Consider the following 144,179-nt stretch of genomic DNA (forward strand, 5'->3'; position numbering starts at 1 on the left):
GGCAAAACAAAAGCAAGGACTTGGAAACCCTACATTCGTGGTAATGGTCCCCTCTCAGAGGAGGTTGGGGAGGGACAGAGGAGAGCCCGCAGGTGGTTTTGGCAGGGTTGGTAATGTTCAAATTCTTAGTTTGGGGAAGGGTTCATTGATGTTCACTATATTATTATTTTCCTATCTTAGATATATACAGGGTCCAGCACAAATAACACCCCTTCTTTGTTACAAAATCTCTGTTGTAGAAGAAGTGAGTATGAAGATGGTGGGAAAGGGGGCAGGTGGGTGTGTCAGCCTCTGTTCTCCCTTTGAAGTAGAGTTTACTGCTGAGCGTGATGAGATTAGGAGTAGACAGTTAGGATGTTTGAAGAGGCGGGAGGGCATGTCAATCTGTTGAACTTCACAAAATGCCAAAGAAGACTGGATGGCTGACTCATTTCAGGTGGGGACAATGAATGTGCTTTATCTCCAGGGGCAAAGGTTCAGGGAAAGAACAAGTGAACAGTTGAATTCATTTGCTGCTAGGGCGGGGGTGAGGGCAAAATGTCAGAAAGGCCAAGCGGTCTGAAGAGTAGAAAGACTACCTATGAAACTAATGGGACATGGAATCTAAGGTGGACGAAGAGGGAAGTGAAGGAAGGAGGGTGGGAGAGGCTCATAGAGAGCACAGGTTTTAATATGCTAGAACACATTAGCTCTACAGTGAGATCAGAAATTCAAGTGACATTAGGAGGCTTGGGTACCTTATTTTTATTTCTCTGGGAAACTTTCACCTTCTCATAAACTATACCCGTTAATTTTTTTTCCTTCAAAGGGCTTTATAAAATAGCCACTCTAATCCTTGAAGATCTGACCATTCTCACTTTGTAAATGAGGCAAGTTGGTACTTACCCAGTTGTTGGGTGGTGTGGTTATGCCATTTTCATGGGAACAGTTATGCCAGATGTAATAATCAGCATATTTCCCTGTCCGGTTACGACTCAGTTGAAACCAAGCATGTTTATCACTGGTGTGGTTTGGTATAAAATCGATTATTATTTTTAAACCTAATGAGTGAAAACATTTCAAGTGTTAGGAAAAGATTATATTAGACTAATACATGACAGTTAAGGAAAAAATGTTGTCAGTAAGCATTTATGGAAATCCTTTTCTCAGCCCCCACCCTGTCCCACCCACCTTCGATTCAGTTTACCTTTATCATGTATGGCTGCAACCAGATTCTCAAAATCTTTCATTGTCCCAAAAATGGGGTCAATTTCTCGGAAATCTTCAATACCATGTCGGAAATCTTTAAGGGATGATTTATAAAATGAAGTAATCCAAACAGTTTTTATATTTAAAGTTTTGATATAGTCCAATTTATCTTGAATACCTGAAGAAAAATAAACAAGGCCATGAAAAATAAGTAAATACAGTTTGGGTTTTTTGGTTGAAGAAGTAAAAACAAAAGGAATATACCTAAAATCCAAATATGTATATTAAGACAGAAATATTTGGAATTTCATTGAATTGTAGTGAAAATTTAAGTAGTAAGATCTAGCTCTACAAACAATGCCAAATTAGTCTTCTGGCAATAACCTTTGACCTTTAACATAGTTACAATAACAAAATCTGCTGTGGCTTATTCATTTTTTATATTTAAAATCAAGATACATATTGTCAATTGATTCTACACATGCTTTTTGAGCCCCTAATCTAGGCCAGCTGCTAGGCTAAGAGCCAAGGAACAAACAAGAATAACAAATGACCCCCCATGCTCACTTATTCTAAGCTGCATTGTCAAGTATGATAGCCACTTATGATGTGATGAGGTCTGAATTGAAATGTAAAACACAATGGATATTGAAGACACAGTAGGAAAGAATGTAAAATACCCATTTAATATTTTTATTGTGATCATATGTTGAAATATTAAATAAAATATAATGTTAAAATTAATTTCACTTGATTCTTTTTACTTTTTTAAAATGTGGCTCACAGAAGATTTACAGAAATTTATGTAATTCTATTTCCTCTGGATAGTGCTGAAGCCAAGAATTTACACGGAAGAGAATTCTAGACTTGGCTGAGAAGATATGCTGGAATGAAACCTTTTGTACTTGGAACTTCGTAGAGTAATTAGCAAGTAGTGTGTTTTTTGCTCCTAGTTCAGAGTCCTAAACATAAACTCAGGATCACACAGCAGGCCAAAGGTCACTGACCCCAAAACACAGTCACCTGCCTCCTGCCATGGGGATCTTCCCCTGTAACAAACTGCCCATTTTGTTCTTGTTGTGTCTCAATTCCTCCCACATGTGTGGCTATGAGACCTCACAGAGTGTCAAAAGGCAACAAAAGGAAGTTGATTTAAGTCAGAACAACAACACCATATATCTTAAAAATGGGTACAAAGGAACAAGGTGATAAAAACAATGGGGCAAACAACAATTAAAAAAACAATGGGGGGCAGGGGAAACTTGTGGCAGGAAAACAGAGACAGATGTATTTGAACAATAAAAAAATTTGAAAAAAAAAAACAAAGGGGCTGGACAAACAGAAAATAAAAGTTAAAAAAGGGATCCCAGGCTTCACGCTCTAGGAGACAGAAGGCAGTCACCAAAACCATACTGAAACCTGCAATGGTTTCTTCAGAGGATAACAAAACTCCCTCAACCCCAAGGACAAATACCTATTGTTTACAGGAAGCAGTCAGTTCCTCAAAAAATATATTGGAAATGGCAAATGTAAGAGCTGACTATAAGCTGCCGTATCTAAAGGAGTTTGGGGTATACAGGCGTGCCCCACTTTTCAAAAGATGCATTATGCCACTTTCCTTTTTCAAGACCTAAGTGAGTACCTGTTTTTGCTAGTCAGAAGAACTCCAAAGAGGGTTTCACTTTTAAGGAAAAAAGGCGAACCTTGGCGCGGTGGCTCCGTTGGCTAGACCGTCCCCCTCCACAAGGGTTGTGGGCTGATCCCCCGGCGGGGGTGAGGGCAGAAGTCAGCCAGCGAGCGCATGGGTGGGTGGAGCAACAAACTGATGGTGCTCTCTCCCTTCCTCTCTCTCTAAAATCAATCAATAATTTTTTTAAAAAAGAAAGAGGGCAAAAATAGCATGTTTAGCATTTGTTTTGCCATAGCCATTATAGAGGCAGTGGGACCCCCAGGCTGTAGTAGAGAATGACCCCTCAAGGCCCTTCCGGATGAACTACGCTCAGCATCTCAGCATCAAGCCCCATAGCTCTGAACTGTGTCTGTGAGCATCTGCGCTTTATTCAATTTATTTTGCACATGTGTTAGCAAGATATGTCCTGTATATTTATTTTATCTTTTCTGCTTTTTCTATATATTTGTGTTACTTTAGGTTTTATGTGTTACTTGGTATGATCTGATAGGTTATTTTTTGGGTCTAGGGATGTTGAACAATTTTTCCATATAAACTAATAGTAATTGCTTATTCACTTTCTACCATTTCGGCTTATGAAAGATTTCACAGGAATGCTTTAGTTTAGCATAGTAGAGGAAACCTGTATCTAGAAAGCAGTGCAAAGGGAGAACCAGGAAGTAGGGAATGTGTCTTTGGGTTTACGGATTTTAGCTCTATTTTGTAAAAAAAAAAAAAAAAAAAAAAAAATCATTTTGCTAGGGCTATTGGGTGTGAGGGCAGGGCGTTGGGGTGTAGAAAGGAAGCCACCCAGGTATTTGACAAGGTAGTGTCAAAGGGTGCTATAAACAAAGTCCAAAGCACCACAGGAGTTCTGGGGAGGGAGGGCACACACTGATTAGGAAGGATTAAAGAGAGAAAATAAACATGAATGCAGGACACAGGTTTGAAATGCACCTTGAAGGACAGAGAGTATTTCAATTACTGAAAATGCAGGAAGACTTTTAAAGAGAGAAAGTGATGTGAGCGTGCAAAAAATAAATAAAAGGCTTTAATTAGTTATTAAGAAAAGTTGAAGATTTTGAACTTGTTAGTACCATTTTAAAGTTAGATTAAGCTCATTCCTACCTCCCACACTCAATTAAAATAACCATTCTGTCTTGCTCTCTTCAAACCACTATCAAAATCACTATCAAAAATGGCCTTGTTCATTTAGTTCTTATTGTTGCCTTTAATTAGTATGGCCATATCAACAGATTCTTCCAAGACAGTTCCAGTTTACACCTGTTGTCTGGCATAATATTACTCTTAAAAGTGCTCTGGTTTAAACAATAAATTATAAGGGCATTCTATACTTAAATCACTAGGGGAATATTAGTGTAACTTTAAAAATATAATTTTTTACTCCTACTTTTTTTTTTAATTCTGTATGGATATTGTTTTAAATAAGCCGTAATTCAAGTAAGGACCAACCCACTGCTATGCCTTTTTTCCTTTCCCTCATTTCTCAGGATTTATACTTTAAAGGCTTAGCTTACAACTTTTAATGACATGACAATTTTTTCCCAAAAATAATATTTACATTTTATTCACTATTTAATAGAAACTGCCAGCCAGATTGCCCAACTAATCAATACATATACTGGAAAAGCATTTCTAAGCTTCTAAGCTTAGAATTCTGAGATAATCAACTATAAAGTATACAGAAGCAGGAACCTTTCAGAAGGAAACCTGCTGCATCTAAGAAGTTAGAATTGAGGAGCTTCAGCCAAGATGGAGGCATAGGTAGATATGCTCTGCTTCCTCACACAACCAAAAGAAGGATAACGACCAATTTAAAAACAAATACCAACCAGAACTGCCAGAAAATTGAACTGTATGGAAGTCTGACAATCAAGGAGTTAAAGAAACATTCATCCAGACTGGTAAGAGGGGCAGAGATGGGAAGCCAGGGAGGCGAGGAAGCCCAGCAACGTGGCAGCTGGAGGACTGGTCTATCCCACATTCAAGTGTAGATAAATTGAGAGGAACAGCTGGGGAGCGAGACAGACCGCAAAACCCAGGGTTCCATTGCAAGGAAAGAAAGCCTCAAAACCTCTGGCTGTAAACACCTACGGGGGTTGCGGCAGTGGGAGAAATTCCCAGCCTCACAGGAGAGTTCATTGGAGGGACCCACAGGGCCCTAGAATGTACAAAAACCCACCCATATGGGAATTAGCACCTGAAAGGGCACAATCCGCTTGTGGGTAGCGGGGTAAGTGACTAAAAACAGAACTAGAGCCAAGCAAACAACATGGTTACCTCTCTGACCTTTCCCCCAAGATAGCGCCACAACACAGCGATCTGGGTTGCCCCACCCTGGCAAATACCTAAGGCTCCTCCCCTTCCAGCGTAACAAGCGTGCTGAGAAAAAGAAATATGGCCCAAATGAAAGAGCAGATCAAAACCCCAGAAAAAGAACTAAGTGACGAGGAGATAGCCAACCTATAAGATGCTGGGTTCAAAACCCTGCTAATCAGGATGCTCACAGAAATGACTGAGTATGGTCACAAAATAGAGGAAAAAGTGAAGGCTATACAAAGGGAAATAAAGAAAAATATACAGGGAACCAACAGTAAAAGGAATGAAACCAGAACTCACATCAACAATTTGGAACAGAAGGAAGAAATAAACATTCAACTGGAACAGAATGAAGAAACGAGGATTCAAAAAAATGAGGAGAGGCTTAGGAACCTCTCTGGGACAACTTTAAATGATCAAACATCCGACTCATAGGGCTGCCAGAAGGAGAAGCAGAAGAGCAAGAAACTGAAAACTTATTTGAAAAAATAATGAATGAAAAATTCCCCAATCTGGCCAAGGAACTAGACATACAAGTCCAGGAAGCTCAAAGAGTCCCAAAGAAGTTGGAAATAAGGAGAAACACACCAAGACATATTATAATTAAATTACCCAAGATTAAAGATGAGAGAATCTTAAAAGCAGCAAGAGTAAAGGAGAGAGTTACCTACAAAGGAGTTCCCATAAGACTCTCAGCTGATTTCTCAAAAGAAACCTTACAGGCAAGAAGGGGCTAAAAAAAAGTATTCAAAGTCATGAAAAGCAAGGACTTACAACCTAGATTACGCTATCCTTCAAAGTTACCATTTAGAATGGAAGGGCAGATAAAGTGCTCCCCAGATAAGATAAAGTTAAAGTAGTTCATCATCACCATGCCCTTATTATATGAACTGTTAAAGGGACTTATCTAAGAAAAAGAAGATCAAAACTACAAACAGTAAAATGACAACAAACTCACAACTATCAGTAACTGAACCTAAATAAATAAATAAATAAAAACAAATTAAGCAAACAACTAGAACAGGAACAGAATTACAGAAATGAAGGTCACATGGAGGGTTATCAGCGGGGATGAGGTTGGGGGAGAATAGAGGAAAATGTACAGGGAATAAGATGCATAATTGGTAGGCACAAAATAGACAGGGGGATGTTAATAATAATATAGGAAATGGAGAAGCCAAAGAAGTTATATGTATGACCCGTGGACATGAACTAAGTGCAGGAATGCTGGAGGGAGGGGTAGTGCAAGGCAGAGGGGGATACAGAGGAGGGAAAAAAAAAGGGACACCTGTCATAGCATAATCAATAAAATATACTTAAAAAATAAATTAGAACTGATGACCAACTAAGCATATGGGAAGTAAATTAAACAACACTTTGGGGGCTCAAAGGCCTCAGGTAGTCTTTCATTATATAGGATGGGTTTCTGGGTTCTGCTGGATGGCTGTAAAAAAGATCATACACAAGGTGTGACCAGTCATACTGGAATGTGCTTACCATACAACCCAGATATAATTCAGTCAAGGACAGAGACAGCCACAAACCCACTTCATCCTACCCCACCCTCTCCCCGCCAGGTACCTTTTAGATCTCCATTGCCATCCTTGTCACTGTCCTTGAAAGATCTTGTATAGATCTGGTACATGGGTCCTGCCTGCCACCAGTCAAGGCATTTTGGAGAGATGGCGATGATGGCTATGGTGGCCGCAATGAGCCCGAGCACAGAAGCCACGGTGAGCCAGAAGAGGACCTCTCGGGGCACCCTGTACCGGGCCTGGCGTGAGAAGTGAAACAGCACCTCCTTGGGCATCCCTGCGTAGGGCTGCACGTTCTCTAAGTCGGGCTCCTCGGGGCCAAGGATGCCCACCCTACTGTCCTGTGGGCTGTCCACCGGGCTGCCTGGATCCAGGTCCTTTTCCAGGATGTCTTCATTTTGGACAAATCCATTGTTTGTCTGGCATCCCTTCATACTTATTCCAATGGAGTCTCTTTTGCTTTTCTTCTCAGCCATGTCTCACTGTCTTATCCCTGGGATGTGCCTGCCTGCAGTAACAAAGGTGGAGATGCGGATTGCTGAAATGCTTGGTTATGTTAATGTGCTTTGTGTGGTTTATAAATAAACCTGGCTGGACAAAGTCCAGCCAAGGAAGGAAGGGTAAAGGTCAAGAGGTGGGTTTAAAAAATTCTCTTTACACCTGTGAGGCTGATAGAGCTACAATGACAACACTGAGGGGCTCAGACCCCGACTGGGACAGGCATGGGGCAGGGGCTGGGGGAAGGACAGGAAGAATAGGGTTCCATTGCAGTTTAAGACTTTACTTAGCTGAGTACATCAATGTTGATACCATCACTGTTCACAATAACCAAATGGTAGAAAAAGCCAAGTGTCCACCAGGGGACAAATAAACAAAGTATCATATAAGCACACAATGGACTATTAATCAGCCTTAAAAATGAAGGAAACTCTGACACATACAACAGCATGAACGGAACTTGAAAACAGCCCTGGCTGATGTGGCTCAATGGATTGAGTGCAGGCCTGCGAACCAAAGGGTCGCTGGTTCAGTTCCCAGCCAGAGGACAGGCCTGGGTTGTGGGCCAGGTCCCCAGTAGGGGGTGCACAAGAGGCAACTACACATTAATGTGTCTCTCCCTCTCTTTCTCCTTCCCTTCCCAGCTCTCTAAAAACAAGTAAATCTTAAATTAAAAAAAAAAAACTTGAAAACATTAAACTAAGTGAAATAAGCCAGACCCAGAAGGACAAATATTATGTGATTCCGCTTATGTGCAGTACCTACACAAATTTATTGAGACAGAGTAGAAGGATTGTTATCAAGAGTTGTGAGGAGGGGAGTAATGAGGAGTTACTGTGTAATGAGTACAGAGTTTGCACTTGGGATGATGCAAAAACTCAGAAGAGTGATAGTGGTGATGGTAGCACAACAATCTAAATGTACTTAATACCAATGAATGTTACATTTTAAAATGGTTAAAGCGATTCCTTGTATGGATGTTTTACCACAATAAAAAAAAAAGCTGTAGAATTTTTCTTTTTACCTAGGTATGAGAAAAAGAAAGAAATACTGAAATTTGCAAGGAGAAACAGGCTTTTTCTTCATTTTTTTGTTGTGAAGTTGTTTCTCTACAAATCCAAGAGAAGGAGGGTCTTGAGACAGGAAGCAACACCACTTTGTTACTGAAGTTAATTCAATTTTTTCTCAGTTCAAGCCAATCCTATAAATACCCATTTTCACACTCAGTTCAGCCCAGCACCTTTGATCTTGTTTCCCTTTTCAAAAAAGGAAATCACTCTCCATTCTTAGAAATAGTTTCTGAAGAGGGGTAGGGTAGGGATGGTGAGAATTCTACGTAATGTGAGTTCAATGCTTTATCATAGGCAAATAGTTCTTTTTAAAAAATTTTATTTTATTACTTATGCTATTACATTTGTCCTTATTTTTCTCCCTTTGCTCCCTCCTCCCAGCACCCCCACTCCCTCAGGCAATCCCCCTACCCTTGTTCATGTCCACAGGTCATGCGTATAAGTTCTTTGGCTACTCCCTTTCCTATACTATACTTTACATCCCCATGGCTATTCTGTAACTACCTATTTGTACTTGTTAATCCCCTCACCTCTCATCTATTCTCCCACACTCTTCCTCCCATCCTTTATCTTTAACCTTTGGCATTTTAATTATGATGTGTCTTGTTTGGGACTCTCTGTGCTTCCTGGACTTGCATGTATGTTTCCTTCACCAATTAGGGAAGTTTTCTTTCATTATGATTTCAAATAGGTTTCAAATTTCTTGCTCTTTCTCTTCTTCTGGTACCCATTTGATGCGAATGTTGGAAAGCTTGAAGTTGTCCAGAGGTTGCTTACACTATACTCATCTTTTTGGATTCTCCTATCTTCTTGTTTGTCTACTCGGTTGTTTTTTGTTTCCATATGTTCCAAATCAATGATTTAATTCTCAGCTTCATCCACTCTTCTGTTGTTTCCCTGTAAATTGTTATTTCAATTAGTGTATCCTTTGTTTCTGACTGGATCTTTTTTATGCTGTTAAGGTCCTCATTAAGTCCCTTGAGAGTCCTTATAACCTGTGTTTTGAACCTTGCATCTGATAGATTGTTTATCTCCATTTTGTTTAGCTCTTTTTCTGGAGTTTTGATCTTTCTTTTGGGCCCTGTTTCTTTCTCCTCATTTTTGCAGCCTCCTCATGTTGTTTCTATGTATTAGGTAGAACTGCTTTGACTCCATGTCCTGGTAGTGTGTCCTAATGTAGTAGATATCCTATAGGATCCAGTGGCACATCCTCCCCTATCACCCAAGCTGGGTACTTGAGGTGTGCCCTATGCGTGAGCTGAGTTCACCCTCCTTTTGTAGTTGAGCCTTGGGTGCTGTTGGCAGATCAATGGGAGGGATTTACCCAGGCCAGTCAGCTACAAGGACTGGCTGTGACCATTGACCACCAACCCCTGCCCTCTGTGGAGGATCAGCTGTGCAGGGTCAGGGTGATGGTGCTCAGATGTGCTCTGTAGCTGTCCACTGAGTGCACACTACTGGGTTTCCCTGGTAGTGCAGGCCAAGGTCAGCCCCAACCTATGTTTTGCCTGGGGCCACCCCGCCTGAATTATAAAGCAATCTGAGATGACTGCTACTTGTTTTTGGCTTGGAGATATCTAGGTAAAGCCAAGCTGTAAATCTAGGCTGTTAGTTCCAGGCATGGGGCTCACTGAGGCAAGCTGTTGCTTGTTTGAGAGGATTTAGGAAGTTGTAAAGCATGAACCAAGACCATCCATATGGAAAAACAGCTTGGGTAGGCCCATAAGCTGGGTGGGTTGGAGTCTCTGGGGATCTCCAAAGTGGGTCAAACAGGGTTAGCCAAGTTGATGGAATCTCAGATACATCACCAGTCTGCTGGTTCTGTGGGGGGGGGGGGGGGAGTTCTAGAAAAGGGACAATGGCCTCTGTTCACCTTGATGACAGACACCTCAGCCTCCCCCTGCACGCCACTAGTGCCTCTCAAGCCACTGCTACATCGCTGGAGCTCAGAGGGAGTGAGTTTGCATAGGTGAATCCATGTGTGTGTTGTTTAAGAAGAACTGCTTGGAGCTCCAGAATTTTCTTCCACCAGTTCAATCCCCTCCTAGTTTATGCAGCAAGAAGTTGTGGGGACTTACCTTCCTGGCACTGGAACCTTGGGCTGGGGGACCTGGTGTGGGACTGGGACTTCTCACTCTGGAGATATCCCTCCCAGATTTTTATCCACCACACATCGATGTAGGACCAGCCCATTCTACATCTGCATCCCTCCTACATCCTACTGGATGGATGTGGTTTCTTTAATTCTGTAGTTTTTAGACTTTTATTCAACTCAATTTCTGTCAGTTCTGAGCAATGGTTCTTCTATATTTTAGTTGTAATTTTGTTGTGGTTGTGCAAAGAGGCAAGTCATGTCTGCTTAGGCTGCCATCTTGACCGGAAGTTGGTAAACAATTCTTAATACAAGCACTAAAGAGTTGTTTAATCATTGAAGAGTATAAAATAAACAACCCTAGGAAATTGCATTAAATATAGGTGTGCTTTCCTAGAAGACTCTGCAGCCTTAAATGTTATGATTCAGTTTCAATGTAATCAATGACACTTAGCCCTATAAATCATTCAATCAAATAAGATTTTTTTTGTTCATGAGGCAAGCTACATTCCTAAATTCTACTATTACTTTTTTTTTTTTATGTAGAGTGCCTTAGAAGCAGTATATGATACAGAGGAATGAGCTGTTTGATTTTGGCTAAGTTATTTTTTAAAATGAGTAAATCGCAATACTTTGCTCATTGAATGCATCCAATAAGTACCATCTCTCATCACTATTAATTATGCACATTTGTGTATTTTTTAAAATTCAAAGGAATTTAACTTTTGTGTCTTGAAATTGCTTTGTCTCAAATACATAATGCTAATTTTCACAATAGGAGCTAATTCTTAAAATTGAGATACTGTTTGGGGAAAAAAAAATGCACAAAAATATCAATAGTTTTAAAATAAGTCAAATTGTTACATATATACCATGGACTATTACTCGACTATAAAAACGAATGAAATCTTACCATTTGTGACAACATGGATGTACCTAGAGGGAACTGTGCTAAATGAAGTAAGTCAGACAAAGATAAATACCATATAATTTCACTTATATGTTGAATCTAAAAACAAAATAAATGAACAAAGAAAACAGGAATTCAGAGATACAGAGAACAAACTGATGGTTGCTAGGTGTGAGGGGGTTTAGGGGCTTGGTGATAAAGATGAAGGGATTAAGAAACACAAATTGGCTATTCCAATATGGCTACAGAGTAGGTGGAAGCTACACTCACCTGCTCCTAGTGCCAAACTGGATTTACAGCTAAATTATAGAACAATCAGCCTCAATAACCAACTGAAGGCTAGCTGAACTAAAATATTACAACCAAGAATTTATAGAAATCATAAAGAGATTGGTAAATAGGGCAAAGACACAGAAAGGGCTAGTCCCCTACACCAACATGTGTGAAAAACCAGAGGAATATCTTGGCTGCAAAACTCCCTTCCCCTAGGAACATGGGGTCTCAACCCCAACACAGAGCAACAGAGACTGTAAGAGCAGCCGGCATGGCATCTGAAAAGAGGCCATTCTTCTCCATCTCAAGTGCACAGCTGGAGCACTGCCCACCCCCAACACCTGTTAAATCACTCGGCCTGCCTTACCACTCTGAGACCTGCCCTGATGAGTTCAGTCGTGCAGAGGGATCAGAGTTTGTGCAGAGCTGGGACCTTCAGAGCACCGTCTCTTGGGGAGGTTTTGTCCAGGAATCAGACAGGTGGGTTCTGGGTTGTGTGACTACATCGTAGGGGGACCACTCCTACTTCCCCTGTGAGCTCAGCCAGCACTATCCCTGAAGGGGAAGAAGTGCCTGCCTCAATCCACAGGCTTGTTGGCACCATCAAGAGACTGGATCTGCCCTTCCAAGTCCTGGTGGTCCTACCCTGCTGAGCTCAGTTCCACAGCAGGAAGGGAGAGCTGCTTGGAGCTAGGACATTTGGAGCGTGTCTCCCTCAGAGGCTATTGTCTGGCCCTCTCCTGCAAGCTCAGCTGGTACCAACCCCAACAGGAGACTCTTGTTCTGTCCCCCGAGCCCCAGGGGTCCTGTCCTGCTGAGCTTGCTCCTGCAGAGGGATGGCTGGCTTCACCCAACCTGAGCCTGCGGTGCACTCCTCCTAGAGGAGCTAGAGTTGGAGATTCCGGCCGAAACTGAGTGGTTTGGCTCTGGAGTAGGTGTCACTTTCCTCTCATTGAGTGTCTGACCATGCAGCCCCCAAGTAAGAAACCATCTAGCCCCATATTCCTGACCCTGCTGACATACCCTACTGAGCTTGCACCCTGTGAAAGACTCTGTGGGTTGCAGCCAGCCTGGGCCCACTCTACAATCTTCCTTCAGAAGGCTCTGGAGGAAGACCAAGCAACCTCAGGGGGAGGCGAAATAACTGACAGGTGAAGGCAGACCCCAGGAAGCCTCAGACTTTTTATAGATCTGCCCCAACTCTAAGCTGAAGGAAGCCAACCCTGTACACAGATTGGCCCCTCCCACACATACCCAGGTCCAATAGATGCAGCCATAAACAGTGAGTTGTGTGGTAGCTCCAGACAGGTAGCTTAAGGCCAGTTACACGCACTGTCTGACATCAACCTGTACCTAAACCCTGTCCAAATGTGCCCAGAACCAACACAATCAGTGATGGGCTTCAGACCATACCAGAGCTCGACCCAACTAGCCACACAAATGGCACACCCAAGAGGGACTCTGGCAGGCACCAGGTCCTGATGGGAACAACTCTGCCTTGAGAGGGCAGCCCCTGTAGAGCGACTCATACACGGTGATTGAGGTTTGTCCTCATTGTCAGCCAGCCCGAAGGGTTAACTCCACCCATGAAATGGCCAACAGCATTTAAGACTCAACTACAACAGGAGGGTACACCTAACCCAGAAGAAACATTCCTGGAACAGAGAGCTCAGGTGATCTGGAAGAATGTACTACTGGGCCCCAAAAGACACCTTCATCATAAAGCCATCATAACAAGTTTGGGAGTCATAGCAGATCTACTTAATACACTGAGATGAAATGAAAAGACAAAGAAATATGTCCCAAATGAAAGAACAAGAGAAATCCCCAGAAAAAGAATTAAATGAAATGAAAGCAACCAAAATACAAGATGCAGATTTTAAAACAATGGTGATAAAGACACTCCAGGAATTTAGGGGAAGAATGGATAATATCAATGAGAAATTAAAGAGATGGTAAGCATTAAAAAGGACATAAAAACCATAAAAAAGAACCAGTCAGAAATGAAGACTGCAGTATCTGAAATGAAGAATACACTAGAAGTAATCAACATCAGATTAGATGAAGTAGAGGACTGAATCAGTGATTAAGAGGACAAGATAACAGGAAGCACCCAAGTAGAGCATCAAAAAGAAAAAATAACTTTAAAAAAATGAGAAAAGTCAAAGGGACCTCTGGGACAACTTCAAGCATAACAACATCTGCATCATGGGTGTACCAGAAAAAGAAGAGAATGAGCAAGGGATAGAACACCTGCTTGAAAAAATAATAACAGAAAACTTCCTTATCAGGTGAAACAAAAAGTCACACAAGTTCAGGAAGCACAGAGAGCACCAATCAAGATGAACCCAAAGAGGCCCACACCAAGCCTCATCATAAGTAAAATGTAAAAGAATAAAGACAAAGAGAAATTTTTCAAAAGAAAGAGAAAAGTAATTAGTTACCTACAAAGGAGCTTTTCATAAGGCTATCAGCTGGTTTCTCAACAAAAACACTTCAGGCCAGAAGAGATGGGCATGAAATATTCACAAACCCTGGGCTGCATAGCTCAGTTGATTAGAGTATTGTTCAGATACATCAAGGTTGTGGGTTCAACCCCTGGTCAGGGCACATACAAGAATCAACCAATGAATACATCAATAAATGGAACGAATCGACGCTTCTCTCTTTCCCTCTCCCTCTCTTCTCTCTTTCTAAAATCACTCAAAATTTCACTCCAAACTAAATAGAAACAAAGTTAAAAAGTGATAGTCATTTTGTCCTTTTCACTTTTTTTGTTTTTTAATTTTTTTTACTTTTTATTCAATTTATTGGGGTGCCATCGATTAATACAATTATATTGGTTTCAGATATACAACTCTATAGTACATCATCTGTATATTGTATTGTGTGTTCACCACATCAAGTCTCTTTAAACTTTTTTTGGATTTTTCTTATTTTTCTATAGTAATTATGTATTATTCTTCCATTAGAAAAAAATTAAGTTAGGAAACCCTGAGTTGGGAATCTACTAAGAACTTCCAGGCAGGTAGTAGAGTTCAGTATAAGATGACTCCTCCTAGACACAGGAACCCAAAATTCATAAATACACTATACTCCTTTCTCAACTAAAGAAGAAAAAGCAAACTCCAAAAAGCAGAGAGCTGGATTCATTGAGCCAGTATTGAAACACTGGGGGAACAGCACATTGCCAGAACTTGGAGAAGATACCACAATGATAAGAATTCCAAGTGCGTACTTTCTTTCAAGGAGATTTCAAAGTAATCTTTGTAGAAAGATTGTAAAAAGCCAAACAGTACTGGTAAGACTTGTAACTTGAATGAGTAACAAGGACATTGAAGAAGCCTAAGAGCTAGTTGGATCATAGGAACAAAGAATCAGAGATAATAAAGATAAACTCTCAGTAAATTCAATGCCAAGTGAGTTGCACAACCATGATGATAAAGCACAGAAGAATGAAATATTTGGGAAACAAATAACAAAACAATGAGGAATCCCACAGGATCTAGATACATCCTGCAATTAAACAAACAAGGGGGGAAATCCTGAAAATAAACAAACACAAAAACCAGCAATCAATGAAAAAATATAGATAATGAATTTTAAAGCCATCATATCATAGAGACTTCCCACTCATCTGCAAACCCACCAAAGTGGCATACAACCTTTCAGGTTTGTAAACATTTAAAATAGAAAGAGGATTTTCCGTATTACATTTACCTATTTATAGCCTCTGTGAAGGAAAGGTAAGATATGCTGCATAGTTGACTTTAAGTTCGCAGCATCAGGCTCAGGGCCTGATAAGTTACTAAATGAATAAAAGGAACAGAAGAAGGTAGAGGAGTGGGTGATGTGAAGAGGGGGAGGAAAAAGAGGAGAGGAGGAAAGTGGAGAGTACATTCTACACAAAAATATAGATTCTTACCACTTAGCCAAATGTTCTTGCCTTGGTACAATTTAGTGAATGAAATTTTAAGTCAGGAGGATTCAAGCCTGCCTCCTTCACTTGCTAACTGATCTTAGGTAAACCTAGCTCCTTCTCTAAGACTGTTACCTCAACTGTAAAATTTAATTTGGTTGTGGGGTTAACATTATATAGTCCAGAGTAAAATGTTTTTAAAAACAGTTCCAAGAAAAAGAAACACAAAAATCAATTTATCCCAGTGAGAGAAGGGAAGTTCAACTTATTTAACAATTGAAATCTAGGGAGAATATTTAAATATGGTTTTGCTGAAAGTTATACTATTTTAAAATATTTTTAGAAAATATATCTTTTATTTCTTTTTAGAGAGAGGGGAATGGAAGGAGGAAGAGAGGGGGGAAAACATTGATGTGAGAGAGAAACATCGATCAGTTGCCTCTCGTACATGCCCTGACTGGGGACCGAACCCAAAACCCAAGCATGTGTCCTGAATGGAAATCCAATTGGTAACCTTTTGCTTTGTGGGACAATGCCCAACCAACAGAGCCACGCCAGTCAGGGCTATTTTAAACCACTTTTATAACCAAATACAACAAAAATAGCAAAAGAGATCTTGATAGAACATGAAAATGTGACAAATATCACAAAATCTTATTTTTCCTCACATATAATTAATGCCAGCATATGAAATCAATAGCTAAATTGCATTCAATAAGAAATTAAAAGAGACTATAAATTGTATATAAGAAATTAACACTGCGGTGTCGCTTCGGCAGCACCTGTACTGAAATTGGAACAATGCAGAGATGAGTGTGGCCTTTGTGCAAGGACAACACAGAAACTCATGAAGCTTTCAGAAAAAGAAAAGGAAAAGAAAAAGAAATTAACATTGCATAAAAGTACTTTCTCAATGGAATTAAAGAACTCCAAATTAAAACATCATTAAGGTATGGGATAAATTAAGGGCTTGATAGCCCAATTAATGGAATCCCTGTATCTATGCCTTTTGTGGCATAATTTTTTTAGCGCCTTAACACAGAGTCAGGCTTGGTCACGTGGCTTGCTTTGGCCAATGGAACAATAACAAACTTGACTCAAAAAGAGACTTTAAAAAGTGCTTTGTGCATTTCTGTTCGTCTTTTGGGCCCCAGCCATGACCGTGAGATCACGCCCAGTCCAACCTGCTGCGGGAATGGGGAGAAGGATGTGGGAGATGTGGGAAGCAGCGTGGAACCTGCCCTGCCAAGGTCTTTCAGCCCCGCCAGTCCCCAGGCAGCCAGCCAAGCGACCACAGATGCATGAGCAGGCGGGATCCAAGGAGCTTGGCCCACGTCGGCCAAACTGCCCCATCAACAGCTATGCTGTTCTGAAATTAATTAATAAGTGATTGGGTTACTTTTTGATTTTGGCCTTGAGAAAACAGCTTTATTGAGGGATAATTGACATACAATACAAGGCACTTATATTTAAAGTATATAATCTGATACACTTTTACACTGTGTGTACACCCATGAAACCATCACCATAACCAAAATACTGACCATGTTCATCGCCTGCAAACATTTCCTCCTACCCTTTGTAATGCCCCGCTCCTATCCCAGGAATGCCGCCGACCTTTAATGGATACTCTCTTAGCAAGGCCTGACTCAAAGCCAGGAAACAGTCAGGATGGCTGTGGGCGCAGGGGCGAGGCCTCTGAGAACACACGTGTCCTCCTTTAAGGAAATTCCTTTACCCACATCTAGGCAGGTACATAAAGCCATTGCGAATGTGTCTCTTTAATAGAAAGCCCACTTACGCTGCATCACCCGTCGGACCACTGCTCTCAGAACACTCATACCACAGCTCTAAAGCTCTCAATGGCTCTTCGTGGAGAACAAGTCCAAATACCTTCCCCGAGGAGCCTAAGCTGCAGTCTACGCCATACTGCATTTCTCATCTTATATCTTTTGTATTAGCTCCAAATCAGGGCCTCTGAGCAAGTCACCCACTGATGCTCGTTCCTCATCACCGACGCTGGACACCGCGTACTGGACATTTTTCCTGGCTCCTTTCCAGGTCCTGCTGTGCCTACCTTCCCAGCCCCCCACCAGCGTCATTCCAGCAGACATTGATCTAGCCCCCCAACAACTCCTGTCTGTGTTATTCATGTGCCTATTCACCCTTATAATGGCAGTTATTTTAAAATATGATTTTATTTTGTCTTCCCATCCTAGGCAACTGAGAATTGTACCTAACACCACAATAATAGAGCTCTGCTCATTGCCAATATGTAGAATATTGTTGGGAAAAGGAGCTTGGAGATCATCTCCAAAAAATAAAATGTATTTAAATTAACAATGTTTAAAATCACATTAAATAGTGTATACCAACAGCCCACCAGAGATAAAGGCTTCTCTTGTAAAGACTGACCAGCTCCCTCCCAGGCAAAGAGCTGTGCATAGTGAGGCCTATGTCATAGATAAGAGTTGTTATTGTTAACATTATAACTATAATAATAATTACTATTAAGTATTAAGCATCAGGACAAGAGGGTCTACCCACTAAATTTACATAACTAAAGGAAACTTTTCAAATTATTCTTTATAAAACATGAATGATCTGCTCAGAGGCAATTTCTCTATCCCAAGAGGCAGCTAGAAAATTCCCTCACTAAAGAAATATTAGTTCTCTGTTAGTAAATACTGATTAGGAAGGTACTAGAAGCAGCAGAGCATGATAATATCTACTAGCATTTTTTTTGTTTCTACCTTTTGTTTCTATTTCCTCTATTTCCACTTTAAAAACTATATTTGTTTAATTTGAATGAAAGACCATGAGGAAAAGGACTGTTAGCTCTTTTATTTCATGATGGTGCCTTTACCTAAATCATAATTCCCCTTTTGGAAGTCCTTAAATTAGCAAGCCTGCTTTAAATTGGGGAAAATCACCCTACCTGGTGTGGCTCAGTGGATTGAGTGCCGGCCTGCAAACCAAAGGGTTGCTGGTTCGATTCCCAGTCAGGGCACATGCCTCAGTTGTGAGCCAGGTCCCCAGTAGGGGGTGCATGAGAGACAACCACACATTGGTGTTTCTCTCCTTCCCTTTCTCCTTCCTTTCCCCTCTCTCTAAAAATAAATAAATAAATAAAATCTTTAAAAAAATAATAAATTAGGGAAAATTATCTAAACATAAGGAGCATCAATAATTGCATAAGCTCTAATCATAGATGTTTCTTGTATCTTTATCTCTTCTTACAACCAAGAATGTAAAATTGTGGAACTAAACCTTCAACAGGAGTGAATTTGATTCATCGGAATGTTCTAACTAGAATAGTGATCATCTGTGGTTACTTGATAAGTATAAAAAAATATACTCTTATAGAAGGGAAAACAAAGTAAAACATATTCTCTGAATTTTACATTTGTAACTTAAGTACACTTTATCAAGCAAAGCCATAACCAATGACATAAAATATTTTGCAAGCTATCTTGGATAAATATCTTAATATTTCTAGAAATTAGGGATTTTTATACATGAGTTAATCATACAAAGTCCCATAATATGCATGCCCTGATTTTCAGATATGGAACTTTCTCATAAAGATGTTATTATTGCAAGGGAGGAAAAATATTTTTTCCCCTTTGCTTAATGGTAAGTTCTTGGCTGAGACTCCTGTAACAAAAGACAGGTTAACAAGAGAAAAGCAAACAAATTTATTTAATACAAGTTTTATGTGACACGCGAGCCTTCAAAAGGAAGAAAGAACCAAAGAAACATTTAATCCTGATTGTTTTTTAAACATACTTATTTATTTATTTAGAGGGTAAGGGAGGGAGAAAGTGAGGGAGAGAAGCATCGATGTGAGAAAGGAACAACCCACAACCCAGGCATGGGCCAGAAATCGAACCAGCGGCCTTTTGCTTTGCAAGACCTACTGAGCCAAGAGGTCAGAGTTAATCCTGAATGTTTTTATGTTAGATTTGATGAAGAGTTGAAATTTGGGGAAAGATATAATAGGACAAAAGGTATGAGGTAAGTATAGTAAACTGGGAAGAACTTAGGAAAGCTAATAAAATACTTTCAGGTTTCTCCCTGTGTCTTCGGTGATAATCATGGTCCTTTCTCCCTGGCATAGGGAGGTCATAAACCTCTCACAAAAGGGTTTTGTGACCTGCTTCCGGGGAAGGTCAGAAAATTCTCCCTGCACATGTCATTTCTCAGATCTCAGATCTCTCAGCTTGAAATAGTCAATATGCCAAGGTGCCATATTTTGAGGTAGCATGTCCTGCACCCCATTGTTATCATTATTAGTTCTTTTCACAGAAGTACCTTTTTTTATTTGACTATACAACCATTTTGTCACAATGAATAGCAGATTTGTTTTGAGGAGTGTTCATAGCAACAGCCAGGATCAGCAAATTTTGCTCCAGGTCAAATCCAGCCCAATACATATTCTTGTAAATAAAGTTTTATTGAAACACACCTTCATTTGTTTATGTGTTATCTGTGGCTGTTTTGCACAACCAGAGTTGAGAGACAGACTACATGGCCCTCGAAGACTAACATATTTACTCTCTGGCCTTTTACAGACAAAGTTTGTTGACCCTTGATCTACAAAATAAAGAGCAATGAATAAATATATTAAAGGATTATTACCAAAAAATTTATCACTCCAAAAACCTCAGAGCCAGAAAGCCAATAACATTTGCTTAAAAGGTAGAATTCCACTTTCCTAAGCTTGAGGAGACATCAAAATGAAAGTCATAATTAAAATGGAGGTTCACTCCTCACAGGCAGAGAATGAAGTGTTTTTGGTTTTGGCAATGTTGCATTTGTGAGGATGCCATATAAAAGGAACTATTCTAAAAGGTTACAACACCATAGCTCTTGAGAAGAGAAAACCAACTTTGGGCCTTTTCCATAGCTGGATTTCAATAAAATTTTAGTTACTTTTACAATATTTTAAAGTTATGTTCTATTAATAAGTCTTCCTGATTGTTAGGGGAGGGTAGCACATGGGATTTATATAATAAAGTAAACTTGATCCATTTATACCCATCAATATCATATAATTCAGCCCAAATAACTGGATCGTTTAACAGTTTCCTCCTCACTCCACCCTGCCATTCCAGCTGATGCTCAAGAAAACCATTAAGTAATTAATCAGGTAATAAATGCATTCAAATATATATATATATATAAAACTACTAAACAAATACATAAATAGTAAATCCCTGGTGCTACTTACCTAGGTAGGTTAAATAGAGAAGCACCCGGGAAAAGTAAGTCCGGGCGTAAAGGTTGGAGCATCCTTCTCTTTTGAATTTCATCTGAAGTTCATATCTTTTGAAATATGTTATGATGAAAAGTATTAAAACAGATTTGAAAGAATTATATAGTGACTCTCTGTAAGTCCAAATCTATATAAGACATTTTCATTCCTTTTTTAAAATTCAGATTAATGAGGCATAACATACATAAAACTTTTAGGAGTATAATGTGAAGAGTTTTGACAAATGCCTACAGCTCTGTAGCCATCACGACAATGATAACACACATGATACAGTCCCGAACGTCACTCCTCAAGGCTCCCTCAGGCCCCTCTGGGCTCAGTCCCCTCCCCAGACGCAGCCTCTGGCAATGACTAATCTGCTGTTACTGTAATTTTGCCTTTTCTCGACTTTCAGATGAATGAAATCATACCATACATAGTCTTTTGTGTCTGTCACCTTTCATTTAACAAAATGCTTTTGAGATTTTCCCATGTTGCCACATGAAGAGTAGTTTTTTCCCTTTTATTTCTAAATGGCATTCATTGTATGGATGCGGTTTATCCTTTCACCAGTTGATGGACTTTTGAGGTATCTGCAATTTGGGGCTATTTTAAAGAAAGCTCTTGTGAACATTCTTTTACAGATTTTTGCGTGGACATATGTTTCTATTTCTTGTGGGTAAATATGGGAGAGTGGAATTGCTGACTCAAAGTTAGTATACTATTAAGTTTGTAAGAAACTGTCACACTATTTTCTAAAGTGGTTGGACCTTTTTACTTTCCCATGAGTAATGTAATGTGTGTGTTCTATTTCCTACACAAAATGCTGACAATTGGCAATGTCAGTCTTTGTAACTTCCGTTGTTCTAATGAGTTGTAGTTGGTATTATGATTTGCATTTCTTTAATGACTTGTAACTGTGAGCATTGGTGCTTGACTGACATTTCTCTATCCTCCTCGGTGAAATGCTCATCTGATTTTTCGATATTTCACTCCTTTTTAAAATCTATTATAAACACAATCCTTTATCAGATTTTCTTTTTGTTGTTCAGTTACAGTTTCCCCGTTTTCCCCCGTTGCTCTCCCCTGCCCCATCCAACTCCCCCTCCCCCGCTCCCAAAGACAATCCCCATCCCCTTGTCCTTGACAATGGTCCTTTGTGCGTGTTCCTTGACTTGACCCACCTTCTTCTTCCCCTCTCCCTCCTAACGTCTTGTTACTGTAAGTTTGTTCTTTATTTCTAGGTCTCTGGTTCTCTTTTTTTTTTTGCATGTTTGTTTATTATATTCCACTTACAGGTGAGATCATATGGTATTTGTCTTTCATCCCCTGGCTTATTTCACTTAGCATAATGCTCTCCAGTTCCATCCCTGCTGTCATGAAAGGTAGGAGTTTCTTCTTTCTTTCTGCTGCATAGTATGCCATTGTGTAAATGTACCAGTTTTTTGATCCACTAACTTACTGATGGGCACTTATGCTGTTCGCAGCACTTGACTATTGGAAATAACACTGCTATTGAGGTGCATGGGTTATTTTGAATTGGTGATTCAGGATTCTTAGGGTATAATCCTAGCAGTGGGAGTGCTAGATAAAAAGACAGTTCCATTTTTAGTATTTTGAGGAAATTCCATACTGTTTTCCACAGTGGCTGCACCAGCCTGCATTCCCACCAACAGTGCACTAGGGTTCCCTTTTCTCCACAAGCTCACAAGCACTTGTTGTTGATTTGTTTTTGATGGTCATTCTGACCCGTGTGAAGTGGTATCTCATTGTGGATTTAATTTGCATATTTCTGATGGCAAGTGATGCTGAACATCCTTTCATATGTCTCTAGACCCTCTTTTTTTTTTTTATTAAAGATCGTATTTATTTATTTTTAGAGAAGGGGAAAGGAGGGATAGAGAGAGACACACATCAATGTGTGGTTGCCTCTCACGCACCCCCTACTGGGGACCTGGCCTGCAACGCAGGCATGTGTCCTGACTGGGAATCGAACCGGTGATCTTTAGTTTTGCAGGCTGGCGATTAATCCACTGAGCCACACCGGCCAGGTCTAGACCCTCTTTATGTCCTCCTTGGAGTAGTATCTGTTCAGGTCCTTTGCCCATTTTTTAATTGGATTGTTTGTCTTCCTGGTGTGGAGTCATGTGAGTTCTTCATATAATTTTGGATATCAAACCCTTGTCCAAGGTATCAGTGGCAAATATATTTTCCCATATGATTGGTTCCTTTTTATTTTACTGATGTTTTATTTAGCTGTGCAGCTTTTTAATTTGATGTAGTCCCATTTGTTTATTCTTTCCTTTATATCCTTTGCCCTAGGGCACATAGCAGTGAAAATACTGCTGCATGGAATATCTGAAATTTTCCTGCACATGTTCTCCTCTAGGACTTTTATGGTGTCACAATTTATATTTAAGTCTTTTATCCATCTTTGTGTGTGCATGGTGGAACTTGGGGGTCTAGTTTCATTTTTTTGCATGTACCATTCCAGCTCTCCCAACACCATTGAAGAGGTTATTTTTACTCCATTTTATGCTCCTTCCCCCTTTGTCAAATATTGACCATAGAGACTTGGGTTTATTTCTGGGCTCTCTGTTCTGTTCCATTGATCTATGTGTCTGTTCTTATGCCAGTACCAGACTGCTTTGATTACAGTGGCCTTGTAATATAGTTTGGTATCAGGTATTGTGATCCCTCCTACTTTGTTCTTCTCTCTGAAAATTGCTGAGGCTACTCAAGGTCGTTTATGGTTCCATGTAAATTTTTGAAGTATTTGTTCTGTATCTGTGAAATATGCCATTGGTATTTTAATAGGGATTTTCTTAAGGCTTGCCTATTCACTGCTTAATAGTATCTCTTGACAGGATAACAGTATTTCCTCCAATATTTTATCTAGAAAATTTAATTTTAGCTCCTAACGACCATGACTCATTTCAGGTTAATTTTTGTGTGGTCAGAGCTGATTTTTTTTCTTGCATATATCTATGTATTTGTTCCAGAACCATTAGTTGAAAAGATTTTCCTTTCCCCCATTGAATTGTGTCAGCTTTGTGAAAAACCAAGTGGCTATATAGGTGTTACATATTTACATAGACTATTTCTGGACCTTCTGTTGTGACCCACTGATATGTATATCGCTGGACACCAAAAGCATTTTTTTTTTAAAGATGGGTTGCATGGAGAAAGATAGTGGGTTTATTTGCTTATGAGCATGCCCATATATGTAGTTAATAAATACTTAGGTGGCTCAATAAATACTTGTGTAGAAATGTTGAAAAATATTGTGTAAAATATTGCAAGTAGAACTTTGAGGATTGTGCTTCAAAATACCAAGCGGGGGTAGGGTGGGGGGCAGGGCGGTGGTTTTACTATTCACACACCAGTCTGTGAAGTAGGGATCTCAAGTTTCAGTTCACAGGTCTATCCAGTTGCTCACAGATGCATTCAGACATCTCACAAATCCTCACCCACCCTCTTCTGCTCCTTCTTCCCACATTGTCTTAATTACTATAGCTTTATAGTAATTCTTGTATGAATTACTATAGTAATTCTGGTATGAATCCAAATGTAATCCCTCATCAATGTCCTTTTGGATATTCTAGATACATTTGTAATATTTCTATATAAATTTTAGAATTGGTTTGTTAAAATCTACCAAAAAAAATGGCTGCCAAGCATTTTGATTAGGGTTCCATTTACTCTATAAATCAATTTGGGGGTAACTGATATCTTAATATTGAATCTTTCACCCAAGAATGTGGTATCTCCCTCCATTTATTTAGGTCTCTTTTCCCCCTAAGATCTTTATTTAGAGAGAGGGAAAAGGAGAAAGAGAGGGAGAAATATTGATGTGAGAGAGAAACATCAATCAGTTGCCTCTTATGCACCCTGACCAGGGCCCGAACCCGCAACCTAAGCATGTGTCCTGACCGTGAAGCAAATCAATGACCTTTCATTTTTCAGGACAATGCCCAAGCAACTGAGCCACACGGGTCAGGGCTATTTCAGTCTTCTTTCTCTTCAAATGGCTTGCAACTTTTTTGTGTTCAGGTGTTGCACATATTTCATTAAATTTATCTCAGAGTGTTTCATAGTTTTTGATGCACTTGTAAATGTTAATTTTTTCACTTCAATTTTCGATTGTTTGTTCCTGGTATACAGAAATAAAGTATTTTGGTATATTGACTGTGTATCCTGTGACCTTGCTAAGCTTATTTATTAGTTGTAGTATCTTATTCATTGTTCTTTATTATTTTCTACTTACAGTGTCACGTTATCTGCAAATAAAGACAACTGTATGTTCCCACTTTGTATGTTTTTAAATTGTCTTCTTGCACTGGCTAAGACCTTCAGCCTACATTGAATACAAGTGGTGAAATCAGACATTCTTGTTTGGTGTATTAGAGGGAACGCAGTCGTCTTTTACCACGAAGTATGGTGTTGGATGTTACATGGTTACCCTTTATCAGATTGAGACAAATTCCCTTTTATTTATAGTTTGCTGATAATTTCCGTCATGAATGGGCCCTAATTTTTTTCAAATGCTTTTTTTTTTTAATGTAATACGAGGCTATGGGTTTTCTTTTTATTCCCAGTGTTGAATTACACTGATTTTCAAAAGTTTCCTCTAAGGTATCAATTTAATTGGCATAACATTTTTCATTATAATCCTTTTTTTCCATCTGTAGGATCTGTGGTGATCTCTCTCCCCTTTCATTTCTGACATTGATCATTTCTTTCTTTTTTCTTGATCAGTCTGGTTAATCAATTTTATAAATATTTGCAAACAGCCAGATCATGATTTGATTGACTTTTCTATTTCTTTGATTTCTGTTCTTAATCCTTAGTGTTTTCCTCCTTTCTTGTACTTGTAGTTACTTCTTAAATTGGAAAGTTAAATTATTTTGAGAACTTACATTCTTTCAAATGTGTTTAAAGCTATAAATTTCCCTCTAAGTACTGCCTTAGCTGCAGCCTAAACATTTCAGTATGTTGTGATTTTCATTTTCATTCTGTTCAAGATATTTTCTAATTTGTCTTGCAATTTATTCTTTGGCACATGATTATTTAGAAGTGTGTTGTTTTTATCTTTGTTACTGATTTCTAGGTTAATTTCACTGCAGTCAGAGAATAGGCCTTTTATTTCAATCACCCTTAAATTCAGTGAGAACTTTAAGAAGCAGGGATGTTTTTTCCTTGCTCACTTTCCACTTCTTGTGCTTGGATACAGATGACATAGGGCCCAGGATGATGATGTAGCCACAAGATGGGAAAAATCTGACTAGAATCACCACATGGAATAGAGCAGCAGACTTGCCTGGAACACCTATCTTGGTCTATACATGAGCAATAAACAAACTTCTGTTGTTTGACACAGTTTAGTTTACCTTGATTAAAATGCTGTTCATTACTTTAAGGTCCCCCTGCCCTCCATACAACCCTGTGAGTTTCTCATAAAACGTAATCTGTATTTTAGTTCATACTATCCAAAGCATACCCACCACATTTACTCAATTATTTTCATGTGTTCTATTAATAGACAAAAACTTCAGATGAATATACGTGTACTGGATCAGCCATGATTCTTTCCTAAAATAAAATTTTATTGAAGTATAGCATACATAAGTGTGTACAAATATACTATCTATATATACATAAATAACACATATATCTGCAGAAATTTACAAAGCTATTATCTGGGGCATTCTCATCCTTTCCATTCTTTCGTTCTTACTCGCTATTTTTTGAGCCCTGTTAACTGAGGAAGTCAAGAAAACAAGAAATAAAAGGCACCCAGCCTGTATCACTGAGGCCTTTCAAGAAGTCAATTCAAGCCTAGAAGCCAAAGCTGGTCCTTTACGATCGCCTACATGCGGATCGATTTCTCTGCGGCACTCCTGCGGTGCCACCTCTCCCCTCCCTTTTAAGGGAGACAGTACATAATTAAGGCAAGGAAGAGTGTAAAGAGAGAAGCTACATTGTTTCCTTTCCCAGAGCAAATGTAAAACTCCTTTTACATTTTAAAAACTCCTCCAAAGGACTCCTTTCTTGAGTCACTTTACTTATACCTGTCAGATACTTGCTGCAATACAGTCACATTTATTTTATTAGTAAGAACACCTTTCTGCCACTCTTTGCTGCAAAGTTGTGACAGATGAGTCCCTGTTGCCTGGGTTGCAAACGGCATCCTTTTGCACGTGGCACTGCTCTGCTCTGCCCAGGACGCATGCTGCACTTGGCCACAGGCTGTTGGCCAAGTTGTAGTTTGATTTTTTTTTTAAGTGCATAGGGGTTATTTTATAATACACTTTCTTAAGGGAAGAATCTTATGTGTATGGATAAAATTGGGAGATGTAGCTAAAAAGAACCAAACAAGAACACCGGTTTCCAGAGAAAGTTTAACAAGTTCAGAATTTCAAAAACGTATAATGTAAGAGACACTGCAAGAAAAACACACACCAGAAATTTGCAAGTACCTGTAAGGATAGGGTTAAAGTGAAAGCTCCAAATAAGTTGAGTTATACACAAGTGATAGGGCCAATGAAAACTTTATTTTTTATTTCCTATTTTATTCTGAAGGAAAACAGTGAGAGAGAGAGAGAGAGAGAGAGAGAGAGAGAGAATCTAAGACTCTTTCTGGGTGGCCCAGTCTGAATTTTACAGGAAGTGCAGAGAAGAGTACCAGCCACTGCATCAGCAAGGGTAACTGTCATTCCAGTTTTGGGAAGCGGTAAAAGATTGTGGCAACCCGATACTGACCCCAGGAAGGCTCTAGAATAGACTCTTACTATAATGACAATGTGTTTTAAGCCTTTAGGAAAGAGAGCATAATTTGCTAGGAATCAACAGAGTTGGCTTTTAACTTCATCAACTTTTGGGCAATGCAGGTGTTCAGCAAGGGGCCTAAGATCCCATCATAGCCTTACAGATTACCTTGGAGAAATATAGTCTGATCGGTCAGGTACTGAAGTTCTTACCTGATGGGTGCTGAGTAATACATCAGTCCATCTGTAACAGCATACTGAAGGGAAGTTTCTGAGGCCTGCTAGAGACCACTACCCTCAGACTTGTTTCATTCGGTATAAGAGGGTTACATATCAAACTCTGGAGCGATTGGAAAGAAAAAAAAAATAGCAAGTATATCTCAGATGGATCACAAAACACATCAAAGGGTTAATGACTCTTCACACAAGAATACAATAATGATGAAGGTCCTGCAAAATAGGCTAAATAAACACCTATTGCACCAGCGCAGGATGGGGAAAAGATGCTTAACAGCAGCAAAAATAATTAACCTCAGACTCCAACAGTACCACGTGGGTATCAGAGAGGCTGGTCTGATATTTACAGGTTCAACAGAACAGTAGTAACTAGAACAAAGAACATGACAGTTCTCCTAGTTATAAATGTTCACTTCTGGGTTCTATACTTTAAGAAATATATAGAAAACTAGTCTTTGGAGAAAAGGGTCTCAGATGGTAAAGACAATGGAAGCCACAATATATGATGAGTGAAGTAACTGGGGACAGAAAAGGTAAGATGCTGGAAGTCATCTTCCACATTAGCTGTGCTGAAAAGTCCGCTCCCAAGAGTTAAGACAAATAAAGGGAAGAAACACGAAACCAACTGGAACCAGCAGAGCTGCAGAAAGATGGAGCTAGATTCTGCTCCCTGGAAAGTCAGATGGGAGGCGGCTTAAGGACCTTCTGGTATTCGGGTTTCTTCCAACCTTAACGATTCCATAAACACATCTTTAAAAATCTGTCCAACTATATTTATTACTCTATTTTTGAAGAACACACAAATAACAATTCTTCAGAGCTACCATGTTAAAACATTGGAAGATGTAAAATTACACATCAGTTTTATTGACCAGTCTTTTATCTCAAATGGACAGTTGTGTGTTGCTCCCCAGCACCACCCCACCCCCCCGTTTTATTGAGATACAACTGAAATGTGTGCATTGTTTTTGGAAGCGAATCAGTCTAGAAAATGTAGTTGATTTTGGCTTTCCCCTACTTAGTGTTTAAGCAATCAGCAGTGCTATGTAGATACTTGATGTTAAAGGCATTTCACTAGCATAGTCTAGGGCACTGTTACACTATAACAGGGAACAGTCTTTCTTACCTGTCAGATTCAAGCATGTCCCATCCTGGAAAAGCCATAAGCTCTAAAAACATTATACCGTGCATACAGTGGAATACTACTCAGCCACAATGAAGATGAAATAGTGCCATTTGTGACAACATGGATGGATCTTGAGAATATCTTAAGTGAATTGTCAGAAAAAGTAAAAAACCATATGATTTTACTCATACATGGGATGTAAAACTGAAAGCAACAGATGAACAAACAAAAACTCAGAGACACAGATAAACAGTATGGTGGTTACTAGAGAGAGTGGGGGGGTCAAAAATACAGTGATGGAAGATTTCACTTTGGGTGGCGAGCAATGCAATATACAGATTGTGTATTATAGAAATGTACTCTGGAAATCTATATAATTTTATTAACCAATGTTAGTGACCTCGATAAATTTTTTGAAAAAATTTAAGAAGAAATTATGTACTGTGTGCCAAAATTTTTGCTATTATTACCTCCCAGAATATGTTTTTATCAATTTTCTTTGGAAAACTAAGAATTAACCTTGGCATACCTTTGTGCTCAAGGACAAAATGTGTTCCCTTTTTTTATCATACTTTCTTGCAACTTTCAACCTGAGAGTGAAATCTCTCAGAAAGGGAAAGTAGTTACTGCATAGTTATAGTCACTCATCCTCCCTCGTTATATAAATTAATAAATGGAATTGCAAAGAAAAGTACAAGAGGGGGGCTTACCTAGATGATGTATTGTTGTCCAAAAGCACTATTTTTTGGAAACTGGGAGAAGTCAGTGAGAAAATACTTGAGCTGGTTCCTGACCTGACCAAGAAACTCACTACCTTCTATAACCCTAAACATAGGTCTTTGAAACCATCTAAATTAAGCTAAACAATGTGTATCTTAAGGGGCTATTAAGATTTGTATTCACGTAGAATAAGCCAGTTACAAATCTACTTCTCTTTTTATTCATTATAAACACTGTACCGCACTTCAGAAGAGATCTGCATCATAAAAATTAGACACAAGATGCTCTTAACACATTCAGAAATTCAGTAACTTCTGTTTTAAATGGTGCTTTTGGAAGAGAAACAATACTGACAGATTAAAGCCTGCCTTTAACCATGAGACTCCCGGGAACAAAACCAAAAGTACTGCCAGGAAGCCACAGGTGTTTACCACACGGACGGAGAAGAACGGTATCGAAGGGCACGGTGACAGTTCTTTTCTGCCTCCGTTAATGGGTTATATAAGAGTAATGGTTAATAGAAGCATAAACATTATAGTTACATAATGTTGTGTTCATTTTCCTTTCAGCTTTATGAAAAAACCTTTTTGTCCTTGCACTTTTAGGGGCGTGGAAGGTCTGCCAGCCACTCTGCCTTTCTTGTCACCACCGGAGCTCTCAGCCTGTTTACAAATGGATGTGTCCAAGACTGCCATCTGGTGGGAATGATAGAAATGGACAATTTTGGGAGTGTGTGTAAAGCGATTGTTTAAAATCACTTGTCTAATAAGAAAGTATGGATTTTAAACATAGTGGGGTAAACAATTCGTTCATAACAGTACTAAGAAATATAAAACAAGAAATTAACTTAAGAAATGTGTAGAACATATGGAGAAAACTACAAAATGTTAGTCGGGCCATAGCAAACACTCCCACAAATAGAAAGATGTAGCATTTTATGGAATGGAATTCGTCTATGTTGAAGGCATCAATGACCCCCATATTATCTACACTTAAAACTCAACATACAGGATTTTTATTTGGCAGGAAAACCTTGGCCAAATTAATCAAAAGTTCACCTGGAATAACATATATTCAATTTTTGTTAGACTAGACTGGCAAGGGAAAATTTCCTTAACAGAAAATAAAATGTACAAAGCAATGATATAGGATGCTCATAAAAATACAAACTGTTTTATAAAAAGGGCATTTTCAAATAAATAAAACTGGCTTATGTATTAGCTGGTGTGAAGGGATAATGAAATATACCACATTAGATTTTTGTTACCCTGTAGCAATGCCCAAAATGAGTTCCTTATCATAAATATAATTTTAAAAGGCCGAAGTCATAAAACATATGTAAATATTTACTTACTCAGAATGTGAAAAGATTGTCTAGGAATACAAATGAAGTTTGGAACTGTTAAAAGAAAATGACAGAATTCTAAATCTTCTGAATGTAAAAAAGACACTTACCAACAGAACATCTAAAATCTTTAGTTTCCTGTATGTAAATTTTTCCAATAAAAAATAAAAAATAAAACCCACTATATTTGACTTAAAACAGTATATGGAGAATAAAAGGGAGTATTTTTGACTAGAGAGAGCTATCCAGTACTTTTCAGATCAGAGCATCTTAGCCCTCTCTAGTGCCTCTCCAGCCATTAAGAAAAAAAAAAGCCTTCATTTTGCCTGTAGGAACAGCTGACATAGAAACAAAAACTTCACATGCAATAAAAAGCACAGAAAGAGAGTACATTATTTAAGATGTGGGGGCGTGGGGAAACCAATGCTACTGAGACTGTAGTTTTTCAGGAATTAGATCATTTCAGGGTTATTAGACAGCTCTGCTCTTCCATTCCTCAATATGCTTTTTTTTTTTTTTTAAATTGAAAGGCAAGTGGTCAATTGGGAAGAATACTTCATGACATGTGTAATAGAATGATGGTAATAAGGGTTAAGTTCCTAAATATATAAAGAGCTCTCACAAATCAAGAAAAATGACAAATTTTTACAGAAAATAACGTGGATGTTTTAAGACATGTAATTAGCCAACATGAGAAAAATGTTCAATTTCACTAATCAAATAATTGAAAATTAAACCAAGAAAACATAAACCACAGTATTTTACTGCTAAATTGGCAATCTGCAACACTGGCACAAAGGCAGAAAACATGGGCATTTTTGTATACTGTTGGGGTTATAAAATGGTACTGTCTTCCATGGAAGGCAACTTAGGATCACTAAATTCATTTAGTTTCTGTATTTTATTTTTTAATTCCACTTTATTAAAAATTCAAAGACACAGAAAGTTACAGAAAAGGATGTAAGATACTCTTACCTGTTACCCAGATTTAACATGTTAACATTTTGTTACCTTTTTCAGGGGGCAAGGGAAAAATAAAAATCTCACTTTCCAATGTTTTTCAAGTATTGTCCTAAACTAGTATGTATCATTTCCAAGCATAATTTATAATTATGTATCTGTAAATTATATTCTACCAACTCTTAAGATTCCATGCTCTTTTGTATAACTATGAAAAAATGCTTCCAACAAATCTATGAAACAATGTTTTAATTAACAGGATTATTTTACACTTAATTGTTAGTACGTTTTTCAGACATCTTGTTTCTGGATTTTGCTTATACAGTAACTTGGCTTCTATGTTAAATCACATGTAATCACTTTGAAGACCTGCTAAACACATGTAAATGGAACACAACTCCGACAGGGTACAAAAACCAGTTGGGATGGAAACACGAATAGAAGAGCTGGGGCCACACTGGCGCAACTGTGCCGTGACACCTGCCTCCGCAGGGGCCGTGGCTGAGACGCCGCTGACCTAAGATGCGTTTCAAAGATGTTAAAATGGGGTGTGGGGTGAGGAGAAAAATGCCATTTGGAATAAATCTTGGAGATTTAAGCTTGTACATAAACGACATCCTTTTGGAACTTGATGTTTTACTCAGCATTATGTTTTCAAAGTATGAAATGTTGGCTCACTGCCTAAGGAAGCAAAGCCAGTGGCAACCGGCTGCAGCTGGAGCACAGGATCTCTTCTTAGCCCGGCCTTCCCTCCATCTCACTAGGAGCCCCAGAAAAAGCTTGTTTTATGCTAAACGGCACTAGTAGGTTGTGATATCCCTCCCTGGTAACATCTGCCTTAAATCAGGAAAATAGCCTGGAGACCGTCACTCCCAAGGTCATGGGATTAACATACTATGGTGAGGGGAAGAAGGTACGGCATCAGGGACATGTAAGGGGCGCCAAAAAGTTCAGTAGCCAAGAGAAGTATTTTACTGCAACATTTAAAAGAATCAAAACTACTGCAAAAACCATGATATATAGAATTTTAAATGAAGACCAAATCATCACATTTTCCTTTTGCCACAGGTTCCGCCATAGTGTGGCACCCACTGCTATGGGTCCAAGGAAAGAGAGAAGAGTAAACGATAAGCTACGTTATAGTTTAAAATGTACATGTGCAACAGAAACACACAGTAATTTTCATAGGTAGGGTGCACAACTTTTAATATCAGATCCCCAAATGTAGACAAACTATGAAGAATTAGAGAACGTGGATTAACTCTGTTTTTTACAAGGAACATTAGTGTAAGATGAAAACAATGCTTGCCTGCCAGGCATCAGCATTCATGAGGCTACCGTAATTAAAGCGGTGTGATAGCTGCACAGGGTTAGACAAAAAGACAACAGGACTGAACTTCGGAAGCAGAAATGGATCGCACCTACATGGGAGACCGGCATTTGGCAGGGCTGGCGTGACTGGCACAAGTAGCAGCGGCACGGGAAAAAAATCGGCTTCCTCATCTAATACCATACACACAGTCCAGCACAAATAATGCCCTTTTTAATTAGAAAAGTCTTTTATTACAAAATCATAAGCATGTAATTCTGTAACATAACAGTGTCACACTCAGGCACACTGTAATATGCAACTGATAATTGATACAGTAAAGCTCATTTTAAATACTTATATTTAACATTTTAGGTGCAATGTCCAAATTAAAACTATAAATTATTACACCCATATTATTACCCTACCAACCACACTCAAGCAGGCATTACTTCTTCTAGACCCTATGTAACAGTACACTCAAGGTGGACCAAAAACCGGAATGTGCATGCTTGGGAGGCAGGAATCCTTTAAAATTCCTTTAAAAAATGCAAACTTAATATGGTGTTTTCTTAAACAAAACAGACATTGGCACAAACCATAATGGAAGGCTGATAAATAATAAAAGACTTCATATGTAAGTTTTTTCAAAGACTAGGTTTTGCAACACATACAACAAAGGATTAGCATCCAGGCTAAATAAAAAACTACAAAGTGAGAAAGGGACAAAAGAAAAGAAAAATGGGCAGAGGATATGAATATTCAATTCAGAGATGAGGAAACCCAAATGGCCAACAAAAAAGGCAAAAATGTTGTTACATATAATCAGAAATACAAATTAAATGATGTTTCCCATTCATCTGACTGGCAAATTTCAAGTCTGATAATATCAAATGTTCCTGAGAATGGCAGAGGACAAAGAAAGGAAGCTTGGCACATTTCTAGTGGAAGTGTAACGTAGTAAACCTTTAGTATCGTGTTTAACATATTCACTTGCAGATATGCATACCCTGTAACCAAGTAATATTATTTCTAGGCAAATACTAGAGAAACGCTAGCAGATATGCTCAAAGGACACATACCAGGATGCCTACCAGACCAGTTTAATAGCAAAAAAAAAAAAAAAAAAAAAAAAAAGCTGCAATAATCTACATACCCTTCCTTGGGGAAATGGATACACTGTGGTATGGTCACACAGGTGAATACAGTATGTTTATTTAACCATTAGTTTGGTTTACAGAACAGGGGGATGTAGAGTAATAATGTGAGCAAATTCAAATCTGAGGTTGGGAATAACACCCTTTCCTCCCCATAATACACTCCCCCCATCAAAATAACAATCACCCAAACACGGTGGGTGGAGGCACGAGGGGAAGGAATGATGAGGTAACCTCTTATGGTAGGTGATACCTGACTCTTGGTCTACGCCCACATCCCCTTCCTACCTTCTGAATGTAAAATACCACAATAGGTGGGTAGATCAGGAAATGAAAACCTGTAAATATCCTTCACAGCCCAGCCTAACAATGCACACTGAGTTTCCTTTCTTGTAGAAGTTAACTATCTAGTTTCATCTGCCTAGTCATATTTATACTCTCTGAACCTAGTGGCTTTTAACCTTTACAAAGTCAAAGAACCTTTATTCAAATGAAATCTTAACTGGAATCCCAACATGTTAGCACAAAAAAGCAGAACTGCTCTGGAGGTGGAGAATTGGTACCCTAGTATAGGACCAGATCATTATCACTGAAGTTTTCATAAGACTCTTAGTTAATTTTTGAGTATACATAATTTTAAAATTAGACTTCATAAAAAGCTTTGTAGCTCCCTACACAACTGGTAACTCCAGAATTAATAAAATAGTTTCTTTCAATTTGGGAGTATACTTCAATAGCATCAAAGTGTAATATGGTAATAATTACATCTTACCTGGGGTCAATTTTAATAGCAAATATTAAAATATTTAAAATAAGATTTATACTGTATCAACTTACTTGTAAGTTACTTATTCATAGACAAAACCTCAAAAATAAATCCACGGTCCTCTAAATGTTACTGTGGAATTCTGTCAAGATAAATTACACTTCGTGTCTTCAAGACTTCAGAAATGAAGCACAACTAAAAAACTAGCGTTAACCCAGGAGAGGGAAAGAAGGTATTAGATCCGTATGTTAGAGTACAGATTGTGCCCTTGGATTGTACTCTTTACCTCAAATATATGCCCAAATATTTTCTTACAAGTAGATATGATATGGGAAGAACAGAAGAACACATTTGTGGTACAGACTTAACCACTAAAGAAATCACTGTTGCCAATAATATAGACTTAGCATTATTAATCAAGGAAAAAAAATATTCCAAACCCCTGATTCTACCCCTACATAAGTTATGGTTCTTTTGTGTTCCATTAGAGTTGTAGATATGAAGAGATAGAACTAGTAACCTCTGAACACCAAGATTATGAACCCCTACGTCTGACTTATAAGGGCAGAGCTGCCAGTTTCATTTGAGCAGGGAATGACACACAGTTGTGTTAGTGTTTGCCAAGCAGAATAAAACTGAAACAGAAAGTGACAGAAGACACTAGAGGCAAAAAAGCCAGCAAGACATGAGATCAGTGGTGATGCTGCCTGAAAAGTATCTTATTTTGTATTAGTAGCTATAGTACTACTTCTACATCATAACACATAAGTCACCAAAACAATGGGCAAAAATAAACACTGGCTTAGCATTTTCATTAAGGTTTAAAGGATTCCCAAAGTTGAGTATAAGTCTCAGAACTGCTTTGAAATGAAATAACTTAAGTTTTAGCCTTAAGGATTACTATATTAGCATTTGACTGTCCATTGTGCATTTTAACTTGGGGGGAAAAAATCCACAATGTTATTTCTTCACTAAATATGTTAGGTACCCAAATAGAATGTGTCCTAAAATCTTTATCACTTATTTTCCCTTATTACTTAAGCCAGATTAATTTCAAAGTACAAATGAAGGCAATTAGGAAGAGTAAATGTGAATTTGAGATGTCATTTAAAAAAGCAATGCAAATTCAAGAAAGAATAAGACTTGGTTAGCAAGAGAAATTTAATGGACATCTTCAGGTTAATTTTTTTATTCTAGAGAGAGTGGAAGGGAGAGAGAAACATTGATCAAGTTGCCTCCCCTAAGTATCCGGACCTGGGATCAAACCCACAACCTAGGTATGAGCCCTGACCTGGAATTCTGGACAGAGAATGCTCCAACCAACTGAGCCATACCAGCCAGGGCTCTTCAGGTTTTTCTTAATGACTGAAACTGAGTAAAAACTCAGTGTAACTCAGAAACAAATATTGACACTCTGGTTCAACTGTGTTCTTCCAGAGGTTTTAGCATATACATAATTGTTTTCCTGGATGACTAATTTCTTGTTAGGAAACAAAAACTTGGTTAATAATATCAGAATGTTTATCTATGTAGGGTCTCTTTCCACCAAGTTATTTCAGGTAGCTTAGTTTGGAAATTAGTGACACTCTTAATTTCTGCCTCAAATGTTGGGCTAGTATTAGAAAAACATTTCTCCCACCTGACACTATTTGTTAGAAAAAGCCATTTTGAAGCCCAGCTAGGGAGAAAAGGGCGGGGGGGGGGGCGGGGGGGAGGATGAGTCAGGGGCTACAGCACCATTATTTTCATATAGAAAAATCAATTCATTATTTTGGATCCATGACAGTACAACTCTCTTAAGAATTCCTACATGTGGCATTAAGAAATTGACTCTTGGCCCCGACTGGTGTGGCTCAGTTGGTTGGGCGTCGACCCACAAAGTAAAGGGTCACTGGTTGGATTCTTGGTCAGAGCATGTGCGAGACACAACTGATCTATGTTTTTCTTCCTCTTTCTCCTTCCCTTCCCCTCTCTCTAAAACTAAAAAAAATCTTTAACCAAAAAAAAAAAAAAAATGACTCTCGGGAATAAACTGTACTCAGATTAGTAAACTAAATGTGAAGAAACTTGGAAGCATTTGCAAAGATTCTTTTCAAAATGAGATGTTATTTTAAAAATAAGCCTCAAAATAAGCGACTTGATATCTCAGTATATGCTACATTAATAAAGAAGCCAAACTAACTGGGCTTTTTAAGATGGGTATGTACAACCTTCATGTTAGTTTTAAACTTTGCTATGGTTTCCTATGAAGACTAAGTCTCTACTCTGCTGGCTGGAGAGAGCCAGAGAGCACCGTGAAGATACCAAAACCCGACCAAGTCCCTCACATCTGAAAATAAAACTGACATGGTAAAAGAAGAGTTGCAGTGATGTCTAGCTATCTAACACATTTAAAAACAAAAAAGTAGTAAGTAAATATTATAATTACCAAGCCTCATAATTGGACAAAATATAACACCAACACGGTAACTCTCCCTCACCTTGTTCAACATTCAGAAAACTGAAAAGCCTAACAACAAAAAACCTTGAGCCACTTCATTATGTAAAAAGGCCTGTCTTTATCTGGCCAACCTGATGTGCTATCTCAGCTGCAGTAGAGTGATTTTATTTAAAAACATGGATTAAAAACTTTTATCAAAACTTTTAATAACAATTCTATAGTAACTGAAGATATCTAAGATTAAAATGATCTGACTACATGCCATTCAAAAATCAAACTCTTAAGTTTAACCTTAAATCATGAGTTTTTCAAGTTGAAACCCTTCAGAGGAATATTCTGGAAGAAAAGGTGCAATGCTAAGGATTCTACCTTCTTTATCTTGCTTTGTAATTTCAGCCTAACAATGTTACAACTTCCCACCACCACCTGCCAAGTAAATTTTGTCATATTTATGTATCTTAACATTCACTTACTGTTATATTGTGATGTTTGGAATAAATGAACACACTGTCACCGAAAGAAAAAGAGCAGCAATTCTGAAAGTTGGGTTCCAGGGGAACTTTTAAGAAGGTATATGAAATCAAAACTACTTTCTTAATACTACTATTTATTCTTTTTCAAAGTACTGACATTTGCACTGATTATGCAAAAGAAATGGTGGGTAAAACTGCAGACACTTGAGCACAACTAAAAATAGCACCAAACAAATGAACCATTATTTTACCTTCATTCCTGCACTCACAAAGGGGGAAATAGCCAGTTTCAGTTAACAACAATGAAGCACTAAACATTAATTTTATTACAACTCTATCCTTGAGTTTGCATCATTTTAACAGCCTATATAAAGAAACAGGGAGTACTGGTGCTACAGCATGCTGAAGTACAATTGCTATTTCATGCTATTATTCAAGTGTGCTGAACTAGCCACTCTTCACGGAGCACAGTTTTTACTTGAAAGAATGAGACAGACAGACTATGGTTATTCAGCAGACATTTTCTCAAAAATGAATGAAGCAAGCACGTCACTTAAGGAAAACTGACAATATTTGTTGCCAATGATAAAATTTCACCTTTCAAATGAAAAATAGAATTAAAAAAAAAATCTGTATCCATCATGAGCTTGGCAGCTTCCCAAAACGTAACATTTTTCCTAAGGTATCAGTTTATAGTAACCAAAAACTTTCAAATATTCCACAGTAACATGTTGCTTTTCTAAAGAACTGCATAATTCAATGAACTAGTTATTTTCCAAATGACCGATGCATGTTTTTAAATTATGCAAAAGTAGAATTCAAACTGCAGGACAGATCAAATGAATTTTAATGTAACAGAGAACAAAGTTGAATAATAGTTCAGATTTCACATCGCAACTAACCTTCAAGAAACTACCAGTTCTGAAGTTCTGATAATGTATCAAACAGGAATATTCATGATTAACCTGAAGCTATTGCAATACTCTCCCAAATACGTATGTGTGCGAGGCCAGACTTCCTGGTATACTTCAAAGGGTCACGCTGCAAGAGATTGAATGCTGAAGCAGAAACGAGGATCTAGCCAATGTTCAAAACAAAAGCCAGTGCTCTTCAGTTTTGGAAAATAATTTTGTTTTTATAAAACAATGCTATTTATGTTAAGACGTAATGGTTTTCTTTTCTAATAGGGTAAATATCATTAAATGTAACCCACAAAAGCTGAAGTTCTTTGGGATTTTCAGACTTCTAGAATATAAACAGTTGTTAAGACTAAAATATTTGAGAAGGGGGAGACTAGGAAATTCATATTAGTAAATAAGTTTTCCTTTTGCTAATTCATATTCATTTTGTTATTTGTATTTCAAGGGCCACTAAACTACCAGAAAAAGATTTTTTTAAAGTGGTATAAAAAATGTTTTGGGAGTGGAGAAGCATTTAATTAGTACTGTCCTACAAGTTTGGTTCATTCTTCCCTGGAATTATAATTCACCTACACAGTTCTTCATGAAACATTTCACAATATTTTAACTATATAAAATGTTTAAAATAACATTCAAAACCGGGCTTTCATTTTCAAAATCATACCAAATAGTAATATATCACACTGTTTTTATCAATTCTTTATTTAGGTAACAAGTTGGTTATGTTCACTGCATTGTATGAAACATCACAATATCATACTGGAAAGGTACTATCAGTACAGGATTGGATCAGAGTGGACAGTTGAACAATAAACCATTCTGCATTCTTCATTCCCTATCTTTTAACAGCCCCCCAAACCCAGTAAAGGGACAAATAGCTTTTAACGTCATCATGTAAAGCACTTTAACTTACAAGGCTAAAATCTAAAGAATAAATAAAATATACTGTGGCAATAATTCCTTTTAGACCAAAAATCAGGTGCACAATAAATCAAATGATCAAGGAAGCCGTCTGTATTCAAATGTGTGACTCTCCAGAAATAGCTTCAGGAAAATGTTACAGAAAAATACCATGAATTCCATTTCACATAGGACCAGATGATGACTCATTTTAACTATACACAAGGGCAATTACATCCTGCTGAAACACAATTTAAACATACAGGAAAATGTTTACAAAGCATCCACAACATGTAAACCATGTACAAATGGATACATTCATTGCTTCTCCTACCCCAATAGCTTTTAGATAAATATTTTACTCTTCATGTTCAGCATTAATTGGATACATGCAAAACTCAAAAAGAATTCAAGAATTCAAGGTTATTGTAAAAATAGAATTAAACTAATAATCTTCAAGTACCTTATGTGACAGCCACTCTGTACCGTGCCCAATGTTATAAAATGAAAGGGGTTACTGAACCCATGAAAATATCTCTGTAATATTTCCTTAGATCTAAAATAGATAATTTTAAATGTATTTATAGTCATATTTCAATGTGATATTCTGAGCTTTTAAAATAATGTAAACAATTAAAAATTATACCAAATTACACAAAACTTGTTGTATCTTAAAAGCTGAAAAATTAAAACTATAGAAAACCACATGTAAAACCAAAATCACAATTTACATTATAAAGGCAAATCTCATCATTTAAAAAATTTGCAGCAGTGAGATTTCAAAGCAAATTATAAATAGCCATAAATTAATCCATTTGGTTTCAAAGATTTTCTAGTGAGAGTTGAAGGATGAAGTAGATACATGCATAAAATTTGTAAGGGTTTATAATATTATTGCCAAATACACTTATTTTGAAGCAGGCAACATTACAATTTGGACATGGAGACCCCAGTTTGGTAATACAGGTAAAATTGGAAAAAAAATTAAATAACAATTAATAATAAATATATACCCTATAGTTAAATTGCTCAAATGAAATTTCAAGCCACAGAGCTGCAAAAGGCTTTCAACTTGGTGAATTGAAAAAAAGAACATCTCATACAATTCTTTACTTTTACATGCTTATATGTTGTGTGTCTTGTTTAAAAAAAGACATAACGTATCTTCAGAGTACAGCTAACTATATTCCCATGCACCTCAGGCACAATTGTTATTTGTGATAAAATAACTGTTGGTTTCTAGGGCCAAAAGTTCAATACAGATGTAACCAGTATGCCTGAGGTTGGCAAAAATACTGTAGTACAGGCAATGCTACAAGTGGCAATTATCAGAAAACACAATATGAACAAATGATGGGAAATGCTAATGATTTTCTGCTCATATCACAAAACGTTGGGAATCCACAAGAATATTTTTCCCTTGTATTGAAGAAAATTGTGATTAAAAGTTTTTGCCCCAATTTTCAGAATCAAAAGCATTTTAGAAGTTTATAAGGCTACCATGGGTCTTCTAGATCTCCAGCACCCTACAGGAAGAAAAAAGGAAGAATATTATTATTATTTACCTACACCACTTCCAGGTTGGATTGAATTTCAAAGGAAACAAAATTAGGTGAACAAATTACCTTCATTTCTTTGTTTGAAAAGGTAGTTTACAGAGAGGCGTGTGTATTGTACATTGTGTGTATACACATGGATCTAATATAGATAGGTAACAGGTTGGGGTTGTTTTTTTCCTCCCCATTCCACCAAATGCCTTCCTTTTAAACCACTTAAAAGTATTCCAGCATTGGAAAAAATAGATCAAAACATCAGCTACCTTAGAAGATTCCAAAGTTTCAACCTAGGGTACCTTAAGCAACTTTAGACATATGATAAATATAAACATGAAGAAGAAAAGTTAATGCTCTACAGTCGCTAAATAATTTTTTAAAAAGTTTCCCATGTGACTAATAGTTACTGGTATTTAAAAAATCAATTTTAATAAAAACAAAACTCATGTATTAACCACTATTTAAAATACCCCATAAGTCTTGCATTTAATAATACTGATAAAACACTTATAGCAAAGTTGACAGTCTTGTGATCTTTAAGATGCTCATCATGGCAATGTTCTGACACGTCTATGTGTGTCCACTCTGCCCACAGATTAATATTTTGTACCAAAAAGTAGATAAGAAAAAGACTAGATTTTCTTTAAGACTTCTCAAATGTTTTCTCTTTTAATGATAAAAAGCCAAGCCAAAAGTTTTCTAAATTTTATATAAATACAAATGAATTTCTAATTTTTCCAATATAACAAAACTGTTTAAAAAAATTTTTTTTTTAAATAAGTACAACATGCATAGATTATTCCATATCATGTGCTTTATTTGGACTTAAACACTTATAATTTCATTCTGAACACTTAGTTGACATACATTTTGATGTATGTAGTTAGGCTATACAGAAATACAAACCAATGCTATACGAATAATACACAGGCTTTTCAAAAATTACTTTTCATAAAGAATACACAGAAAGGAAAAGTAACCACATATCCAATAGCTTAGAACTTCTAAAAATAAAACTACAGAAATGTAAAATACAAACAAGTCAAAGAACACACAAATAATCATCCTTGAAAAAAATATTACAGATCAGCATCTGCCATTCTTTAGTGAACTAAAGTCACTAAAGAAAACACAAATTTATTACAAAGCTAACTATGAGTATACTAAAATGTAAAATATGTGAAACAGTATAATTCTACATTAACAAGTCTTTCCACAACATATTGTAATCTTGCTAATCAGTAATCTTTAATCCTATCTCGTATGAATTTAACCACTGACTTTTAATAACTGGCAACCTCATTTCTGGCATACAATATGAAATTACATATAATTTTATTAAATTCAAAGTACTATAAATAGTCAATTTTAAACTATCTAATAAAGGTGTATGCAAAGGCCTTATTAAAAACAAGGCTATATGAATATAATAAAACTAGTTTACCAAGATTCAAATAACAAAACGGTTATATAAACGCATACATTATACTTTCTAAGTAAAAACCATCAAATCAAAGATCACAAAATTATTACCACAAAGTCAAATCATATTTTTTCACCACCCATTTTTGTCCCTGCATCTTCATTACAGCTGTCTAAATCAGCAAGATCACTTTTTGATTCAGTATGGCTTTCCTGCATTGTCACTGGGTTTCCAGCATCACTGTTCGAAGAAGTAGCTGTAGCAGCTGGTTCTTCAGCAGGGCTTTCTTCTCCCTCTACTTTAGCTAGCCTGTAACTAGTCAGCATCTCCTCCAGAAGTTGTCGGTAGTTTCCCCTATGATTAATTCTCATTTGCCTGAGAGCTTCCACCAATTTTCCCTGTGATCCACTTTCCTCTGCTTCATCGGAGGCCTTTTTTTAAGATTCAAGACCCCAGTGTCAGTAGACAAACTAGGATATCACATGTATTTCATAACACATCACAGCAAAACACTCATTTTTCTACCATGAGTAATATAGTCTAAGCATGAGAACATTTCATTAAATAGTATCAAGTCTTGTGTCAAATAATAAAAATTTCCAACTGAAATTATTTTGTTACTTTTAGCAAATTACCATTAACTAGTTTATGTCTTATTTCATTTTGTAATTTGAAGTTTAAGCTGAAGTTTACTGTACTAGAATTCAACAGCAACACAAGCATTTCCTAAATAAAACTGACTTACTTAGAAATACAGTAATTGGCTAGAATGACTTAGGATAAAAGAAAATTAGTATGTAAAGCAATAGGACAGGACAGACAAGCAGGCCATTAGAACATTAGTTTCTCCATTATTTCTGATAAATGACAGGTAGGAGACACAAAATGTTAAACTATATAAACTCCAACTGGATTTCTGGGAAATTATTAAAGTGTTCATGGATAAAAAATTTTATTTACATATCTGACTTTAAAGAGTTTAATAAAACATCTGTAAAAAGACAAATTATTTTAAACATAAGAGCAAACTCCTCATCCTTTTCTATTTCATTAAATTTTGGGAAATCTACAGGTTACTACAACAGTAGCTATTTAATCTTGTTAGCAGAACAAGCTCTAACATCCAAGCTAATCATAGTTAAGCTGAAAGAGTAAAAGACAGTCTTAAATCATGTGCCTCCTGATGTGAGAATTAGGGAATCAGAGCCATATCCTGTGTTTTTGCAAAAAATGTTTACTGTTCATCTAATAAAGCCAATTCCTAGTTTACAGGACACAGAGGATAGAAGATCAAGTTAAAGGACACCACAAGGAAATAGTTGTATGATCCTGAATGGAGGATACGCTATAAAGAGCTGGCTCAGAATCTTCATAGTGTCAGGAGGGGAAAACACAGGGGCTTGATTAAAAACTTGCTTCAGATGCCTGAACGATAACTTAACAGCCAGATTAGACAATGGCACAAAATAACAAGTATAATCACCATTCTAGGGATAACTGAGAACATATGGACTTGATATTAAATGACATTATTAAATTTATTATTACTTTCCTTAATTCCAACATTATGCTTTTGTAGAAAAATGTCCTCATTCTTAAGAGGTGCATGCCAAAATATTTAGAGGTAAAATACCATGATCCCTGCAATTTGCTGTCAAAGGATCAGTCAAAAAAAAAAAAGGGAAAAATGTAGTGTATACCTGCACTCTATGCAAATATGGCAAAATATTAAGAACTGTTGAATCTAGGGATATGGTGTTCATTATCCTCATTTCAATCTTTCTGTAAGAAAACTTCTGAAAGTTTTCATCATAAAATGTTAGGAAAATAAAATATAAAAGTGGTTACTAATATAGATGACCTGACTCAAATTGTTAAACATCTTTGGAAGCTGTTATCTATAATTCTACAACAAAGATAATACTAATGTAACCACACAATAAAGGACAATGTTTATTAGAAAAAGGAGATTGCGTGAACATTTTTTTTTTAAAGGCACCCTTGTGGCAAAAAGCAAGAGGATAACTGTGTACAGCATATGTGTATGTATATGATTGTGTATCTGCTCATTTTAGGATATTCTATATAAACTGCTTGGGTGGAAAACAAATATAGCAATACACAGGGATGGGCAACAGTAGGTTTATAGTTGTTCATATGGAAAAAGACATGCCAGTTTTGATTATTACAATAGCTGTATTAACTCAAAGAATGTCCCAATGGCACAGTGCATATAGGTACAACCTCATAATTGTTCAATTTGCCGGCCTTCATTATTTACACATTCTTGCAGTCTTTGAAAATCAGCAAACAAATCTGAATTTCAGTTAGACCCAGTGTCTCCTGAGGTGGCTGAATTCAAACCCACTTCTGCCCACCCCTGCATAAATAATCATAATGGGTAATGAAGTTGCAGATGCTTTGTTTTCTTTAAATTCTCCAATTTTCTACATCAAGCATATTAACTATCAAAATAACTTTTTTGTAATTAGCAAAATTTGTGTGGAGGGAACATAATAAAATATGCTCTATGTTAAGATTTTTTGTATTTATCTTTCCTTCTGTATTAAATAAACAGGTTTCCTTAAATAACATTTCTCATTTGAATCTTTCCAGGAATGGTTAAGATGGAAGAATGAGATAAGTGGTTGCTAATCATAAACCTTACAAGTCTTTAATCAGGTTTTCCAAAAGGCAATTTATTTTCTACTGAATGGTAAGTCACAAAGAACCTGTAATGAAGGGCATAAAACTTACCCCCTCATTCCCAAAAGGAAACCTCAAATTAAAAACTCCCTTTTTATATGTAAATAAAAACATCTAGGACATTGAAACAAAATCTGCTCCAATCCGGCAGCTGACTTGCATATGGCTAAAGTGATTATCAACCCTGATTTTCACATCAGAATCACCTGTGCAGCTTTTAAAAATTATACAGATGCCAAAGTTACATCCCACGATATCCACATTCAGTGGGCTGGGGTGATTTATAATAAAATCTGAAAAGAAAAAAGAAAACAAAAGCCTGACAGGTGACCCTGATACCCAAGGCTGAGGACCACGGGGCCAGGGGTGCCCTCCCCATGGCCCGCAGGCCGCACGCAGCCCGGGGTGGCTGTGAAAGTGGCCCGACACAAAATTCTAAATTTACTTAAAACATTATGAGATTTTTTTGTGATTACTTGTCACAATGTATTTAATGAGCGGCCCAAGACAACTCTTCCTCCAGTGTGGCACAGAGATGCCAAAAGGTTGGACACCCATAACTCTACTTACTTGAACTTACTGAAAAGGTTGGATCAAAGGTTGTTACATTGTTTGTGTTTCAGTTCGGTGGGTTCAAAAGATAAGCGTCTCTCACTCTCCATCTGACCCCTTTCTTATTACAGTAATCACCTACATTTCTGGGCACTGCTGTATAGGAGCAGCAGTTGGGGAAAAGTAGTTGCTTTTTAAAAAAACACATAAAACCAGACCTGTAAATTAAGTAGGGATGGCTTTATAATGGTTGGCATCATAGAACCACTGAACTGAAAAGAACTTGAGCTATTAAGAACATTTAAAAGTCATTTTATCTTAAAGCAAACTGCACTTCCTTATTGTACTGAATAGATGATGGATGGCTGAAATGCTTTCCCCAGCCATTTCATTTCATTCTTCAAAGTTATGTTACATAACCCTCTCAATGGGAGTTTCATTAATATCAAAAAAGGAACCTATTTTTTAGCTGTACTTTTTGTACCTGAAATCATACATAAATAGTATATCATGTATACACATCTATTATAGCAATTAATTTACCTTGCAACTGTTCACAAGTCTCTCCATTAGACTCTTAAGTTCACTGAATTAAAGATAATTTCGTATTACTTTCTGCATCCTCCCTACTCCCTAGGAAAGGAAAATTGATGTTTGTGCTAAGAACTTTATATACATAATCTCATTTAATCTTCATACATACCCTAAGTAATAGGTACTGCAACCCTAATTTTTGTAAGTGAAGAAACTAAGGCTCAAATTTAAGATACTTGTCAGAGTGACAATACAGTAAGTGACAGAGCTCAGATTTATAGATACCAAAATCTTTGTGTACAAAGATTTGTGTACAGACTGTTGAATACATTAAGTAACAGTTTTTGCATAGTAAGTGCCCCATATAAACTCATTAAATAAATAGTGGTTAAAATTACTGTAGAACTAGACCACCAATCATTTCTTATTGAAGTCTATAATGTATTTTATAGATACAGAAAGATTAACGGAATTACAGGACAAAAAAAATTAAAGGATGGTTAAAATTATTCTGCAAAATAAATGTAAAGCAATTACGGAGATGGGAATTTGTAACATTTTTCTCAGTTTTTGTTTGTAAGGTTTAACTGTTATCTAGACTAACACAACTTAAAAATCAAATCTCTCATTATGAAAATACTGTCTTACACCCAGTAAGACATGGGAATCTACATATATCAAGCATAGAGCAAAAAGGGGGGAAAAATCTAAGCCTATTTTAAAAATAAAATTTCACTAGCTAATATTAATTACAGCATTAAAAACAAATACAGTTGCCATAAGGGAAATTCTTCAAATGATTAGCTAAAACAGTGGAGAAAAAGAATACTCGTGTATTTACTATGCTGGTATATGTTATTTGAGTTTTTGGTGAAGTCCTATGCCCTGCTTGTCAGCTAAAAATATTTTTTAGAACTCAAGATTTTCAAATGTGACTTCATGAGACACAATTAACAATGATCAATGAAGAACCTAATAAATTAGATGTTATTTGCAAGGATTATGTAAAATTTAATTAACATGAAACAATTTTAGAGTCACTTAAAATGGTCAAGACCACACAGCTAAGAAGTGGTTATGTCAAATCATATCTTAAAAAAGTCATCAGAGTCGGTGCATTTTCAAGTTCTGTAGATCTCCATGAAAATGCTTTGCCCAGTGAAAAAGTAAACAAGAAACAATTTATAAAAATCTAGTATTCGTAAAGCACTAAGACTGTGATGTAAAAATGCAACAAGCAGCTATCTTGACTATAACTAATCTATCTGAAATAAAATAAAAAAAAATTGTATACAACACTCAATCCAAAAATAGTATGGAGATTCTTTGGGTCTTTTGCCCTATCATTACCCCCCTTCTCAAAAATTCAAATGCCATAAATATTCTTTGGATTTAAATAAAAGTGTATTTAAATGAAAAAATAATGGATTAAAAACATTGGGCTTGACTGCTTACTTTCAACAACTTTAAACAGAGTATCTTAAAGAGTATTATGAGATTCACAAAAGAATGGGAAATGATTTTTCTTGGGCAGTACACTGAGGTGGGGTACAGACGCTTATGTAACCTCAAAGCAGCTTAGAGAGGCAGCATGAAAGGTATAAAGAGAACAATTTTGGGAGTTACTCTGACTTAAGATTCAAATCCGGCTACACTATTTATTTAGCTTTGCAACCTGGGCAAAAGCTACTTCATCCCACTGATTCTTAGTCTTATATAAATATAAAGAGTGCTGAAGAGATTGCCTATAATTTTATATGTGTATTTATATACAGGGATGGGCACATAGGAGGTGGATAAATACAAGTTCTTTCTTATATAGCTACTTGATCAGCGGTATACTAATTCAAAGCATAATTAGTCCTCTTTGAGGGAAGAACTTAACATTTTTGCATAGAAAATGTAAAGCTCTGAAAATACATTTTCATACCAATTAGCAACCTCAAATTATTTTTTTAAACATACGACATAAGGATGGTCTTAGCAAACAAGTACTAGTAATGAATAGAAATATTTCTTTTAAAAAAGATTTTATTTTTTTTAAAAAGAGAGGGGAAGGGAGGGAGAAAGAGAGAGGAAGAGAAACATCGATGTGCGAGAGAAACATCAATTGGTTGCCTCTTGCGCGCCCCCAGCTGGGTACCTGGCCCCACAACCCAGGCATGTGCCCTCACCAGGCATCAAATGGGCAACCTTCAGTTCGCAGGCCGGTGCTCAATCCACTGAGCCACATCAGCCAGGGCTTTATTCTTCTTCTTCTTATTATTAAAGATTTTATTTATTTATTTTCAGAGAGAGGATAAGGGAGGAAGAAAGAAAGGGAGGAAATATTTCCTACTTAACCAGTATTTATTGAGCTCTAACCATTTGCCAGGCACTGCTGCAGGTGCTGGGATTATAGCCATAAATAAATCAGGTGAAGTCCCAGATCTCATAGAATTTATATTCGAGTTATAAAACACAAACTGGTACATGGACATGGAAGGGAGAAAATAATAAAATAAAATAAAACACAAACTAGCACTTTAGAAGAAGAAAAGGAAGGTGAACTCAGAGCTCTGCCTAATATAACAACACCTTACAGCCAAAATATGGTTTTACTCTTTTTAGTCTTATAGGTGGATTGTTCCTTCAGGGTCATAGACTCCTCTGAGGAACTTGTTAAAATTCTAAACAAACTCATAATGGAAAAAATATGTATGCCTTGACCAGTGTGGCTCAGCTGGTTGGAGCACTGTTCTATAACCCAAGGGGTGCAGGTTCAATTTCCAAGCAGGGCACATAATTCCTGGTCTGGGTACATACTGCAGGAGCCAACCAATCCATGTTTCTCTCACATCGGCATTTCTCTCTCTCCCTTCCTCTCTCTCTAAAAGCAATAAAAAATGTCCTTGGGTGAAGATTTAAAAAAAAAAAAAAAAAAAATTTTTTTTTTTTAAATAAGTTTGAACACACACAAATATTCTTGCAAAAACTTTTGGGTGAATCATGAACTCCTTGATTAAGAATTCCTTCTAGACTATTTCCCATAGATTTTGATTTTAAAAGTTAAGAAAATACCAGTATTGCTTGCATTCCAAAAAGTTGAACTAAGAAACAAATTTAGTAAACTTAGTAAGATTACCCTAAAATAGTGGGCTTCCCGAATATATTTTAATGATTTAATTTCTTACTTATATTCAACTCAGCCTTTTGAAATATTAACCAAAAGGTTTTTTTAATAAAGAAAAATGAATGAATCTCTATTTCTAAAGGTATTCCTTATAGGCACTTACATCAGAACAATTCTATCTCTGATATAAAGCAGACATTTTAGAAATCTAAATCACTCTGATTCACTCTGACTAGCATAATTTTTTAAGTTGTTATTTTTAAAAGCTTAATTTTTATAATACTTCCCAATTGTCATCTCCTTTGAATTCCCACCACACTTTAGTTTTTCCTATTCTGCAAGTTAACTACTGGCTCCTGCCACACTGTATTTCCTGGTAACATCTTCCACATGGCACAGATCTAAGTTGAGAGGCATTTGTGGAACACATCTATGCCTAATTCACTGATACAGTCGGTCAAGAGCTAATAATAATTTAATTAAACATCTGTAACTCCTTCATTTGTTCTATTTCTTTTGTATTTTTTAGTGCATTTCTGCTACTCGTGGTTATGGTTCAACATTTTTCTAAGGTCATGATTATTCTGAAAGAATAAAGTAATGTTTCCCAAAACAAGATTCTGGACTGCAAGTTAATTTTTATAGTAAAGAGGGAATTCTCTAACCCATATATCCATCTAATGAATTTATACTTATCATCTGATCTCTGCAATTATTTCACAACTACTTAACATCCAGCATCTCTTTCATCTAAAACTGCACGTTTCTAAGAGATTAAAATACCAGATATTCCTTTGAGTCTATCATTCTTATGCTCCAAACATATCGTTGAGTGGCTCCTTAATATAAAATATAAAGTTCAAAATCCTCTCCAAATCTCTTAAAAAATACTTCTGATTTCCTAAATTCTTATTTTTCACCATAGCAGTTCTCTGTTCCACTCAAAATCATGTCATTTCTTTCAAAGATTGTTTACATTTTGTTCTTGGCTCCTTCATCTCCTTGAACTATCATCCTCCTTTCGTTTCATTTCTGCCACACAAATCATTCTTCACAGTCTATCTGTTCTCTGCGAATCTGATTTTCACAGCAGTCACTGTACAATTCACATGGCAATTAAGTCACATTCTAGGTTGCCATTTCTTTTTATTATTTACTAAATGATGTGAAATATTTTTATTATTTAACTTGTGCATTTATATCTAATCTACACTGCAAGCTGCATTAAGAGTAGGGATAGGACCACGCCTTATGTTTCAGAGTCTTCTCCTTATGTCAAATTCATTACATGGTAGACTTGTTGAAGTTCAGTCTGCTGGTTATTAATAGAAAGCTTTTATCTAGCATACATCTCCTTAATTTATATATTCATACAATAATCGTACTTTGAGCGAGTTTCATATCCTTAGCATTTCCCCTCAGCTTCATGGTTCGGTTGCCTATTTATATTCATTGTCTATAAAGCTATGTATAAGTATTTTCTATTTTTTAAAAAATTTAGTAATCATTGGTATATGTTAAACAGAAATTTAGTGTTATAAAACATTTTAAAAATCCTGTTTGGAGACAACGCCAACTTTTTGAGAGACCAAGAAATTCAGCAAGGTATAATGAAATAGTTTTTTTAAGATTACAAATTGGGGTTGCAGTTCAAATATATGAGAACACAGGAGTGCTTTTATGGCGAATAAATGAATCAATAACCAGCTTTTGAGGACTTGCTTCTTCTGACCATGGTGGTGGGTGGTATGGGGAACCTATAATCTAGCTGAAGAGGTAAGACACTCTTCACTCTACCTCCCAATTACCTCTATTTTACTAAATTGTCTGATTTAGAATTCTCTAAATGTATCACTTGATATATCCTTATTTTAAAATTAATTTTCACAGCTTTGGATATAATTCTTAATATTCTGAGGTAACAGTCACAAAAGACTCAGAAGCACTGCTGCAGACCAAGACACAAATTCTGTCATTACCAATATATAGTGTTCAACCCACTAAGTGCATTAACTGTAAAATTTTCCTTGACAGTACACTTTTATTGTTAAGAAAAAAGAAATCATATGATAGTGCTGTGCAATAATGAACCCTAGAAAATCATGCAATTGAGATGATACATAATTACTACCAGTGGCTGATGTCTCTCTCAAGACTGCCAAGAGGAGCTGGAGACTTGAGGGTGAGTCTATTTGTTTTCAACAAGTCTCATAACTAAGTTTAGCCCCCTTAATTCTTTGAAGAATACATGTTAAAAATTAAGTTATTCATTTTTAGATGTTCAAAAACTTAGAAATACTGTGAGAAAACTCTTATTGGAATTCCTGACTTTGAAATTTAGGGCAATTAAAAAGACACTCTTTTGTCTCCTGGTATTAATCCTAAAATAAAAGCAAAAAACAAACTAACAGAGTAGTTGACTGCTTATCGGTATTTCAAAGGAAGGTAAAGGGACAAAGAGATTTGCACTGTGAGGCTCAAGAGGGCACAAGAAAAAATGATTATCTCAGTTAAACACATAAACCCACAGCACAATAAGATTAGAAAGAGAAATTATCCTCAGACATTTAACTGGGCACACAGGGGCACTGAGAAGTCTGGTTATTAAAATAACAACTCATTCACCCTGGCCAGGTAAGCTTAGCTGGTTAGAGCATTGACACAACACACCAAGGCTGTGGGTTCATTCCCCAGTCAGGGCACATACAAGAATCAGCCAATGGATGTATAAATAAGAACAACAAATCAATGTTTCTCTCTAAAATCAGTAAATAAATTTTTAAAAATAAGTTAAATAACAACTCATTCACTATCACTAACTTCCAGTGATGGTAGAAGCCTGCCAAAGGAAAAATTGAGATATTTAATCTTTTTGTTGACTGAATGATTTAGATAGAGAGGAAAAAAAGGAGAAAGGAGAGAAACATCAATTTGTTGTTCCACTTATTTATATGTTCACCAGCTGATTACTGTATGTGCCCTGAAAAGGGATCAAATCTGCAACTTTGGCGTATGGGGATGATACTGTAACCAACCGAGCTATCTAGCCAGGGCAAGAAATTTAAGATTTTTAAAAGCACATTCTTTGCCTCAAAGTTAAGATTTAGGGAGAAGGAGAAGAGAAGGCAGACATACAGGGAGGAAATAAGTATAGCTCAAACAAAAAGATTATCTGATACCCGTTAAGTGACAATAAACCTACCTACAAACAGAACTTTACCTCTACCTCCATTTCAATACACTTCCTTAAACTTTAACTGACTCCTTAAAATGAAAAGCAGTAATAATTTATTACATATTTCATTACGTGAATATATTCATATCTAGTAATATTTATGTTATAAATTTATTAAAATGCTTATGAAATAAAACAAAACTTACCCCATCACTTTCTCTATGTGGATTCAGCCTACTATAAACAGCTTCAATAACATTGCGCCTAAAAAAAAAAAATGCTTTAGTTTTATTCATTACAATTATTAAATCTCTGAGTATTTAAAATACTTCATTTTGACGTAACTCAAAAATTAACTGCTACACAAACTATTTGCCAAGAACAGTTTCTACATTTCACTCAGAATGTGATCTGCACAACACATTTGCTCTCAATTACCGAGGAAAGATTTAGGACCTTCATCCTCGGAGTCTGATAAATAATTCCTTTTAAAAAATCTCTTTTGGATAAAATTTTAGAATTCTACTCTAGTTTAAGAACCATCAACCCATTTCATCTTTAGATAACTGATGTACTTCTTACCCAAGATTATCGAATTATTAATTATAAACAAACTCAAAATTAGTTCTTTTTGTTCTACTTACTTGCCAGCAAGACCTCCCCCAGGAGGCAAATTTGGGATATTTTCTGCAGACAAGATGCGCATAACATGGGCAAGATCAGGCATTCCTTCCTCACCAGACTTCTCCATAATTTCTGTAGGTTTTAAAAGAAAGTGTCTAAATTAATGCATAACTTAGTATTCAGAGAGAGGTGAAATGAGTTACTATTTGGTAGCACTTATGTTAAAATATAAACAGCAAACTTACCTTGCTATCACATGGAAAAAAGGTAATATAAAAAGTTATTTGCATATATATGCTCATTCCAGCATAATTCATAAAAACAAAACCTTGAACAAATTAAGTGTCCAAAAATAAAAGGAAATGTTTGGCATAGCCAGTTACTAGTGAAATGCTTTATAATCATTTAAAATTATCCCTATGAACATATAGCACAGCTACATGGAAAAACACTTCTGATCTAAAATACATTTTATATTAATACTACAAGTACAGAAAAATAAAAGCAATGGATGGATAAAAATTTGAAGAAAAATTAAAAAATATCTTATAGGTTTTTTGACACCTAGTTATGTAATTTATTTAAAATAAAAAAGGAGAATGAATTCAGAACTTGCTAATGCTTAAAACAAAATTAAACATATACATGTTCCATTTATATTTATAATTTATGGAAAACAGATTTTTCAAAAAAATTATTTGGCCAGTATCAAGACACAAAACTCCTCATAAACCAGACAACTTTCTAGTTAAGACAAAAGAAAAGCAACATCCTAATAAGCAGCTCTGAAGATGAAAAACACAAACTGTTTAACCATGCCTCACAAGACCCTCACTGTGACTTAACTTTCACACTCCCATTTAATTCTGCCCAACTCCTATTATCTCCAAAGGCTCCATTCAAAGAAGCCTTCTCCTACGTCTAGATCTTCATATGTACTTTTCCCTTGGTTTGAACACTTTTTACGCCAAACCAACAACCCTTTTATAGGATTAACTTGTATTCTTCAACTTTGTACGCCACTTTCACACAAGCCTGGAGTGGGTGTGCTGCCACATGTCCCCACTGTACACAGTGTTTATTACAAACTGCGAACTTTATGAACGCAGGACTGTAACTTTCCTACATTGCACCTGTATCTCTATTGGGCAGGTTTCTCAACCTCAGTATTACTGATATTTTAGCCAATTTTTTGTTGGGGAGGCAGGCTATCCTGTGCCATGCAGAACATTAAGCAACACCCCTGACCTCTACTCATTAGATGCCAGTGGCACCCCCTCAGTTATGACACCAAAAATATCTTTAGACATTGATTACCACATGTCCCTTGGGGGACAAAAATCTCCCGAGAACCACTTCAGTCTAGCACTTTACTAATGAACTTCCACACCCTTCCATTAGTGCTACTGCAGTCCAATCCACCACCATAATCTGTCACCTATATTAATGCATGATTCCAATTGCTCTCTTGGCTTTCCCTCTTGTCCCCTCTTTACAATCTCTTCTCCACAGAGAACCTTGGAAAAATTCAAATCAAGTCACTCTTGTGCTCAAAATCTTCCAATAACTTCCCATCCCCACTTGAATAAAGTCCAAAGTCTTCAAGACTTTTGGTCTACAGGACTCTCTTGGGTTAGCCAAAAAGTCCATTTAGTTTTTTCCGTAAAATAAAAGACACATTTTCCATTTTCACCAATAACTTTATTGATTTGGATAGTCTGAGTGTGTTGGCTATCTCCCACATGGTACAAGGTTGATTGTTCACAATTAATGTCTTGATTTGATTGCTACCAACTTCAACTGCTCCAGCTGATTGTGGAGCATTGCCCAGCGAGAAATCTCCAGCACAAAACTTCACAACTTTTGACACATTCCATCAGTCACTGCACCTTCTCTAAACACTGCACAAATCTTTTTTTGTGTTTCAGTTGCGTTTTTACCTTTCTTGAAATAATAAAGTATAATGTGCCGAAAATGTTGCATATTTCCTTCCATCTTCAATATATAAATGGCTACACAAAAATTCACCAACTTTGATAAGTTTTTTTCTTTTAAGATTTTTAAAATTTATTTTTAGAGAGGGGAAAGGAAGGAGAAATTTATTCAAGGAGAAAGATGGAGGGAGAAAATCAATGTGTGACTGCCTCTTGCGCACCCCCTACTGGGGACCTGGCCCCTAATCCAGGCATGTGCCCTCCTAGACAGGGAATCAAACTGGCGACCCTTTGATTCGCAGCCTGCACTCAATCCACTAAGCCATACTAGGGAGGGCTGATAAGTTTTTTTTTAAATGCATGCTGATATGACAGCTGTCACAAAACAATTTAACAAAAATTGTTTTGAATGAAGTTAAAGACAACTAAATGCTAATGGACCCATCTTATGGAAAGCACCAAATGAACCCAATACATAATTTGCTTCTTAGCAACCACTCCAGGGCTTCCACTCCCCCCCCACATTCTAATCCAGTTACGCTAACAAGAACATTCCCTCTTTATTCTCAGCTACTTCCTTTGCCTGGAATGCGCCTTCCCGAGGACAGCCACTCTCTCCCATATACAATTAACTCCCTCAAATGTCTTTCCTCACAGAGACCTTCCTAACCAATATTCCTTATTACTCTCTGCTTACTGCTTTACTTTTCTTCTACTTAAAAAAACAAACAAAACATATTACTGGTCTCTATTAAACTATAAATTTCATCAAGAAATCTGCCCCATCCAGTCAGCAAAAGAATATCGTCTTCCTATGGTAACTACACATCTGAAAACGCTCACTAATTACTATAGCTACTATATTCAAAATAGGACTCATAATAGGCCAGTCAATAAGCCTATCATACCATAATTATTACCATTCAAATGTATTTACTATTTTTTAAAAAAAGTTAAGCCATAAAAGTTTTGGGAGATGTAACCTTAAATTGAGGGAAGAACTTTTTAAGAATGACACACACCAAGGAAAATAGGATTGGTATAACTTCAAAACTGGAAATTTTCTATCTAAAAAATAGCACATATAAAATCCAAAAGAAGCATCAGGTTGGGGATCCTATCATACTCTCTAATGCATTCTCAATCTATCAGGTAACCACTAATTGAATTTTTAAAAGAATGCACAACAAATGAGCAAATTCAGGGATGAACTAAAATAGAAAATGCTAATTCAAAAGGCAAGAAAGGAGAATAAAGAAATAGATGGGACATAGGAAAACAAATAAGATGTCAGATTTTAACACATATACGTCAGTGATTACATTAAAGATAAAGATCCCCCCCGCCATTCCTGAAAAATAATGAATTTTTAGCCCCCAAAACTTCAGACAAGGCCAAGCAAGGTAAGCTCCCAGGGCAGGGACCGGACAGTGGTGACAGCAGCAGGGTCCAGCATGGGCTGTCTAAGCTGTTAGTTGTGGCAGAAGATTTGTTTGGATAGTAGTAAGAACCACTGTAGAAGGGAGAAAAGAATATGGTAAGAGAAACTAAAATGAACTCTGTAGTACTATACAGGGGTTGGAGTTGTTGGTGGGAGAGACAGATGAAGGAAGAAAAGAAGGAAGGGAAGAAGGAAGGAAGTTAGGAGAAATACACACGTAAATGTGTGTGTATACCTCGATTCTTTGCAAGGATAAGTAACAGAAACACCCCAACAGCACAACTAATGCACAATCGTAGTTCCTAAATAAAAAGTTTTAAAAAAGAAAGAGGTCATTGAAAAAAAGTGGCTTATTTAAGGGTTGGTGCAGGGAAATACAAAATGAATCTGGAATGTGCCATAAAGTAAGGAACTGCTCAAAGAATTATGGAGACAGGTCAAAAAGAGCTTGAAAAGGTTACCACTGGCCAAATGTAGGACAATATAAGCATCAAAATGACAGTAACAGTAACCGATTATCATACAATGAATATAATAGGAATCTGAGTCCATGCTCATAAAAATGAAACAGAAGAAAATTTTTTCCTTTTGGTAAAATTCTAACATATAAAACAAATGACTGACTGAATTAGAAAAATCACTGTGACTATTATCCCCGTAGCAACGGGCTCAGGCATGAATCACCAATGGATACCAAAACTGGTAGTGAAAATTCAAAAAGGAATAGGTAACTAACATAATCTCAAGTATCTCCCTACTGAATATTTATTAATGAGCATAACAAACATACTTATTAACTTTTCAATGGAGGAATCTGAAAGACATCTCAAGTGATGAAAGTTAAGGTTACCGTATCATGAAGAACCTTGCATAATTTCTAGTATTTCTGTCAATGTATAACCTAAATCCAAATTGAGGGCCATTCTACAAAGTAACTAACCTGTACTATTAAAAATAGCACGGTCAGTAAAAAAAAGAAAAACACAATACAACTTTTTCGCATGGAAGACTAAAGAGGCACGGCAGCAAAACGCAGCGCATGCTCTGGACTGCATCCAATAGAAGGCATTACTGAGACAACTAGGGAAATTTTAATGGGAATATATGGACTAAATGTTAATATAATATCAATGTCATTTTTCTAATTTTGATGAATGTACTATAGTTAGAGACTTTTTTTGTATTACAAAGTACAGAGATAACACATTTGCAACTTACTCTCAAGTGGATCAGAAAATTGAACCAATTAGGGGAGTGGAGGAGAGACGGGGGGGGGGCGGGAGAGAGAAAGAGAGAGCGAGAGAGAGAGTTAGAGCGTATGTTACAGAGGTATATCGAAATGAGTAAAGTAAGTTATAATGTAAACAAATGGATAATCTAGATAAAAGGTACTACATGTACATGGAAGTGTTCCATAATATTTTTGCAACTTTTAAGTTTAAAATTGTTGCAAAATAATGTTTAAAATATCAATACTTTCATATCTCCAATGTTAATTTTATCAGTATGATGAAAACATGGAAATGAATTCTTAAAATTAACTTGGGAAGGAAGAATTAGTGCTGGTGGAATCACTGCCCTTGGTGTTCATGATAACCTGAGGAAAATTTCACTGAATTCTTCATTTACTATTAAAAATGTAATCAGGGAAAGAAAGAAAAAAAAGTAAGCTTTAACAGACTATTTTCAAATTATATTTCTCTTTGGTGGTATAATAGACATTTGTTTTCTCTGTGCCAACAATTATCCACATACTGGTCCAAGATGTAACAGTAAGTCTTAGGCAGATGAAAATTAAGGAAGAATACTGTTCTTTCCCTTCTAAATTTAAAAAAAGAAAAAAAAAAAGTATTTCTTACCTTCAACCCGTGATTCCAAGTATTTATCCAACTCTGCATCTTTTCTCACTGCTTCATCTGAGACCTTGGGGGCATTTGAAAAGCAAACTAGTACAATACTCATGTTATCTCGACTTCCCTGTATATTAAAGAAAGGAAAATAAGTAATTATATTTTATAGTATACTTTCTATTTACTTCAAAAGAATTAATTAGGTTAAGCAATTACAGATTTAATCACCCAGAATATATATATTCGACACATTCATTTTCATTCCAAAGAACTATTTGAGCTACCACCTCCAAACACCCTGCCGCCCCGCCACAAACAGACCTTTTTCTATTCGCCATTCAAAAAAAATTAAATCACTGGAGGCAATAGGTTATTTTGTCTGATAGTGGAGTTTGTCAACCCAAACGAACAGAGCCAAGGGCACACCTATTCTAGTCTTTTCAGTCATTATGACAAGAATCTAAACGGGCATTGTTTGGTCCAGACATGCTACCTTTTCAGAACCCACATGACACAACCAAAAAGACAGGCAGGCCTTGAAGAATTCCTGTCACCACCTCCTAAAAATCAATGGAGCAAAGTCTGAAGACAGGTCAGGTTGCAGAAAGACTTAAAAAAAAAAAAAAAAAAAAAGTAAACTCCCTCCACAGACTCCCATATTAGGTGGAGGGGGCAGTGGTGACAGAAGCTAGAAAGAACTATCCTAAGTATATTATCAGAACCATCTTAAGTGTATTATCAGATTCTCGATAATGAGGGGAGAGGGGTGGTAAGGATCAGGATTTCCAAACTGGCCTAAACTATGTCATTCCTTAATGAAATTCATCAAAACTTTCATAATGATCAATATTAGAAACACTGTGTTGGCTGTATTCACATACATACATACTATGGTTTCAAATAGCAAAAACAAAAAACAAACAAACAAACAAAAAAAACTACATTCTTTCACAAGAATCAGGATTTACTATATTTCAAGTTCAGATCAGGCAAAAACTTTATACCATAGACATTGCAGTTCAAGATTCATTTAAACACTAATGATTTTTAAAGCAATTTTATGAATAAAAAGAATATCTCGTATTTTTAGAAATCCCAGATTCTTCTAACCATTTTCTATTTGGTAACAATAGCATGAGCATTGCTTAGCCATTCCTTACCTATCTATTCATCCATATATAAAAATAATTTCTAGTAGATATTTTAGCAAGTTATAAAACACATCCTATCAGTTGGAAAATTAATGATAGTTTTATTAATTTAAGTTTCCTAAGATACTTAGTATCCTAAAGATACTTAACTATCTTTAAGTATCCTAAGATATTTAAAGGAAATAGTTTACATTTACACCTCAGCATGTGTGATATGAATGATGCTGCTTCTATTTCTACACAAAGATGACTTTCCCTTGAACACTAAGTACGTGTTTCAGTAATTTTTAATACAGCAATTGAAAAAGATTCTTCCTTTTTTTGGTTTTATGCAAATCATTCTTGCATAATCAGTTAATTTCCCACCTGATAGGATGTATATATTCATCCTACATTTATAGGTTCATGTTGCAAAATGTAAACCCTGAAAAATGATGATCAAAATCAATAATAATGTTACTACCTACGCCTTTTATGGTTGTGAAAATTAAATGAGCTCTAAAAAATGTAAAGCGCCTAGAATGGCATTTGGCTCATAGAAAGCAGTAATTTATTGATACTATTGTGATTAAAATGATTATCACAATCTCCCTAGATCTCATGAGTTAACATATAAAAGTGCTTGTAATAAATACTATTAGGGCATGACAAGTGTTAGAAGTGCTGGAAAATAACACTCCATTTAAATGTATTATCACGAAAACATCTACTTAAAAATTGGATCTATTCCTACTGAGCAACTAATACCTACTGAGCAATCGCTGAGGGCTAAGCACTGGTCTAAGTGTTTTCCATGGACTTTAAAATTTACATTCAATCTCTCAAACTAAATTGAAAGCAATCATATTCCATTTTATTCAAATTGTTTTTATAAAATTGCTAACCCTTCGTTTTACAACACAAACAAGTGGAGTGACAAAATTATGTAGTTAGAAAAGTAGGAATTGACATGGTTACTTAACTCCGTAAGTTCACATACAGTGGTTCACAAATCTGTTCTGTCTCAACACAAAACAGCTAACTAAGCTTCTCAATTGGATTTCATTTTGAACACAGCTTCATTCAAAGGTATGATGGTCAACTTCCACTAAAATTAAATCACATATTCAAACCTCTTGTCCATATTACTATCATCTATGATTTCTAAAATTCTAGAATGCTGTCTATAATCTTTTAAAACTATCAACTGGCATATTTAAACATTTTAAAGTAAACGTTATCAAGTGAAATATGTCCCCAGAATCCTTTCAACTCCATATTCAGAAGGGTTGGGGTCAAAATTTCTGAAAACTAACATCTTTGCAATGGAAGAAGAGTGAGCAATACAAACTCCTTTCCTTCAAAGTACAAGTCTCATAGATTCTTGGTCATCCTCTCAAAACGACATGACATTCACTCAAAAGAATGTTGTGCAACCATGGAAAATAATTTAGATCAATACTTATAAACATGGAGATTTCTCTACAATATATTGTTGAATGAAAAAGTAGATTGTAAAGTAACAAGTATAATGAGCTCATTTTTATAAAAATATAGACATTCAGAGTCAGGCAAAAAAGAATGGAAAGATACATACCACAACAATACAATTGGCTGACTTAGGTGGGTAGCAAAATTTTGTTTTTTTTTAAAAATATGTTAAGTATTATATGCATTCTTTTTTGTATAGTAACAAGCATCTATTATTTTTATAACCAAGAGAAATCCTGTTTTATTTGCTAGTCAGGCAAAACACATATGTTTGCTTTTGTCTCAAAAAGCTGCATGTCAATATCTCTCCATTCAGAGTCCAAAAAAGACAGACATTTTTAAAGCCACTTACTTTTCAATCGCTGACAACCAGTACTCTATACTTAACTCATCCAGAGCAATAAAAAAGAAACAACAAAAAAACAAAAAAAAACCCCACGTGCTTAAAAAAAAATCAGAGGAGCTAGAGGTACCATCACTAAAAATCCTTCAGAAAAAAGCTGTGACTAGACCTACCAGCCTGTAAATCTTTTCTTTTTAAAGTTGACTATTCCCTTTCCATGGAAAAGTAGGTAACTTCACCAAAACCTGGGCATTACCAGACTCAGAGATCCTTCTTGAGAAACTTTTTGGCTATGCCTATAACCTTCTACAGCAACTTACATGGTAGGAAAAAAGAATGGTTCTATTCTAGACAGAGTAAGTCAGTCACACTTATTTCATATACTCAAACATTTAGTTTTGCCTTGATATCTTTTTAATCAGAGTCATAGAACACTTGCACATTCCAGACACTGACCAGATCATTAAAATTTTAACTGATTATGATATAGACATTTCCAAACCCCACTTGGAGCGACTAAGCATTTTAAAAACACCAAAGGGAATTGCTAGTTACCTGTCTGGATTTCTTTTTTCTATTAATTGCATCAAGTTAAGATTTATAGAATTTTACAAATCTAAATCTAAAGCCATAGATTACATTTTCTATTAGCATTTTTAAAAGATCAGTGATGATAAAAAAAATCTACGTATATGAGAAGAATTTTGTTATCTACAAAAGAAAAACTATTAACCACCATGTCGTATAGTACTTACATAAGAGTCACATGTAAACTCCTTTCAGATTTTATTGCTAGGAGAAAGAATCTCTTACTAGATAGCAAGAAACATACAACTCATACTTTTACTTGCTTTTATCTTACCTATTAGGAGGCTAGAAACTAAATCACAAAACTTTATCTAACCTAGGTTTCTGGTATGTCTTCCGATTTTTATGTGGTGCTTGACCTTTTGTGTGTCTAGCACAGAATTACACTACATACATATTTTATCAAACTGCTTCACAAACAGGCTTAAGACAGCTATGGCCACTGTTGAGAACTTGAATTAAAAAGTCACATTCTGTATAGAAGCTCTGCCACAGCAACAAGCCATGAAGTACTTAAAAGAAAACAAATACCAAAGAAATGTATTCAACTTAATTTTCAAATTCGAAGCTTGAGGAAAATGAGAATGGAAGAAAAAAGTTTCATTCTGGTGAAGAAAATAATTAAAAAGTATACAGATCTTCCCTAATGAAAGTATTAAAAGTTTTAAAAAATTTAAGTTTGCTTAATTTTACTTACCATGTCTTTTCAAAATTAATAGAGTATTTCAATTATAACAAAAAGACTTACATACCTTATGTAAACAAGTGTCCACTACCCAATTGCACACATTTTCCAGGTCATCAGATACCTCAAGCCTAGATTTAACAAATTCACAGAGCTCCTCATTACTCATAACATCCCAGATCCCATCACAAGCCAAGATGATAAATTCATCCTCTTCTGCTCTTAAAAGTTCATAAACCTCAGGCTCTGGAGAAACTAGTTGTTCTGTTGGGCCCTTGCCATCAACACACTTGTAATCATAGTCCCCCAGAGCACGAGACACTGCTAATGAACCATTAACACGTTGTATCATTACGCTGCCTCCTGCATTTTGGATTCGCTCCTTCTCCCTTGGATTGCAAGGTTTGTGATCCTGGGTAGAAAAGCAGACTTGTCCATTCCTATACAGAACAGCACGTGAATCACCACAGTTGATAAAGTAGACATGCTTAGGAGAAATCATAACTCCCACTGCAGTTGAACCGCTCCTGTCCATTCCATTTCTGAGGTCTGAAAAGTTACGCATATATTCATCAATTTTCAAAAAGCCAGTTCTGATACCATTCTTGACATTTTCCACTGAAGGCTCAAGAGCAGATCCTGATTTTCCAGCTGCTCTGAAGTCTTCGTTATTAGTGATGTGTTCTAGTAAATGTGTTGAGCAGTAATTTGCCACTCGAGATCCAGCATGACCATCATAAACTGCAAAAAATGACCAGTCTTCCAAGCCGTGAGGAATACCTACAACAGCTGTGTGTGCATCTTCCATTTCCACTCTCCATCCTTGCATGCTGCTCAGGCCATAACGTAAACCATTCCCAGCACCATGAGCATTATGTTTCTCAGTTTTGGGTTTATCCAAAAATGCACCCATGTTTAGTAATGAACCTGAAAGAAAAAAATACATACATTGTATGTTTTAAATCTGACAGAAAATTCATCTATAATAGCACATCTATTCTTTAGTAACTCCTATCCAGTTATATTTTTCAGTATTATCCGAATTTACTGGAACAGGAAAAAAAAAGTTCCCTGCACTGACTTCTCCTAGAACAATGAATTCTCAATTCTAGCACATTGTAATTGTCAGACTAATTAATTCAGAATCTGGGGGGATGAGACTCACATATCAGTATATTTAAAAGCCCCTGTGGTGCTTCATATTGCAGGAAGTTGAGAACTACCATTCTAGGAGAAAGGAAAACCAAGAAAGAAAACCTAATAAAGTTTTTTTGGGTTGTTTTTTTTTTTTTAAATCCGACTTAGAAGATAACTCCAGGATTCCATATACAGGGTCCAGCAGAAGTAACGCCTGCTTGAGTATGGTTGGTAGGGTAATAACATGGGTGTAATAATTTATAGTTTTAACTTGAACATTTCAACCTAAAATGTCATACGGTATGCTTGAGTGTGATATTGTCATGTTACAGAATTACATGCTTATGATTGTGTAATAAAAGATTTTGAAATAAAAAAGGAGGCATTATTTGTGCCGGACCCTGTATAAGACAATTCAGAATGGTACAACATCTTGTTCAATAAAAAAGTATGCCAATGTTTTAGAACGGCTTCCAAAAGTAAATACTGTAATCAAGATTCCCGACCCTCTGTGATCCTGAAGCCAATTCCAAAATTTAATTAAGACATAAAATCTCCATTCCACAAATATTTAGTTTTACCAAGGTTATACTACATATCAAATCAAAAACCTTACTTGAATTGGCTGAATTCCATTATTTGGAATCTGTTAAAAACAAATATAAGTTTTTTGATGTGCTAAAGAACACACTTATTATATTGCTGAGTTTTACAATCCATGAAGTAGCATTAGGACAACTTTTACTAAGTGCTGGCTGACAAAGACTTAAAATCCATAGATAGAACTGTAAGGTACTATGATGCATCACCCTCCCTCCCAAGGATACTATTATTTCAGACTAAAGCTTTTCCAATTTCAAATGGCTTGGACTAGAATAGTGGTTCTTTAAACAACTATATCCATGCTCTGGTATGTTTCCTACATATAATCCTGGCCATAACACATATTAGATGGGTGACCTTGAGTAAATTTCTTAGTCAACTGTACCTTGAATTCCTCCCCTGTCAAGTGGGAATGATAACAATAGCACCCACACTTCACAGGGATGCAGTGAAGAATGAGTTAATGTACAGTGCTTAAAACAGTACTTGAAACATAGTAATAAAGACCATTAAATGTCTGCTGTTATTATTAGCTTGAAATGAAGATTCCATAGCCTCATCCTCACATCCAAAGAGTTTTTTTCCCAGTAGATCTTGGATAGAACCTTCAGAAAAGCATGCTAAAGACTGAAGAATCACATCTTGAAAGAATCTAGTCCAGATCAATTATTTTCATGTGGATCTAGGTATCTCTGTGAGTTATTTTCAGCTATGATTATTACCTAACTTTACAATACAATTATATATCCTTATTTGTAAAACCATGATGAACCACTCTATATGTAGAATATATAAAAATTATAGAAATTTTATACTTTTTCATATATAACACTGCACTAATAAATTACATATAAAATATTAAAAATTTTTGAAAAGGGTAAGATTTTTAAATATATAAAAACTATTTTTCATTCATGTGTAATATAAAATTGTATTTTACACTGAGAACAATGTGACAGAATATGCTTACTTTTGAACATGCTCATTTAATATAGTGATAAATGATTTAAAAGCCTAGTTCTAAGTACAATTTAGATTCTTGTTTTTAATGGCTATTTCACCTAAAAAAAAAAAAAAGAGAGACAACTTATAAAAACACCTATATACAAATGAATCTAAATCGTCAACTGTATTTATCAAACCACTTTTCAGCCCCATCTATCAATTATGAAAAAAAACCAAATCTGGTAACAGGTAAAAGAAGGGAAAGGGTCAAATCAAGGAACATGCATAAAGGACCCATGGACAAAGCCACAGTGGGGAAGGACTGAAGGTGGAGGGTAAGAGGGATGGGGCAGGGGAAAGTGGTGTCAGGAAAATGGAGACAAACGTATTTGAACAATAAAAAAAAAATCTGTTGTCCTTTCCATCATATTGATATTCTTGCAATTAAGGTGCTGCTTTCTTACATTTCAACAAATAGGTTCGAGATTCACAAGAACTCATTTAGAAATTTCTATTTCCAAATTTGTTTTTAATATGGTAAGGAAGAAAGGCAGGAAGGGGTTTTCAACAGAAAGTTACAGAAAATCCTAAGAATCAAAGAGAGCGTGGAAGGCCAGCTAGTAAAACTCTCAGGGAAACAAATCCCCTGAGGCTAGGCAGCCAGACACTGTCAAAAGGTACACCAATAGCAGCCTTGCTTGCTTGATGCTACTCTTGCAGCAATGATTCCCACCTTTGTTTCCTCTCTGCCAAGTTACTTGCTCAAAATTCAAATTCCAGGCAATTTGTATCTGACTGAGTTTAGGTCACCAACAGGATGCATTCTTTGCAAATTGATACATTTTTTTAAAATTCCAACTGATCTCATTTTATGTTGGGGTTGTCCCAAAATGATTTAATTTTCATTTGAAACATCATAAAATAGCACACATAGGAGCATACATAATGCACAGATTTAACTAAATAGTGATAAAATGGACACCCATGTCCCAATCACATAGTATACCTAAATTCCCAAGTACTTAACTATGCAAATTTGTTAGTTAATATAGATGATCTTTTTTTAATCCTCACCTGAGGACATCCTGGTTGATTTTAGAGGGGGGGAGGGAGGGAGGAATGGAGGTAGAGAGAGAGAAACGCCAGTCCACTGTCGCTCTCCTAAGCGCCACAACCAGGAACCCACAGAACTCACAACCTAGGAATGTGCCTTGCCCAGGAATCGAACCCATGATCTTTCCATTTACATGATGACACTCCAACAGAGCCACATTGGCCAGGGCTTAGATGATCTTTCTTCCCAGCAAAAATCACAAAACCATTTCCAAACAGTTACTTTCTAATTTTTTTTTCTTGCTAACACCATTTTCTTTAAAATAATTACTTTCTTAAAAAGTAACCTTTATCTTAAGTGAAAAAATTAAAAGTATGTGTGAAGGTGTGTGTTTTCTTTTATTCAAAATATTTGCATACTGCTGAGGAACTAGCAACTGTTAAGTTCCTTAACTCTTCAAAAGCATAGAACATTTTGCTGTGAGATAATCAACATATCCCTAAGTGCTAAAATGTACTTTTTTGCTCACTTCTCATCTCATTTATAAACACCGTAAATAGCTCACAATATTGGAAAGGTTTTGTTTTTATGAAATGAACTAAACTACACTGATGACGAATAACTCTCTGTAAACTCCTGGTTCAATTTCTTTGCAGCAGTAATTTGCCTGAGTGACGCAGTGAAGATTTTCACTTTAAGTGACTATGATTCTTCTTCCATAAAAAACTGTCTCCAAAAAAAAGGGGGCTCTCTTTACTAGAGAAGTCAGAGAAGCCATTTATGTTGAGAATATTAGTTTTTCTAGCATCCATTTGCTTTTTACTATTTACGCCCCCACCAAAACAAACAAACAGTATCACTGAAACACAGCTTAGCAAATATTAAGGGGAAGGTATGTTATAAACAACTATACTTTAATCAATATTGTGAAGCAGATATTTCACAATGTGTAATTGTTCTGATACTAATGTCTTCAAATTAGCAATGTTTACTACACATTTCAAAGGAATTTGATGAAAAAGAAATGAATTTTAATTTTCTGCTGTACATTACATATATTATTTCAGTCATTTTGACTAAGGCAGGAAAAACAAGTGTTTCCCCAGTGGTAATGACTTTGTCTTTTACTACTCAACAAGAAATCTCAAAAGGCCTTATTAACATTTGTAATTAAACTGAATAAAATTTTGTACAGTACTGTATTGAACATTGTATGGCTTTGTCAAATACCTCTGAGGGGGGAAAACTCACAAGGGTAAATTTTTACACTCAGAATGCATAATTTTTAAATGCCTTGCTAAACATGTTATTATTTCATGCTCTCTATATCAAGCCACATTGTACACTTAGGCAAGGTACAGTTTCAATAGTAAATACAGAACCATATTTCAAACAATCCTCTTTGATAAGCTCTGATTTTTTGGGGGAGGGTGATATTTCAGATTTGATTATACCATAGTTTCTACAACATAAGAACTCATACTAGGATTAGTTCTAATGCTTGTTTGTTATATGTGCGTCTATGTGCTTTATTATAATCAATCTGGTTTTTTTGGTATAAGTCTTTTAGTTACTTGCTCATTTTTTAAAAGACATTTTGGTTAAAACTAGATCATATGGAAATCAACACCATCACATGTAAATCTCAACACTATCGTACACAAATGAGAAAGTGGAAATTCTACCCTTCCTTAGGCACTCTCACCAGCCCATCTGACATAGTAACAGTGTGGGGAAGCCAGAGTCAACCACTATATCAAATGCAATTTGTCTTTTTCAAGATTTAAGACAATAAAAGTAAGTTCTGATTTTAAAATCATTAATACTAATGGATGGTCCTGCAAACCCACTTTAGAGATCCCTGGTCTATAAAACTCTGTGGGCCTCAGAGTTTTGCATGTCTGAGAATATATGCAATACCAAGCATTGACTAAAGGCTGAATAAACAGTATTCTCTACACGTGTCTTTTTCCACTGCCTTCTTTGAGAAAAATACATTACTGAACCCACAGCAGCACGCTATTATTTACTTTCTTAATCAACAGTACATAGTAATTGTAATATAAAGTAAGAATCTGAAAAATAATTATTTTAATAGGGATTCTCATACCTGGAAAGAGTGAGGACTACTGGCTATCTTTTTTATTTAAGTAATTTGCCTGTATCATTTTAATTATATTTTTAAAATCACTTAATAAGTTTCATGTGTTTATATATTTATATAGCATTCTGTTCTGGAACAATTTAAAAATTTTTCATTTATAATCAGTACATAAAATATAGCAATAAATTATTCACACTTTGGAATGCTTTTTAATTAATTTAGAAGTGTGTGTGTGTGTATATATATATATATATATATATAACAATAGTACAATAGTCATTCATTCAAATATTTTCTGAGTGCCTACTACCCCAGGCACTATATCAGGTACTAGAAATAAAATGCCCCTTTTCCCTAAAAGAAATTACAGTCTGGTGGAAGATATAAGTCAGTACACAGATATACCTGAAACTAATAAAACACTGTATACCAACTATATTTAAAGTTTTCTTTACTTAAAAATAAAGACCATTGCACAGTTTAGGAAGGTACCCTGTGATATAAGATATAATGGGATAAGTACAGGTATGCCTATAAGAGGTGTCAAAAAACGGGCTTATGTAGTTAAAAATTTCCCAAAGGAAAAAGCCTTAACTGAGACCTGAAAGATGGAAGTTGGAAAAGGAGTAAGAGACCAATTAATTTGGTATGGCTGGTGTGTATGTACACAGTATTTCAAGGGGCAAAGCAGAAGCACTGAAATCCTAAGAATAACATTTCCTTCTGAGATATCCATTATCTATTTATCTTAGAATCACAGATTTGGGAACTAATCTCCTTCTTGCCTGAGCAAGCAGCTAACCCAACAGAAAACTGTGCTTTTCACCGAGAAGAAACCTGGAAGAGAGTTCTTAAGGCCCAAAACTTAGGCATGTATCTATAGTTTATATTCTTCTCTAGAATAAGCCTCCACATAAAAAAACTAACACCTTTGAGTCTGCTTACAAACAAAATCTGGAAGGGGATGAGGGTGGAAGCTGGGCAACCTTTACATGTAACAAGTCAAATTTCAGTTAAAAGAAACTTTTAGGGCTGTTCAAGCACTCAAACTGAAATATAACGACACTGTTCAAAATAAGGTCAAATATATGCAAATGTGCACATTCAAAAAGTACTAACATATAATTAAAACAATTGCAAAACTGAATTTCAGATTCAGTTTTCTAAACCTCCTTTTAGCTCACTTGAAATCACTTCTACTCCTTAGGTCAAATGGATGGATCCATACCAGACACTTTTTTCTCTCTTTTCCCTTAAAATATCTAAGGAATAAGAACTTCATTCATCTAAAGAACTGCATTCATAGTTACTGGAAAAGAAAAAAAGGTTAATTAGTTTCCACTTACATAACGCCCAAGTAAGATTCAATGGATAAAATTCTACTATTCTTAAAAACACTAAATATAGTACACTTAGTTAATAATTTATTTTTTATGACATAACCTTCTGACAAAGAACAAGAAAAATTATCTCAAGCTTTTAAAAAAAAACTCCTTTGACTTTAAAGTTCTAGGTCTCTAGCCTTTGATGGGAGACTGGATGACTTGTTCTCAATAATTGCACTGCAAGAGGGACATATTTGAAAGCTGCCCTCAGTTTACAATTAAGCACAACTGTATTTCCCATTTATAAAGAAAACGAGGCCCTGGCCAGGTTGCTCAGTTGATTAGAGCTTTGTCCTAACACACGGGAATCAACCAATGAATGCATGAATTAAGTGGAACAAATTAAAGTTTCTCTCTGTCTCTCCCCCCTCACCCCCGCCTCCTTTCCTTTCTCTAAAAATTGATAAATAAAAAAGCAAAGAAAAGATAACTAACAGCACAGGAGGAAACAATTAACAGGTCATCAAAGCACATAGCTTCATTTTTTCAAACAAGTGAGTTATAAATGTAAGAGTGAAAAAAAATTATACTAAACATTTTTAGTAACTGATTCTAATATAGCCTAAAATCAAAAGCAGGACTATTTTGTCTACCATATTTGGACACTGAACTATTTTAAAATCGTGCCCTCCCTCCCTAACTACCCGCTACCTCTGCAGATCTGGGTCTTAGCTTTTCCAGAAATCCTTCCCCCATCGTGCTCTACTAAACTTCACTAACTCTTCTTTTCTACCCATTTATCACTCGGCACATGCTACACTGCGTAATTAATGGCCCTACTACTTTCCAAAATAGCAATTTATGTTTCTTTATTACACTGCCAAAAACAAGTACTGAATAAATGTCAAAAGATTTTTTTAAATTAGTTTGAGAGACGTTTAAAAAGCAACACCTCCACCTCCAATAAATGTGATAAAGTTATATGGCCAGAAGACCATACCCCCCTAGAACTGAAGCAGATTCCATGAATGAAACATTCTTGTATTATACTGAAAAAAAGAAAGCCTCTGGGGAAAAAACAACTCATCATTCCAGTATCATAGGAAAGCCTCAATCTCTCAGAGAAAGACTTCCAGGGAGGTCAGTATCCAGGAATGAAATCTGAGGTAATGGATGCTACTAACATGGTGTCCTCATGACAGCAAACCAGGAGTTACACTACAAAAATGAAGCTGTGCTTCCCAGAAGATAAGGCAGAGCCTAGATTATGCATTTGATTATTGTGCTCAGTGTTTACTTCCTTTTGGAATTTTCTCTATCTTTAATGAGGTTTGAAAGTTCTTACCTTTTATCTCCATTATGTCAAGTTAAGGAGGAAAAAATCTCATGTCCATGTTGTAGAGAGAACACTGAAGGGTAAACTGAATGTTTTCTGCCCTCTGTAAATCAGTATTGAGGGGCAGTAGTAATAAGGGATACAGTCTCCCAATGGGGAGAGAAGTTATGACTTAAGCAAAAGAGCTGGGAATGAGAGGACTGGTTACTTCTATCTGCTTGGACAGGAATTTTTCTTTTTAAGAACTAATAGATTACACACACGTTACAGTCATAAAATTCATTTTATTTATTAACAGTTCATTTCATATATAAATTACAAAAGCATCTATTTCAGATTATTAGGACCAAGAGCCATATTTTACTGGATTTATTTGGAAAAGCTTCATGCAACAGAAACTCTAGAAAACGATGTGTCTGAATATACACATAGATCTAGATTTCAGAAGACTAACCCAGATGGTCCCAAAAGAACCAAGAAATCCGTAGTGTCTAAAAGAGATTATTTTCTGCTAATAAATAAAAGCATACTAACTTGCACCCAAAATACAAACACATGCAATAATAAACATATCACCTTAAGATAATGAACTGTAGGAAACAAGGAAAAGAATGCCAAAACACTGAGTGTGATTCCTGGCTCTACCAAGTATCTGTTTTTAGAGTGCAATTAGTAAGTAAAGACCAATTGCTGCCAAGAGCTATAAGATTATATATGACACTTTAAGACCAAAATACAATTTACAACAGATATAACAAGTATCACAAGACAAATTTGTACTTCATATGTAACAAGGATTTTAACCAGATCTCTCAATTTCCGAATGAAAGGGAAGTTATGTAGGTTCATTGTCCAAGGCTTCTAAAATGATAGCAACCACATGATCTTCTCTTATTTAAAAAAAAAAAAAAAAAAAAAAAAGCTCAAATCAAGCATGTCCTCTTATATAAAATCTTATAAACTTCTCCATCAAAGAAATTATTTATCATCTTTCTGAACTCCTGACAGTGTCTCTCTCACAGAAGACAGTAACTACATAACACTTTATGAAAAGCCTTATATTATATGTTAATATTTGCAACACTCTAAATGTATGTACTTATGTCATATGGAGCCACGTTTCAATTTTTACCTTTTATTCAAACCAGTCTTCTTACTGAAACTTACTTTTAAGCACAACTAAGCTTGCTTGGCTCTATATGTATTATTTACCCAACTCAGATTTTACTTTTTTTGTTTTTAAAGCAAAGAGTCACTAATTTGGAATGGTTATCTTTTGGGGAAGCTTAGTTTTACTTTCTATGTAAAGGAACTCAATGTTTCTCCATGCTGCTGGGCACTGTTTGTTGTGAAGAATGACTGATGACGAAATAGGGGAAAACATTTCAGTAGAGAACACCTCTGAGTGACAGAATACAAATTCTAAATATAAAACAGAGACACAATATTGCATGGATGTATTATATACATTTTTTCCCTCTAAGGGAATTCAAAATATTCACCAGATTCTCAAAGGACTTTTTAACAGAAAACACTGATGAAGAACAACAGCCATAAAGTAGGCCAAGAATTTAGTCTTACCTGATCCAAACTTACCTCTGAATGAACCAAATATTTAAAGATTCATATAAAGGACTTCCAGTTAAAAACAAAAGTCTGAATATAAGTGTGTATTTCTCTTCTGTTCTGAAATCCCACTCAATTGTGATAAGGGGCTTTTAATTCCATAAAGATAAAATTAATGGGAGTGGGAAAACAGCAATGAAACTGAAGCTGGGAGGAGGAAGAGCTAAGACCTCTGACTTAGTGGAATACTGCGTTAAAACCTAAGTCACTTGGTCCTGGGTTGTGTGCTCAGTTGGTTAGCGTGTGGGTCCAGTAAACTGAAAGGTCTCAGGTTTGATTCCTGAGACCCATCGATGTTTCTCTCCCACTCTTGCTGTCTCCCTTCCTTCCCCGCTCTCTATAATCAATAAGCATGTCCTCCGGTGAGGGGCGGGGGGGGGGGAAACAAACCCTTAGCCAGCTGTGCTCTGTCCCAGGGGCTTGGATGGTTAGAGCAACGTTCTGTGCATGAAAATGTTGCAGGTTCACTTCTGGTCTCAGTGCTTCCAGGAGGCCACCCACCGATCAATGTTCTCTCTTGCACCCATCTCTCTCTCTCTCTCTCTAATCAACCAAATCATGTCCTTGGGTGAGGATTAAAAAAAACAAAACCCAAAACCTAAGCCAGTTGTGAGGAAAGAAGTAATGTAGTTAAAACTACAGACTGCACCAAAAGGCACAGGTTTTGGTGGTACTTCTAGGAGTGGAAGTGAAACTGGAACTAAGAACAAGAGGACTGATTGAGAGCCTACTGAAGTGGTAGGTAGCTCCCCAGAATCCTCTCAGGTTAAGTATAGCTGAATGAATGAATACCACTCCCTCACCACCAAAGAGATGAAGGCTTATTTCTGAAAAAGATAAATAGGATTTTTGGAACTGGAGACTACCAAGCAGGGATGAGGACTGGAAACTAGACTTGAACCATAAAATTAAGTGAAAGTTTACATACTTATTATTTTCCAGATACTTGGTTCCTAAAATGCTGGAAATCAAATTTATATCCTCTAAACAAAAGATCAGAAGAGTCCTTATGCTCCTAAGAATCTCACCAACCCTACAGGAAAAATTTAAGGTACTAACATTGGAGGTTACTCAAAAAACAAACAAATTGGTCAGCCAAATTAAAATTACCCTGCAGTGAATGAACCTCACAGCAAACAATACCATGGACAGTCACAGAGCTTCTAATCAGCTATTCAATGCCCACTTTTATTAAAAGAAAAAACAGAACATTCAGAGAAACAAAAGAGGTCCTGTAAAGTAAAAACATAATCATCGAAGAGACAGCTTGGAAGATAAAAGTTGTAGGAAACTCCCAGAAATTAGAGCACAGGACAGAGATGGTAATACAGGACAGGATCAGTCCAGGAGGTTCAAGAGCCAAAAAACAGAAATCAGAAATCACAGAAAATTAAAAAGAAATAACTTTTTAAAATCATATAAGAGAATTTCAAACAAAAGGTGCATAAATTTGAAGACTGAAAGGGCCCCCCTGTGCCAAGCACAATGGATAAGAATAAACATTTACAAAGGCACATCAAAAATTCAGAACACTACGGAGAAGGATAAGAGCCTGTAAGTTTTCAGAGAGAGAAAAAGGTTTCATACAAAAGCTCACAAAACAAAATGACAGCTGAGGTAAAATCTGGGGTTGATTTAATGATTAGTACATAAAACATTAAACAAAACTTTAACTCTGATGAAAACAAGAAATTGTACAGGAAATAAAAAGTAATCCTATCTTGATAAGATGAGCAAGAACAGGAACATTGTGGGTATATGTTTGAGGTAGTGGAGTGAAAGTGCTAAATCTCATCTTTAGTGATGGGATAAATAATTCTTTAAACTTAAAAATAAAAAAATAAAAATAAAAAAAGCACATGATTTAGAGATTTGAGGATAAATCCCACTGAAATCAGGAACACAAGAGATCAAAATCGCTGACTCTGGTGAATCTTCTCCAAGAAGAGGAGGAGCTTGTAGAAATGTTTTGTTCTTTAAACTATGTTAATGTTTAATTTAAAAAAAAACTACATTAAAGCAGCCTAAAATAAAACAATAGCACACTTCATAAGATTTAAGGAACTTCATTTCATACCCTAAGTTCATCTTCCTAATACATAAAAAGGTTCTATAAATCAGTAAGAAAATGACCAAGATGATAGAACAATGGACCAAAAACACCCCCAACAAATGGATTTAAACTATGCCCAACCTCACATTCATAAGAAAAATGAAAGTTAACACTACCCTGAAGTATCCATTTCATGTATCAGATTGGCAAAGATCAAAGGTTTGGTAATCATTTTCACAATGAGATCATGCAGAAATACACACTGCTGATTCTTTCAATAACCTGGTACAATCTCAGTAGAAGGAAATTTAATGAAATCTATGCCTCATAAGTACAAATGCCAGATGTCACTCGTGCTTTTACCAGCCCTTCGACCAAAGGTAAGAACCTCTGGCTGCTTGAATCCATCTTAACAGCACAATGGAGCAGACTGAAGAGAGGTTTGGTCAGAAACCAATCCCCTTCAGGGACAACTAAGTGACTACTAATCTGAGGGGCCTAATAGTACTTCATGTCTTACTATTTCAGTTAATTTTTGTTCCACAGGCTCATTATAACCAGTAATCATAATATGTTTTTATCATGTTTGAGGCACTGAGGAATAAGGAAACACTTTCACAGTGCTCATTCTGTGGCAGGCACTGTTTAAATGCTTCACAAATATTAACTCATTTAAATTCTACCCTTTAGAAAAACAAGTACCAAAAAACCAAACAACTCTAAAAGAATATTCAGCCAAAAATCTTTACAAAGCAAATCATAAAATTTCAACAGAAGACATTCAGATACTGCAAAACTCCCCCCGCCACTGTCTACGGCTGGCATGCTTTCTTAGAGGAGCCACATGACTTTGGCAGGCCCTGTTTAAAAAGAACACAATCTGTCAATCCCATCTGCTTCCTGTCAAAAGGCTGAGGTGGTGCCAGATGATTTAAGGGCCCTGGACAAGATTCCCCCTCCCCCCCGCAAACGTTTCTGTTCTTTTGATTAAAAAGTAACATAAATAGCAATAATAATAATGCTTTTTGTGAGCTCTGTATGCCAAGCTTTATATTAAGAAATTGATGTACACTGTATCATTTCCATCAAATAGCAATTCAGTAAAGTTAGTTCTACTGATATTCTGATTTTACAACTGAGAAAACTGAAATACCTAGTATACCCAGGTAACACAATTTAAGTGGCAAATCAGGATTCAAACTAAAGCAGACTAGCCTAGAACTGGCATTCTCATCTCAAGGCTTAAGTGATTAATGCATTAAAGACTTTTTTTAAAATCAAAATAGTCACATAAATGTTTGCAGACTCAAAAAGCAAGGGAACTAAATGTAATGTAGTACCCAAATTGGGTCCTGGCATAGAAAAAGAGTTAATGAAAAAACTGGTAAAATCCAAATAGAGTCTGGTTTTTAGTTAGTAGATTAACATCAATGTTGGTTTCTTAGTTTAGACAAATATCTCATAGTAATGTAAGAAAACCAGTTTAGAGGATTATATGGGAACACTCTGTACTAGCTTGTAAATTTTCTATAAATCTAAAATTATTTCAAAATTAAAAGTTTATTTTAAAAAGTTAAAGTAACAGGTAAGCCCCAGTTAAGCAGAACACTTTAAACCAACCTCTGTGTTGGCAGGGATTATAAACTGGTTATTGAAAATCTCTCCACCTGTGACTTGGACAATCATGCTAGGACACTTTAGATATGTATCCTAAAAAAACAAACAAACCCCAGATTCCGTAATAATCACAACTCTGACCCAGTACTCCTGAGAAGTTATCTTAATCCAAATTGTACATATTGTATTATTATTTTAAAAGATTAAATAAAAAGAATCTATTAGCATATTATTAAACCATCCTCTATAATAAATAGAAAAGTGGTTACATATTTGGAAATCAGTAATGTAATTATTCACCATTTTGATCAACAGATCAAGAGAAAAATCTCTGTGCATAATGATGTTCATTACAGTGGTATTTATACTGAAAAAAAAATCCTCAACCAAGGATATGTTTTGTTTTGTTTTTTAGATTGATTTTAGAAAGGAAGGGAGAGAGAGGAAAAAAACATCAGTCGACATGAGAGAGAAACATCAGGTGCCACATCCAAAGATCCAACAACAACCATTTGATATATGGGACGACATGCCAACCAACTGAGCCACCCAGCCAGGGCAAAAGAACTTGTATTTCTAAGGATAGAATGTAGTAAATCTATAGCAGTGGTTCTCAACCAGGTGAGATTTTGGTCCTTGGAGGACATTTGACAATGTTTAGAGACATATTTTTGACTGTTGCAACTGGCCTGGGGCGGGTACTACTGGAATCTACTTAGTAGAGAGGCCAGGAAGAGTGTAAAACATCCTACAATGTATAGGCCATACCTTCAGCAAATAATTAATGGTTCAAATGTCAACATTGCTGAGGTTAATAAAACCTCGTCTACAGGATGAACTATTGTACAGCCATGCCTATTAAGAATTTAGGGAAAACATACTTACAATTTAGGTTACAGGAAAAATAATATAATATATTTAAGCTTTTGAATGTTATATTTTAAAGGCAAATAAAGAATCCTATGGGAAGTCAATCCCTCACTCTCCTCCATGTCCTCCTATAAATTAGGCCATTTAAAGCACAGAAGAAGTACATAAATCAGGCTTGTTTCAGTCTTCAAAAGTGCAATGCAGAGGGAAGTGGAGCAGTGTCAAACACCTCAAGGAAGCAAAAACATTACCCAAGTGTTTTAAGTCTAACTAAACTATTGTCCTTTCAAACATATGAGAAGATCCAAATTATATCACAGTGGCATAAAAATTATTTTGATTTGAAGACATTTGAAAAATCAACAGATGGCCCTGGCCAGGTAGCTAAGTTGGTTAGAGCATCATTCCCACGCACCAGGGTTGTGGCTTCAATCCCTGGTCAGGGCATATTCAGGAATCAACAAATGAATGCATAGATGAGTGGAGCAGCAGGCAGATGTTGTCTGTCTGCCTGCCTCTCTCCCCTAACCCCTTCCCCCTTCCCTCCCTCTCTTACTAAAAGCAGTAAAAAAAATTTTAAAGAAAAATCAACAGACACAGAGAGAGGCTTTTTCTAAACTCTACTCCCCTTACTACATAAAAAGCAGTTTTCCAAAAGAACTGAATGGAACAAAAATCCTCCTTCAAGGAAGGCTTTCATTAACAGGGGAGACTGACTGCTATCACCCAGGATGAGAAGTCAGCTCTGAGATGACAAATCAAACATGGTCAGAAGATTCCCATCTACTCTCCTAAAGACCTATTTGTCTCGTTTTTCCGTAAGTGCCCCTTTTCTGCTTCCCCTTCCTCATTAAAATGGCATATATACTCTAAATTCTAACCATTTATTTGAGCTCCCATATAAATATACTAATACACTTCATGTTTTTTCTTGCTTCTGTTTTTTTTCCCAGTTTAATTCACAAGCCTCTAATCACTAAATACAAGGGGACAGAGAAAGTTTTCCTCCCACACATGCAAGAATGCAACTTCATTCTCCTAGGCCCTTTGTGTACACACACACACACACACACACACACACACACACACACGTATATATGTGTGTATATATAGTCTGCCAGAAGGTAGCAGCCATATAATATGAAAAAGAGATATCTACTGAAGAAGATACAAGATTCAAGAAACACTGTATAAAGGACAATGATGCCTGAGTCCCCTTCAAAGTAGGCACCTTGGGACCTCACAGAGTTCTCCCAATTGGTATCAGCTGTCCTGTCATATTTTCCTGAATCTCAATGATGGTCTGGAATCTCTTCCCTTCCAAAGGTGATTTTAGTTTTGGGAAAAGCCAGAAGTCACAGGGCACCAAATCTGGGCTGTAGCGGGGCTGAGTCATGTGGGTGATTTGACATGTCGCCAAAACACTCTGCATGAGATATGATGCATGAGCGGGCCCGTTGTTGGGATGAAGCTGCCAATCACCAGCTGCCCATAGCTGCAGCGTTCTGAATCATCCGAATAGTTTCCTCTGGGGAATGTTCAATCAAGCTTAACACAAAATCTGATGCAGATTCATTGCTCTACTCAGTCATTCTGAATGTAATGGCCACAGTACACATGCTCACTCAATGGCGTCTACCACCCCCACTGACTAGTATAGTGAAGTCATTATTGTTCACATGTGTGCATTCCAGTCCCCTCTCCTTGGCTGCCAGGTTACATCAATGTTCAGCAAACTGTTCTCGTTATATTAGCAATGGCTGGAATTTTTTGCCGGACAGACCTCGTCATATATATTTAAGAGCAAATTCAGCCAAACAAGGAATGACTGAACAAGTGGTGATAAACATAAATCATAATCAAGAAGAAATAATAAAATAACACTACTGGAAGTTACAGGAAAGAGGTGAAAAAGAAGATAGGATCTATGTGTAAATTTCTCCTTTCATGGGGAAGGAGGGTCAATTTGTTTTGAGTTATCAAATAAAGTGACAGATATATTAACTAAAGAGAAGTAATTAAAGAATCAAAAGCAGGTAGTAGAAGACAAAGTAGAAAATGTAGGAAGTATACTAACTGCCGTATCTTTCAGATATCATTAAGATAGAATTTCAGTTTATTGCATAATTATAAAGATAGCTATCGAAGAAATACAGAAATTATTAAATGTCTAAGTCATAGAAAGAAAAAACATGCCCAAAAGGAAGACAGTAAAATATTTTAAATTTTTAAACATTAAAAAGAGACAGCAAAGACAAAACTCAGAAGACACTGTCATGTTAATAAACTCACCTATTAAGAAAAAGAATTTCCAAAGCGGAAACCCGTCTATCTACATGTTACATTTTATTTATTTTTAGATCCTCACCCAGTATGTTTATTAATTTTAGAGAGGAAGAGAGAGAAAAACATCGATGTGAGAAACACCAATCAGTTGCCTCTCGTACACAACCCGAGTGGGGATCAAAGTGAAAAACCTTTGGTGATGAAACTCCAACCAGCCAAGCCACCCCGGCCAGTGCTACATGTTATGTTTTAAGACTCACTCACAAAAAAAGAGACTCAGAAAGGTTGAACATGATAGATAAAATGATAAGGGCAACTAATGCAATAAAAAAGCAATCGTGGCCAAGAAATTAATAGCAAATTTAGGTCATATTCAGGGGGCAGGGCATATCCCGTTTACAAGAAATATAATCCAAAAAAGACAACTTAAGTGTTGTTATAAACCAAACAACACAATGCGTAAATCTGTTAAGTAAAAACTACAGATAATAACTAGAGGAAAGAACCAATAACAGAACAAACCTAATTCACCACTCTTAGCCTATGGCAGATCAAAAATAACAACAAAATAAATAAATAATAAAGTAGTATTGAATTATAACCCAAAGTATAAAATAAATATCCACGAGTCCACCTTGATTAAAATAAATGAAGGGGATAGAACAGACACATCTCTAGTGCATAAAAATTCCAAATAATTTAGGTAGCTACTCCACACTTAAATAGGTGGACCTAACTTCCCATACCTTAGACTGGGCACAGAAACTTCCTCTCCAAAGAGCACAAAAAGGAAGGGGGAGAGGAGTAAAGAACTTCAGAGTGTAGAAACCAGACACACATTATCTCAGCCAGGTAATCAATATCCATGTCAACAATCATAATCATGTTCACTGTATGTTATCTTAATATAATAGGATGAAAACAGCACTTCCTCTCCGTGGTCTTCTTCCCCAAGCCCCAGTCTAATCATAAGGAAAGCATCAGACAAATCTTAAAAGAGACATTCTATAAAATACCTAACTAGTACTCCTCAAAATTATCAAGGCCTAAAAAATAAGGAAAGTTTGGTCGGCTCCCACAGTCACAAAGGTCCTAAGGAGACACAACTTAATGTAATATAGTACATTCTAAACGGGATACCGGAAGAGAAGATGTTAGGTAAAAAAAAAACCCTAAAAACCTGAGTAAATAAGGACTTTAGTTAATAATAATGTATCAATACTGGCTCATTCATTGTAAGGCAGAACTAGGCTGCTCCCACTTGAAGTTCCTCAGATTTTGGCTAGGGGAAAAAAATATTCACCTGAAAACTCATTTAATGATTGGCATTAGATGGGAGCAGTGTTCACTAGGAATTCAGCAAGCACTTAACCAAGCTGAGGAGAGCCTGCATTTGGTCTCTCCAGTCTGATTATCTCAGAGAAGTCAGACTTCTTATTCAATATAGGGCACCTTGCTTCTCCTAGGGGTAATGTCCCAAGGGAACCAGGTAGAAACTATCACCTGGCCCTTTCCGAGTGTCACCAGTGCTACAGTTAAAAGCAAGTCACCAGGCCAGTTCACATTCAAGGGTAGAGGACACAGACCCGACCTCTCATAGAAGAAAATTAAAAAGGAATCTGAGACATGTATTAAAACTACCACACATGCCAAAAGACCAGAAGTTTACTTTGAAAAGGAGGAACTACAAAGGTTCTGGATTTAGAAATAGCAGATTTAGTTGAGCCAGGATGAGAAGCCTTACTGAGAACAAGAGAGTTAAGCTATAAATTTGCATAATGAATGCTGAAACCCTCATCCTTCTTTCCCAACTCAACTTTCAGAAATTTTATAAACCTCAGGCAGGCAACAGCTTTACTACTCTCTGAGGAAATCCAGGAGTACCAGAGAAAGTACTTTCAGCTTACATACAGGAACCCTGAACAAAATGGTCAGGTCACCCTACAGGTCTACGAAATTTTGACAGTCCTCATCCATTCACAAAAGCCTTCCAAACTTCACCATGAATAGTCATGCAAAGATTACCACCCATTGAAGGAAAACATCCAACATGAAAAACATAATAAATCAAAACACAAACCAGGAAGAAAAAAAGTACAGAGAAGCATAAATAAGTAAATAAATCCATCTTCAAGAGAAATGAGAGCATTGCATTCAAGACACAAGAATGAGATGTTATAAAAATGTTTTTCAGAGTAAAAGAGGTGCTCTTATGAACTAAAATGAGGACGGATCTTTTAAAATAAAAGGTTGTAAAATCATGTTGAAAAAACAACTCAAAAGATAGGATTCCCACCCCAAATAAAGAGACTCAATGGGAAAGAATACAAGTTAGTTTCAGGATCAGCTGAGAACAGAACACCCAAATATGATATTTCAGAAAGAACAAAAATAAAGAATTTATCAAAGACATGATTCAGAAAAATTTCCCAGCACTAAAACGTAAGTGATTGAAAATGCCTAGCAAAACTGAAAGTAGAACCACAACAACAAAAAGGTAACTGAAATTTCAAAATACTGTTAAGATAAAAACCCTGAAAATTCCCAGAGAGGGGAAAAAAAAGGGATCACACATAATCAGGGACCAGAAGAGCATCGGAAAAATCAGAGTAATGGCTAGTAAAGATGCACTTAACTTCCTATAGTGTTGTCTGGTTAGAGAGCACCTGCCCTAAAGAAGTTCCCATCCATAACACAAGAAGCACACAATGATGCTGATGCAATGTTAACATCCACAGAAGCTAAAAGTATGGGTTGTATCTACATTTATCACCATGAATAAATCTCAGACACAAAGCTAGCTAAGGTGCGATGCTATTTATGTAAAATTACAAAATTTACAGAACAATAGATTAGATGTGTGAACATACAGCAAAGATATTAAAACCATGCTCTAGTATAAACACTAAATCAAGACCAACTTGATCATAAATTACTTCTAGGAAAGAAGAGACAGAGGAGATGGAATGATAGTATTTAAGTAAAATTGGTAACATACTCTTTTTGAGAGCAGTTTGAAGCAAACATAGAATGATAGGCACATGGATCCTTATGTCAAGAATCCAACTTAAATTTTCAACTTAAATGTTAATCCTGTTGAAAAAGTTGCATACACTGATATAAAAATCATGTCTCAGTAAAATTTCATTCCAACACAATATTTCTGCACCAATTTCTATTACTATTTAATGATCATTAATACCCATTTCCTTGACAAATCTTACAGTAAAACTTAGTCAATCCAAAAATATGAGTACTTGTTCTGTTCAATTTATGGAGTGTGAAAAAGCTATGTAAACACATATGCAGAACAGAAACTGTTTAGCCAAAATAAATGTCACTTCTGTTTTAACAGATGCCTGGTCTAACACTTACAAATAAAAGATCAACTCATTTAAATTTATCTGCCTACTAAACTAAGAGTTCTCTAAAATTACTTTCAAAACAAAAGAAAAAAAAAGGCTTTTAAAAATGGAGCCAAGCAAAGAAAAACTTCAGAAATGGTATAAAACACAAGACATGAAATTTAAAGTTTCAATATTGTCTCAAAATCCAATATATTTAAATGTCTCTATATTATTGCTAAATAATGATCTGCATACCAACAAATATCCTATGGTATCTAATTCTTTAGTGAGTATTTTTATAGTGAAAATAATCATTCATGTTGATATATTAACCCATGTGATAAAGAATTTTCTAGTTCAAAATAGATGAAACAGCCATTTAACACTCATCCCTCCTAAAATACCATTCAAAATGTTGGTTAAGTAATTATTTTAAAGTATAAGACAAAAAATGAAAAGTTAGAGAAGAGGTGCACACACCATCAATGGGTAGAGATATCAAAAATCTTTGGAAGGTATAAAACAGATGGATACATGATAAGTAATTAACAAAACAGAATGGAAGGATCCCCAGCTTAGATTATGCAAGCAGCACTTAGCAGTGGGGAAGGGCTCCTAGACAAGTTCAGAACTCAGCTTTTGGGGATAATATAGTGATTCCTCAAAAAATTATAAACTGAACTGCCATTGTGACCCAGAAATCCCACTCCCGAAAGAACTGAAATGTCTACACACACTTCACACATCCATGTTCATAGCAGCATTATTTACAATAGCCAATACAAGCAACTCAAGTGTCCAATGACGAATAACAAATGAAATAACAAAGTATGATATATGCATACAATGAATTCATCCTTAAAAAGGAAGGAAATTCAGTTGCATGCTACAATATGGATGAACCTTGAGAACATTATGTTAAATAAAATATGTCAGTCACAAAAAGGACTGTATGGAGCCATTTGTGTGCGTTATAAAACACGAGGTACATACAAAAATATTGTATGGCTCCATTTGCATGAGTTATCTAAAGTTGTTTAATTCATAAAAACACAGGCACAAAAAGACTAATTCTTTGGTGAGTATTTTTTACATACAGCTCCACTTATATGAGGTAACTAAGGTTGTCAAATTCATAAAAACAGGAAGTAGAAAGGTGGCTACCAAGAGCCGAGGGGAGGAGACAAAGGCAAGCTGTTGTTTAATGGGTGTAGTTTCAGTCTGCAGAATGAAAAAGTTCGGGACATCTGCTGCATAACGATGTTAATATACTTAAGACTTATTTTACATTTAAAAAAGGTTATTATAGTAAATTTTTTGTGTTTTTAACCATAATTAAAGTTTTTTAAAAAAAGCTTTTTGAGCTAAGAATGAGGCTGTAAAGTCACTGACACAAAAATAAGAATCTAAATGCCATGGGACTTCCCATCAGCAAAACTAGAAAACAGAAAATTCCTTTGAAGTTCCATGGCAGAAAATTAAATGAGAATATCTAACTTAAAAAAAATCATTACATAGTGGTATAAACATTTTTGTTGAAGATAATGCAATTGCCAGAAAAGCCTACAAATATTACCAAAAGTTGTTTTTTTCTGGAGAGCAGTATTTATGTTCATTATAAGCCTTTTATACACTCTTTTTTATTTTAAACTGTGCATGTATTAATTTTTTAAATTATTAAATATAAAAGTATCTTTACTGAGCTGTTTAGACCACTCAATAGATCACCAAAATAAACTTAACCTTATTTCCTATCAGCTTCCCATTATAAAATATGAAACATATTTCTCTGAACTTAAAAAAGCCAGTTATAAAGGCAATAAATGGCATTTAGAAATGAAGAAACCGCAGGCAAAACAAAAGGAAACATATTTGCTGATTAATATATAGTATTTATAAACTGAAAAGCATAGCTCCAGATTAGATTATTAAAACTAAGTCACAGATATTATGAGATTAATTTATGCTAAGTAAGGTTCACCAGATATTAGAATAATTTAAATGTTCTTGTTCTAATTGAAAAACGTAGCTAGAAATGTCAAATTAGGGCAACAGTACCACTCCCCTAGCCTTTCAGTAAGGATAAGGTAGGTCATAAAATGGAAATAGCTGTATCGTCAGAGGTATTTAGTTTTAGCTGCAAATTTAATGAGAAAAATAAAAAACCTATCACTGGCTATGTATAGTGTTATAAAAATTAGACTACATGCATACCTGAACTGTGACTACTATCATACATTCAGGCTCTACCAGACTGTCATCTAACTTTGACAGTAAAGCTTTATGCCAAAAAAACAATGATATTTAAGATATGCAAGGAAAGACCTGACTGAGTGGCTCAGTTACTCTGAGTGTCATTCAGTACACCATAAGGTTGCAGGTACGATCTATGTTTGGGGTGGGTATGGGAGGCAACCAATCAGTATTTCTCTCTCCCTCTTTCTCAATAAACATATCCTCAAGTGAGAATTTAAAAAAAAAACCCAATAAAATATACCACAAATTTTACATCCAGCAACTGACTTTCAAGTGTAAGAGTGTAAACAGGACTTCCAGTTAAGATGGAGGCGTAGGTAGATACACTCAGCCTCCTCACACAACCAAAAGAAAGTAACAACCAATTTAAAAACAAAAAATAACAAGAACAGTCAGGAAATCGACCTGTATGGAAGTCTGACAACCAAGGAGCTAAAGAAGAAACATTCATCCAGACCAGTATAAGGGGCAGAGACAAGTAGCCAAGCAGAGAGGACATGCGGCAAGTCAGCGGCTAGAGGACCAGGCAGTCCCACATTTGCGTGTGGATAAACCAGTAGGAACAGCTGGGGAGCGAGACAGACCACACAACCCAGGGGGAAGAATGGGAGAAATGGTTCAGGGAATAAGAAGCAAAAATAGTAGGTACAAAACAGACAAAGGGAGATTAAGAACAGTATAGGAAATGGAGAAGCCAAAGAACTTTGCATGTACGACCCTTGGACATGAACTAAAGAGGGAGAATACTGGTGGGAGGTGGAGTGCTGGATGGAGGGGAATACAGGGGGGAGGAGAATGGGACAACTGTAATAGCATAATCAATACAATATTTTAAAAAAATTTTTAAATAAAGCAATAAAAAAAGTATAAACAAACTCTGTGAACATGCAAGAACTCCGGGGGTACGGCTCCCATGAGGCCTTCCAGAGGAACCCAACTTGAGACAATGACTTAAGGATGTTAGGAGTGAGGGTAAGAAAATGAGAAAGGGTGTTCTTAGGTCAAAGAGCCAGAATGTTGGAGGAATAGCAGAAACCTCATTCCCAATGGCCACCAGGGCCATTAGCTCAGATCCATCATGGACTGTCCAAAGTTAGGAACGCCAGATCTTGGGTATCAAAAATCCATTTAGCATGAGTCACAGAATTTACAGAAACCCAAGTCATGCCTTCTCTTTTAAATCACCACTCTCCCTCTCAAGACTTCTTTACTTTTTTTTTTTATTAGGCATGAGCTTCAGCAGGATATAGACTTGAATTCAAATGCCTGGTCGACCACTCACTGTGTGACTCAGACCTAATTATTTCTAAAAGATAAAGGTAATAAAAGCACCCATATCACAGAGTTGTTGTGGTAAATAAACAAGACAATGCATGTTAACTGTGTGAGGTCATTGCCTGGCATAAAGTGCTTTGTAAGTATTAGCTATCATTACCATTAGAATCCACAAAGCATACCTTAGTCTATCATAACCAACCTAATACATAATTAAAATCCCATTATTGAAATGGAAAAGAAATTACAGTTTATGTCCCAGAATCAACTATCTATTTATATGTTGACAGACCAGAAAACATGTTTAGAGAATGACTACCCCATGGATAATATCTTGAACTCTATAAAGTTTCTCCAAATAGGCTCAACTGTATATAAATATTATTAGCTTTTTCATATCTGAAATCCTTTCAATGGCTTTCGGAGAAAGAAAAACTTAACTAGGTATTATCAGAACATTTTAGTTGATTTTATACATACACACAAACATTTGCTTGTATTTCAAATGTAGAAAAATCACTGCATTTACCTGAATTACCGTCTCATGTATAACTCCCTTTAGTCACATCAAGGGCTATCACTAGTGTTAAACAGCTTTGCTGTGGGGGGAAAAAAAGGCCAATTCACTATGAAAACATCAGATTAGAGTCCAATCCATAAAGTTCCATTATACTGTCCAAGTGTTGTTGAAGATCCCTGGCTGCTGTTGTTTTACATATAATAAAATGCACCAATTTTACGTATACAGTTTGATGAGTTCTGACCATATACACACTTGTGTAAGCACCACCACAATAAAGATACAGAACATTTTTATCACTCGAAAAAATTCCCTCATGCCCCTTTGAAGTCCATCTCGCCATCAGCTCCAGACTTAGGCAACCACTGATGTGCTGTAGGTAGAACAGTTTTGCCTTTTCTAGAATTTCATGTAAAAAGAATCATACAGTACACACTCCTTCCTTTGTGTCTGGCTTCTTTCACTTAGCATAATGCTTCTGAGACCCACCCATGTGTTTATTATCAGTTTGTTCCCTTTTACTGCTTCCGTGGCTTTTAAAAACTTCAGGTCTTCATAGATTTGGAAGAAGAGTGAGGCAAAACCTCAAGTAAGTACCGTAGGTCTGTGTTAGGAACATGTCACCAGTTACCTGCTCGTGGCCATTAAAAGCTTAATATTCTAAGGTAAAAGAATTTCCCCCTGGACCATAACAATGAATTTTTCACTAATGTTGCTAAAATCAAACCGAGTTCATGTCCTATCTACACCTGAATACCTACGCGGATGATGAAACAAGGGCTAAAGGTACCTTGGACTTTGTCATGATTTTATGCTTGACCATTTCACTACAAGACTCATTTCAAACATATTGACAAAGATCACATTTTTAAATTCAGCAAAGAAGCCTAGGAATAAAATAGCTGCTGTTCCTAATCCCAGTAGTTTTTCAATTAGCTATGACAATAAATTCAGGGCAACGTGATTTTACTTCTTGTCGTTCTTTCTTCTCCCTCCTAAATGGTTCCAGATTACAAAAAGCAAATTAAGAAAAGTATCAGACAGCAAAGGTTTCATAAGACTTTCAAAAGAAATTTTATTTATAGGTTTAATTGCCTAATCATGTTAGTGCTATATTTATGAGTAGTTAATAAAGTGGAACAGAACATGACTCTAATATGTAGTTATAGTCTTATTATTCACAAGTGAATTTACCCTGAAGCAGAGAGAGGACACCAGGCATTAGACTGATGGGGTCAGACTGGACCTTGGTTCAGCAACCTTGGTACTTCAGTTTTGCCTAGGAAAGAATTCATAGCCAAGTCAGTAAGACAAAGTATATGTAGAAAGTCACAGAGGTAAAAGAAACAGGCTCAGGAAATAAGTTACAGAGGCAAAAGAAGCGCCCTTGTAGCTTAGGAGAGAAAAAGAAAAAGAGGAAGGTAAAGATAACATGCCTGGGGGAAGAGAGGGAGGGGAAAGACAACCTTGTGCTCCAGGTAGGTGCCTAGCCTGGGAAAGGGGTTGGACTGAATAAGGGATACAGAATCCGGAAATATCTAGGAAAGAAACTGGATAGGAGGAGGACCCAGCACAAGCCCTCACAGAATTAGAAGAAGAGATTGGTTACTGTGAAAAAGAGCCTCTCCCCCAAGCCCATGGTATTGGGTTGGCCAAAAAGTCCATTACATTTTTTTCCTTAAAGACATATTTTTCATTTTTACCACTAACTTTACGGACTTGGATATTTTGAGTATGTTGGCTATCTCCTGCTATTGGCTTCTCGTGGGCAGAGGTGAGGGATACTGCTAAACATATTCCAATGCATAAGACAGCCCTGCAGCAAGGCATTATTTGGCCAAATGTCAATAGTACCAAGAAACTTCACAAGCCACTTTTGACACATTTGATCAGTGACAGCACCTTCTTCATATACTGCACAAATCGTTTTTTGCATTTCAGTTGCATTTTTACCTTCCTTGAAATAATAAAGCATAAGATGCCAAAAATGTTGCATACTTTCTTCCATCTTCAATATTAAAAAGGCTGCGCAAAAACTCACCAATTTTGATTTTATGTTTAATGCATGCTGTTATGACAGCTGTCACAATACAATCTAACAAAATTATTTCAAATAAAGTTAAAGACAACTAAGCACTACTAAAGCCATCATATAGAAAATACATAATGGACTTTTTGGCTAACCCAATGATATAATTAAAACAAAGGTCTGTCTGGGTAGCACCCATTTGCCTGTTGCTTCACGCAGTCTCTCTCCATAGCAGCGGAGCATGGCTCCAAGCCAGGCCCAAGTGTGGGCCTGGGTGCGGCACTACAGGTGGGAACAGAGACTGAACCTAGCCATGAAAGCTTCAGATGCCCAGCCAACGCCAAGCCAATGGCACAGAATTTATGGACCCTGTCCCTTCTTCTGGGCTTGGTGAAGACAAGGCTTGACTTCTTCCTCAGTGGGACAGAGCTGAGCCACCTGGTCTTGGATGAGCCACTGGACACCTGGGGACAGTCCCTTTATTTCTACTCTAATAAATCTTACCACTAACCTTCTTCCTCCCGTGTGTGGGTCCCCAAAATGCTTTTCTAATGACCTCATGAAAGAGCCTTATTTCCACTGGTAACATCATGACCAACGTATATAAAATGTTTTATATTGAGTGTTTGTTATAATATACAACCATATCAGTATGAGAATCACCAATATTCCTGGTAAAACAACTCAAACACTGATGACTTGGTTGGTAGAATGAGCTCATATACCGGCCTGGTCCTAAAAAGTAGGATTCTCAAAATAAGGTACTTTGTGGTACATCACACTGTTGATAACTGCTTCCTTACTGATTCGCAGGCCGGTGCCCAATCCACTGAGCCACACCAGGGACAGCAGCTCCTTCCTTACTGAAACTTGACACTTGTGCTGATTTTAAAAACACTAGCAATTAAAACACTAACACTATATTCTTCTTCCTTCGGCCTCCTACATTCAAGAGGGAAGTGGGCCATCCAAAACAATAATTAGCCTTCAACCAAAAACATGGCATCTGCCCTCTGATCCAATCTCACTGCTTCAGCATTCACTCTGCTGAGCACTTTCAGATCCCAACCTACCTATTTGCATTAACTATCTATTAATCTACCTATTCATAATCCCTCTTCTAGTAACAAAGACTAAAAACCATAAATCTTGTATATATAAATCCAACCACTATGCATCGGTCACTATGTTCCATCAAATCTTCCTTTTAAGTGTCTCTCTTATCCTCCAGCTTTATTTTGAGCATCGCCTCCTATTGTCTGGATTATCTAATGGCCTCCTATATGGGCTCAAGTGACTTCAACCCCGCTTCCTTCAAACCACCCTGAAGATTACCAACAGCTTGATTTCCCTAAACCATGCCTTAAGTGCCCCAAAAAGATGTAGTGGTTTCCTAGCCCCCGACTGCCATTAAACAGAAAATAGCCAGTACGGAACTTCCGTCTCTAATCTGCCCTGCATGGGCCTTGTGCAAGAAGTACATTGTAGTCATTTCCCACCTCACAGTCAATTTTGTCTGACCTTCTTTTGTACTAACCTATAAAATAGCAGCTCCTTCTTAATGCCATCCACAACCCTTCATCCCATCCTCTCATCAGTCCTATACAATTACCCATATTCCTTTTAACATTTTGGCTTTCCTTATCCCCTCCAACCCTAGCTTTAAACAATGGTGCCCAACAGGTACTGAGTAAGATAAACATTACTTCGAAAGGTACTTCTTCAAGAAAAGATATCCTAGTCAGCCATTCCAACATTCACAAAAAATATTAAGTTGGCAGAGAGTTAAAAATCTATTGGAACTCTGATTAACCTCCATCATCTACTGTAACATTTAAGTACAAGCAGTTCTTGATTTCCAGCAATTTTACTTTTGGTGTTTCAAATCTGAAAACACCCAGCCAAATCGCATTTACTTACTACAGAGAGAGAGCACACTCATAAATTTATCACCTGGTTTATCCAGATGTTCCACATAAAAAGCATCATCAACTCTCCACCCCATAGACCTTTTTGAGAGCTGATTTGGCTCTAGACCACAATCCGTTCAGTCTCGCTCTTCCTAAGGGTCCTTGGGCTTACAGTTAAGGAAAGAAGTAGTGACATCAAGCAGAAAAAAAACAGAGAAATGTATGGAGAAAAAAATGTATGTATATGCAAGGGGCTGTTCACCTTATAAAGCAAGCACTCTGACTTCCCCACCCCAACATTACCATTCAAGTACACTGGAACCTCTGTTCTCAAACTTAATTCATTCAAGAAAACTGTTCAACAAGCGATATGTTCAAAAACCAAATCTCCTTTGTTGCCTGAGAGACATCTGACTAATAATACAGGTATCAGTATTAAAAGGCTATCAGGTAGGGAATTGATACCTGAAGTTTTGTTAGACAACCAAGACGTTTTTTCCATGAACAAGTGGTTGATGACCAAATTGTTCGAGAACAAAGATGTTCAAGAACCGAGGTTTGACTGCTCTACACGTTCAAGCATTCACTTCAATCCAAATATTTTTGGAGTTATTTTAAAACTACCTCTAGGTAAAAATGTATAATGTCATTTTACAGATACACCATCTAATTAATCCTTAAAAGCTCCTAAAAGCAGTTAATAAAAACACTAGCACACTAATGGCAAAATAAATCTATATTTATGACTATAAGATTTTGTCATTAAGAAAAAAACAAACAGGAAAATAGAAAATAGGGCAAACAACAATAGCAGTTACACCAAAAGAGAAATTCAAATGGCCAAAAAACATGAGAATGTTCCCCCCTCACTAGGAAAACACAAATTTCCAAACAGAATAACTAATATGAAGATAAAGAATTAAAGTCACAATGAAACAGCATTTCTCTCTCATTAAAGTGAAGGGGGGGGGGGGAAGACCCTCAATACCAAATGTAGACAAGGACATAGAACTGTGCTGTCTCATACAGTAGCTAAAGACTAGCCACATATGGCTGGTAAGAATTTGCTATATGGCTAATCCAAAATGAGATTTCCTGTTAAGTGTAAAATACATAATTTCAAAGATTTAATAGAAAAACAGTGCAGAAATCTCATTATTTTTATTGAAATTGTTTTTGATATGCCAAATTAAATAAAATATATTACTACAATTGACTTGTTCCTTTTTGTTAATGTGGCACTAGAACAATTTAACGTACATGTATGGCCAACATATTTATATAGGATAGCACTGTTAGAGAACAACAGAAACTTTTACATACCACCAATGGAAGTACAAATTGGTGCTCTGAGGAGAAATTTAGAAATATTTAGGTAGGTTGTAAGGTAGAATAGCCTACAATTCAGCAATTATACTCCTAAGTATGTGCTATGGAGAAACTGTCACACATACATACAAAAACATGTAAATTATGTTTTAGCACTATTGTTTACAATTACAAAAATAATCCAAATGTCCATCCAAAGAAACTAGACAAAATGTGTTATAATCATACAATGGGATACTATGTAATACATATGAAATACTATTTTAAAAAAGTAATAGAGCAACAAGAACTTCAAAAAAAGTTCAATGAAAATGCAAAAAGAGATTTCATTTATGATCATGTACAAAAGCTACAAAATCTCTTAAAACGGTTCTCTATGCTATTCACACAGCTATAACAAACTTACACTGAGATCATATATGCGAAGGTAGACACAAAAATCAGGATTAGGGAAAAAATAATGGAAAAAACAGGAAAATTAATATATTGAAGGGCTTCACCTATACTGTTAATGTTCTTTTTCCTAAACTATGCTGGGTTGTGGGTACTTTGGTGTTCATTATTCCTTATACATTTTTACAACTGTTAATGTTTTTTACATATGAACTTGTATACCATGTATAACACTAATCAGATATACTTTTATGTTGGGGACATAGCAAAAACTTCACAATTTTCACCATGTTAAAAGCAATTATACCTTCAATAATAGTATAGGGTACAAGAGAAGTTATATATAAACACCAAATACATAAACACCAATTTTGTACCATCACTACCGACTACAATGAGAAAAAGAAAATAATACATCCTAGATCAAAGGTCAGCAAATTTTTTCAATGAACCAAATGTGTGTGTGTGTGTGTGTGCGCGCACACACACACACACACACACACACACACTCGTATTTGGGGTTTTTCGCAGAGCCACATGGCTTCTGTCACAATCATGCAATCCTGCCATTGCAGTGGAAAAGCTGCCACAGAAAACATGTAAACAAATGAGCAAGGCTGTGTTCCAATAAAACTTTATTTACAAAAACAGGCAACAGGCCAAATTTGGCCAATGAGCCACAGTGTGGTGACTCAGTTGAGATCCTTTCTTTAAAAAATAAATAAATAAATAAATAAATAAATAAATAATCAGTAAATCCAAGTGAAAGTCTGAAGGCAAAATAGATCTGCAGAGTAATAAAACATGCCATGAACAACCTGGTAATTACACAAGAGAAAATGTTCTTTGTCCACTGACACATCTAGTAGTCACCACCTTAACCCAGTGATCAAACTTAGCACCACATCAACGTTTTGATAAAGTGATAAATATACAGTTAGCAAAAAAATATTAAATGTGAACTAGTAACATGAAGGCTTTTTTGGGTGCTATAAATGATGTCTTAGGTCATGAATGGAACTAATGTTCATTTTCATATTGGGGCACTGAAATAAACACACAAGTTGATTTCCTTTAAAATAAAATTTCAGCTTACTGAAACAAGTAAAATCACATGAGACTCTGACTAAATGACTCACAAATGAAAACAAAAAATAAATTATGCATTAAAATAAAAAAACAAAGACCAAAGATCTCTCACACTTATTTTAAGTGTGCAACGTTTGTGTGAACTCAGGAGGCATCTTTACCAAACTGGACCATCACTAGGAAAGCTGCAGAACAAAAATTAAGCACCTGTTTTGTAGCTAAATGCTATAGATAACCTCATGCAAAAACTTACAATGCAGGAAAACAAAAGCACAAGTTTGAATAATACACCACAACTATGGAATTAAGGGAAATAGTGACAAATATACAAACCAATTTGAGCACAACAAACTTAAGAGTCAGATTGGCTCCATCGGTTATCTCCACAGGTGTGTCAAATAACCAAAGCACACAAGTAGCAGTCACAAGTCAGTGGCAGTATATTCAGACACTACTGATCACTAATCTTTCAGCTATGCAATACTCATAAAGAACAGAAATAGGGTCTTCTCCAAACACAAATCAAAACATATATTTTATAGATATGTGTCAAGTGATTTAGGCCTTATTTGTTAAAGGTCCTGTTCATCCTGCTTCCACTATCTAACTTTTTCTCCTATTCTCCTGTCCAGGGACTTAATCTACTCAAGGTTGAACAGTAAATGGAAACACCTGCAGATTCCAGCTTTCTTCATGCCTAATGTAGGGATCTTTTCTATCTTTGGCTTATTTTTAATCTTAGTACAACAGTATTTCCCCCTTCCTACTTCCTCTTTTAATATTCCAGTTTTTGTCCAGTTACAGAAAAACTCTTCTTCCCTCTCTACTAAAAATAGTGAAGTTCTTTCTAATCGCAGCTTTTAAGCAGTATAGAAAACACCACAGATCCCAGATTTTCCTATCATAAGTTAACCCATCCACAAAAGAAACAGTTGTAATTTAAATTAAGGAATAGTATTTGTTATCAAATGGAAAATCTATGAGGAAAGGAATTTTGTCTGTTTTGGTGAGTCTCCAGCCTGTAATAGTGCCTTGCATATTAGAAGACACTCAGTAAATATAAGAATAATGTTTGGAGGTGCAGGTTGCCTACAGCCAAAATACTATTAAATTACACCGAATTCTCTACTCCTCTGTGGGTTGGTAGTCTACAGTGAGTAAGAGAAAGCCCCTCATATCTAAACTTGATCTCCCCTCCCATACAGTCTAACATTTAGAGTTGTTTTAATTATTTCCTCTTTGTAAGAGACTAAGAAAGGTCACCTGTGTTCAACAGATAAGCCAGTTCTTAATTCAGAAGCGACTGCTTTAATCAGAAGAAGGGAAAAGCAAAAAACTCTTTGCCAAGAAAGGGTTAGCACCCATGAGCAATAATGGATACTCCTAGATTCTCCTATTCGTAAGAACATCTACTAACTACAGTATTTTGCCGTGTATGGTGTGCACTTCCAGCCCAAATTTTTGAGGGAAAAATAAGAATACACATTATACATGGGTGTAATGATTACATACCATGCGTATCCTGTGTATGATGCACACAATATGGGAGCACATTATACACGGCAAAATATGGTATCCCTTTTCAATGTTAGGAGTACACTTACACATACCTACATCAAAAAATTAAAATGCAGTTATATTTAAGAATCAGTGACACACTCTCAAGCTTTATAGTGCTTTAAGTCCTTCAGAACTTCTTAAATTATACTCATATACCATTTATCAAACCTGCTTCTTCTCAGGTACAGTAGTCTCCCCTGATCTGTGAAGGGTATGCTCCTAGACCCTCAGTGGACGTGTGAAGACAGATAGCACTGATTCTTACATACATTTTTTCCCCTATACATATATACCTATTATAAAGTTTATAAATTAGACACAGTAAGAGATTAACAATTATTATAATATATTGTAATAAAAGTTGTGAGTCTGGTCTTTCTCAAAATCTTATTGTACTGTGTTCACCCTTCTTGTGATAAGATACAATACCTAGGTGATGAGATCCAAGTGAGGTGGGTACTTCAACATAAGGATAATTTACATACTAGGAAATGGGTCTCGATTTCATCATGCTACTCGGAAAGGTGGTGCACAATTTAAAACTTACGAATTGTCTATTTCTGGAATTTTCCATTTAATATTTTGGGGTATTTTTCAGTTCATATGACCACAAATAATTCAGATTGCAGAAAGCAGAACCGTGGATATGGGTGGACTACTGTATGTACTACCTAACAAAGAAAATCTATTCATTTGGGTTTTTTTCTTGTATCATACATTTCATTATACCTGGCCACATAATCACATTATAAAACTTTTCCATGAAGTAAAAGGTTTTTCATGTTTCTACCAAATGCATTTTTCATTCACAACCTATACATGGAGGACATTCTACAAAGACAAAACACAGCAATACTACCAACAGACCTTATCCTCCCTACAGCTTTGCCAATAATCGGTCTCATCTCTAAGAGTAGGACAAATTCCTTCAATAATACCCACAGAAATCTGCCAATGTTTGCCTCTCTCTCTCTCCTTTAAATATCAGACCATGTTATAGCGGATCTTCTTTTTTTCAAAAGAATGTAAAAGAAGTTTTCCAACTAGTATTATGTCTCCTAACTTTAAGATCTTTAAGAAACAAATCAATTTAAAGCCAATAAATATAATCATGATATTTCAACATAGCCCAAAAGAAAACTTAGATTCCATTTTCTTATTAACAAGTGAATATTAAACTATTTAGTAAGTCATAAAAGCTTTAAATTTGTAAACTGTGCTTTAAATATTACAAACCATGTTAAATGTGTAAAAATATTAACAAGTTAAAATACTTCAATTGTTAAGATAACTTTTAAGTTAAGTAAGGGGTATGTTATGCCAAGAAATAAGATATGGTAGATGTGGTCACAGTTAACTGCGACACATAAAAAGTTACTGGAGAACTCCTGTGTCATGACTTACCATAATTTAGAGCAAAATATGTCTATTACCATTAAATTGAAGGAGGGAAAACACCACGAAATTTAAATGAAAACTTAAAAAAAAAAAGTATGAGTTATCACACTCATCGATGTAGCCTGGCAGCCAAGGAGAGTGGACTGGACTGCACATGTGTGAACAATGACAACTTCACTGTACTAGTCAGTGAGGGCAGTAGACGTCATTCAGTGAGTATGTGTACTGCGTGGTCGACGCAGTCAAAATGACAGTGCAAAGAGCAACAAATGTGCATCAAATTTTGCATTAAGCTTGAACATTCTTCTGCAAAAACTATTTGAATGATTCAGAAGGCCACAGCCAGGGGCAAATGGTGCTTGGCAGCTTCATCACAACAACATGCCCACTCATGCATCACATCTCGTGCAGTTTTTTGCGACACATCTAATCACCCAGGTGACTCAGCCCCCATTATAGCCCAGAGTTGGTGCCCTGCAACTTCTGGCTTTCCCCAAAACTAAAATCACTTTTGAAACAGAAGAAATTTTAGACTGTCAGTGAGACTCAGGAAACTATGACAGGACAGCTGATGTTGACTGAGAGAACTGTGCGAGGTCTCAAGGTGCCTTGTTTGAAGGGGACTGAGGTATCATTTTCCTATGTACAATGATTCTTGTATCTTCTTCAATAAATGTCTATTTTACATATTACATGGCTGATACCTTCTGGACAAACGCCCCCCCCCGCGCGCACACACATTTTCTACAATAAAACTGTAAAGTTAATATAAATAGCAATATTGTTTCATTCTAAACTCTAAAATAAGTTCACTTAACAAAAAATAAAAACAATCTAGTACAATGCAAAAAAATCACTGAAAATCTAGAAATAATCATATTCCCCCAAATTCTCTCATCACTAATGGTAACTTTATATTTTAAGCTAAGTATTGTATTATTTTAATAAATTTTCCTTTTAAAATTAAAAAAATTAACTATCATAACTCTGATGTTACCAGTTGTTTCCCAACTAATTTTTGCTTAAATCCATGAACTTGTGAAAGGCATATTTCACAGGAAAAGTAAAAAACTACATGTTATATTTTAGTAAGTTCATTTTATTCACTTTACTAATATCTTATAAAGGACAATTACATTTAGACTTATACTATTTTACTTTCTATGCTAGATCATTCACAAAATATTCAGTTATATATAAAATACAAATATTCATATAATGTAGATAATATATGTAACTAACACCAATGAATGTGGGGGGGGGGGGCGGAATTCACCCTCAGTATCACGTGCAATAAAAGAAATATTTGCCAACCCATTTACAAGGGCATGTTTGCAATCCTTCCACTACTGGCTCAGTCAGTTTTTAATGAATTTCCACAATCTCTAATGGCAAATTCTACTCTTCCAAGAGTTCCAAAAGAGTCTATCAGAATCACATTTGAATTCAAGAGGATCCTTTAAAAATGTACATTATAGGAAAATAAACTTTCAAAAAGTGCCACATGTCAACTTGTGAGTCAGGTATTCTTAGAAGCACAGCTATTTAGACACTACACCATTCCTTCAGATGAAGTAATCTTAAGGAATCTGGTGATTATAATATGTGAAACACTAACAGAAAATCGTATTTACTTGACATGACTGGCTGCCAGGTAAACTGAAAAGGTTTTTTTCACCTATTTCTGGAATCTTCATAGAAATCAGACACCGGGTATAAGAAAACAGGTGTTGAAAGCTCTGCTGGTTACCTCTAAGGGAATCTTCACATGAACAAATCCAAAGGTTAATGTAAAAGAAACTAGAGAGAACTTAACTACTGGGTATGAGAGATCACATAAAAGTATTATTCCGTGTTGATAATGCAACAACATAAAGAACCACTACAGAAACTGTGGTAAGACTTTATGAGAGCAAAAATAAATGACGAGAAAACACAAACAAGCATTAAAAAAAGAGGGTGACAAAGAAAACCTTGAGAGAAAGTAGGAAGCTCAGTAAAACTCCGGATTACCCCTGAAAGAAAAATCTGTTAAAACAACAACAAAAAACCTGTTCTAAATACTTTTAAAAGTTCTACTAAACATTTGCCTATAGGAGGCCTGAAAAAATTTCTTTTAAAAATTGCCATTTTAATAGTATAACTTCAACTATATTAAAAATAAAAAAGAAAAAGCTCGTACACTTGGAAAGGACTACTATAATTAGAATAACTTGCCTTACTATTTACTTAGAAATGCTCTATTTAAAAGTAGGCCAACAATAGGAACTTCATTATTGCACAACAGAGAAGTAAATTAAATAATGTCTATTAACATTCAGTGTCGATGGTATGTTTCTCCATCTCCTACAACATATGACTTACACTGTCTACCCTGAACAATTTACCACTTCTACATCCATGCAGTAGCTCAATAGAATGAGTTCCTGTGTTAATCCCACAATAAACCTCAGTAATTCTCACATCACAGGAGCTGTAAACGTTTGTTAACAGAAAAAGAATGTTTTTCCCAAAATAGCTACATAACACTAAGACTACTCGAATTCCTAAATAATCCTTTTACAAGACTCCTGCCAACTTTATTTTGATACAAAAACATGTGGAGCCTATTTTAAAAGGTCTTTAACTGTGACTTCATCAAAACAGCTTCCTAGCTGCTCCTATAATGCCTTGTTTTTAAAGTTTTCAAGTTGTTTTTTAAGCTAACTTGAATACTGATGAGTCTGGACTACTATCAAACGCTTAAGAAGCATTTTTGCCAAATAAGATGGGCAAATGCTCTAGTTCTGCTAAATCTGACATAAGAGGTCATAAACTCAAAAAATATAGTAACTTTTCAACACACACTGAGCTCTTCATTTTAAATATTACTTCAGTGTTATTTTCACATTCTACGTTTGACTATTTTTTTTAAGGATGGTAGGTTCAGTTAAATTTTTGAAGAAAAAAAAAAACAAACAACTGATCTGCCACACAAAGCTGGCGAGTCTATTCTTAATGGTCCTCTGGTATATTCGGGGTAGCAATTTCACTTAAGAACTTCACTGATTAAAAAGAATGACATCCGAAAAGGACTGCTGGGGAAGGCAGGGAAGAGAAGCCAGGAGTCTGCTGAGAAGAGAAAGAGAAACGATTTAAAGCCAGCCACTAAGGGGAAGAGAGTGGTGAGACGCAGACACAGAAGAGCGAGAGAAATTTAACAAGGAAGTGAAGTGGAGCGCAAACTAGGGCAGAAGCTGATGAGGAAACAAATGGGAAAAGGTAGTGTTTTCAAAAAGGCACGCACCAGGAAAGGATGAGTTAAGGCCTGGAGTTGCCCCAGCGCTTTCATGAGATGCTCGCAGACTGAAGAAGAGAACAGAGGCAAGCAGTTTACGTCCAGGCGTTGGAGCAAAGTAAAATTCCCTACCACCAGCCTCTCCCAGCCTCGGCAGAGCGCGGAGGCGGCGGCTGGGGAAGGGGCCTACCCAGGAACCAGGCCCGGCGATCCGCTCACCCCGCGACCCCGCGTCACAGGAAAAGCAGCGAAAATTAGGCGGGCAGAAGCCGCGGCCGCAGCTCGGCGGCACCCCGAAAACGGCCCGGGGCCTCGGCGGTGCCCTAGAGCGGTTTTCCCTGCGGCAGGGCGCAGAGCGGCCTTACCTGGAGCGAGGGAGGGAGGCGAGGTCTAGGGCGTCCGCTCACGCCGCCGCAGAGCCCCCCTGCTGCACTCAGCCCAGGCTTCCAACGGAGGCGCGACCTTGCCTCAGCCGCTGCTTCCCCCTCGGGGTCTCGGCCACCGCCTCCGCCACCTCAGGGGCTGTTTACACCGTCGGGCCCCGCACGCCGCCGCCGCCGCCGCTGCCGCCTTCTCTCCACCCTAGCGCCGTTGCCGATTCGGCCGCCGCCACCTCCTCCGCCGCAGCCTCGTCTCTCTGGAGCATCTTCCAGCCACCAAACCCTGAGAAACAGAGACTCCAACCGCGCCGGCAAGAAACTCCCCCGCAACTGCTAGGGGGACGAGGCGGTCAGAGCACCGGCGGCTTTTCCGCCATTGAGCAGCAGCCGCTCCGCTCCTTCTGCAACCCCCTCCCCGCACCCCGTCCTTCCCCGCCCCTCGGCAGGCCCCGCCCCCAGTTTCGTCCCATTAGGAGGCCGCGCGGCCTCTCTCTGTCCTCGGTTTGCTGACTGGGCCGTCAATCACCGCTCTACCGCCCACTCCTGCTGCGCTTGTGATCGGTACTGTGTTTTCCCCGCCCACAATCGTTCCATTGGGTATCGGTGACCACCTTCAATTGGCAAGGTCAACTATCCATCAAACACCGCCCACTGAGTGAGACCCAACCCTTCATTACCATTTACTTCATTCAGCCCCGCCTCTGCCATACCTACCGGACGTCAAGGACCAACCCACCCTATCAGCCATAAGTAGAAATCGCCGTCGATCAAATAACACCCACCTGCGCTCCACCTCGCCAAGCAGGCCCAGAGAGATTCTCTTTTTTTATTGGTTGAAATGGTGACCCGAGCCCTCAGTCATTGGCTTCCTTATGTGTCCGTCACTGAACCAATTTCCAAGTCCGTCACACCGGCTTTTTTTAAATGAACGCGCAAAAGGCGGGGAAGGATCCGAAAAGCGATTGGCTCGTCTTCGAAAACGGTCAAACCCATTAAGCCTGTGCGGATCCTTACGGTTCTGCGAGAACCATGCCTCTCTGTTCTTGACCTCTAAGCTTTGGGTAAAACAAACGTCATTTAGGAGCCAACGGGCTGTTCAGTTATAGGTGTGGAGGCCTAGTCCCACCCGGAATTGCGGTGGGTTGGCTGCTGATTGGCTGACAAAGTCTGCTAGGCCCTCATTGGAGGTTACAAGAGCCTTTCTTAAGCGCAGAGTCGGGAAGGGATGGCGCAGACGAGGACGAGAAGAGGCCTGGGGAGTGGCGGTTGTTTTGCTTCAGCCAGCGGGTGTGGCGCACGCGAGAAGGGGCAACTCGGAAGGCAGGGCCCTGGGGGAGGTGTTGCGGGGAGGGGAAAAGCCCGGATGTGCCCTAACAATGAAATCATCGCGGACCAATCAGAGCAGCTGAGCTGGGATACCTGCCTGACCTGTCCCCAGAAAGGGAAAAGAATTGAGTTAGTGAGCGGGAAATTGGGGTTCCAGGGGAGGCCAAAAAAACGAAGTGAGAAAATGGGATAGGTGAGCCTTTCAGGAGGATTCTGTGCTGTTAGTGGTAATCTTTATTCCTTCTAGGCCCACAGTGCCTGGCACTTAGCCCTTACCATTTCCGTGTTTCGTTTCTCAGCCAGCATTGATTTTTAAAACTTTCAGCCTAGCCTTTGATATTCACTCGTTCATTCCACAGTTACTTAGTGTTTGCTATTTACCAGGCACAGTAGGTAGAGCTAGAGATACAAAAGTAAATTAGGCGATCCCAATACAAGATGATAGATGCTATAATTGAAGCATGCAAGGGTTGATGATGACATAAAGGATCATCCCTGTTGATAGGTTTACCAAGGAAGGCTTCACACAGACACAGGATGAGCGTAAAATGAATGATTCAATAAGCAAGTGAAAGACCTGGACATGATTACTCCAGCAATCGAAGTAGACTTAAAACTACTGCTAGGTTAATTCTACCACCCCCACACCCCCAACCCCCCGCCGCCCAAAAATAAAACTAAAGTGTCATGAAGGCATTCTAATGGTTTAGGATAATGTTTTGTTTTTAATGAAAATCCTGAAAGAGGATTTTTAACCTTACTCATCCTTTTGTGTAAATTGGTTTGTGCAGGCAATTTAAGCTAAGTCCCAAGAGACTGCCATTCAGCTTAGGGGATGTGGATGTTTTGGAGAGAAGGGCAAATATAGGAAGAGGAAATTGCCCAAGCCATGGTGAGAATGGAAGAATTAAAGTTTTGATTACAATTCAGATTTTTTGGTCTACTCATCAAGTTTACATAAGGATAGTGTTTCTACTAGCATGGTAAGCTAAACCACCAGCATCAGAATCACCTGGGTCCACTCATATCGATAATATTAGGGACTCTGGGAACAAGTCTTAGAAAGGTGAGTTTTAAAATAATTCCCCAGGTGCTTTTTATGTACACCAATGATTGAGACACTCTAGCATAGGTAATGATGCCATACACTAAAATTAGTGTCCCTGCTACGGCATGTTGGAAGGAAAAATAGTGAAGAAGAAAAAGTAGTCCCATTTAAATTTTATCTTTCCCTTGTCCCCTTTATTATGACTATGGGATCATACAGTTCTCAGGAAACATTTTTTAAGTGATATATAGAATAAAATTTCTTAAATTACACTCCTTTGCCTGACACTATGGGGGCAGAAAGAGTCTTGGACACTAGGAATCTAAAGATCATAAAATCAGAGACATCTGGTTTCCTTGCAACCTTGGAAGAGCATCAGAGAAGCTTCTTGGTCTCCTTGAATTCCTTCTCACTTTCCCTTGGCTGATCTCAAAACTAACACTAGGCACAGTCATTTAGGTGGGTAATGACTGTGACACTGGGAGAGACCTGTTTCTTCCTGCTGATGCCATAAAGAATTACAGATCAGCCCATCTTTTAGTGTGGGAGCAGGTTTTATTGGTAATAAGTTCTCATGGAGAACAGGCCTTGTCAAGGTGGGGGGTTGGGGGACAGGACGGGAAAGGCATAGGTTTAGGGCAAAGCAGGATAAGGATGGCCATAGTCCAGGTGGCCAGAGAGAGTGAGTCCTTTGTTCTGAGGACTTACATAGTTGGCGGGATGGGGGATGAGGGGGTTACATATTGATTGACACGTAAAGATGGTTCCAGCTTTTGGTGGGGGGTGTGAATATCCAGAGGTGTTAATGGGCTTTTTCCTTTGGGCACCCTGAGCCCTTTCTAGCCTTTCAGGCCTTGGGATGAAAGCACAGTTTCAAATGCTTTGCTTCCCAGATAGTGGAAATGATACATATTATTCCAAGGTCTTCCCTCCTTCCTGCCTTCATTTCCCCTTTGACTGCTCATTTTACCATAATATTTGCATATCATTCTTTCAATTGTTGAAAATAAAAATATTGAATACTGTTCTATATTAGAATATAACAGGGATCAAAACAGATATCTAGATTAACTTTGTTGTATGCTTTATTTGATTAGAACACAAAATACTAAGGCCCAAAAAATTCACAACTTTAAAAGGAAAATTAGTAAGTGCCATCATAAATACAGGGCTGGGCAAAAGTAGTTTTACAGTTGCACGTTTACAGTTGTTTGTATGGAAAAAGATATGCAGGTTATGATTATTATAATGGCTTTATTAACTCAAAAGAATATTACAATGGTACAGTAAAACCACTTTTGCCCACCTCTGTATATAATGTATCATGAACATTGAATAACATCATAGTGCGCTCTGCTACTAAATAGATGTGTGACTCGGGCTCGTAACTAAGCCCTCTGAGCCTTTAGTTTGTTCTTCTACAAAATGTGTAATTTTAAATGGGAAGAATACTAAATATGATGTAGAAAAAAGTTCTGATTTTGCCAGCGTTGGCTACAGTACTCTGATGTTCTTTTTTTCAATAAGATATCATATATCAATTTTCTGCAAACAAATCTGTGTGCCCCAGTTTTGCTGGTGCACTAAGCCCACACACCCAATCACTAGTAATCCAGTGCTGCTTACTTCACACAATTATTTCAAAGATTAAATGGGATATGGTATATAATAGCACCTAATACAGGGCCTGCCACAGTTGAATTGGAATTGTTCTATGTCCCATAGAAGAAATTTCATATATTCAGTCAGCATAATTGTGGGCCCGTTATATCCTTATCACTGTGCTCTCTCTGACAGTTTCAGTGCCGAATTTCAAGCAGTCTGATTTGAGTTGATTGATCCACTCCCTTTGTAACTACTGCAAATGGCCCAGTAATAAGCCTCTTTCCTTTATTTAAGAAAAAAAAGTCCCCGTTAAAAAAAAATTCACCTGTACCACTCTACAAATATTTATTAAGCATTCATTGTGAAGCAGGTACTATAGTAGATGAAAGGCACCACTGCCTTTGAAATTAACTGTGATATTGTGATATAATAACAATTATATATTTGGTTTTCATCCGTGGTTCCTGGCATAGAGCTCATAAAATCCTTGTAGTTTCTTGAATGATAGAGGGGAGAGGAAATTTTTTGCTATTCATAATAAGCCCACTTGAACTGTACCTGAATTTTATGCTAATGGGGTAACTCTTGGAGGATGGGGGTTTGTTGCCAGAGGAATCAACCATGTAATGAGAGGGTTAGAACTTTGAGCCTCATCCCAGACTTCTGGGGAGAGGAGAGGGGCTGGAAATGAACATAATCACCAATGACTAATGATATAATCGATCATGGCTACTTAATGAAGCCTCCATAAGAACCCTAAATGACTTGGTGTGGAAAGCTCCTGCTTTGGTGAACACCTGGAGGTGCTGGCTAGGGGGTGAGCCCAGTGAGGGAATAGAAGCTCCAGGCCCCTCCATACCTATGCATCTCTTCCACTTGGTTGCTCCTAAGTTGTATCCCAGCAATAGTAAGTAAAGTGATTTCCTGAGTTCTGTGAGTTGTCCCAGCAAATTGTTGAACTAAAGGATGCATTTGTGCTAACCCCTGATCGATAGCTGCATGGTCAGAAGTGCAGGTCACAACCTAGGAATTGTGATTGGCTTCCAAATTTGGGGGCAGCCTAGTGAGACTGACCCTTCATACCTGTGGGGGCTGTGCTAATTCCAGGTAGTCTTGGAGTTGTCTAATGTGAGGAAAACAATCCACAGATTTGTTTTCAGAAGTGTTATGAACATAGGGAAACAAGTTTTCCCTTTTATTGACCATTACTACTTTCTTAGAAATGACCAACACTGACTTTCATGAAACCACGTGTAGTTTCTCTTAAAAGAGCTTCTCAAACATTTCCAGAGGAGGTCTCCTTAGCACTGAGGCTCTTTCATCTCTAGGTGCCTGGGGATTTAGCAAGAATTGGGCCACGCATGCTAAAAATTATCTTTAAAATACATAAGCATTTTGTCCTCTGCTCCATTTTAAATATTCATGTCAATATTTAAATATTGTTTAAAATTCTTATCATCATGAGGGGAAAAGTCTTTTGTAAAAAACCATGTCATATTAGTTAGAAATATGTTTGGCTACAACTAACAGCAAACCTAAATGTTGGCTTAAATATTTGGAGGGTGTGTGGTGACATTTTTTCACACAACAAGCAAGATATTTGGAGGCCAACAGTGATGTCAGGGTCACTGCTTTTACAATTATCTTGTTGCCCCAGGATTGCCGGATGTTTACTGAAGCTTCAGATAAAATGTCCAGGTTGAAAGCAGTGGAGTGTGAGGGAATCACATGAGCGCCCCTAGCTGCAAGAGAGGCCAGAAGATTAGGGAACGGTGCTATTGTGAATTGTTTACAGTAAAACTTCTCAAACTACCAAACTACCGAAATGCTCTGGAGGGCTTGTTAAAACACAGATTGCTAGGAACCACCCCCAGAGTTTCTGATTCAGTAGGTCTCAGGTGGGGCCTGGGAACTTGCATTTCTAACAAATGCTGCTGCTGCTTCTGTTGCTGCTGGGCCAGGGACCACACTCTGATAACCACTGACTTAGACCAATCATGATTTAATTGCTTGGCATTGGCACTCTTCTGCCCAGCAACATGGCCACATTAGCATTTATAAATACTTTTACAGCTATATTTTTGTTTTATATATGCACAGATGAAAATAAACTCTAGCAATGGTAAACCCAAGAAGTCTTTGCAGACACCAGTAGGTCTTCCATGCATCCAGCTCTCTTCTTCCAGAGCCAATGAAGACCTCAGACTCTGAGACACCATGGCTTTAGAGCCTTCTAACTTCCATTAAAATCAAGTGGATCCGATGCCAGAGAGAATACTTTAGCTGAAGTTTATACCTAATGTCATGTAACTCTCACAGCTTGCATTAGTCAGAGTTGGCAAGGAACAAATGGTGCATTCAAATTAGGAATTTTGAAAACAGTATAATAAAGGGACTGTTTCCAAAGGTGCAGACAGGGTAGAGTTAAGTCATAAGGTCCAATCTCTTTAGGTTAATAAAAGGGAGGTGTATTATTACCCCTATGCCTAAAGGGATGAAAGTCCTGGGTTTGCAGAAACCTGTAAATAGAGAGGTTGCGTGCAGAGGGTCCTATGACAGGAACCCTAACCCTTGGTGAAGGACATACAGGGAACAAAAACCCCAACCTTCGAATCTCACTCTGCTCTCTCCCTTTTATCTCCTGCGAGTGCTTCTCATTGGCCAAACCCACCTGGAGCCTGTTGACATTATTCATATAGATCATATATTATTCATAGAGGTGAAGGGACGGCTGGAGGAACAAAAAGAGCTATCCACACACAATTTGAATTTTTATACCATTTACTTCTAGAAACAATTATTCTTTTTCTGTAATTGAAGAAAATTCTAATCATAAAACAAAGAAGAAAAATATTTGCAGGAATTCCTAAATCAACAGTTCTCAAAGTATGATCTGAGGATGAGGGTCCACAAGTTCAAAACTAGTTTCGCAATGAAATACTAAGACATTATTTGCCTATTTCGCTTTCATTCTTTCAAAGGAAACAGTAGAGTTTTCCAGAGGCTCCATTGCAAAACCAGACACAGATTCCAATTTTTCCATTAAGCCAGAGATTAAACCGTTTTTGCAAAAATATAGACAGTGTCCTTCATTACTGATTTTTAAAAATATTTTCTTTCTTTCTTTCTTTCTTTCTTTCTTTCTTTCTTTCTTTCTTTCTTTCTTTATTTTTAGAGACAGAGAAAGGGAGGGAGAAAGTGGGGGAGAAACATCAATGTGAGATAGAAACATCAATCAGTTGCCCCTTGCATGCACCCCAGCTGGGGACTGAACCCACAACCCAGGCATGCTCCTCCCTGCAACCAGGAATTAAACCAGTGACACTTCACTCTGAGGGGTGATGCCCAACCAAATGAGTGACACCGGTCAGGGCCATCGCTAATGTTTTTGTTGGTTTAGAAAATATAGTTATGTTTCACAAAAAAAATGGTATTTATATAAAAAATACTGTGTTTTTATTTAATGAATGAAAATGTTCTTAGATTTCTCAATTTTAATATCTAGTAGATGTTTATAGATATAACCCACACAAAGAAAAGCTCTTTGTATGCTCGATAGTTTGTAAGAGTACACCGGGATCCTGAGACTAAACCATTTGAGATCTGCTCTAAATCGTACTCCACCTAAGGCTAGCTCCAAAGAGAAGCCAGCTTTCCTCAATTTAATGAGCTGGGGAGGAGGAGGATGGGAAGAAAAGGATGACCTAGAAAATAAAATGCCTGCCTTTCCTTACTTTGTTTTCTTCCCCTTTAATTTTTTTTATGTCTTTTCTGATTGCCTTTCCCTATTGAATTGTTACAGCACTTTATTCTCGGAGTCTAGAACACTTACCCTATTCTGCCTCATATTTTAATTATTTAGATAATTTTTTGTTCTAACATTCTACACTCTGTGAAGGACATGTATATGAGCATGTCTGCACATACAAGCACATGTGTGTGCACATGCACGCACACATACAAGATAAGTTCTTAACCTCACGTCCACAGAGTCTAAGAGGATTCAATTCACAGGTTAATGAACTTGAATGGGGAAAAAATTACGTTTTTACTAACCTCTACTGAAATTTAGCATTTCTTTCTTATGAATGTAGACAACAAACCACAGCAGCACTGTTACCAGGACTAAAGGGATCCATTTGCCTGTGGGTATCAAAGCCCAATAAAATACAAACATGACTTTGTAGCAAAGAAAGTAGAGGTTTATTTAAGGAAATGGCACCAAGCCTGGAGTCATGGGTGAGCTAATGCTTTAAGACCTGGCTCCCAGATGGTTTGCACTGGGACAGATTATACATGGGAAAAATTATTAATCATGGTGGTTAAGGGGGTTGGGGTCATGGGCTCAACTGATTGGTTGGAGCCAGGGTAGGGAGTAGTTGATCTTTGTATCAGGTCTTGATGTCAGCCATGGTGTTGTTCTGTCTGATTTTGTGAGGATGTGGTTCTGCTTTCATGGGCCTAGGGCTGAAACACAACTGAATTCAAGATGTTATCTGTAGTTTGACCTAAACTCTGTTTCTGTGGTCAACAGACCTGAAGCTTTGTTCCTAAGACTGTCTGATGCTAACCAGAATCTTACATTCTAAGGACGTGATGATTAAGGAAGGGAGTGGATATGCAAGGAAAGGGGAGGCAGGTGAGTCATAGTGCTGTTAGATTGGACATGGCCAGTTTGAATCAAAAGGAAAAAAAAAAAAGGAGAAAAGGTCAACTTTAAAGAAATGAAGTTTTTGCCCTAGCAATACCTGACTTTATCACCAACAGAAATTACTCATATTTTCATATCACATTAGAGTTGTTGAAGATCTCTCAAAATACCATTTACACTCAATACTATTTTGAAATTACAGGAATTGTTGGACTTACTACTAGATTTTGTTTTTTAAAGTATTCATAAAGAAACATATTACATTACTTTATGTGACAGGGGTGTCCAACCTTTTCACGTCTCTGGGCCACACTGGAAGAAGAGTTGTCTTGGGCCACACATTAAATACACAAACACAAATGAAAACTGATGATCAAAAAAAAGATTTAAGTAAATTTATGGTTTTGTGTTGGGCAGCTTTCATAGCCATCCTGGTCCGTAGTAGGTTGGACACCCCTGCTTTATCACATATTTGCTTGTTTTAGTTTTTGTTTTAAGATTGATGACTATTTCAATATAACTGGTTTCATTTGAAATCTAATGAACTTAATTTTCTGTGTTTAAAAACATTATTCTGAGTAGGAATCCATAGGATTCACCAAAGGGACATTTTTGGGGGAGAAAAAAAGGCATGGGTATTAGCAGACAGCGGCATGGCCCCAAGTGGGCCTGCCTAGGGCCAGCTATAGTATAGGAAAGATTTCACAACCTGAATCCAGGTGACTATGAAGATACATTGCTTAAAGTTGGGGACAATGAAACAAGAAATGAATTAACACAGAAGAAGCAACAGGAGAGACTAGGCTGGGCTGCCTTAGCTCCCTGGGAAGTAAGAGAAAAGGGGGCTTTAGGGACAAGTTCAGGGTATCCACCTGGGACAAAATGCCAGCTGTCCATTGCCTTGGAGTTTAGGAGACGCGTGAAGAAAGAAGTGCGGGGAGGAGGGACCGGCACAGGCTGCTCCCCAGGGGGCAGCGCACCGGCCTCTTTTTTGGGGCGTCTTTCTCTTTTTCACAGGCAGGGATCTCAGGGGAGGGTTTCAGCAGAATATTCATCAGCTCTCCAGGTGTGCCTTTCAGGGTCACGGTCTCCACCGATTGGTCAGTGACAGGGCAGGGGGTCTTTAGCCATTGCAGTGGGTCCTGGCATCGCCCACCTGGTTTTGCCGCTTTTCTGGGCCCGGAGCTGAATCACAACTGAGTAGGATGTTCTCTCCAGGGAGGAAAGGCCAGCAAAGAAGGAGTTGCCCCGGGGGCGAGGTCCTTGTTTTCCCAGTTTGGCCCCCTGACAGGCACTGGGGGCCTTTGCCCTGGTGACCATCCGCATCTGGCTGTACACTGCTCAGCCATTGTGCTCAGCTGTCTCAGGTTCCCCATTCCACTTGACAAATAATTTTCCTAGCTCTCACTGTCCTGTCTCCTGGGGAGTAATCTCCAGATCAGCAAGGACATTATTTCTTTTGTTGTGCATAGTACACAGTAGGTGCCCAATAAGTATTTATTGAATTGAATTTAGGAGTTCTCAAGCAGTTCATTGGATGCTTTCCCCTTCCTCAGTGCCACCCCGCCAAGGCTGCGTGGGCCCCCATACCCCACTTCCTCCTAAGAGAGGAAGTTGATCAAGCTATAATCATCCTGCATGCAACCCCCATAGCCCTGGAGGCCAAAACTGGCTGCCTCAGAGCCAGATGCTCCTTTGTGTTTTAAAGTGCGTGTCATGCACATGAGATGATTGATATTATGGTTATAACACAGTGGGTGGTATCAGAGGCACTTTTCACTTGGAGCCCAACTGTATAAATGCTGCAAAACTACAAAATGTTTAAATAGGTTTGGCTGTGGAAAACTCTAATATCAGCCATTTATGTAAGCAGTTTAGCATGTATGCCCAAGTTCATTTACATTATCCATTTGCTTTGTTATGTTGTGCTTTCTTTTTACAATAAACTGTACATTTCTGCCAACTCTTCAGCTTTTGCTTCTGAGTTGCATTGCCATTTGCTTATGCAATATGGTGGTCTGCACTTACTTCAAAAACCTAAAAGAAACATTGTGCTACTTTTCCCTTATTTTCCTTCCACATCTGCAACCACTCCTTTCCTGTTTACTTGTCTGAAAGTTCTTTTTCTCCTGCAATTAAAGCTGGGCATGAGTGCTGATCTTAAGAATCTAAGGGGACTTTCAGGATGGAGCAGACATCAAAGAGATGAACACAGGAGTAAAGCCACAGGTTGATATTCTAAGAACAAGTGTTCAGGGAAATAGCGGTAAGAATATTCTCAAATGAAAAATTTATGGTGAAAGTGACATGCAGGACTTGAGTGCCATTAGTTTAAAAGGTTTCATAATAAGGCCCACATTTAATGTTCTTTAGATAAAGACCTTATGTTTCTGGCAAATAGCAGGCATCCTGGCAGTTAGATAACTGATCTAGAAGTAGGTATTTTATCAGACATGGCCACAGAAAGATTGGAGATTAGGGTTGAGAAATTAGGCCTCTGATGCCAAGTAGAAATGGTGATGGGAGAGGAAGCTGGAGACTCTTATAAGAGCCAGCACAGACCCGCAGCAGAAAGGGCTGGAAACTAAACCAGTCCTCCCTGCTTGTTACCAGAACTTGTCTCAAAGTATGGAAGTGGGCTCAAACTTTAGATAAGGGTTAAGGTCTAAGAATGCAGAGGGGCTGGGGAAGCAAGGACAGGAAACTGTTTCATAGCGAGAGAGTTTCCAAAGTTTTCGTGGTTGGTTTTTGTTTTGCTTTTCAAAAATTTTTATTAGGGAAACATTCAGACCCTTGCAAAAATAGACAATAATATTAAATAATGAAACCCACGTCTCTATCACACATCTTAAGTAATTCTCAACATTTTGACTATGTTGCTTCAACCATCTCTTCCCTCAACTTTTTTAAGGTTCACTTTTCATCCCCCTGATTTCTACACCATCTTCTTTGGCAACGTGCTGCATTCTCATGACTCCAGCTACTGCTTTGAAGCCTCTGACCCCAAGTGTGGAGCACCAGCCCCTTCCTTTGATGTATCCTCAGCTGCTTCCTGGATCTGTCCACTCCAAGATCCTACGGTACTTCGGTCTGTAGCAGACACTGTTGGCTGCCTTCCTAGCACCTTCCCTGCCTTGATCGTGTTTCCTGCTCTAGAACCTCACTTAGCTGATGTACGGGGGTAAGTTTAGTTACTCTGCAGTCCCAGACATTAATCTTGATTAGTCTAAACTATCCATGATAATTTCATTCCCCTTTTTGGGTGATTTGTTTAGGAATACACAAATGATACAATCAGGCTAATGATACTTGGGGGCAAATATGCAGGAAATAGGGGGATTTAAAGAGTTTTAAAGGGAAGGGGAAAGTCAAGGAACATATAGCAAGGACTCATGGACAAAACCAAAGGGGAAGAGCTAAGGGAGGGAAGGAGGGAGGGGGCAAGGGAAAGAGGTGGGGGGAAGGCAGAGACAAATGTATTTAAAAAGTAAATAAATTAATTAAAAAAAAAAGATTAAAAAAAAGAAAAAAGCCAATTGATTTGAGTGAGCATGAATCAGCATAGCTTCAAGAAAGATGCTGTTAAATCAAAAAAAAATTATAAAAATATAATTGTGACAAAAGAAAAAAAAAGATAATTGCTTATTACTATTTAGCCTTATTCCACTCTGCTTTAAGATATGCTCTTTACTGTGTTACCAATAAAGATTAATTCTTTGGTAAAAAAAAAAAAAAAAAAAGAGTTTTTCTTACTCTTATAATGTAATGTGAGAAAGGTAGTCCCTTCATTTCTTGGAGCCAGATGACCTGCAATTGTATCTCAATGATTCCATTCACTAGCAAGATGACACTAGGAAAGTAACTCAACTTTCCTGTACCTCAGTTTTCATATCTATAATATATTTTAAAAAAAAAGATGCTTCAGGACTTCCCAGAGCCTTCAATAAGTTTCTTCTATGTACTGAGGAACAAGAGAGGACTCTACTAGTACTACTCAAGCTTAATTGACTAGAGAGGCTGCTGTTCTCCAGTCATCATTTCCTGGCGTCCCACAGAACGTAGCTAGAGACATAATGAGGCAATTTATTTTTAATAATTATGAGCACAGTATCATTGCCTGACAAGTGAAATAATAGTTGACTAGAAATCAATGTTAGTTGAATTTTCTTAAAAATATAGGGGCAGCAATACTAAAATTGGAACTCTCTCCCACTTTTGTATGGGACTAAGGCCACATTCCACAAATACCCCAAGGCCTACTATAAGTTAAACTCAGATATTACACACTCACATGCCTACAGAAGTCAGGAAGTAAACGAATGAAGAAGGTGAGTATAAAAATACACAGAGTGCTAGCATGATATTAAATGGTAATTAATCCTCAGTGTCAAAGTCAAGAATAACAGGTACCCAGTTAAAAAGCCTGCTCATTCACCACTTTGTCCAAATAGTAAATATAGACCCAGTGGGGCAAAAGCATTCCTTTTTCTTTCCACCAAAAAAACCTCACATCTGGATTTTTACATAAATTTCCCAGCTTTTCAATATTAAGAATTATTTCAATTAATTGAAAAACATGATGCTGGGTTGCCTGTTTTAGACCAATCAGCCTATCAATAGCATCTTTTAAGGTCCATTCTTAGGACTGTTTGAGCAGTTGCAAAGTCATTACACAGAACATTGAGCAATCACTCATTCTAAATTTTTGTAAACTAACTTGTTCCTAAACAAAGAATCTTCTGGAATTTAGGTGTCTTAAAATGAATAGTGAAAGAAAAAAAGACATTTTATCATTTTATCCATCAAATTCATATAGTAAATAGTATTCATATATATTTTATATTTTCATGTAACATAAGAGGTCTGTCCAAAAAATATCCAGACCTATATCCATGTAACTTGGCTGCCAGGTTACATGGATGTCGCACAAGCCATTCTCATTATATTAAGAATGCTTGGACTTTTTCTGGACTGACCATATATGCAAATATAAACTTGCATATATGCAAATTTAAACTTGCAATTTAACACTTTTAAACAGTCATTACTCTGAAGAATTGAGCCATCTTTTGCATCCTAAGTATATCACATTGCCAATTCTTACCATGATTTTAGCAAATAATTCTTACATTACTCCAATGGGTTGATTTTTTAAATGGTTGAACACTAAAATAAACCTTTTAGAAAAATTCTGTTGTCAGGATGTCATCATTATTTGGCTTCTCAGATAAATAATTTTATATTCTACTGAAGAAATGTAAACAGATGGATTTTTAATAGATCACAGTATTTGTCAAATTTACTCTGTATAATTCAGACCACTATTTTGTCCAAAAAAGAAAAGGCTTGGGCTTTTATTAATAGCAGGTAATTAAAATAGAGCAGCTGGTCTCAAACTATTTTTTTGCCAATGACAGCTTTAGGCAGGAGAAAAAACTCTAGAAAAATCTACACCCTTTACTTACTTTCCTATGTACTCATTCTCATTTTCCAATGGAAAAAGAGCTGGGGATAACAATGAGGTGTCACTCTATGGGAATATTTGGGGAGATTATGTATGCATCCATTTTTGCAGTTCTAGTACAGCTTATTTGTTGTTTGAACAATGTGTACATGTCCTAATCTGTAAATATTGGAAAAGTCCATACTAAAACACTATTGATGCAGATATACACTACAACATATTGTTAAGTTAATCAAAACCCCAGAGCAAACTGATAATGATAAAGCTTGGCTGAACATGGAATATAAGAATAGCAAATTTTAAAAGCCATACTTAACATAAAACAATATTGATAAAGCACTCTGATAATAAAAGTGTCCTTTCCAAAAATTATGGGATTTTCTACCAACCATATATGCACACAGGTTATAGAGCTTTGCATGCATCCTGTCTAGAAGACCAAATACCAGAACTTTGTTACTTTTATAACTCAGTAGGTTTTAGTTTTATGTGAAAATGAATGTCTTTGGAATTAGCTGAGATGCCTTAAGAACCAAAGACCATACTTTTGAGAATGAATTCAAAGAGGTCATGGCCTCCCAAGATTACTACAATGTACAAATGGATCATTTGCTTATCTCCCTCATAAATTGGAGACCCTCATAGAGAGGCCCAGATTAGACGTTGCATCAAGATTATTTTGTTAGCTACCACTAGTTACTTTCTACCATAGTAATCCAGACCATCATCTCCTCACACCTAAAGGACCTAATACCCACTAACAATAAAATTTACCAGCCCCCTATATTAGTAGCTAGCAGTTTAAGGTTTCTCCACCTCAAATAGTGCTTAAAAGTAATCAAGGGAACCTGAGAGCTATTTCCAATATTTCAAAACCCTGAAGGAAGTCATGCATTCACTTGTAATACAGTTGCATTGAACATATCTTATTTTCAGTCTGGACTTTTACCAACTCAGTGAAGAAATACCAGTTATCTCCTAGTGATCTGAAGTTTAGAATGACTGTTTTATGTCTTTGATTTACAAAACATACTAAAGTCATCCTCACCTCCATGTTTTTGTTCATTTTGATCCTTTCAACTGTAATTTTTTACTTCTTCCTATTCAAATTCTCCCCATTTTTAAAAGATAGACTCAAGACTGCACTTACTGTAGTCCTCAGAGATCTCCCATTGCTCAAATTCCCCAGCACTTGATTATTTTATTATTCTAATTTTTTAATATGCACTAATCCTCATAGCAAACACTGTATATTGTCTCCTACATTGCTTTTGAGTCAGCATTGCACAAACAGAATCTTCTCCACTGGGTAGATACTCAACAAATGAATGAAACTCACCTCTTGAACGTAGCTGACTTGAATTTGTAGGGAGTTGATAGAAGTTTGTATATTTAATTTACATAATTTGTAGTATCCATAAAAAAACTGAGGATAAGTGAAGCTTACAGACTAGGTTTTTATCCCTCCAAACTATTATGAACATATTTATATGTGGAAAGAAATTGAAAGAAAATTACAACGAAAATCTGTATACTCTCCACCTAGATCTAATAATTGTTATCATTTTATTGTGTTTAATTTCATCACTGTCCAATGATCTATCTATATTGTTGATGAATCATTTAAAAATAAGTTGCAGATATCATAACACTTAGCCCTTAAATGCTCAGTATACATGCCCATGAAAATGGAGCTTCTCCTATATAACTATAATACCATTATCATACCACATAAAATCAATAATTAATTCAAAAATGTCATCCAATATATCCAATATCAAATTCTTATTCAATTTTCCCCCAAATTTCACAAGGATATCTTTCTGTATTTTTCCTAACCAGGATCCAAAAGAAGTTTTACACATTGTATTTGGTTGTTATATTTTATAGGAAAAAATTTTCCGTACTTGAAGGTAGTGTGTCTTGGACTTCATCAATCTATTTACATGATTTTAATCTGAAATAGTCCATCTTTTTTTTTACTGAGATTGATTTTTTTGAAGAGATAAGCAGGTGTACAAGTAGTTTTAATAATGTTAAATAACTCTATAAATGGAGAAACATTTTTCAGTTTTCTTTGTTTACAAAAAAAAGAAGCTCCTGTTCTGAGATTCTGAAATTTTGAAAATTAACCTAATCACAAGTTGATATAGCCACAAAAAGGAAAAGAGAAAAGTGTGAATTTACAAGGTAATAAATGGGTTCCAGCAATCACTAGCTATGAGGACTCAAGCAAATTATTTAGCTGCTGTGAGGCTGATTTTCTGCTGCAAAAGAAGGAAATCATACCTACTTTGTACAGTAACGGTTACTGTGAGATTGTTATATGATTGCTTAGCATAGCACGAAAGCTTAATAAATACTGGGGTTTTTCTTCTTAAATCCCTAATTTTTGTCTAAGAATGGGGTATTTACAGATTGGTATATTTCCCAAGTATGATTTTTTTTTGCCAAGTCCATTGCAAAACAATGTACAAACTGAAGTTTTACAGTATGTTTTAGCTTGGTTTGCTTTTGGATTGTGTTTTGAAAGTACACCTGTGCACCTTCATTTTGAGTTTATTATGTAAAATGATCCTAAAAGACACCTCTAAAAGTAATTTAAGACAAAATAATTATTATTTTAAATTAAGATTTTCATCTAAATGTTTTTAGTTTTCTTTAGGTTATATTTCTGCCAACATTATATTTTTAAACTATAACATTGAAAAAATAATAGAATATAATTTTGAATTACTTGGATGAGTAATAGACACAGCTCTAACAGAGCTACTTTTAAAATGAAAGAGATACAACTTGAACAAGCTTTACCATCTTACTGGTTCTCTTATTAATGAATCAATAAATCTTTGATATGTGTTCATTCAAAAAAATACATAGTACATAAAAGTATACTTTTCTAAAAAAATTTAAAAAGAAAATCTAATTATCTTTGAAATAAAAGATCAAATAAGTCACCAAAGATTAAAATAAAATGATTGTTATGGAACACATGTTAGAATACAAAGCAAATCTCAATAAATTTAAGACTGAAATCACATCAAGCATCTTCTCTGGCCATAATGGTATGAAACTAGAAATCAATCACAAGAATAAAACTGAAAAATACACAAGGACATTGAGGTTAAATAACATGTTACTAAACCATGAATGGGTTAACAATGAGACCAAGAAAGAAATCAAAAGATACCTTAAAACAAATGAAAATGAGAACACAACAACCTAAAATATATGGGACACAGAGAAAGCAATCTTTAGAGGGAAATTCATAGCATTAGAGGCCTACCTTAAGAAACAAGAAAAATCTCAAATAGACGATCTAACTGTAAACTTAAAGGGACTAAAAAAAGAACAACAAAACCCAAAGTGAGTAGAAGAAAGGAAATAATAAAGATCAAAGCAGAAATAAATGAAATAGTGTGCAAAAAAAATACAAAAGATCAATGGAAGCAAGAGCTGATTCTTTGAAATGATAAACAAGACTGAAAAATCTTTAACCAGACTCATCAAGAAAAAAAGAGAGAATACCTGAATAAATAAAATCAGAAATGAAACAGTAGAAGTAACAACAGACACCAAAGAAATACAAAAGATTGTAAAACAATATTATCAACAACTACATGCCAACAAATGGGATAATCTGGACAAAAGGTATAAATGCCTAAAAACATACAATCTTCCAAAATTGAATCAGAGAATCTGAACAGGTAGATTACAGCTAGTAAAATTGAAGCAATTAAAAAAAAAATCCAACTCCCAAGAGACAAAAGTCCTGGACCAAATGGCTTCACAGATGAATTTTAACAAACAATTCAAGAACACCTATCCTACTCAATCTATTCCAAAAAATTCAAAAAGACATATGACAAGATTCTCAATAGCATAATTCACAGAACTAGAACAAATATTTCAGAAATGTATGGAACCACAGAAGACCCTGAATAGCCACGGCAATCTTGAGAAAGAAACAAAGTTAGAGGAATCATTCTACCTAATATCAAAATATACTACAAGGACAAAGTAATCAAAATAGCATGGTACAGGCATAAAAACAGACATATAAATCAATGGGACAAATATAGAGAGCCCAAAACATTAATTGACCATGCCTTTGTGGTCAATGAATGTTTGACAAAGAAAACAAAAACATATATGGGTTAAAGATAGTCTATTCAATAAACAGTGTTAGGAAAAAAATGGACAGATATGTGCAAAAAATGAAACTAGACCACCTTTTTACACCATAAATAAGAATAAACTCAAAATGAATTAAAGAGTTAAATGTAAGGTGCAAAGCCATACAAAACCTAGAAGAAAACATTGACAGTAAAACTTCAGACATTTCTCAGAGCAATATTTTTTTTCTGATATATTGCCTCAGCAAGGGAAACAAGAGAAAAAAATAAACAATTGGAACTACATTAAACTAAAAAGTTTTTGCACTGCAAAGGAAACCGTCAATAAAATTAAAAGAAAACTTGCTGAATGGGAGAATATATTTTTCAGTGATACATCTGATAAGGGATTAATATCCAAAATATATAAAGAACTTATACAACTTAACACCAAAAAAACAAGCAATCCAATTAAAAAATGGGCAAAGGACCTGAATAGACACTTCTCCAAAAAGGACATGCAAATGGCCAAAAGACATATGACAAGATTCTCAATATCATTAATCATCAAAGAAATGCAAATTAAAACCACAATGAGATACCACGTTCACACCTGTCAGAATGGCTTTCATCAATAAATCAACAAACAATAAGTGTTGGTGAGGAGTGGAGGAACGGCAACCCTTGTGCACTATTGGTGGGAATGCAGATTGGTGCAGCCACTGTGAAAAGCAGGATGGAGCCACCTCAAAAAATTAAAAAGAGAACCACCTTATTAACCAGTGATTCCACTTCTGGGAATATATATGAAGAAACCTGAAATACTATTTTAAAAGAATATATGCACCCCTATATTCTTTGCAGTATTATTTACAATAGCCAAGATTTGGAATCAATCCAAGTGTCCATCAGCAAATAAATGAATAAAAAAGCAGTGGTACATTTACACAGTGGAATACTACTTGGCCCTAAAAAAGATGGAAACATTATTCTTTGCAACAGCATGGGTGGACCCAGAGAGCATTATGCTAAGTGAAATAAGCCAGTCATTGAAAGACAAGTACCATATGATTTCACTCATATGAGAAATATAATGAACAAAAAAACTAACTAACAAAATAGAAGCAGACTTGCCCTGGTGGATGTGGCTCAGTGCCAGCCTGTGAACTGAAAGGCTGCCAGTTTAATTCCTTGTGGGGGCACATGCCTGGGTTGCAGGCCAAGTCCCCAGATGGGGGCGTGGAAGAGGCAGCCAACTGATGTTTCTCTTGCACATCGATATTTCTCTCCTTTTCTTCCCCTCTCTGTAAAAATAAATAAAATCAGAAGGCATGCCAAGACAAAGAAATATGGCCCAAATGAAAGAACAGATCAAAGCTCCAAAAATAGAACTAAGTGATGAACAGACAGAGATAGCCAACCTATCAGATACACAGTTCGAAAACTGGCAATCTAGATGCTCAATGAATTGGTTGAATATGGTCACAAAATGCAGGGAAAAACGAAGGCTATGCAAGGCAAAATAAAGGAAAATACACAGAGAACCAACAGTAAAGGGAAGGGAACCAGGACTCAAATCAACAATTTGGAGCAGAAGGAAGAGATAAGCATTCAACCATAGCAGAATGGAGAAACAAGAATTTAAAAAAATGAGGAGGGGCTTAGGAACGTCTGGGACAACTTTAAATGTTCCAACATCCAAATCATAGGGGTCCCCAAAGGAGAAGAGGAAGAGCAAGAAATTGAAAACTTATTTGAAAAAATAATGAAGGAGAACTTCCCCAATCTGGTGAAGGAAGTGGACTTCCAGGAGATCCAGGAAGCTCAGAGAGTCCCAAGGAGGCACACACCAAGGCACATCATAATTACATTACCCAAGAGTAAAGATAAGGAGAGAATCTTAAAAGCAGCAAGAGAAAAGAAGATGGTTGCCTACAAAAGAGTTCTTATAAGACTATCAGCTCATTTCTCAAAAGAAACCTTGCCAGCAAGAAGGGGTTGACAAGAAATTTTCAAAGTCATGAAAAGCAAGAACCTACAACCAAGATTAGTCTATCGAGCAAAGCTATCATTTTGAATGGAAAGGCAGATAAAGTGCTTCCCGGATAAGGTAAAGTTAAAGGAGTTCATCATCACCAAGCTCTTATTATATGAAATGTTAAAGGGACTTATCTAAGAAAAAGAATATAAAAAAACTATGAACAGTAAGGCAGAGGGGCAAGGGAGGGGGAAGAATGGGGGAAAAGGTACAGGGAATAAGCAGCATAAATAGTAGGTACAAAATAGGCAGGGGGAGGTTAAGAATAGTATAGGAAATGGAGTAGCCAAAGAATTTATATGTACAACCCATGGACATGAACTAAGGAGGGGGGAATGCTGGGGGAGTGGGGCAGTGTAGGGTGGAGGGGAATAAAGGGGAGGAAAAAATGGGACAGCTGTAATAGCATAATCAATAAAATAAAATAAAAGAATGGCTAAAAGAAATTCTCTAAACACAAAGCAAATGATAAAAGAAGGAAACTTGGAATATCAGGGAGGAAGAAAGAACAAAGGAAAGAGCAAAAATATGAGCAAATACAATAGATTTTCCTTCTCCTTTTGAGTTTTATAAGTTATGTTTGAAGCAAAAATTATGACATTACCTTATATGGTTCTAAATGTATGTAAAGGAAATATTTAAGACAATCATAAGTTGGAGAGTATAAAGGGACACAAGAGGAGATAAGGTTTCTACTGATAAAATGATGATGCTGATAGACCATGCAACTTGAAAATGTGTATTCTGCTGCTGTTGGGTGGAATGTTCTTTTATATGTTCATTAGGTCAATTTGATGTATACTGTTGTTCAAATCTTATTTCCTTGTTAATTTTCTGTCTGGATGTTCTATCCATTACTGAAAGTACATCATTAAAATTTACTATTTTCCAAAAAAATAATAAAATACAATAAATAAAATCATAGGGACAGTTCCAGCCAAGATGGAGGCATAGGTAGATACACTTTGCCTCCTCACATAACCAAAGAAGGAAACAACCAATATAAAAACAAAAAACAACCAGAATTGCCAGAAAATTAAACTGTTTGGAAGTCCGACAACCAAGGAGTTAAAGAATAAACATTCATCCAGACTAGAGGGGCAGGAGGATGCACAACATGGCAGTGGCTGGGGGACTGGGCAGTCTCACATTTGCATGTGAATAAACCGGTAGGAACAACTAGGAAGCAAGACAGATCATGCAACCCAGGGTTCCAGCGTGGGGAAATAAAGCCTCAGAACCTCTGGCAGTAAAATCCTGTGGGGGTTGTGGCAGTGGGAGAAACTGCTAGCCTCTTGAAAGCAGGGCCAGAGCTGAGCAAGTGTCCATTGTTCCCTTTATGATCCCTCCCTCACAGACAGTGCCACAATGCAGCGAAGTGGATTGCATCACCCTGGTGAATACCTATGGCTCCACCCCTTATACCATAACAGTGCCCTGAGAAAGAGAAATATGGCCCAAATGAAAAAAAAACAGATCAAAACTCCAGAAAAAGAATTAAGTGACAAGAAGATAGCCAACCTAACAGATGCAGAGTTTCAAACACTGGTAATCAGAATGCTCACAGAAATGATTATGGCCACAAAATAAAGGAAGAAGTGAAGGCTATACAAAGTGAAATGAAGAAAAATATACAGGGAACCGATAGTGAAGGAAAGGAAACTGGGACTCAAATCAATGATTTGGAACAAAAGGAAGAAATAAACATTCAACCAGAACAGAATGTAGAAATATGAATTCAAAAAAAAATGAGAGGAGGCTTAGGAATCTTTGGGACAACTTTAAATGTTCCAATATTTGAATCATAGGGGTGCCAGCAGGAAAAGAGAGAGACCAAGAAATTGAAAACTTATTTGAAAAAATAATGAAAAAAAACCTCTCTCATCTGGTGAAGGAATTAGACGTACAAGTCCAGGAAGCTCAGAGAGTCCCAAACAAGCAGGACCCAAAGAGCAACACACCAAGGCATATCATAATTAAATTACCAAAGATTAAAGATAAGGAGAGAATCTTAAAAGCAGCAAGAGGAGAGAAGAGTGTTACCTACAAAGGAGTTCCCATAAGACTATCAGCTCATTTCTCTAAAGAAACCTTGCAGGCAAGAGGGCTGGAAATAAGTATTCAAAGTCATGAAAAGCAAGGACCAACATCCAAGATTAGTCTATTGGGCAAAGCTATCATTTAAAATGGAGAGGCAGATAAAGTGCTCCCCAAATAAGGTAAAGTTTAAAGGAGTTCATCATCACCAAGCCCTAATTATATGGAATGTTAAAGGGACTTATCTAAGAAAAAGAAGATCAAAACTATGAACAGTAAACTGACAACAAACTCACAACTATTAACAACTGAACCTAAAAACAAAAACAGACTAAGCAAACAACCAGAACAGGGAGAGAATCACAGAAATGGAGATCACATGGAGGGAGATCAGGGGAGAGAGGGAGGGGGGAAAATGGGGGAAAAGTTACAGGGAATAAGAAGCATAATTGTTAGGTGCAAAATAGACAGGGGCAGGTTAAGAGTAGTATAGGAAACAGAGAAGCCAGAGGACTTACGTGTACAACCCACGGACATGAACTAAAGCAGGGAATGCTAGGGAATGGGGGTACCAGGCAGAGAGGGATAAAGTGGAGAAAAAAGAATGGGACAAATGTAATAACATAATAAACTATACTTAAAAAATAAAAATAAATAAAATCTTTTAAAAAAAGTAACAGATTCATACGTAGATAACAGACTGACAGCTGTCAGTGGGAAAGTGGGTTGCAGGGTGGATGAAAATGGTGAAAGTATTGAGCAAAAACAAACAAACAAACAAAAAGCAACTCATACATACAAGCAACAGAATGGTAATCAGCACAGGGAAAGGATGGTGCAGGGAGGTAGAAGTGGATATGGGGGGATAAATGGTGATGGAAGGAGACTTGCCTTGGTGTGATGAACACACAATGCAATATACAGATCATGTAGTATAGAGCTGTGTACCTGAAACCTATATAATTTCATTAACCAATGTCACCCCAATAAATTCAATTAAAAAAGTAAAAAAAAAACAAAAAAGAAAACTATCTCTTTCAGAGTACCAGTTTTAAAAAGATACAGAATGGATAAAATGCATTATGAAAATTCTCTACTTATGTTTATCTTACCTATTTGTAACTATACTTGAAAGTTTAATTTGACACTGTAAATAGCTATAGAATAAACCAAACAGCCATCTTTTAAAACATAGTTTTCATTGTCTTATTTTGGTACACAATTGGTTATCAACAATAAATTAAACATAATTTCAAACTATGTCATGGTAGTGATCTACCCATTTAGAACAACAACTTTGGTGGTTTTGTTAACACAAAGTTCATGAAATCTATGACAAGGTGACATTGAATGAAGGTCACTATTCATTAATTATATAGGTCAGCTCTAGAATTATAATTTCATAATAATAAATCATATAGAATGTATATATATTTTTGTGTCTTTCTCATGCCTATATTTTTTTGTGTGTTTCATAAGATTATATACTACTGTAACAATTTGATTTTACTGTAATTTCCTAGCATTACTTCTACTTACTGTAGGATGATTATATTATAAAGTGAAGCATTTTGTGAATTTCATTTGGTACAAGAATATGCACGTCTGTTCATGTTTAGACAACTGTATTATGGTTTGTTTTCTATTAATCACTATTATACAAGCCAACATACAATAACCAACTTGAGGTTTTAGACATGATTGTTAATGTTTATTGCAAAATACTTCATTGAGTAAGACAAATAGCTCATTGGTCCTAGGAGCTCTAATCTCCTCATGTCAAGCTGAAGTTAGTGAAAGTAGACTGTGCATTGAAAATGCTACAAGATTATAGAGCAGACATCTTCAATTACAGCAGTGTGCATTTATAATTTCCCAACATTACAAGAGAACTCACCATCAACTGGAAGCTAGTAATCAGAAATAAGAGAGCTATTTTTAGGCAAATTTCCTACGGGTTAGAGATGTGAACCTTTTTCTCCTGTCCTGCTGGTTTTCTCATTATAGAACCATTTACCCTTCTCTCTCATCTCTGTACATTATAGACTCAAGGATCTTGCTCTCTCTCTTTCTAGTATGGTAGAAATGTTTCTCTGCTGTGCAATTTAATATTTAATGATATACTATTTTGTGCTAATCTCTAATTGTTTTAGGTATAAAGTATTCACTTCCAACTAAATTCTAGTCTCTGAGCCTAGGACCATGCATCACATTTCTTTGTTAATGTTTTTTATGCTAAACATGGTAGGCACTACATAATGTCTTCTTGGAAAATTTGAAAATAGCCATTGGTTTTGTGCAACTGTGACCAGAGCTTAAAGCAAAAACCCTTCACGTCTGTGTGGGGTAGAATGGACAGTCACTGGGCACTAATGATTTCAAATTTATTCAGATCCTCTGATTACAGTGAACATAAATCTACTCAACCTGGCTTAGCTTACATAGGTATCTATAATAAGCCAACAGCATGATTTCATGGAGCACAACAGCAGATTGGTAATTAAGACTGTACAGGACTGAACCTGGGTATTGGAATGTCAGAAACCAGTCAGTGCCTTTTACTAAAAGCCAGCACAGTCTCTCTTTTTTCCATTTCTCCATCCAGCTGCTTGTATTTCACTCTGTAAGTATAGTCATGGCTACTCCAGCATCAACCTTCCATGGTCATACAAGACCAGTGCCATGAGTAATTGACCCAGCCTTCGCATTTCATTTCCAAATTTCTGACAGAAAAATACAATTGGCCTGTAATAAGCCAGATAGTAATCCCTGGTCCAATCAGCAGTGCTGGATAACAAGGATCACGTGTTTTAATATCCATTCTCAGCAGGGTTGGGGAACAACTCTCAAAGAAGAGTAGGAAAGACAGAAGGCAGGCAACTTGATTGATGTGTCAACCGCAGTTAAAATCTATAGGAAACTGCAACACAAGCTTTTTTAGGGTGTCTTCCCAGCCCATAAACCCTTTCCTCTGAGAATTTTACCCCTAATCCAGTGAGGTGAGCCCTAAAACACACATTTGTACCAAATGACACTGCATCTCTGGCCAGCCAAGCAAACCAGGGTGTTAATTCTTTCCAAGCCAAGATAAACTGGTTTTCTCCTGGGAAATTTGATTTGAGGCCAAGAAACTGCCCGTCAGGCTAGTCTGGTCTTTAGAGAGGAAAGGTTGTCAGCTCAGAACTGTTTCAGGACCATCCTTCCTTATTCTCTTCCCAGGGAAGAAAAGAGAGCTAGTTTGCTGTGAGAGAAGAGTGAAGCAGATACACTTAAAGAAGCAGGGCTGAGACAAGGGAGCAAGCTCTGCCTGGTTCTTTAGAACTGAATACTTTCTGATTTTAGAAGCCCAACTACTTTATTATCCTTGAATTCTGTGAGACATCTCTACATTCTTTCTTGCTTAGGTTAACTTGAGTTGGTGTCTGTTATTTGCAACCTAAATAGCTGTAACTGAGACATCCAGATTAAAAGTACTACGAAAGAGCCTTTCCTACACTTGTCCATTGAGACAAGTAAATCATATTGAGGCCAATATTTTGTTGCCATGAAAAGCTTCTAAATTTATCTTGTAGACTCACATATCTGTGTGGCTATACAGTACATCTGTTGGTGACTCATGAGGATTAAATTGTATGGGAGGCCTGTTACCTGATTCTCAGTTGGGTGTTATATGATTTCTTAAAAGGGAACAATTTATGAAGAAAAATTGGCCTTGAAATTTTTTTATCATTCAAAATGTCTCTTATTACTTGCTTGTTACTATTTTCAAAGCACATTTTACACAATTCTCTCACTTGACATTCACAAGAATCCTCTGAGGAAGTATTATTATGCCATTCCTATTTTATATATGAAGAAACTGAAGCTTAAAGAAATTAAATGATTTGTTCAGTATCACTGATCTACTGACGATACAATATTGACTCAAAATCAGTGTTCTTTATATACTTCTGACCCATATTTGGTCTTTGTCTTCCTTTTGTTATTTTTTTTTAAAAATTGTTTTGTTTTGTTTTCTCTTTAATAACTCCCTTTATTATTGAAGTATAAAATGGGCGCAGAAAAGTGCACAAATCCGAAGTACAGCTGACAATTACTGAATTTTCACAAAGTGAGCACACCATGTGTCACGAATGGGTCATGAAGCTGAATATGACCTGCATCCCAACACACCCTTTCTCCCCCTCCCTTCACTGTCCTCTCTCTCTCTCCCCCTCCCAATGACTGTAGACTGTTAACACCATAGATGTGCCTATTTTCAAATTTTATATAAATGGAATCATGCAGTATCAATACTTTTGCTGTTCAACTTATTTTACCTGTGTGAGATTTATGAACTTTGTTATGTGTTAACAGTAGTTTATTCATTTCTAGTCCTGCATAGTATTCCATTCTATGAATATACCACAGTTTATCCATCTGTTCTATTATCTACAGATGGGGTTGTTTTCAACTTGAGAACTATAACGAATGATGCTACTATGAGCATTCATTAGCATATCTTTTAATGTACCACATGTATGTTTTATTTAGTAAATACCTAGAAATGAAGTTGCTAGGTCAAATGTTCTGATTTAGTAGCTACTGCAAAGCAGTTTTCCAATATATGTGTATCAATTTATTCTCCCATGCAATTGGTGTTGGAAAATTTTGTCTTCTCCATATTCTCAGCAAGCCTTGTTATTTTCTGTTTTTAATTTTGTTGATTCTGGTGAGTAATGGTATATAGATCATTGTGATTTTAATTTGCTTTCCCCTGATAACTAATGAGCTTAAGCACATTTTTATGTCTACTGATTATTTGGATATCCTCTTTTGTAGAGAGCCCATTCAAGTATTTTTCCATTTTTCTACTGATTTGAAAGAATTCCTTATGTATCCTGGGAAATACGCATTACCGTTTGTAATACGCATTACCTTTTGAAATATGCATTGCGAATATCTTTTCACCTCTGTAGTTTGCATTTTCAGCCTTGAATTTTTGACATGGAAGAAATCATAGCCTCTTATTTGCATTTTTTTCTGTTTCATTTAAAAATGTAATGATTTCGATTATTTGGGATAAAATCCAATGAAACAGGGTCTCAAACGGGACTTTTCCCTCCATTTTTGAACAAGCTCCTAGAGCTGCAACTAATACAATGGTTAACCAGTACTCCCAAATCACTCCGGATCTGCTAAGAATACATACATATTTTTGGCTTTCATGAACCCACCATTTACCTTGAAAGTCTACAGAAGCTGAGGTAGAAAATATGGGGGGAGAGGGGATGATTTCTTTGGAAAGTGCTCCCCCCCTTCACTTCACATAGGGTCAGGGAGGAGTGTGTGCTCCTTCTCACCTCAAACCAAATGAGAGATGTCTTAAGAAGACCTTCCAGAATCTGTCCCCTGGAATTTCAGGAAGAAGGACATGGGTTTTATCCTCGCCTGATATGAAGGCTAAAGAGTTTGACTGAAGCTTTACCAGTTTGCAGGGCCACTTTGGGCGTAAACTTGACTTTCACTTACAGGCAGCAAAGAGGATAATGTCCCGGGGAACAAAGTGAAATCCATACAAAGCATTGGCCTGGGATCATCTGAAAGGGAATCTTGCCTCCTACTTCCCAACAGGCAAAGGAAACATCAGAAGCCCAGGTCTGAAGGAGATTTCAGAAGCTGACAGCCAGAGAAGTACTGTGTACACCGGGGAGCTATAGTCGGGGTATGCGGCTGGAGAGGGGGTACTTCTGAGAAAAAATCTAGAAAGAGTCAGCTTTGGACAGTCTCCATACCCAGGGGCACTGACACGAGATGACATAGTACCATGAATACAGGACTGGGTCCTTTCCCCCTAATCCTGTTTCCCCCGTACTCCTGTTTCCCCCGGGCACAGGGTGCAGAGGTCAGAAACAGCCCTAAGAAGTGGGAGAGGCAGTGTGAGAGGAGGGAAGCAGCTGACAAGGCACCACCCACAGATCAAGCTTGGAAGCCTGAAGCAGGCCTGAGCTGGGGAAGTGGAGGAGGTTTAGCTTTGAACACGTCTGGAATTTTGAAATTGTCCTTGACAGGACTGGAGTTATGTGATTATAAGCCTTGACTGGACTCTTCTACAAATTCTCCCCTCAGCTGTTTCTATTCTGATGCTTAATTCATCTACCAAGTTTTCAACTTCAATAATAAAAACTGTCATCTCCAGAAATTATTTGGCCCTTTACATATCTGCTTAATCAATTCTATAGTTTTTTGTTCCTTGCTCATATTTTCAAGCCACTCTTTTATTTCTTTAAACATTTTAAACACATATTCCTTTTGGGCCTGACTATTGCAATCTCTGGTATCTTTTTAGATCTGATTCCTCTGTTTTGTTTCTGCTAGTTCTTGCTTCAAGTGCCTTATTTCCTTGTGTTTTAGATCTTTTACTATGAGCCAAATTATTGGCCTTGGCATTTTATCTGTGGAATTTCTTTGAGGTCCAGTGTGAAGCTGCAGTCCTTCTGCCTGTTGCCTGGGAGAACTACCAACCTGAGACCACTTCAAGTTCAATGATCATTTGATCATTTGAGGTTTTCAGATCTCACAGGGAGAATGTTCTTGGACTGAAAATCCATTTGGAAGCCAGCTTGTGTTATAAATGCTCAGGGGAGATTTTTGATCTTCTTGTCCTTACCCAGGGTCAAGTTTAAGAGAGATAAGTTTTCTTGCTGTCCACTTCTGCGTGATGTGTATTTCTCTTTCGGATCTTTGGGGTCCCAGTTTTATAGAGATCTCTCATAGACTCTCTCTACTTCGGCAGGCTCTAGGCATTATCCCCTGTCTCCCAAATTGTGCAAATATCAAAGTGGAAGCTCAAGGTCACCAGAGTCATTCAGGAAATTAGGGCTAAGCCAGCTTTGGTGCTTACTTTATCCCTTAGAATTTTTGCTTTCACTTCATTTTAGGCCTTGTAGGTTTCCTGATAACATGCCAGTGAGCAACGCATTTAAATATGTTTTTTTTTTTCATTATTTCATTCAAGGTAAAACCCCAAGTGGGGGTTCACCAAACCTCTCATAGCCTTTGTCTGCTCACAAACCTGTGTCACTTTCCTCCTGGGAACACATACTTCTAAAAATCTAGACAAGATCCCTTTACATTAGAAGGAAACCAAAGACATTTATTATCTGGGAGGAACTGGATATAATGCCTGAGATTTCACACAGGTAGGGACATTTACCTTAAACTGTTGACGATGAATGGGGTTACTTTCATATTCGTACATTGCTGAGCTCAGCTCCTTCACAAAACCAAAAACACTCTTTACAATGAGATAACTGGCTATAGATACCTTTAACATTTCTAAATAAACATTAAGAATGTAGAGATAGCACTTCCTAGCTATTGAAGTAATCCTGCAGAGGAATGGGAGTTTGAGGCCTCGATGAAATATAGCACTCATCAACATATATTTAACATAAGCAAAAGCTTGTAGCAGTGCAGCCAAACCAGCCCCCACAAACAGAAACCACCAGGCGAGGGGTGTTTCCTGACTGCAGCTTCTCTAGTATCTACAGTCCCTTTCAGTTTCAAAGGTAGCCCCAGGTTTGGGGCTTTACCAAGCCTTTTATAGGGAGAGAATGATTGTCTGCTCAGCATATCTTTGTCACTTTGCTCCTAGACCATATACCCTAGCCTTCCTTACAGATAAGTGTGGTCTGAATTTTGGTTAATGGAATGTGGGTAAAAGTGCAGCACTTTAGCCTGGCCCATAAAACTCCCTGCATAGTTATTGATGAGGTACAGCTATTGGCCAGATGTGCTTGCCCCTGCTCCCCTCCAACAGATGTAGTGTGTGTTGCTGTAGTGTCTGAATGAGTCTTTTTGCTGATTCAGACCATGAGCAAGGGGAGGCCGATGTGGCAGAAAGATACAGGATACATGAACACTGCAAACACAGAATTTAAGTGGTCCCGTGCTGGCACCTTATTTTAACTTTAGTTACCTGCCTCATCCTTTTTTTTCTTGCTACTTGCTGTGTGTTTAAACTTGATTCAATAAACCATGTAATTCAAAAACCAAAACCAAGACCTTGTGTGATTTTTTTTTCTTCTGCCACTGAAACAAAGGACTCCAAAGCTCCAGAAGATGGCCAGCCACAAGATGGAAGGAATCTGGAAGCCTGAGTTACTCTTATCGCAGGCCATTTGCCAAACACCAATTGGAATTGCATTAAGCTATTGAGATTCTAGAATTCTTTTATTACTATAGGTATTATGTAAACAAATACAACTCAAGTCACCATGAAATTCCAGCAGAATTACCTAATGTTGTTGAAAAATCTGCCTTCAGCAAGCTAGGTCATCTGGATCCAGCAGGTAGAATTTAGATATATTGTTTTATTCTGTCACTAGTTCATATTGCTTCATTGTCCACAGGGTTGTGGTAATGACTAAGCATCACTGTTAGCATATTCTCATTGCAACTAGGTAACAATGATTAGTCTAAGGCTGAGTATAGGATCCATCTATGAGGCCTAGGAGGGACTGAGATAAACAAGCCTCACCAGGCCCACCAGATATACACATTGATAAACAACGTTTTTTACATGTTACCCAAATACCTCTGGACATCCCACAGCTATCTAGCCTTTATGTGGTGTACCAATTTAAAAAAAGACAATACTTTAACTTAAGAAACCCTCAAGATAATGTCATTCTTTACCCTGGTGAGGCAGGAATTTTACATGTTTTCTCACCTTATGGGGGTCAGGGTACTTGTTGGAAAACAACAGAAGTCATTTCTGGCCAACTCAAGAGAAAAACCTAAATTATAAAATCTGGCTTACATACTCAAAAAGGAAAAAAGTTAATAAACTGGCAAGAATTCCAGAAGGGTAGGCCAGATAAGACTCCAAGACTGCAACAGAGGTTAGGTACTTGTCTTCAAAGTATCACCCCATGGATTACTTCCTAAGGAGAGGAAAAGCTACTTTTACAAAGGAGGAGTCTGGCAGATACCACCTTAATTAAGTGATCTATTTAATGTCACTAATAATGGGACAAACTGATACTATTTGTCTCTGGAAGTGATACTAGAAGGACACAGCATCATCTGTGTAGCCTATTTGTGAAAATATTTAACTCAGAACTAACTAGGGGGAAATCAGGCAGTTCCAGATTGTGAGACTTCTACAAGACAACTTGCTGGTAATCTTCAAAATTATTAGCATCATACAAGACAAAAGAATACAAAGGACTTTTCTAAATTAAAGTAGACTAGGAAGACATGAACTTCGATTAAATCCTAGCTTGGAAAAAAAAACTTTTAAAGAGCATTTGGAGAACAATTTTAAATTTTTGAATATTTATTAGATAATACACTGTATCCATGTTAAGTTTCTGGAGTGAGATAATATTGTGGTTATATAGCAGAATGTTCTTAGGAGAGATATATATATATAACTATTCAGAGATAAAGTTTCATGACATCTATAATGTACTTTCAAGACTCAGCAAAAAAAAAAAAGGAGAAGATAATTAGGAAGGTAGATAGACACACACAGATAAAGCAAGCAAATGTCACAAAAGTTAATGATAACCTAGGTGAGGGTATACATGTGCTTGGTGTACAACTTTTTCAACTTTTTGTAAGTTTGACATTTTCAGAATGAAAACTTTGGAAAGTTTTTTAAAAAAAATCTGTAGTGCTTCCAAATTGTGCCTAGCAATTTACCCTAAGGGTGTGGACAATACATTGTACCAGGATGGATCTGTGGGCAACCACTATATTAAATGTTTCATGCAAGCCTCTGACAGAATGTGTAGCTTTTTGTAGGTATGTTATAATTCAATAAAAAGTCTTTTAAATGAGAGAGAAAGAAAATTACCAAAGGTCACATAGCTTACTAGTGACAGGGCTGGGATAGCAGCTCATGCTCACACTTGTTTCCTCTATGGACAGCCAAAAAGCCAGAAGTTTGCTATGCTCTGAAACTGAATAACCTATTTCTCAATTTTGCAGAAGGCCGATCTTGAAAATGATTTCTAAATAATTTTTAAATGCTAAAGATAGTTACAGAATAAAAGGAAAAGAATGTTTAAAAATACTGTTTTATTAATCTAAGCTTGAGTGTGTGTTTGGGATTTCTAAGGGGATTTGAGAAATTTAATACAACAGTTATTCAAAAACAAGAGAACAAGAGGCTCTTTGATATGGATTTAACAAAAGCTTAGAAACAGTTAGGAAGGACTCACTTCCAGGTACTCTAATTAATATGTTGGTTTTGTCAGAGGAAATTAATTGAAGTGGAGAAACATGCTGGAAAATAATATGATTTTATAAAAGTCACTAAGTCTTATAATAATAGACCTAAGCATTTTTCTCTCAGTCTTTCTTCTTTTTCCCTCCAGTCTTTCAAAATTCTGTTCTTGGACTTTTTCTCCTCTTCGCTGTTTTTCAGAAAACTCATCTGCTCCCCTTCCTTTAACCACTAACTCGAAGCAAATGTCTCTTCAAATCTATGTCTCTGCTCTTAGCCTTTTGTTAGGCTTCACAAACACATTTTCAACTGCCCCTGGAATTGTGCTAAGGTATCCAGTTAACATCTCACACTCAAAATAAATTTGGCATTTCTCCTTAAACTTTGGTCCTTCTTCTGACTTCTCTGTTCCTGATATCATCATTTTCCCAGTTATCTGCTTTAAATCTTGGAATTGTTTTTAAAAATCCTGCTTCTGCCCTGGCTGGTATGGCTCAGTGGATTGAGCACCGGCCTGTGAACCAAAAGGTCACCAGTTTAGTTCCCAGTCAGAGCACATGCCTGGGTTGCAGGCCAGGTCCCCAGCTGGGGGCATTCAAGAGGCAACTGGTCAATGTTTCTCGCCCTCTCTTTCTCCCTCCCTTCCCCTCTCTCTAAAAATAAATAAATAAAATCTTTTAAAAAATAAATAAATAAAATAAAAATCCTGCTTCCTCCTCTGCCTTATAGATTCAGTCACTTACAAAATCTATGTGTTCTGCTTCCACAGTGCCAACCATGTCTGCCCCATTCTTTTCCTCCTTTTTTGTCTATTCTAATCCCCTCTAACCCAGAGTTTCTCAAGCAGGATGGACATTTTGGACAGAACAATACTTTGCTGTAGGGGCTGCCCTGTGCATTGTAGGGTGTTTAGCAGTATTTCTGGCCTCTACCCACCAGATTCCAATAATACCCCTTCAGTTATGAAAGTCAAAAATGTTTCCAGTTATTGCCCTGACTGGTAGCTCAGTCGGTTGGGTAGCATCCTGCAAACCGAAAGATCACCAGTTCGATTCCCAGTCAGAGCACATGCCTGGGTTGCAGGCTAGGTTCCTGATTCGGGGCATGTAAGGGGTGGCCAATCAATTTTTCTCTTGCATATCAGTGTTTCTCTCACTCTCTTTCTCTCTCCCTTGCCCCCTCTGTAAAAATAAATAACGTCTTTAAAAAAATGTTTCTAGACATTTCTAAATGTTCCCACAGGGGCAAAATCATCTTCATTTGAGAACTACTGCTCTAATCTAAAGGATTGTCATTGCCTTTTAGAAACATCTTCCCATCCACTTGGAGTCTCACAACCAATTCAGTCTAGACATACCTACTGATTTACACTTCTCAAGGTTTAACTCTGATCATGTTATTTCCCTGCCCATAAACTTTTAGTGGTTCCCTACTTCCTAGAGAATAATGCTAATATCCCTCAGTTTAGCATTTAAGCCCGCCTACTTTATGGCCCTAACTTACATCTCCATTATATTTCCCACTGTTATTCTCTATATTGCTTGTTTCAGCTTTATGACCACTGAAACTTTCCTTATGACATTTAGTCATTCATCGTTTATTCATTCAGCAAATATTTATTGAGAAACTGTTAAGTATTAGGTACTGTGTTGGGCACTGAAGCCATAAAGTGAGACACAGCCCCAGCCCTCAAGAAGTGTCGCATCCAGGATTAGATTAACCATGGTCTAGACACCAGTTGTTATGGTCCGCCTAGCATGCCCTTCTATTTCTTCCAGCAACAGTCTGTCTTTGTTGTGGGGGAACCTTTCCATGAGGTTGACTCACAATTCTAGAGATGAGGAAACTGAGGCTCACAACAGTTGGTAAGGGAATTTAGACTTGGAGGAAGTTCAGTGTGCTTTCCAGTTGACTGGCGCAAGGTCACACTGCTGGCAAATCAGAGCCAAGATTTGAAAGCAAGCATTTTAACTTCAGAGTCTACATTCTTGACCACTCTGCTGCACTGGTTTTCCATTGCTTAAAGAAACCAGAGGATTAATGTTATGATTGGAACCTACTGGGTATCAATGTAAGAAACGTCCAAATCTGTAGAGAATTGTTTATAAAAATTTATTTGAGCCAAACTGAACATATGCCGGGGGGGCAAGATCTCAAATTCTCCAGAAAATAAGTTTTTCGGTTTCTTTTATGCATTTGAAATTAAGAAGAAACATACAAGGAGGTGAGAATAAACAAGGTGGGATTGGATTATAGAATAGTTAACAAGATTATGTGCTCTCTTGAAGACTAATACACAAGAGGGGTATTACTTCTGGTGTGTCAAAGGTGTGTTGGCCCAGATGTACAAGAACAAGGAGAGGACTGGCTTAAAACCTTTCACTAAAGAAGTTATGGGCCTGGGCGTGACTAGCCACTGTGACCTGCCCAGTTAGGAATTTATGATCAGATCACACTGTGAGGTTACTGTCCATAGAACCCCCTTCTACATCCTCCTGGGCATCAATACCTGAGCAACCAGAAAGCTCAGCCCATGCTTGTGCTGTGGAAATATAATTAAAAACAAAACCACCTCTCGACTCAGAAAAGTTATCCACAATGGAAGAAAAGTGGAAATGTTTAAATTTTAATAAGCATTAAATTGAATTATAATGCTCAGCATGGGTAACCCTCTACAGAAAATGCACGGACAGCAATGAATCTCCCTCTTTTATATAGCTACCTGGATACTACACATTCAATCCATTATATAGGTTTTGCAATTTAGAATCAGGTGACAGTTTAGAACTAGCTCCTCCCAGGAAACTGGGAGATTGAGTTTGATCTTCCTTGGTGATTATACTTCAAAGAGATTGCTCCCAGGCCCTCAAGGAGGAAACATTCCTGAGTTATGAGACTGGTCAGAAACTTATTTAGCCATTAAAAAGACTTACATACCTTTGAAAAGGTCAGAGAAAGAAATACAGAAAGAGAAAGGAGAAGAGTCAAATCTCTTGCTTCATTTTTAGCTGGGAGAAAATTTGTATTTGCCCTCCCATTTGTTCAAGCATTTAAGAAGATCCGTATATATCTCAGACTGAGTTTATACACTATAGCTTTGTTCCACTTACTTATTTTTCTGTAGCTTTGTAAATTTTCTCAAGTCTTTTTCTTGGGTTAATATAAACTCAATTTATAGAAACTCACAATTCCTTTGCCAGGAAGAAGGATTCAGTAAATGCTGTGAAATGATTGACAACTTTCTGTTCCAAGAACTTGGGGTAACTGTTAAACTGATGAGGTTCAATCCATTGACAACCAGACCAGTGTCAAGCAGGAGCCATGTTCTGGGCCCAAAGACATCAGAGGAGCCCCAGCAGAGGTTATGAACAGTAATGTTCCAAGCAGTGTGTGAATAGAGGGTATTCTTAAGTGTAGCTTAATACTGGCTCCCAAGAAAACTAGATAAATCTTGAAAGATACTTAGAAAATTATCAATCTTCCCTCCCCCCACCTTTTTTTTTTTTTTTTTTTTTGCAGTCAGGTCTACTCTTCAGGGAAGTATAAGTGTTTGGTTTTTTTTTAATGTTCTGACTGGGATTAATAATTGACAACCCCTCCCTACCCCAAATAGCATTCATTCTGAACAAATAAATGGAAAGCCACTTATATGGGTAAATAATGCACAATGAAATAAGTAAAATTCTGAGGTCTCAAACAGAGAGAGACCTGAGATTCTAAGTAAGGTTAAACTTTGTTAAATAAAAAACAGGCATATTAAAACTTTAAAAGTATATTTGAGCAAAAAAGTGATTGGAATCAGGCAGCACCAAAGTGGAAGTTGTTAGGAATACCACTCGAGGAGAGACTGTGGTAGAGAAAAGGAGGAAGCAAAATAAATTATTAATTGGCTATATAAGATAGCTTTTTGTGACTGGTTGTCCTTGAGTTTCAATTTTGTAATCTGCAGGTATTTACAGGCTTAGATCTTTGTTTGCTTCCGTAAACCACCACAGCATTAGAGCCACCTCAGTCTAAAGGCCTCCTTGTTTAATTAAGGTTACATCTTTTTTTTTTATTGTCACATCTTTTAAGTTAACCTTAGAAGCTGGCATTACATTGCAGTTTAGTGGTTTGATTTGAACGGTCTTAAGAACTTCCCAGACTCCTGTGTTAAAATGTAAATATTGTTAGCAGGGTCTCACTTTAAGCCTTTATCAGTGAAGCTTTCCTTAACTTTCTACCATCAATTACAGCTTTCCTGAAGGGCTGAAAGGCCCCACACGACTGGGAGTGTGCGGAGGCTACAGTAAACTTGGCGATTCTGTAGGAAAAATAACCACTCTGAAGGAAACCAGACTGCCTGCCAAAGACAAATTCAGCTACCTCTGTTTTGTTGAGGGCCCGACCAAAGGTCAGAATGGGCTGAACCAGGTAGTAGTTCCAAGGTTACGTCTAGGTTAAATTTCTGTGAAAATGAAACCTGTTTTCTGCACCTCTCGGAGCCTCTGCTCTGATTTTTCTCCCTCCCTTCAAAGTCCCGAGATCCTTTAAGCTGCTTCTTCTCCGTGACTTGCCGCCCTGGCTGACTCTTCCCTGCAGGGCCAAGCAAAACCCGATCCTTCCACCTTCCTACCTTTCTACTTTTCTTTTTTTCCCACATCATAACTTAACTATTTATTTACTCAAGGATCTAATAACTCAGGAGCTAAATGAAGCCCTTAGGAGGGTCAAGAACTAGTTTTACTGATTGTTTCTCCAGTACCCTAATATATTAGGACTATACAAGGGTGATTTTCAAGTGGATGGATGCCAGATATATTAATATACCTTACCGGAAGATACTAGCTTAACGTTATTTCCCTATTGGTAGCCAATAATTTGGAGGGAAATATTTGGGGGGAAGGTAGGACTTTTATTCCTCATGTCTCCTTTCAGGAGAACTACCACCTCCATTTGTAAGACCATCCCTGATTATTCCAGGGCTGAAAGTGACTTGGCCACTGTCTGAAAGTGAATGAAAAAGGAAAAGTATTAAAGGCCCCCTGTGGTTTCCCATTAGGCAGGGGGAAGGGAAGTCAGGTAGGAAGGCCCACAGAATAATGAAATAGGCATTGCTCCAAAAATCAGCCCAGTCAAGTACTCCCTGTAACCTGACTCCACCACACACTTTCAATTTAGCTGTATTACCGAAAATATATTAGAATGAACATAGATCTTCAAATATGTGCTTACTTACACTTAACCATAATTTGACCCACGACACTCACATTACAAGAAATTTAAATGGTTAATGCTGAATATGTGCTTACATATACTTAACCAGAATTTGACCCATAATACTCTTAGAGCCTTGTCTCTCACTGAATGTCCTAGATATACTATGATCTTATTTCTAATAGCTGAACAAGCTAATCCCCATAAAGCCACATGGATACTTCACTGCAATGTAGTACAAGGAAGAATTAGGATGTTCTCCTGGGCAACTGCAATAAGCTACCTGCTGAGTCACTGAGCTGATCTATTTTTAATCCAATGAGCAAAACTTCTATTTGGTGTGACCTTATGTGAATGATATCTTCTGTAGAGCTTGTGAAAACTATCCCCTCCAAGAAATTGAGGAAATGTTCATTTTCATTACTCCCTGACAAAATAATTATGCTGCTTATTCAATTGGACAGGAATCTTTTCTTGTAACTAGAAATCAAGTATTACCTTAATAAAGACAGGCAGCCAAGTTATTAAAACAAAACAAAATGAAAAAGCTTGGTAAAACTAAATTTCTATTTTTCTTTGAGAATTCATCTTTATAGTAATAATTACTAGAAATGCATCAGTGATGGTGAAAATATTTCTGTACTGGTACAGAAAAACAAAACTAAGGTCACTATGTGATACTGTTTTAGATAGTTCCAAATTAGATAAACAACTGGTTTCGTTATTGACGGAAAATGTCCCATCAGCTCAGACTGGTATGGCTCAGTTGGTTGGGAGTTGTCTCGCAAAAGGAAGGGTTGTCAGTACAGTTCCCATTCAGACATATTCCTTGGTTGCAGGCCTAATTCCCAGGTTGGGACATGTGCAAGAGGCAACCGATCAATGTTTCTCTATTACATTGATGTTTCTTTCCTTCCTTTACTCCCTCCATTCCCCTCTAAAAATCTATCAATCAGTCAACCAACCATCGTTTAACTGAAATTCAAATTTAACTGATGTCCTGTATTTTTATTTGCTAAAACCAGCAACCCTATCTGCTTCTAGACTTCTTGCTATGTGAGAACGCTAAAATCTTATTTGTATAAGATACTACTGTAGTAAAATTTCTACTATGTGCAGCTGAAGTCAAGCCCTAATCGATACATATTTTTAAAACATTTATTTGTTTTAATTTAGATTTTTTCTAAAGCTCTGACATTTAGGTTGACTATTTGGAATGATGAGCCTTATAATATCTTCATTCTTAGAAAATGCAATCCAGATATAGCAATTGTTAAATTAATTATACAGGGAGGCTCTTAACTGAGGTGGTTCTAATGCCTTAGTAGGCATTATGTGAGCAAACTAAAACCCAAGTTTGTAAATACTTCAAGGCTAAGAAATCAAAACCTGAAGACAACCAATCTAATGCCACCTAGGCTTTCCAAAATAAATCAACTGTTTATTTAAGCTGTAGCCAATCAAATAATTTCCTTGCTTTGTTTCTGCCTTTTCTCTATAAAATCTTTTCCTAGATCCCGGTGGTGGAGTGCTTTCCAGTTTGGTGCTCCTGATTTGAATTGAATTTTTGCTCAAATAAACTCAAGATTTTTGATAAACTTCAATTTATCTTTTAGCAGTTCAAATGATTGGTCATTTCTTCTACCAGCAGCTGGCTCTTGAAACTTAATAGCATTAGTAAACAGAATTCAAGTATGTGCATATGATTCACCAAGTAGAGGAATAAAAATTAAAGATATAACCTCAACATTAAAAAAACTACATACATGAAATATGCTAGTAAACTGAAAAAAAAAACATTCGTTACGGAATTACTAATATATTTTTAGATTTACTTATATTCTTTTACTATACTTATAGTACCAAATAACTCAAATTATTAAAGGCAAACTGGTTCAATTGAGTTATTGATTACTGTATCACTATGCGTAAGAAAGTTTGGAACATAAATAAGTGGAAAATCGTGGGAAAAGAGGAAAAGAATAACAGTCTTTTGAAGGAGATAAAACTTAATATGAGACAGCCCTGGCTGGTGTGGCTTAGTGGATTGAGTGCCAGGCTGTGAACCAAAAGGTTGCCAGTTCAATTCCCAGTCAAGGCACATGCCAGTCAAGGCACATGCTTGGGTTGTGGGCCAGGTTCCTGGTTGGGAGCATGTGAGATGCAACTGATCTACATTTCTCTCGCCCATCAATGTTTCCCTCCCTCTCTTCCTCTCTCCCTTCCCCCTCTCTAAAAATAAATAAAATCTTAAAAACAAAACTTACACAAGTCAGATATTTAAGGATAAAACATGGAAGAATGATACAGGATGGGACAATAGTAGGTTTACAGTTTGTATGGAAAATAATACAATAATTAATGAATAATAATACCAGAATAAACTTTGTTTTGTGTACTCACAACTGTAAACCTACTTTTGCCCCCACCGTGTATAGAAAGGTGAACTACAGTTACAATGGAATATAAAAAACTACTAAAATGTACAACAAATATAATGGACTGTTAGGACAGAAGTTATTTGGGAGGATTTCATTGGGGAGGTGGGATTTGTGATGGGCCTTAGATTTGCCTCATGCATGTCTATGATCCCACTATAACATCTCTGATTAAAGCGTATACAACTGGTATGACCACTTATTTATAAGTCTGCCCATAAAAGGTTTAGTGTTTAATGCAAGAAAGTGAATTCTATTTCTCCTCTCTTATTCTGTTCAGTTTCCCATTTCTTTCCACAAAGAGTGACATTGTTTAGAGCAGGATTGTAGATAGAGTACTTTTCTTTTCACCTCTTAAGCTGACTCTAGTTTGAATGCATTTGGTATGATCATTGGAATTTTTTCTCAGAAGTAAAAAGGGGATTGTAATACTATTCTGGGGGATGAAATGCACTCTTCTGCAGGAACCAGAAACCTGGGATCCTGTCCCAGCTTTTGTGTGACTTTAGGTCAGTCACCTCTCTCTCTCTGGGGCTTCAGTCTCCCCATTTACAAAATTACCTCTTTAAAACAGTTTTTCTCATGGTTAATTTTTGGGGAGAACAGCTTTATTGAGATATAATTCACATTCCATACAATTCATCTCAAAGTGTGATATAATTCATTATAAGAGATATAGGAAATATAATTCACATTCCATTCAACTCAAAGTGTGCTATTCAATGTTTTTTAATGTATTCAGAGTTGTGCAACCATCACTACGGTCATTTTAGAATATATTCATCATCTGAAGAAGAAACCTCTTATCCTTTAGCTATCATCCCCTTATACCCACATACTCCTCACTTACCCAGCCCCCCAACCACTCATTAACATTCTGTCTGTATAGATTTCCCTATTCTGGACCTTCATATGAGTGGTATCATATAATGTGTGATGTTTTGTGGTTGAATTCTTTCAGTTAACCTTATGTTTTCAAGGTTCATCCATGTTGTTGAGTGTGCAGTACTTCATTCCTTTTCTTCAGATTTTATTTATTTATTTTTAGAGAGATGGGAAGGGAGGGAGAAAGGGAGAGAGAAAGAGAGGCAGAGAAACATCCATGTGCGAGAGGTACATTGATTGGTTGTTTCTCACACCCTCCCAACTGCGGACTCAGCCTACAACCCAGGCATGTGCCCTGACTGAGAATAGAATCTGTGACCCTTCTGTTTGCAGGCCACCACTCAATCCATTAAGTGACACCAGCCAGGGCCTTCATTCCTTTTTTATAGCCAAATAATTTTCCTTTCTATAGATATGCCACATTTTTTTTTAATCCTCACCTGAGGGTTTTTTTTCATTGTTTTTAGAGAAAGATGACATGAGAGAGCAAAGGGAGAGAGAGAAACATTGATAAGAGAGAGGAAAGTCAATCAGTTTGTTTCTGTATGCACCCTGACCAGGGATTGAACCTGCAAACTAGGTATGTGCTCTGACTGGGAATTGAACCCAAAAACTTTCAATTATGGGACAATGCTCCAACCAATTGAGCCACACTGGCCAAGACTGGATATACCACTTTTGTGTATCTAATGTCTATCTTTTGATAAACATTTGAGTCATTTTCATTTTTTGGTTATTATGAATAGTGTTACTATAAATACTCATGAACAAGTTTCTGTGTGTTCACATATTTTCATTTAGGGGGGTATATCCCTAGATGTGGAATTGCTGGATCACATGTTAACTCTATGTTTAATTGTCTGAGGAGCGCTAGACTGTTTTCCTAAGTAACTGGACATTTTACAGACCCACCAGCAGTGTGTGAGGGTTCTGATTTCTCTTCATCCTCACCAATACTTCGTATTTTCTAACTTTTTAAAAAGATTTTATTTATATTTACTTATTTATTTTTAGACAGAGAGGAAAGGAGGGAGAAAGAGAGGGAGAGAAACATTGATGTGAGAAAGAAACATTGATCAGTTGCCTCTCGCACACCCCTAACCGGGAGCCTGGCCTGCAATGCAGGCATGTGCCTTGACCAGGAATTGGCAACCAAACTGGCGACCTTTCGATTACAGGCTGACACCCAACCACACTGAGCCACACCAGTCAGGGTCATTTTCTGACTTATTGATGTCTAGCCATACTACTGAATGTGAAGTGGCATCTTATTGTAGTTCTGATTTGCATTTCCCTGATGACTAATGATGTTGAGCATCTTTTCATATTCTTATTGGCCATTTGTATATCTTCTTTGGAGAAATGTCTATTCATATCCTTTCATATTAATAAAATTTTAGATAATAAGTAGCAAGAGAGAGAAAGCTATTTTACCAATAGGACTACTAATGCTTAAAAACAAAAATATAAATAACTTATCTAATTTTAAAGTCTCTAAACTTTTGAACCTAAGTTTGATTTTTAAGCACATGTATTACAGAACTAAATTAATACTGAGTCCTTTGTTTACTCATTCTGTGATTTTTATAGTAGTTAGCCTATTAAATGGGTATATATCTAGGTATCCAAGATGGCAGCAAAGTAGGTAGAAGTTACACTCACCTTCTCCCAGGGCCAAACTGGAATTACAACGGAATTACGGAAAAAATCAACCTGAATCACCAAATGAAGGCTAGCTGAACAGAAGTCTTATAATCAAGGATTTACAGGAGGAGTCACTGTGACACTGGTAGGAAGGATGGAGGCGAGAACAGGGCTGGCACCACACCCACAAACAGAGGATGAGAATCCAGAGGGAAATTTCTGTTACAAAGGTCCCTCCTGAGGAGTGTGGGATCTCAACCCCACAATAAGCTCCACAGCTCAGAGTACCAGGGCACAAGAGCTAAGGAGTCCACATAACATTTGGTTATGAAAATCAGCAGGGATTCTGCCCATCAGCGAGAAAAAAAAGAGTCTGCTAGAAACCTAAGTAGCCTCTTAAAGGGGAAGCATGCAAAATCTCATTCACAGCCACTCATCCCAGGCTCCAGCAGGGTGAGGACAGCTTGGAGTGGACTGGAGTCGTGTGAAGAGAAACTGGATTGCGTGGCTCTGGGGAGAGAGTTGAAGGGACAACCACCTGGGTCCCTATGCTGAGTTCCTTCCCCACACTGCCCACAGACACCGTCTTTCCTGGGTCAAGCACTCCCCCATACAGCATTAACCTGGGGGAATGCAGTAGCCTCACCCTCCCAATTCCCTGTTACCCTGCCCTGCTGAGTTCATGCCCTGTGGAGGAGTCAGCTGCCTGGGCCTATAGTGCAGACTTTTCAGAAAGGCTCTCAAGGAGGCCAAGCAGAACTAGGGAGAGACTGACTTGTGAGGCT

General features: G+C 37.0%; 2 protein-coding genes across 4 annotated transcripts in view; both read right to left on the bottom strand.

Annotated features, from left to right (window-relative positions):
* The window catches only part of SLC3A1 (solute carrier family 3 member 1), a 31,741-nt gene extending 24,533 nt beyond the window's left edge, over positions 1-7,208 (bottom strand). Inside the window, exons 1-3 of the mRNA XM_054567128.1 lie at positions 6,779-7,208; positions 1,187-1,366; positions 886-1,040 (exon numbers count right to left, since the gene is read on the bottom strand). Coding sequence (XP_054423103.1) covers positions 886-1,040; positions 1,187-1,366; positions 6,779-7,208 — 765 coding nt within the window. The remainder of the gene's footprint in view (positions 1-885; positions 1,041-1,186; positions 1,367-6,778) is intronic.
* A 32,444-nt stretch (positions 7,209-39,652) lies between these two features.
* On the bottom strand, positions 39,653-101,133 carry PPM1B (protein phosphatase, Mg2+/Mn2+ dependent 1B). Of its 3 annotated transcripts, none has more exons than XM_054567160.1 (6): positions 88,561-88,585; positions 63,080-63,939; positions 58,785-58,902; positions 53,571-53,682; positions 53,133-53,190; positions 39,653-41,397 (listed from the first exon to the last, which is right to left on the bottom strand). In XM_054567160.1, exons 2-6 carry the CDS (start codon positions 63,923-63,925, stop codon positions 41,368-41,370), a joined length of 1,164 nt encoding a protein of 387 aa, XP_054423135.1. In that variant the 5' UTR covers positions 63,926-63,939; positions 88,561-88,585; the 3' UTR covers positions 39,653-41,367. The 3 variants fall into 3 exon arrangements, with proteins under 3 accessions (XP_054423135.1, XP_054423119.1, XP_054423126.1); XM_054567144.1 differs by lacking the exon at positions 39,653-41,397 and adding an exon at positions 41,591-43,278 and having other exon boundaries at positions 88,561-88,624; XM_054567151.1 differs by lacking the exons at positions 39,653-41,397; positions 88,561-88,585 and adding exons at positions 41,594-43,278; positions 100,717-101,133.
* Between the last annotated feature and the right edge of the window lie 43,046 nt (positions 101,134-144,179).

This window comes from Pteronotus mesoamericanus, unplaced genomic scaffold (genome assembly GCF_021234165.1).
Source record: "Pteronotus mesoamericanus isolate MK-2021 breed Mesoamerican mustached bat unplaced genomic scaffold, CSHL_Meso_final contig_101, whole genome shotgun sequence".
Lineage (NCBI taxonomy): Eukaryota > Metazoa > Chordata > Mammalia > Chiroptera > Mormoopidae > Pteronotus > Pteronotus mesoamericanus.

Coding starts and splice junctions, on each gene's coding strand:
- PPM1B (XM_054567144.1), bottom strand. CDS start 88,588: ATGCCTGGTGTCCTCTCTCTGCTTCAGG. Junction 53,683..58,784: donor CTTGGAATCACGGGTTGAAG/GTAAGAAATACT, acceptor TAAAACCTACAG/AAATTATGGAGAAGTCTGGT. Junction 43,279..53,132: donor CACATAGAGAAAGTGATGGG/GTAAGTTTTGTT, acceptor TCTTAAAAAAAG/GCCTCCGATGAAGCAGAGGA.